Below are 143571 nucleotides of genomic sequence, written 5' to 3'. Positions count from 1 at the left end.
GGAAAATCCCATGGACGGAGGAGCCTGGTAGGCTGGAGTCCATGGGGTCGCTAAGAGTCGGACACGACTGAGCGACTTCACTTCTGTAAGAGAGAGCTTTCTTTCCTTTCCCGTGTTTACTCATTTATGTACTCATTTATTCATTCACTCACATACATCGGTATGGATTTGTGGATGTTTTATTCCATGGGTTATAATCCAGTTCTGTAGCTGGTATAACAGGCTTTGAACAAATGTTTCTGGAAGAAAGCAAGGCAAGCCCAGAAAGAGAAAGAAAAGAAGAAATTGGTCGGGAACGTGTCGTAATCATCTGTATCTAATAGACCTTCGTCAGAACACAGCACACAGGTCAAGTAAAGTGTTCCAGTCCATCCGTGTGTGCTGGTCGGAGGGGCTGTCCTCCAATGCAGGGCTGAGATGGTTGGGGGACACCGCACTGCCCTGGGGGGAGCTGTTTTTCTCTCTGTCCCCAGGAGTCTGCCTGGCCAGGGCAGGTTAGTGAATGCTGGTTTCTTTGGTCTGCCATCTCATTCAGAGTAAAAGCCTAAGGTCTTGCAAAGGTCTCAGAGTCTACATCCTCTGGGGCCCCTTGCCCCTCCCCCGCTGTCTCCTCTCGGCCCCTCATTCGTTCAGTTCCACTCACACTGGCTGAGCTCCCTGAGGCAGGCTCTCTGCACTGACCTGGCCTGCTCTTCCCCTAGCTGTTGCTTGACCCTCTCCTCCTGCAGGTCTTCTCCCGGGAACTCCCCTGACCCTACCCACCCACCCCAAACTGCCGCCTCTCTTCCCACACTGCCTCCCTCCTCCTCCCATTGCACTACATATATTTTTCCTATTTGTTCTTTCATTTTCTGTCTCCCTCCCCTTGAATCGAAGTGCCTGGAGGAGCAGAGGGACTGACTTCAGTGAGGCAATAGGAGGGGGAACAAATACAACACAGTGTGGAAGCCATGAGGAGTGGTCAGGGAGGGCTTCTCGGAAGAGAAGCCTCTAAGCTACGGAGCCAAAGGTTGTTCAGGTATCAGTGAGGTGAATGGAAGCGTGTCAGGAAGAGTCTTTTAGGAAACAGGGGAGAGGGAGCACGTCACTCAGGGGGCGTTGTGGATGCTCCAGACGGCTGGCATAGGGAACCTCAGCACATGTCTGTCCAGGGTCACCTACATGGCAGGTCATGGAGCCACTCGGGGTCCTGGGGGGTGGGGGGAGTGGCAAACAAAATAGCTCCTGCTGTCACCAGGGAGACTGGAACGAGTGGGGAGAAGGGAGAGGAGGGGGTCCTGAGGACAAGCTGTCTGGTCCACAGGAATATTCCTGGACCATTCTCAGGTGAGAAAAGCTAGGCAGCAAAAGCCAGACATCAGAGAGATTGAGGTGGAATGTGGGGCCCAATTTTGCTAGAAAACATGGAATTTGGTCTTTATCCCCAGGACAGAGCACCATGGGGGCATTTTAAGCCTAGAAATGACACCATCCAACTTGTATTTTGGGAAAGAGTCCATCTACTCCTTTCTGAAGAAGCCTCGACTCCACTCAACAATGTCTACTTCACTTCTGTTTAGTAACCTTTCTTCCTTCAGCATGAAATCTCCTTTTCCCTAATTCCTATTGTTGTTTTTTTTAAGATTTTTTTTTTTTTTTGATGTGGACCATTTTTAAAATCTTTATTGAATTTGTTACAATACTGCTTCTGTTTTCTGTTTTGGTTTCCTGGCCAAGGGATCTTAGCTCCTCAAGTGAAAGTGAAGGTTGCTCAGTCATGTCCTGCTCTTTGCGACCCCATGGAATTCTCCAGGCCAGAATACTGGAGTGGGTAGCCTATCCCTTCTCCAGCAGATCTTCCCGACCCAGGAATCGACCAGGGATCAAACCCCGAGCCCCCTGCATTGGAAGGGGAAGTCTTAACCATTGGACCACCAGAAGTCCCTCCCTTTCCCTAATTCCTGAGTACTGAATACTCGTGGCCTGCATAGGAGACCCCAAAGCTTTCACCCTCTCCTTATTTTACTGGCTCCCACACTTGTCCTTCAGGTCCATTTTCTTGCTTTGCATTTATCGTAATTAATAATTTCATATTTGTGTGAGTGTTTACATGTTTATGGGCTTCCATCTGCCTGTAATGCAGAAGACCCGGGTTCGATCCCTGGGTCAGGAAGATCCCTTGGTAAGTTCTGGGCCACCAACCACTGTTTCGACTGTGGAGTACACACTTCCAATGGTTTTCAACATAATTTTAAGGTGTTAGGAAGAATGCCTAACACTTATTGAGTGATTACCTTGTTACAGGCATCGTTCCCATCATAGGAGCAGAAACTCATTTCATCCTCACACCTAGCTTGTGAGGTTGCACTATTTTATATCCTCATTTTACAGACTTTAAAAAAAAGGCGAGACCTTACAGACTTAGAAAACAAACTTATGGTTGCCAGGGGGAGGGGATAGTTAGGGAGTTTGGGAAGGTCATGTACACACTGCTATATTCAAAATAGGTAGGTAACCAACCTGTGGGACCTATTATGTAGCACATGGAACTCTATTCACTCTTATATGCCAGCCTGGATGGGAGGAGGTTTGGGGGAGAATGGATACATGTATATGTATGGCTGAGTCCCATGTATGACTGTCTCACCCAGTCCTCCCTTTTTATAAAGGAGACCTGGGTTGGAAGGTGTTATCTGGAATCAGGTCTGTCCTGGTAAGCCATGGTGGGGTAGCCAGGTTAGGACTAGGACAAAGTTGGGACTTCCCTGGCCACCCAGTGCTTAGGCATCAGCGCTTCCATTGCAGAGGGCACAGATTCGATCCCTGGTCCCTAAGATTCTGAATACCTTGAGGTGTGACCAAAAAAAAAAAAAAAAAAGAAAGAACCTGGACAAAGTTGTTGCCTCTCTCTGTTGCCCTCAGTGGGCCCCGCATCCATTGCCTGCAGTGTAATGTGTATGACACCCTCGGGGCTCCCACTCTGCCCAGCCCTCAAGCCTCCCCTCCCATCTCTCTGCCCATCACCCCATTCCTCCCCTAGCTTCCCTTTTTCCTTCTGGGCATTCTGGGGACACCTGAGCTCCCCACATCTTTACCCTCAGCATGACTGGTCTTGATAACGGCTAATGGTTGGTGTTGCCTGCATTGCTGGACCACCAGCTCCAGGAGAAGAGGAGCAGGTCTACTTTGTGGAGCCCCCAGCTCCAAGCACAGCCTCCGGCTAAGAAATACATGTTGAGAAAATGGATGCTTGTAGTGGGAGAACAAGGGAGAAATCATTGCAGTGGTGAAGGTGAAAACTAAAGGAGGTCTGTGCTAGGTGCGCGTGGGTGTGTTCAGTGGCTCAGCCCTGTCTGACTCTCTGCAGCCCCATGGGACCACTGCCCGCCAGGCTTCTCTGCAATTTTCCAGGCAGGAATATTGGAGAGGTTGCCATTTCCTACTCCAGGAAGATCCTTCTCGACCCAGGGATCGAACCTGCATCTCTCGCATCTCCCGCATCGGCAGGTGGATTCCTTACCACCAACGCCACAAGGGAAGCCCGCGGGGTGGGGGCAGGGGTTGTTAGGAGAGGGAGGGGAACAAGCCCAGATGGGAAAGGATTTACAGAGCTAGAATCTAGATGTTTGGGGTTTTTGTTTGTTTGCTGTTGTTGTTTTTGACGTGGATCACTTTTAAAGTATTTACTGAATTTGTTACATATTGCTTCCGGTTTTTTCTTCTTTTATTGCTTCTGTTTTAGGGTTTTGGGTTTTTTTTTTGGGGGGGTGGCGGCTGGGAGGCACATGGCATCTCAGCTTCCCCACCAGGGTTTAAACCTGCACTCCCTGTATTGGAAGGCGAAGTCTCAACCACAGGACCACCAGGGAAATCCCACAGATGTTTGTTTTTAATGGTGAGAAAACATTATCGCCAGTCCACACCCTACTCATCCCAAAGGGGTAAATCATGGCAGATTATCTGGAGCCACTGAGGTCTTTTGAGTAGAAAAGCGATTGTTCCACAACTGGCACTGTTCTGCATGTTTTATGTTTTGTAAGTTGCCTCAGTCTGACACAGTAATAGAGCCCCTCACCCCTGAGCCCACCCTCTGTGCTGGCCCCACTCACTGCCCCGGAACGCTAGCAGGTGCGGCCACTTGAGTGCTGCCTGAACTTCTTAGGCGACGCGTGTGCTGGTAAGGCTGATGGCCTGTTGGCAACATCTCCGTTGCTGTGACAGGGCTCTTGTCGTGCTAACAAGGTCATGCATCTGCAGGTTCCCTCAGATGCTGCTTCTCAGCCGCACTGAGAGAGAAAGAAGGCTAGCTTATCACCAGGTAGTCTATGGCTCCCACAGGCCAGCAAGCGAGCAGAGAAAGGCCCACCTGTTAATCCTAAAAATCATCATGGGGCGAGACAACCTACAATCAAATCCCATCGCTGACACTCTGCATCCTCACAAGTTACTGAATGTCTCGGTGCTTTCCTTTCCCCGATTGTACGATGGCTATGTGAGGAGTAAATGAAATATACATGGAAAGCCTTTTGCACACCCTGGCAGGTGGTAAATGTTAGCTAATATTAAATTCCATCCCTTCTGTCCTCTATAGAAAAATCCGACAGGAAGCCCAGAGGCCTCCTACACAGTAGAGCTGGGGTGGGATGAGGGGCAGTTTTCAGGGACCATCCACTGGGTGGCCTGAGGTTGGGGAGGGGCATGCTGGCCCTCCTCGTGGGCCTTCAGCAGGGCCCTGTGGCAAGGCCTAGGGCTTCCCAGATTCACAGCTCCCACCGTAGACCTGCCCTTGGTATTCTCTGTTGGATGGAATGTAACCACGTTAATTTTATTTGCTTGAGGTATGTTTAGAAACACTGGAGCCCATGGGGACAGGCTGGTCCCATCTGCAGGCCCTTCATTCACTTATTCTTTTTTTTTTTGGCTGCGCCAAGCCTTAGTTATAGCATAAGAGATCTTTAATTGCAGCATGGGGGATCTAGTTCCTTGCCCAGGGATTGAACCCAGGACCCCCTACATTGGGAGAGCAGAGTCTTAGCCACTGGATCACCAGTTAAGTCCCTCATTCACTTATTCTATTAGTCATTTGACTCCACACACTGCTGTGCTTCCCAGGTGGCGCTAGTGATAAAGTCAGTGCAGGAGAAGCAAGACACACAGGTTCAATCCCTGGGTCAGAAAGACCCCCTAGAGTAGGAAATGGCAGCCCACTCCAGTATTCTTGCCTGGGAAATCCCATGGACAGAAGAGCCTAGCGGGCTACAGTCCATGGGGTCTTAAAGGGTCAGACATGAATGAGCAATTGCACACACACACACACAAAACACATACAGACACTGTGCCGGACATTAGGGAGTCTGTGACATCTAAGCTCCCTCTAGGGAGTCCTGTCTCCCTCTAGAAGCTCACAGTCCTTGCAGAGGAACCAAAAGAGCCAAGAGGCAGCTTCGATCTAGCAGCATCCAGACCACTGGGCCCTGCCTGGAGACGCAGGTGTGGATGGTGGGAGCCCGGGTGGAAGGCCCAGCTGAAGCCAGGCAGGGAAGTGAGAACTGGTTTGTTCTGCTGCGTCGGAAAGCCTGCAGCAGGGTGGCTGGAGAACAGGCTAAAAATATGGCCCAGAGCCTCATAAACTTCCCCCCCAAAATGTGGCAAAAGGCCTGTTCCCTGGGGTTGTGTGTGTTATTCACTCAGTCGTGTCTGACTCTTTTTGACCCCATGGCCTGTAGCTCACCAGGATCCTCTGTCCATGGGATTTCCCAGGCAGGAATACTGGAGTGGGTTGCCATTTTCCTCCTCCAGGGGATCTTCCGGACCCAGGTATTGAACATGGGTCTCCTGCTTAGCAAGCAGATTCTTCACCATCCGAGCCACCAGAGAAGAAAGAACGGAATTTGCTTTTTCCAGAAGATGGAGGGTCGGGATGGGTTAAAAAGGGAGAACTGGCAATCAGAGGGGAAGGGCGCTCTGGATGATGGTCTGAGGACTAATGGTGAGACCCAGGCAGACGTGAGGGACACTGAGGGGTAGAATCAGTAGGACCTGGACCCTGGCTGAGCCGACAGTCCTGCAAGCTTCCAGAATGGCAGCGCAGGCCCCTGCACTGACTTCAGTCCCTGCACTGGGAATGCCAGGCCGCTCTGACAATGGAGTTGTGCAAGTCTGTGCAGCCCAGCTGAACAGGCGGAGCAGCCCATTGCCTCCAGAACCTGTCCCATGCCAGCATCCAGCTTTGGTTTGGCTGAACTACCCAAGTGACCCGCCCATGCCCCCTCATAGCAAAGCATGAACTAAGCACTTAGCATAGAACCTGTCACAGGTTCTACGACACTCAGTAAATGGTAGGTGGGATTATTTATTAAGTCTCTGTAGGGAGCACTCGGGGCTTCCCTGGTGGCCCAGTGGTAAAGAACCTGCCTGCCAATGCAGGAGACGCAAGACACGTAAGTTCAATCCCTGGGTTGGGAAGATCCCCTGGAGAAGGAAATGGCAACCCACTCCAGTATTCTTATCTGGAAAATCCTATGGACAGAGGAGCCTGTCAGGCTACCGGCCATGGGGCCACAAAAGAGTTGGACAAGTCTTAGCAACTAAAAAAAAAAATGGAGCATGGGGGTAGGGGTAGGGGGTGGTGAGAACAAAAGACTTCTTCCATTCACTCAGTATTCACCTACTGAACAGTCTGGGGACAGGCCCTGGACAAGACCAGCTAAGGCATTGTGTCGGAACTGACTGAGGGATGGCCTGAGGCCCTAAGCACTGCGGGATGGAGGGAAGCTGAGGAGAAAAGGGGGTTCCTTCAGAACTCTTCCTAATGCAGAGGTGGCAAGAGAAAAGGATCTTTCAGCCTACTGAAGGGTCAGGGTCTGGCTTCTCAGAGTCTACACTAAGTATCTTATCATCATCTAGAAGCAGTGTTCAAGTCACGTGGCCTTTCTAAAAACAGGCCAAGGAGCAAGCAAGTACTCCAAGTGGCTGGCACTACCTGGAGAGCCTAGGCCTGGCACACAGAAGCGCCCAGGGCAGGACGGGCCCCTGGGCTGGCTGACTTCCCGCAGCTTCAAGGGCCCACCTTCTGGCCGGAGGGAAAGTCTCCTTTATTGGCTTCTCCAGGCCCAGCCCGCTGCCTTTATCACTGCACCCTCCGCCCAGCACAGGCTTGGTGCCAGAAGCCTCAGAATATTTAATGGGCTTTTGTTGTCGTGTGTCGGACTCTGCAAACCCCATGGACCGCAGCAGCCAGGCTTCCCTGTCCTTCACCATCTCCTGAAGTTTGCTCAAACACATTGAGTCGGTGATGCCATCCAACCCTCTGGTCCTCTGTTTTAATGGGAAGTGAAAGTGAAAGTCGCTCAATCGTGTCTGACTCTCTGCGACCCCATGGACTATACAGTCCATGGAATTCTCCAGGCCAAGAAGTGGGTAGCCTTTCCCTTCTCCAGGAAATCTTCCTCCACCCAGGGATGGAACCCAGGTCTCCCGCACTGCAGGCGGATTCTTTCCCAGCTGAGCCACAAGGGAAGCCCGTTTTAAGGGGAGGAAGGAGCCCAGACCTGTGTGACTGGGTTTGTCCTGCCGAAGCGGAGGGGCGCTCGGCCCAGCCCTGCAGGTGGCGCGCACAAGCGCCATTCCCATTAGACAGACTAGGAAGCCGAGGCCCAGAGAGGCGGCTTGCCGAGGTCACACGCAACTCGTGTGCCCGCGCTGCCGGCCGCTCGGGCCGCGTCCTGTCTACCCCGTCCCCAAGCCTGCCACCCCCGGCCCCCAATAGTGCAGCACCCGCCTCCTGCTCTGCGGGGTTTCTTTGACTGCAGATACCCGGGCACAACCCTCGGGACCCGCCCCCGCCCCGGGCTCTGCCTGCCTGCCCGCCCAGCCCTCCCACCCCCCGCCCAGCCGCGCCGCCTCGCTGTGCGCCCGGGGCAGCGCACCTGCCTGGAGTGGGTCGGCGGGGGGACCCGCCGGGGTCGGGGGCCGCCCCACTTCCGGAGACGGGGTGGGGGTGGCGGGGCCCGCGTCTACTTTTCAGTGATGGAGCCTCGGCTGCGGCCTCCGGGGGCCCGGGCGGGGAGCGGGGTGGGGGTGGGAGGAATCTGAAAAGGGAACTCGAGAGCAAACCGGTGGCGGTTTCTTTCGCCCAGATCCGGACACAAAGGCGCCCGCGGGCGGCTCGGCGCGGGCAGGCGGTCCCGAGACCCCGCGGCCGCCAGCGCCCCGGGGGCTTCCGCGGAGGAGGGAGACCCGGGCGGCCGCGGCCGGCTGCGTCCGGCCACACCCCGACACCTGGGCCTGGGGCGGAGAGAGCCGCGCCCTAGGGCTCCACTCTTTCCAACCTTTGTTCTGGTTTCAGCGCGCGATCCCCGGGCCCCTCCACCCTCGCCGCAGGACTAGGGCTCAGTGCGGACCTCGACCCTTAACCTTCGTTGATCCGCGGGCCTCCCCGCGGTCTCGGTCCCAATCCGGCCGCCCCGGGCGGGGCGGGGGTGGGCGCGCGCGGGGTCCCGGCGGCTGCACGTGCCGGGCCTCAGAGGGGACGGAGCCCCGTTCTCGCCCCGCTGCCTCCCAGGTGTCCCGGCCGCCGGCACCGGGCCGGGGGTTGGGAGCTGCGGAGGCGAGCCCGCTGGAGCGCCCTGGACCCCTGCCCTGGTGGACATAATAGACAGGATCAGGGCCACAATGATAGCAGTTAGTGACACTCAGCCCTCACTAAATGGGTGAGATCACAGCCACAAGGGCTGACCCGAAGAGCCGGGCGAGAGTTCCTGTCCTTAAAGTTACAGGAAAGTTGGTAATCTTGGATTTTCTGTTTAATCATATTAGGGAGGGTTTTTTTTTATCATAAGCGAAAGTCACGATGGTAAGATGAGCCCCCAGGTGCGCAGCACTCAGATACAATTATCAGCAGGTGACCATCTGGTTCTGCCTGACCCTCACTCTCCACCCACGGCCCGACCTGTCATTGTGAAACAGATCCTTGGCATCAGGTCAGATTTCAGTTGTGCCCCCTGAGACACTTACTGGTTTTTTATGAAAAGCCCTTTGTTTGTTTAGAAAACATTTAAAAAGCTGAATAGGTTTTAAAACATTAAGGAGTGGAGATAAACATGAAGATAAAGGAGACTGAACAGTGGAAGGAGTGGAAAGACTGAAATGATGGCCATGCTCTGGGCGGGGTGGGAGGGCAGCATCAGTTTGCCAAGGGGAGAGCTTGAGCAGAGAGGAGCCGGGAGAAGAGGTGTGATTCAGGACACCCGTCAAAGGTAGAAGGGACCAGGTTTGCTGATGGATTAGACAGGAGTCTTGAAGAAGAGAGGCTTCGAGGACGGGAAGCTAGAAGAACAGAACTTGCTTTGAACTGCCATGAGGAAGACTCGGGGAAGATTTGGGGGAAACCGAAATGGAGTTTGGTATGTTATACCTGAGCTGCCATTGAGATATCCAAGTGGAGATACCATGGGGAGGTAGGTATTTAAGGAGAATTCCCAGGGATGAGAGCAGGGCTAGCGATTCCAAGAGTGGAGTCTTAACCACTGGACCACCAGGGAAGTCCCAAGGGCTAGAGATTTAAATCCGGAAGTTGAGGACCTGAAGTGTATTTAAAAATCACAGGACTGGAATAGATAGTGGCCAGTGAAGCTGGAGGGAAATCAGGAGAGTGGTCGCTCAGAAGTCAAGGGAAGAAAGCGTTCCAAAGAAAGAGAAAGGGACTGACAGTGTGGAATGTCATGGAGAGGTCAAGGAAAAGGAGGACAAAGAAAAAGTGACCATTTAATCTCATAACGGGGACACCCTTGGTGAAGTTAGTGGGAGTAATTTCAAAGGAGCAACATAGTTGAAAGCCAAACCAGAGGGACCTGAGAGAACATGAGTGAGGGAGTGATTAATCTTTGGAGAAACTGTGATGTGAGCAGAAACTAGAGAAATGAGGCCAAAGAGAGCATAAGGTCAAGATACATTAAAACAAAATGAAATGACATTTTAGTACAGAAAATTTAAGACTTACTAGAGAGTAGAATAATATAATGAACCCATACCCGTCATCTAACATCTGTCTTTATCAACATACAATTTTGTTTCATCCATACCTGCCTGGTTACTTTAAAGCAAATATTAGAATTCATTCTCCTGGTCATAAATGGACTTCAGTATGTATTTCTAACGGGGAAGGATTCAATCTTTCATAGTTAAGAACTTAGTTTTTTAACATAACTGCAAAATAATTTTCATACCTAAAAACAATTAACAGTAATTACTAAATAATTCTCTAATAGCCAGTCACCAGTGTTCACACTTTCCTGATTATCCCATAAGTGATTTTCTAATAATTTGTGTGTTACAGTCAGGATACAAATAGGTTCATATATTGCACTTGATTGATTTGTCTCTTAATCCTCTTTTAATCTATAACATTTCCTCTCCTTTAGATTTTTTTTAAGAAACCAGATCATTTGTTTTTTAGAATTTTCCACACTGGGTTTTGCCGATGACATTGCTTCCACATTGGCCCGGCAGTAAAGAATCTGCCTGCTAATGCCAGAGACGCAGGAAATGAGAGTTCAGTCCTGGGTTAGGAAGATCCCCTGGAGAAGGAAATAGCAACCCACTCCAGTATTCTTGCCTGGGTAATCCCACGGACAGAGGAGCCTGGTGATGCATCCAAGAGGTTGCACATGACTTTGCAACTAAACAACAAAAGCAACATTTTTCTAATCGTGCTGAGAACTTCTGATGCATCAAATAAAGCCTAATTATCTCTTGGTGATTGATCAGGTGTTTTCAGCCTGATCCTTCTATTATAAGTTCCCCATCAGCCTGTCACCCTACAACCCTAATCATGAGTGTTCTTGAAAAAGCAATGGTGAAGAGAAATCCTCCCAAGGGGCGAAACCGGAGTAGTGTATGTCATTGTCTACATGGTCTAGACTTGGAGATGACCTGAAATTAGACTTACAGGCTGTGACTAACAGAGACTTGAAGGGACAGGACTGGAAGACAAGTAACAGGAAAACTGCTGCTGCTGAAATCAATTTAGTGGTGTCCAACTCTGTGCGATGCTGTGGACTGCAGCCTGCCAGGCTCCTCTGTCCACGGGGTTCTCTAAGCAAGAATACTGGAGTGGGTTGCCATGCCCTAACTCCAGGGGATCTTCCCTACCCAGGGATCAAACCCGGGTCTCCTGTATTGCAGGCAGAGTCTTTACCACTGAGCCACCAGGGAAGTCCAACAGGGAAACTAGGGAAAAGCTATGTAGATGGGGTGCTGAGAACAACGGGCAGTGTGGACCTATTTATGTCATATTTGAATGCTCTTCACAGGATATCTGTTGCAGAGGAGGCTCTCAATATTATCAAGTGGACAAAATGACACATTCCACGGCTGTCAGTCAGCCTCTTTCCCTGGCCACCCTGGTTCAAGTGGGTCCATGTGGCAAGGATAAAGATAATATGCACAGCTAACAAGGCCCTCCCATCAACAAGCTGATCTGACTTCTGCCATTCCTGAGTGTATAACCTTCCAAAGCAGAGACCAGCACTCACCTCCCCAACTCTGCATGCCGTCATCCCCCAGGGGCCAGCCACTTGCTTATAGGCTGATTACCCTGGACCCCTTTCATCATGGAGTTGGCAGCAGTTTTCCTCTCTAGAAAAAACATATATCCTGTCATCACTGCTTCTCCCTGCATCACTGTCCATAGTCTCTTAGAATGCCTTTTGCACTTTCATAATATTCCATGCAACAGCACATCCAATCAAGGGACTGGCTTCCTAGAAAAAAGAACTGTAGGTGTGAGCAGGTGTTTATAGAATTCAGTAGTGTACTATGTAACCCATCACCTAGGGGCAGCTGTCCTGAAAGAATGGTGGAATGACCTACTGAAAGTTCTCTTCTGATGCCAGTTGAGAAGAACCCCCTGAAAGGATGGGAGTCTGTCTTAACATGCGCTTTCTCGCATGTGTGGTCAATATGTGGTGCTGTTTGAAGGTCTAGACAGGAGCAGAACCTCTCGCTGCTACACCTAGTTTCAGTTCCTTGTCCCACACCTTTGGCTTGATGGGAGGCCTTAGTTCCCAAAGGAGGAATGTGTCCTAATATTAGGGGACACAGCTATGGCTTCATTCAGTTGGAATCTGGACATTTGGCACTTCCCATCTGGTAAAGAAAGAGGTTACTCTACTGGCTGGAGTGATTCACCCCAATCCTCAAAGCAAATTGTTACTTACAAATCCATCACTTGCTCAGTTGTGTCCGACTGTTTGCCATCCCATGGACTGTACCCTGCCAGGCCCTCTGTCCTTGGGATTTTCCAGGCAAGAACACTGGAGTGGCTTGCCATTTCCTTCTCCAGAGGATCTTCCCAACCCAGGGATCAAACCCACCTCTCCTGCATTACAGGCAGATTCTTTACTGCTTGAGCCATGGGCGAAGCCTCCTTACTTACAAAGGGGGCTACAAAACTGTGTCTGGAATCCCAAGGATTCTTTCTTCACTTTCTCTCAGTGAAGGGGAGGAGCCAGTCCTGCTGTCCCTGGTGGTTATGGTGAATCTAGGTGTTTAAGGTTCTCTTAAGGCATCTACTCAATGTCACATCTAAGCCTCAGAGCCTTACTCCTTCTCTTTCTAGTCCCTAGCAGAGGAGACTTGCTGGGGCTTCGAGTTCAGCCTTCTTTTGTAACTCATAAATAAAATCTTGGGCCTGATTTCCAGCACTGTCTGTCCTCTGGCTGCAGAAGATGAGGGTCTCTTTATTTTTTTTAATTTTTTTTGTTTTTTGTTTTTTGTTTTTAATTAGTTGGAGGCTAATTACTTCACAACATTTCAGTGGGTTTTGTCATACATTGATATGAATCAGCCATAGATTTACACGTATTCCCCATCCCGATCCCCCCTCCCACCTCCCTCTCCACCCGATTCCTCTGGGTCTTCCCAGTGCACCAGGCCCGAGCACTTGTCTCATGCATCCCACCTTGGTTGGTGATCTGCTTCACCATAGATAGTATACATGCTGTTCTTTTGAAATATCCCACCCTCACATTCTCCCACAGAGTTCAAAAGTCTGTTCTGTATTTCTGTGTCTCTTTTTCTGTTTTGCATATAGGGTTATCGTCACCATCTTTCTAGATTCCATATATATGTGTTAGTATGTTGTAATGTTCTTTATCTTTCTGGCTTATTTCACTCTGTATAAGGGGCTCCAGTTTCATCCATCTCATTAGGACTGGTTCAAATGAATTCTTTTTAACAGCCGAGTAATATTCCATGGTGTATATGTACCACAGCTTCCTTATCCATTCATCTGCTGATGGGCATCTAGGTTGCTTCCATGTCCTGGCTATTATAAACAGTGCTGCGATGAACATTGGGGTGCACGTGTCTCTTTCAGATCTGGTTTCCTCAGTGTGTATGCCCAGAAGTGGGATTGCTGGGTCATATGGCAGGTCTATTTCCAGTTTTTTAAGAAATCTCCACACTGTTTTCCATAGCGGCTGTACTAGTTTGCATTCCCACCAACAGTGTAAGAGGGTTCGATGAGGGTCTCTTTAGACGTCACCATGGTGACTTTCTGGCTTCCACATCAGGCTCTGAGTTGACTGTTGACCGACTTGAGCCAATTGTTTTCTTCCTTTTAGGTTCTTGTGGCAGTTAAAACAGCCAACTAGGGACCTCCCTAGTGGTCCAGTGGCTAAGATGCCGCGTTCCCAATGCAGGGGCCCCAGGTTTGATCCCTGGTCAGGGAACTAGATCTCACATGCTGCAACTAAGGCCCAGCGCAGCCAAATAAAGAAATATTTAAAAAAAAAAAAAGCCCCCAAATCCTTATAATAATCCCTGACCCTGGTGTTTTTCACGCAGTAGCATTGTTGCAGATGCCAATGCAGCATCTTCCACCTGTACTGCATCTCCATTGACCAAAGATGAGAGTCTTAGTCCTTGTGCTGGTCCAGCATGTTTGGGGTCATCTCCATCCCACTCACCATGAATAACAGAGTCCTCATTACCATCTGGCTGGCAAGTGATCCAAATCCAAAATCCTGTCTGAGAGCTTACTTCCTAGAACCACTTCTGGTAACATCTTACCTTAGATTTCATCAGATGCAGGTTCTTAGGCAAGGGTCTGAGAGCAGGTAGCTTATTTTGAAAGTGAACCCAGGAAGTCCCAGTAAGAGGAATGGAAAAGTAAGACAGGAAAGGTAAGGAAGCTGATGCCCAGGATGTGGTTGATATACGGGGGTACATTAATGATTGGTTACCCCTGGGGGCTTCCCTGGTAACTCAGATGTTAAAGAATCTGCTTGCAATATGAGAGACCTGGTTCGATTCCTGGGTCAGGAAGATCCCCTGGAGAAGGGAATGGCAACCCACTCCAGTATTCTTGCCTGGAGAATCCCCATGGATAGAGGAGCCTGTCAGGCTACAGTCCATGGGGTCACAAAGAGTCGGACACGACTGAGCGACTAAGAACAGCACCACTATGGGCAGCTAGGGCTCATCACAGGCTCCCTTTGGAAGTGGTGCTGAGCAGTCCTTGGGATGTTGCTACTCTGGATTAGGGAAGCATGCTTTGTATCCACTAACTTCTACTTCCTGTCCTTCAGGGCTGCTCCTGGGAGTGTTAATTTCCTGGCACTTTCATACTGCCCACATTCAGTCCAAGCAAGCTCCTGTGGCCCAAGAAAGTCCTTCAGGTAGAGAGTCTTTGGCACTTGCACTGGGAAGCCTAGGGATGCAGAGGAATAATGGGCGCTTTGAGGTGCTTTGAGGTGGGGGAGGAGGTGTGGTGCTCTCCTGATGGCCTCATCGGAGTCCAAGCTCCACGGGCCCCTCCTCTAGGTGTGCAGGTTCTCCAGCTCCAGCTCTTGCCCTTGTCCTCCCAGGCCCTAGGCAGGTGGTGGCCGCCTGCAGTTACCGTCTCTGTGTTAACTGCAGCCTCGCCTTTTCAGTCCTACGATATTTGTTTCGAACTTCCCTGGTGGTACAGTGGATAAAAATTTGCCTGCCAGTGCCAGGGACAGGGGTTCGAGCCTTGGTCCAGGAAGGTTCCACATACCTCGGAACAAATAAGACTGTATGCCACAACTACTGAGCTGGAGGCCTAGAGCCTGAGAACCTCAAGTACTGAGCCCTGGCACCAAAAGTACCAAAACTCATGTGCCGAGAGCCTGTGCTCTGCTACAAGAGAAGCCACTGCAGCAAGAAGCTTACACACTGCAATAAAGAATAGCCCTTGCTTGCCACAACTAGAGGAAGTCCAAAGAAGACCCAGTGTCGTCATAGATAAATAAAATATATTTAAAAAAATCTGTTTAACCAATTTCCCCCATTAGTTTCTCCCTGCTAAAACAGCTAGTTTTGTCTCTGTTTTCCTGCCTAGAAATGAATAAAGGAATTAATGAATGGAGCAAACAGGACAGCACAATTAAGAAGAACACAGTGAGACGGGTCGCACACATGATGCCAACGTGCGCCCAGCCCCTGTATGCCGGCTGTCATGGTGTTGTTCAGTCGCTCAGTCATGTCTGACTCTTTGTGACCCCATAAACTGCGGCACGCCGGGCTTCCCTGTCCTTCACCATCTCCTGGAGCTTGCTCAAACTCATGTCCATTGAGTCGGTGATGCCATCCAACCATCTTGTCCTCTGTCGTCCCCTTCCCCAGAAGGAAACAGGTACAGTGAGTTCCCTATACATGAATCTTCAAGCTGCAGACTTTCAAAGATGCAAACATGCGTGCCAGCCCCTGTATGCCAGCTGTCATACTGTACTATTGTACTTTTGGAGGTACTGTAAGATTAAAAATGTTTTCTTTATTTTTTGTGTTTGTTTTTTAATGAACATGTGATTTGTGTGAAAAGTATTCTAAACCTTGTACAGTCCTATAAAGCTGATTGTGTTAGTTGGGTACCTAGGCTAACTTTGTTGGAGTTATGAACAAATTGGATTTAACAAACTCACTCTCGAAATGGAACTCGTTCATGTGTAGAGGACTTACTATAAGAAAGTGTTTGGGAAGCACCCAGGAAGCATCTGGGTTTCCCTAGTTGCTCAGAAAGTAAAGAATCCACCTGCAATGTGGGAGACTTGTGTTCGATCCCTGGGTTGGAAAGATCCCCTAGAGGAGGGTACGGCTATGCACACTCCAGCATTCTGGCCTGGAGAATTCCGTGGACGGATGAGCCCATGGGGTTGCAAAGAGTCGGACATGACTGAGAGACTTTCACTTTCAGGCGGCGCCTTGACTGTGCCTGGTGTGTGGATGGTTCCTGTTTTCCCTTCCTGGGTTTGTTTCACCTTCAATTTTATTCTGCAAACATTCTCCTGACCGGCGCAGTCCAGGCCCTGTGCTCAGAGGGGGCTGTGCAGGGATGCGAGTCTACCCTCTTTCTCAAAGGAAACCCCGATCTTATTCTCTGAATGTTGAGACTGGCTTGACCCTTCATGGATGCATGTTTTTCAGAATCTTGGTACATTCTCTGCTCTGTTGATATCGATACTTCCCCGTGGCCTCAGACCCGCCATGTGGTTCCACATGCCTGGAGCTTTCGCCTGTGATGTTCCTGTGCCCGGGAATGTGGTTTCTCCTGTTCTTTCTTCCTGTCCCAACAAACTCTTGCCTCTCTTAAGACCTAACTGAACTATTCCATCTTCAGTCTCTGACTTCCCTGCATAGAACTGTCACTTCCTCTTTGGAATTTACATATGCATACATACAGCTATCTGTATTACAAATCTTTTTTTTTTAATCTGTTTTTTCTCCAGAGTCTGACCTCCTTTTGGGCCTCATTCATCCCTGCATCTTCATTCATTCTCACAACCATCTTTTTTGAGTCTCTGCCTATCCAGGGCGTGGGAGCACCTCAGTCAGTGTCTGTTGAAGGGATGAATGAACTGGTGAGCAGTTGCTACCCCACGGATGCTGTGTTGCTAGGTGACAAGCTCTAGCGATGATTAGAGAGGAGGGGGTGATGCTGGTGTGTGAGATGAGAGTCTACACATCTTCCCGCAGAATCAGGGAAACTTTGTGGGTGGAATTTCCACACTTCAGCACTGCCAGTGTGCCAGGGGTGAGGTTGGGCCTCCAAAAGTGATCTTCATCGTGCATGGGGAGAGGAAGGACAGGGGGAAGGAGTTGTGCTAGAATCTTTCTAGAGTGTAAGAGGCTATCTTTCCCCACCCTTCAAGTTGAGAATCGCTGAATTAAAAGCTTTCTAAATAAGAGTAGCGAGGAAACCGAGGAGCGTGGGTTCAATACAAGAGTCTACATAGCTGCCTTCGAGGACCAGGCAGGAAAGTAGGAGCAGATGACTGAAGGACAACGAGGCTCATGCCTGGCGGGAGCCACTGCGGCTCAGCAGAGAGACAGTCACCTGGAAGAATTGTGGGCCCCAGGTTGCAAGATCTTCCAACTTTCCGGGAGAGGCCCCCAAGCCCAGGTTTTAGCGTGAGATCCCTCAAGTTTTCCATGTTAAAAGTAAATCTGAATTTCTCAAAGCCAGGAATTTTCAGACTCAGTCTCCCCCGACCCAATGCAACTCTTTTCTGCAAGCCCCAGCCTGAAGAACACATTCCCAGGGGGCCCTTCCCTAGCATCACTGGCTCTTCTGTTCATTCAACACTAACTAAACCCCAACTGGGTACCAGGAGCTGTGTCTGGTGCTGGAAATGCATGGGTGGAGGTGTCTCTGCTCTTGCCAGCTTACGTGGCAAAATGATGCAGCTCACCATTGCAGCATCTTCCATAACTCTGTTCTTTTTTGGATTTGTTGGTTTCCATGTCCACAACTGGCTCCCTCTCTCTTCTGTGAGTGTCATGAGAACAGTAATAGCATTGCATGCATCTCTGCATTTGGTGCATAAGAGGACAATTTGTTGCTGTTGTTAGGTTGCTAAGTTGTGTCCTGGGACTTCCCAGGCAAGAATACTGGAGTGGGTTGCCATTTCTCGTACTTGCCCTGAGATCATCCACATAGAGGACTTAGCACACCACCTGGCACATGGGCCTTCCAAAAAATATCAATTGCAGAAAATAATATTAGCCAACAATTATCATAATAATTATAATAATATTATAATAATTATCATCACAATCCAAACATATATAATAAATATTAAAATGAAAATACTGTATGCATGCATGTGAAGTCGCTTCAGTTGTAGCCAACTCTGCAGTCCAATGGACTGTAGCTGCCAAGCTCCTCTGTCCATGGGATTCTCCAGGCAAGAATACTGGAGTGGGGTGCCATGCCCTCCTCCAGGGGATCTTCCCTACCCAGGGATCAAACCTTTGTCTCCAGCATCTACCTGCATTGCAGGCGGGTTCTTTAGCACTAACACCACCTGGGAAGCCCATTAACAGTATAACAGGCAACAAAGGAATAAATTACCAAAGTCAAACTTCACTACACATGTCAGGTACTATTAATGTCTGCCAAGACAATAACCATCATGTGAAAATAGCAGCCCACCTATACTGAGTACTTATCATGAGAGTATCTTTATCATCCCTATTTTACAGATAAAAAGGATGAAGTTTAGAGGAAGACAATTAATATAGACAAATTTCTACTGCTAGTGAATTCACAAAGCCAGGTAATCTGGCTTTTCAGAACCGTGCCCTTAAGCACTGTGCTCTACTGATTCACTGATGTTGGGCATTTCACTTGAAATTCACTTCATTTGGGTATTTCGCTTCATTTCACCAGGCTTTCCTGGTGGCTCAGACAGTAAAGGATCTGCCTGCAATGCAGGAGACCTGGGTTTGATCCCTGAGTTGGGAAGATCCCTTGGAGAACAGAACGGCTACCCACTCCAGTATTCTTCCCTGGAGAATCCCATGGACAGAGGAGCCTGGAGGATTACAGTCAATGGGGTTACAAGGAGTCTGACATGACTGAGCGATTAACACCTTCACTTCTTTCACTACTGATTCACTGAGGTTGGGCATTTCACTTATGCTAAGAATAATCAGTAACTCTGACAGTTCTGATCACTGGTGACTCTGGATTCTAGTCAGAATATATACCTGGCCTTCCTCTTGAGTTGGTGTAGAAATTGTGTGACCAGGTAACAGTGAAGCCCAGGGGAGGTATTCTCCAGGCATGGCTGGAAGGCACAGGATGGGCAAGGCTCTCCTTTTCCTGACCCTGCTTGTCCCTATTTCTCCTCGAATGTGTGTCCCATTCCTTCTGGCCACAGCCAGACCTTCTCCATCTGGTGGGAAAGGCAGCTGCTCACAACCTCCAGCCCCCACCTTCGAAGGTCATAACCTGAAAGTACAATCCTGTCCCTCCTGGTGTCCCTGAGCAAGATGGATGGGAAAGAACTGATTGGCCGAGACAGGGCGGCATGTTCCTCTGACCAGTCACTCTGGGTTGAGATTGGACACCTTCATTATCCAAACCTTGACTGTTGGGCCCAGTCCCATAATTAGGCGGTAGTCAAGGCCCTGGGCCATAAAGAAAGCTGAGTGCTGAAGAATCGATGCTTTTGAACTGTGGTGCTGGAGAAGACACTTGAGAGACTCTTGGGCTGCCAGGAGATCAAACTAGTCAATCCTAAAGGATATCAACCCTGAATATTCATTGGAAGGATGCTGAAGCTGAAGCTCTAATACTTTGGCCATCTGACGGGAAGAGGTGACTCATTGTTGGGAAAGACTGAAGGCAAAAGGAGAAGAGGGCGGCAGAGGATGGAGTGGTTAGGTAGCATCACCAACTCAATGAACATAAATCTAAGCAAACTCTGGAAGATAGTGGAGGACAGGGAAACCTGGCGTGTGCAGTCCATGGGGTCACAAAGAGTTGGATACAACTTAGTGACTGAACAGCAACAAGTCCCTGGGAGTGACCATCCTGCCATGGGATGGGATACAGTCAGCCTCCCAGTGGAAAGAGAGGTTCTTGGAAAACAAAAGCAGGCATCACTACAAGGAGACAGGCAAATCACGGACTCATTTCAACACACTGTGGTCGGTACTGGGTTCTGTGAGTTTGAGTCCAGGAAGCTGGGGTTGAAGGAAGCTGAGCTGGCTGGCATAGCCTGGCACCTGGCATAGCACAGCTGAGCAGTGACCCCCCTGCTGTCCCCCATTCTCCCTGGAGACTCACCTCTCCTATGATTCCCTGGATTCCCTCTCTTGATTGCAGGAAAAAGAGCCACAGATTGGGTATGAGAATACTGGAGCTTGTGTCTAGATCCGCCACCCTGGCTGTGTGACCTCAGGCTGGTGGCACCAGCAAGGGAGGGACCTGTACAGCCAGCTGTGAAGAGCAATGCCATAGTGAAGGATCCAGTGGTTGAGACTTAGCCTTCCAATGCAGGGGGTATGGGTTCTATCCCTGATTGGGGAGCTTAAGATCTCACGTGTTTCCCAGCCAAAAAACCAGAGCATAAAACAGAAGCGATAACGTAACAAGTTCCATAAAGACTAAAAATGGTCCACATCAAGAAAAAAAAAATCTTAAAAAAAAAAAGTTATTTGTTTTATTTTTGGTTGTGCTGGGTCTTTGTTGCTGAGCAAGGGCTTTCTCTAGTTGTAGCAAGCGGGCACTACTCCTCCTTGCGGTGCATGGGCTTCTTACTGCGGTGGCTTCTCTTGTTGTGGAGCCCAGGCTCTAGGCGGGCGGTCTCGGTAGTTGTGGCACACAAACTTTGCTGTCCCTCGAGGCATCTTCCCGGACCGGGGATCAAACTTGTGTCCCCTGCTTTGGCAGGCGGATTCTTACCCACTGTACCACCAGGGAAGTCCAAGAAAAAAATCTTAAAAAAGAGTGAAGGACCATGGCCGCTCTGTCCAAAAAAAAAAAAAAGAGTGAAGGACCACTGCTTGGCTCACTGCTGAGCCTCTCTGTGGACACACCTCCTTCCCATGCTGGCCCTTCCCTCTGGTGATCTCTGCATTTGTCCAGTAGGCGAGGAGGAAGACAAGGGAGAAAGAACTGGACCTAGAAGTGTGAACCTAGACAGCCACGGGGTGGTCACTTCTGTGCACTTTTTTGAAGTGAAGAAGATTTAATGAAGGTTTCTCTGGTAGCTCAGCTGGTAAAGAATTCGCCTACAACGCAGGAGACCCCAGTTCGATTCCTAGATCAGGGAGAACCCCTGGAGAAGGGATAGACTACCCACTACAGTATTCTTGGGCTTCCTTGGTGGCTCAGTTGGTAAACAATCTGCCTGCAAGGCAGGAGATCTGGGTTCGATCCCTGGGTTGGGAAGATCCCCTGGAGAAGGGCATGGCAACCTACTCCAGTATTCTTACCTGGAGAATCCCCATGGACAGAGGAGCCTGGCGGGCTATAGTCCATGGGGTCGTAAAAAGTCGGACATGACTGAATGATTAAGCACAGCACAGCACAGATTTAATGACAGAGTTTACAAAACACCAACAACAGCCCCAATCATCTGCCACTTAAGCCAGCCTAGATGGGTGAGTATCAGGAGACTGAACTGCTGTGTGGTTGCCTTGGCAACCAAAGTTGATAGTAGAGCCACAGACACCAAGAAGCTGCAACCTACAACCTGTGTGCAGGTTGGAACAGTCAAGCGGTGTCCTGGGTGTTCAGGGTGGGAATCTCTGGGAAGGAGCGAGGTGACTTCCCTGGATATGAGGACCTGGGGGTGCTGAGCATCCATTCACCGGTACAGCAAAGAAATAACCCCACTTGCCAGCCCCCGGTCCTTGCTTGAAGGGGCGGGTCACCTCACTCTGGAGTACTGGGGACCGACAGAGTTTTGTCTGTCTTGGCTAAACCCATTCAGGTGTGTAGGCAAGGGTTCCAACTTGCCTAAAAGCAGAATTCCCGCCTAAAAGCGGGTCAGATGCCCTCGTGGGCTTGCTGTGTCACAAGGACCCGGGGAAATCCACACTCTTTTGGTTGTCCCCTTCCCCCACCCTCCCCACCCCTCCTCCCATTTTCTTCCTCAGAATTCCACTCCCCTCTGTCTCCCACCCTGGAAACTCTTCATCTCCTGCAGCTCTCCTCACTGCCAATTTTATAACTAAAAAAAAAAAAAGCTCTGTAACATAGAAATAGGGAATCATCTATAATCACAACCAATTAATACAACAAGTTTTGGGTAGTGCTGGCTTACCTTGTCGCCATAATTATCATTTAGATGTCGGTTCACAGAGCAGATGAAACTTAATCACCAGGGTGGGAAGCTCCTTTCAGATCTGTCTCCACCCACATCTGACATCAGTTCTGCTCTGTTTTATTCCAAAGCAAAAAGATCCTGCCTAGGCTGAATTCTGAGTTGGCTGTGCATGGGCGAAATCAATCAAGGCCCTGCTATGTACTTTGAGGCCTTCTCTGGTGGCTCGGTGATAAAGAATCAGTCAATGCAGGAGACACAGGTTCAATCCCTGAGTCGGGAAGATCCCCTGGAGAAGGAAATGGCAACCCACTTCAGTGTTCTTGCTTGGAAAATCCCATGGACAGAGGAGCCTGGACACACGAGTGACAACGCAGGCAAAGTAAGATGCAACTTACAACATCAGTGTAAGAATTTAATTAAATTAAATAATTTAATTTAATTAAAATATATTTGAAGAGTTTACTAATCAGAAATGATAAAGCAATAGATGCAACTGAAAGTTAACAGTTAGAAAACAGCTGATTCCATGATAGGATAGCCACTATCTTGACAGCTTGCTAAGTAGCCATTGCAAGTGAGAGTCATAAAGACAATGTTGCGACATGAAAACCACTCCTGCTGCATTATGTGAAAAAGCAGAACTAGAAATTTCATGTACCCTTAGGACTGCTTAGAACAATGCCTGGCTACCAGGAAGTACTCGCTAAATGATTGCTGTTGTTCAGTCGCTAAGTCATGTCCGACTCTTTGGCGACCCCATGGACTGTAGCCTGTCAGGCGTCTCTCTGTCCATGGAATTCTCCAGGCAAGGATACTGGAATGGGTTACCATTTCCTCCTCCATGAGATATTTCCCGAACCAGGGATCAAATCTGAGTCTCCTGCATTGGCAGGTGGATTCTTTACCACTGAGCCACCTGGGAAGTCTCCACTAAACGGTAGATACTATTAATTAGTTGTAACAGTGTCAAAGCATGTATGCTCCTGGAAGAAACCATGAAAGGAACACACAAAGTATAACTGACTTTTGTGCTCAAGGAGTGTGATTTTTTTTCACTCTACAAATGACATTCCCAGATGAAAATCTGATAATACAAAGCCAACAACTCAATTTAAAATGGAATTGAAAAAAATAGAAAAAAAAAGAATAGAGAAATGGACAGAGGATATGGACAGATGGTTCTCACAGTGAAAAAACAAATGATTCAAACAAATGAAAAAATGTTCAGTCTGCCTAGAATAAGAGAATCATACATGATAATCAGCCTGACATACCCTTTTGAATTTATCAGATCGGCACCATCCAAAGAATTTGAAAACACTGTGTCGCAAGAGTAGAGGGAAACAGGTCCTCTGCTACCTTGTTTATGAGACTGTAAGATGACACAGTTTAGGCTAGCAATTTGGCTATATTTAGTAAAATTCTAAGTGGATGCACCCTTGAGCTACTACTGCTTCCAGGAATTTATCCTATAATCTATGTACACTTTTGCCAAATAACATGAAAAAGTCTATATATTGCAGCATCGATCTAATATCAACTGATTAGAACCAGTCTAAATGTCCACTAATAGAAGATTTGTTTAAATAGTCCTTACAAAGGAGCACTCTATAGCCTTTAAAAGGCAGGGGTGTGGTTGGGCAGCAGCTAAGGGTATTCAAATGAACAGCGTTAGAGCTTCCCTGGTGGCTCAGGCGGTAAAATGAACAAGGTTCAGTGTGAGTTATGAAGTGATGGGAATGAGGTGTAGAACGGTGTGCTCAGTGTGTTCCCTTCATGTGAATAAGAAAAGCATGTTAATCACACACAGACTGGCTCCATAAAGATGCCCAGAAGTCTCTGCAATGGTACCTGGGCTGGGGTGGGACAGAGTCCCTAAGAATGGGACTGACACTTTGCAGCATATACTTTTTTGGTAACTTTTTAAATTTTGTAGCTTTTTTACATATAACCAATCCAAAAACTAAAGTGACACCATATTAATTTTTAAATGTTGTCACTATTCTTTTTTAAAAAAACCATGATCCACTAAAAGTTTTCTTAATCCAGGCTTGCAGAGGTCACCTGGTTTGGTAGAATAGAAATGAGGGGGTTTTGAGCTCCCTTTTCTGGTTCAGCCTCTGACTCCGTGGGTCTGGGTGAACAGTTTCATTCTGACTCTTCCTTTCTCATCAGCACAGCAGGGGAATTGGCTTCGGTAATCAGTCAATTCCCTTTCACTCTATGAGTACCTTTGAAAATATCTTACTGTTTACAAATAAGAAGATACTGTTCACAATCATTTGTGAAAGCAAACATTCTATTAAAGTAAAATTTACAGCAAAGTACACAAATGGTAAGTGTCCAGATAGGTGAATAGAGCAAACTTACACAGGTAATCATGGTGTTGGAGAAGACTCTTGAGCATCCCTTGGAAAGCAAGGAGATCAAACCAGTCAATACTAAAGGAAATCAACCCTGAATACTCATTGGAAGGACTGATGCAGAAGCCAAATCTCCAATACTTTGGCCATATGATGCGAAGAGCCGACTCATTGGAAAAGACCCTGATGCTGGGAAAGATTGAGGGCCAGAGGAGAAGGGAGCAACAGAGGATGAGATGGTTGGATGGCATCATCAACTCAATGGACATGAGTTTGGGTAAACTCCTGGGAGTTGGTGATGGATAGGGGAGCCTGGCGTGTTGCAGTCCCTGGGGTCACTGTCAGACATGACTGAGCAACTGAACAACAATAACCCAGGTAACAACCTACTCCTGTATGGACCATAGAACATCACTGACACCCCAAGAAACCCCGCCTAGCCACCACCAGTCACCAGGGCTACCGTCCTCCCCACCCATAGATTCATTTTGCCAGGGACAATTAAAAGCAAATCACCCCACCAGCCCAAACAACTGTTTCCATGTTTGCACTTTTCCTTCCAGTCTTTTCAAGACCTAAACAAGTGGGGCAGATTGCCAAAAGGTCGTGTTAAGGACCATGTGCGTTTCCACCACCTGCCAGTTTTTTGCTGTGAGGAGTCTAATGGCAAATAATGGTTAACACTCTTCTCCTCTCCGAGGCCTGTTACAATGTTAAAGGGAAAATGCCATTACAGACATTTCTAGACAAATCACACAGGAGCAAAGTAAACACGTGGATGAACGGTCTGGAATGCACTCTCATCAGATAATGGAAAAATCCAGGCTGTCTTCTGGTGCCCTGCACTAACATCGCCCCGGGGCGTGTGTCCGAGTCCCCTGGGTGGTGGTCTCCCCGCCTCTGCCCGGTGGCCGCGGCAGGGAGCATGTTTGGGCGCATCTGTGGAATCCGCAGGATTAGCTGACTTCCTGTGCGCCCCCGGTTCGCCCGCCAGAACGCAGGCAAGATGCGCGGGGCCTCCGGCTGGAAGACGGGTGTAGCCTCCCCGGACGTCCACTCTGCGTCCCCGTGTGCGGGGTCTGTGGTGTAGGAAGACCTCAGTGGATTCAAGGAAAGTTTGCCCAGCAAGCCTACAAAGCCGCCACCCTGGGCTTGAATGGAACGGCTCGGGGGCGGGGGGAAGGGGGAGTGTTTCTGAGCCTCTGCCTGCGCCCACTTCCCCACCCCCACCCCTGGCAGCCGCCCCGCGGCTCGCGCTGGCTGGCTTGGGCCATCAGTGATTTATGGGCCGCGGGGCCCAGCTGTTGGCCCTGCACGCGGCAGCTGCTCAAGGTTAAGGGGGCCTTACTGAGGGACTCGCGTCACGGGATGGCCTCAGTGCAGTTGTTCCCTCCCGGGGTCAAGGCAGTGATCATGTTGCGGGTCTGGGAGCCAGTACCCTAGGAGAGGCGACGGTCCCCGCACCCCGCGGGCAGGCATACATCCACCCCTCACCCCGCTCCAGCTAAGGCCCAGCCTCTACCCTCGGTCTCAATCTTCTCCGTGGCCCACTGATACCAGGCTGGCAGAGCTGAGTGGTTGTCTAGGAGCAGGGAGTCCGCTCCTTCAGGAACATTGTTAGTGGGAGTTGCTCCCCGGTGACCCTGACTGTCACCCAGCCTGGGCGTGCATGGGGCAGGGGCTGAGAGCAGAAGGGAACAACCAGCTCTTCGTGAAGCCCATACTGTGTCCGGGCCCCTTCCCAAGTGCTTTCATTGCATTTTCTCATCTATCTCCTGCAACAAGCCAGTGAGGTGGTTTTGACTCAGATGTCCCTGAATCTCCTGAAAACTGAGGTTCAGAGAAGTGAAGGAAACAGGCCAAGATCACACAGCTAGCTGCCTGTTTCCGGAGCCAGAGCTTTTAACAACTGAAGTGCTATGTGTCAGGCAATCTGCAGAGGGTACAATATTTCATCTCCTCAATCAGCCCTAAAAGGCCAGCAGTACCGGCCCCATAAAATTAAAAGACGTTTGCTCCTTGGAAGGAAAGCTATGACAAACCTAGACAACGTATTAAAAGGCAGTTTGTCGACAGACGTCTGTCTAGTCAAAGCTATGGTTTTTCCAGGAGTTGTGTACAGTTGTGATAGTTGATCTGTAAAGAAGGCTGAGCGCCGAAGAATTGATGCTTTGGAACTGTGGTGCTGGAGAAGACTCTTGAGAGTCCCTTAGACAGCAAAGAGATCAAACTAGTCAATCCTAAAGGAAGTCAACTTTGAATATACATTGGAAGGACTGATGCTGAAGCTGAAGCTCCAATACTTTGGCCACTTGATGCAAAGATCCGACTCACTGGAAGAGACGCTGAGAACGATTGAGGGGAGGAGAAGAGGGCGATTGAGGATGAGATGGTTAGATAGTATCACTGACTCAATGCACATGAATTTGAGCAAACTCCAGGAGATAGTGGAGGACAGAGCTGCCTGGAGGGCTACAGTCCATGGGGTCACAAAGAGTCGAATGTGATTGAGCAGCTGAACAACAACTAGCCCCATTTGGGAGCTGAGGAAGCAGGTCTGCTGTCTTTCTAAGGTCACGTAGGCAGTGAGCAGCCAGGCTGAGACTGCCCTAGTGCTGAACACCAAACCATGCTCTTTTTCCTACCCCTTCACCTAACTCCATCCCCGACTGCTTCAGGGGGGCTTCAGCAGGGCCCACTATGGGCTTTTTGCCAAAGAGGGCAGACAGTCTGGGGTTAGCCCTACTTCCTGCTTGCACTTTCCTGCCCAATCCACTGTCTGGGACATACTCGGCCCTTCCCCTTTCACAAAACACTCCTCTCCCTTGGCCCACATCACACGGGTATCTCCCACCCCATTGTCTGCTCCTATTTGGCCTTCTTTCCTGAACTCCCCTCCTTTCCTCATTTCCAGCAAGGAAAGGTCCCAGGACTTGATCCCAAATCCTCTTACCACCTACTCATCTCCCCTGTTAGATCTCTCCCATCCCCATCTGTGGCCCAGTAACTTTCAATTTATTTCTCCTGCTCCAGCCTCTCCTCTCAGGAGTCACGCCTGATTGCTTCCTTGCCATTTTTTGAACTGTATTGAGATATAATTCACACCATACCATTCATCCACTCAGAGTGTACAATTCTATGAATTTCAATATATCAACGGAGTTGTGCAACCATCACCACTATAGTCAATTTTAGAACATTTTTATCACCCCTCAAAGAAACCCCATACCCATTAACAGTCACTCCCCACTTCCCCCTAACTTCAACAGGCCCTAGAAACTAATCTTATTTCTGTCTCTATGAATTTGCTTATTTCTTCACATTTCATAAAATGGGATCATTCATACAGGGAATTCCTTGGATGTCCAGTGGCTGGAATGCCACACTTTCATTGCCAAAGACCTGGGTTCAATCCCTGGTCAGAGAACTAAAATCCTGCTAGCCGGTGGGGCAGCCAAAAAAAAAAAAAAAAAAGGGATCATGCAATATGTGACTTTCTGTGACTATAATGGTGATGTTTTATGCTTTCAAGTTTTATCCTTGTTGTAGTATGTATCAGTACCTCCTTTTTTTTTTTTTTTTTTAACAAGACTGTTAACTTTAATTAAATATTCAGGATAAATTTTGATTAAATAAGTTTGCAATTAACAGTTAAATACTGAGGGGCATCTAATGTACTAAACTAATAAGATTTACTTCATTAGTTGTACAAACAATGTAAATATTAAAGAGTGTTGGCTGATGGTAGGAGAATATCAATTGCCCAACAAACATAAAAGAGGAAGAACAGGACCTTAAACAGGAGACACTCAGTTATGGATACTCCTGTCCACACACAGCATGGGCAGAATTTGGACATCCTGTACACCAAGGAGTTAATCTGCTGACTGGGAGGCGGGCTATACTTCCTGACCCCCTGGGCAGCCACCCTTAAAGGGTCAGCTTTCCACCACACCAGCCAAGACCCTCAGGACACACGGTTCACACTCGCAGCTGGGAATACACCCTGGGCAGTAAAGCACGCAGACGCTGACGCAGCTGGGCCATCCTGGCCTCAGTCCCGCCAGCGGTGTCCACACTGAGCATTGCAGCACTTGTAGAAGGTGGTCATGGGCTCGTCTGCAGAGCGGGTCTGAAGCTGCATGAAGTAGGCTCGAGGGTGTTCACACTTGGGACACGGCTCTGCAGTAGAGTCAACATTCTCCCAGGCAGCTGCTCCACCAAGCACATCATCCACTTCTTTCAGCTTTGGATACTTCCGATTTGTTACCTTGCGCGTGACGTTGTGCACGTAGGGGCAGGTGTTGCAGGCGAAGCGGTGGCAGCGCTGCCCCTCCTCGACGATCAGCCCGTTCCCGCAGCCCGGGCAGAAGAGCAGCATGGCCGCCACCGGCCCGGCGCTCCCGGCCCAGTACCTCCTTTTTAATAGCCAGATAATATTTCACTGTGTGGGTATACCATATTTTCTCTATCCGTTCATCCAGTGATGGACATTCATATTGTTTCCACTATGTTTAACTTTTTGAGGACCCAGTTAACTATTTGCCACAGAACCGCCTTATTTTACATTTCTACCAGCAGTGTATGAGGATTCCAAGTCCTCCATATCCTCACCAACACCTGTCATTGTCTATCTTTGACTACAGCCAACCTAGTGGAAGGACTATTCATTGGACAGACTGATGTTGAAGCTGAAACTCCAATACTTTGGCCACTTGATGCGAAGAAAGCAAAGAGCCAACTCTCTGGAAAAGACCCTGGTGCTGGGAAAGATTGAGGGCAAGAGAAGGGGGTGACAGAGGATGAGATGGTTGATGGTATCCCTGTGAAGGACAGGGAACCCAAGTGTGTTGCAGTGTATGGCATCACAAAGAGTGGAACACGGCTTGGTGACTGAGCAACAACAACAAACCTAGTGGACGGGAAGTAGTATCTTGTTATGGTTTTGATTTGCATTTCCCTGATGGCTAAGGATGTTGAAAATGTTCTTCTGTATTTATTGTTGATTTATAAATCTTCTTTAGAGAAATATATTTTCAAATACGTTGCCCACTTTTAAAGTTATTTGTCCTTTTACTATTGAGTTGTAAATGCTCTTTACATATTCTGGATGAGGGTATCTTTTCACTTTCTTGATAGTTTTCCATAATGGCTGCACCAATTTACATCCCCACTAATGATGTAGGGGGCTTCCCTTTTCTCCACACCCTTTCCAGCTTATTTGTAGATTTTTAAAATAATGGCCATTCAGACCAGTCTCTCTCTGGCACCTTGTTGTAGTTTTGATTTGCATTTCTCTAATAATTAAAAACATGTGGGCTTCCCTGATGGCTCAGTGGTAAAGAATCCACCTACCAATGCAGGAGACAGGAATTCCATCCCTGATCCAGGGAGATCCCACATTTTCAGAGCTACTTAGCCTGTGGGCCACAAGTATTGAACCTGTGCTCTAGAGTACAGGAGCTGAAATTACTGAGCCCTCTAGCTGCAGGTGCTTAAGTCCGAGTGTCCTAGAGACCGTGCTGCACAACTAGAGAATCCACTGCAACGAGAAGCCCTTGTACAACAACTGGAGAATGCACTCGCTCCCCACAACTAGAGAAAAGCCCGAGCAGCAACAAAGACCCAGAACAGCCACAGATAAATAAATAATTCGGAATGCTTCATGAATTTGTGTGTCATCCTTGCCTGGGGGCCATGCAAATATTCTCTGTATCATTCCAATTTTAGTATATGTGCTGCTAAAGTGAGCACCTGGATGAACTTTTTTCCTTGCCGGATTAGCCTATCTAGAACCTCCAAAACAATGTTAAATAGAAGTGACGACAGTGGGCATTTTTGTCTTGTTCTTGATCTTAGGGGTATATCATTCCGTTCAGTTCAGTAGCTCAGTCGTGTCCGACTCTTTGCGACCCCATGGACTGCAGCACGCTAGGCCTCCCTGTCCATCACCAACTCCTGGAGCTTGCTCAAACTCATGTGCATCAAGTCGGTGATGCCATCCAGCCATCTCATTCTCTGTCGTCCCCTTCTCCTCCCGCCTTTACTCTTTCCCAGCATCAGGGTCTTTTCCAATGAGTTGGCTCTTCGCATCAGGTGGCCAAAGTATTGGAGCTTCAGCTTCAGCATCAGTCCTTCCAATGAATATTCAGAACTGATTTCCTTTAGGATTGACTGGTTGGATCTCCTTGCAGTCCAAGGGACTCTCAAGAGTATTCTCCAACAGCATTCAAAAGCATCAATTCTTTCGTGCTCAGCTTTCTTTATGGTCCAACTCTCACATCTATACTGGAAAAACCATAGCTTTGACTAGATGGACCTTTGTCAGCAAAATAATGTCTCTGCTTTTTAATATGCTATCTAGGTTGATCATAGCTTTTCTTCCAAGGAACAACCGTCTTTTAATTTCAAGGCTGTAGTCACCATCTGCAGTGATCGAACAGTATATCATTCAGTCTTTCACAATTAAGTTTGTTGTTAATTATGATGGGTTTTTCATAGATTCCCTTTCTTAGGTTGTGAAAATTACCTTCCATTCTTAGTTTGTTGAGTATTTTTATTATTAAACTGGTAGATTTTGTCAGATGCTTTTTTCTGTATCTATCGAGATGATCATATGGTTTTTGTCATTTATTTTATCCATGTGCTATATTACACTAATTGATTTTCAAATAAATCCACAAGACCATCTTCAAGGTCCAGATTCACAAAGAAGACTCACAGGATTCAGTATGTAGTCACACTCACAGCTAAGTTTTATTATAGTGGAAGGATACAGTGTGAAATCAGCAAAGAGGAACAGTACGTGGGGCAAAGTCCAGAGGAAACCAACACAAACTTTCAGAGTGCTCTTCAAGTGGAGACATGCCTAACATCTCCAAGTCCTGACAACACATGAGATGTTGTTTACCACAGAAACTCATTTGAAATTCAGCGTTCAAGGTTTTTAATAAAGACTGGTCATTTAGGCACCCTTTGTCTAGCATGGACCAAAATTCCAGACTCTTAGAAGAAAAGCAGGTATTTAGTTAGCATAAACTGCATTATTTGTATACATAGTATAGGCACAGTGAGCTGCACTTACCAGTCCTGAAATTCCCATTCCCAGATGCCAGCCAAGGGCCCACCTTGCAAACCAGCATTTCTAAGGATAGCAGTCTTAAATTCCATGTGTTTACTCCTTTCTGCACAAGATATTAAACCAACTCTGTATTCCTGGAATAAATCCCACTTGATCATGGTGTATAATCCTTGTTACATATTTTTTATTTGTATTTATTTACTTATTTATTGAAATATAGTTGATTTACAACATTATGCTAATTTCTGCTGTACAGAAAGTGATTGAGTTATACACATATATTCATTCTTTCCTTTTTATATACTTTTGGGTTCATTTTGCTAGTATTTTGTTCAGGATTTTTGTATCTAAATTTGTGAGGGATATTGGTCTGTAGGTTTCTTTTCTTGTGATGTCTTTCTCTAGTTTTGATATCAGAGTAATACTGGCCTCATGCAATGACTGGGACGTTTTCTCTCCTGTTTTTGGAAGAGTTGGCCCTTCCAACCTCTGGAAGGTTGATGTAGTCGTTTCCTTTTGCTGCTGTAACATGTTATCACAAACTTAGTGGCTTAAATTGACAAATGTGTTCCTCTACAATTCTGGAGATTGAACATCCAAAAGTAGAAAAGTGAGGGACTTCCCTGGCAGTCCAATGGTTAAGACTTCCTACTTCCAATGTCATGGGTTTGATCCCTGGTCAGGGAACTAAGATCCCACATGCTGCAAGGCACGGCCAAAAAAGAATAATAAAAATAATAATTTTTTAAAAAGGTGCAAAAATTGAGGTGTAATAGGACCACTTCCTTCTGGAGGCTCCAGGAAAGAACCTGTTTTTTTTTTTTTTCACACACTGCTTTCGTTTTATTTTATTTATTTATTTTTGGCTTTGCTGAGGTTTGTTGCTGCACTGGAGCCTTCTTTAGTTGTAGCAAGTGGGGGCTACTCTTCATTGAGCTGCATGGGCTTCTCATTGCAGTGGCTTCTCTTGTTACAGAGCATGGGCTCTAGGTGCATGGGTTTCAGTAGTCGCAGCACATGGGCTCAGTACTTGTGGCACATGGGCTTTGTTCCTCTGCAGCACGTGGGATCTTCCTGGATCAGGGATCAAACCCATGTCCCCTGCATTGGCAGGTGGATTCTTATCCACTGCACCACCAGGGAAGCCCTCCAGGAGAGAATCTTTCTGCTTCTTGTCTTTTCCAGCTTCTAGAAGCTGCTCATGGCTCTTTTCTCCATCATCACAGCCCGTTGAGTAGTAGCTTCTTTTCCAGACTCTGCTTCCCTCTGCTTCCTTCTTGACGTGGCATCCTAACCCTGACTCTTCCATCATCCTTCTTATAAGGACCTTTCTAACTACATCAGGCCTACTCAGAAAATCCGGGATCATCTCCCTATCTCCAGATTCTTGGCTGAATCACATCTGTAAAATTCCTTTTGTCATATAAATTAACATTCACAGGTTCTTTGAATTGTGACAGACAAGGGTATCTTTGGGGAGCCTTTATTCCACCTACCATAATTGGTAGTAATTCTTCTTTGAATGTTTAGTCAAATTTGCCAGTGAAGCCATCTGAGACTGAACTTTTCTTTGTGGGACATTTTAAATTATTAATTGGATATCTTTATTTACAATAGGCCTATTACATTTTCAGCTTCTTCTTTTTTTTTTTTAAAGTCACATCCGACTCTTTGTGACCCCGTGGACTGTACAGTTCATGGAATTCTCTAGGCCAGAATACTGGAGTAGGTAGCTTTTCACTTCTCCAGGGCATCTTCCCAACCCAGGGATTGAACCCAGGTCTCCTGCATTTCAGGAGGATACTTTACTAACTGAGCCACAAAGGAAGCCCAGGTTCTTCTGTTTTGAAATAAATTTATTTATTTTTAGTTGGCTGTGTTGGGCTTTGTTGCTTCATGGGCTTTCTCTTGTTGTGGCGAGCAGGGGCTCCTCTGTTCCAGCGCGTGAGCTTCTTACTGTGGTGGCTTCTATTGTTGCAGAGCACAGGCTCTAGGGCACAGACTCAGTGGTTGTGGCACATGAGCTTAATTGTTCTGAGGCATGTGGGATCCTCCTGGACCAGAGATCAAACTCGTGTCTTCTGCCCTGGCAGGCAGATACTTTACCACTGAGCCACTAGGGAAGTCCTCAACTTCTTCTTCTGGGAGTTTCAATAGTTGTGCTTTTCTAGAATTTGCCCATTTGATCTAAATTATCTAACTTGTTGCAGTACAGTTGTTCATAGTATTCTCCAGCTTTATGGATGTATAATTTACAAATGAAATTTTATACATTAAAGGTGTGCAAAATGATGATTTAACCTATGTATACTTTGGGAAATGATTACCACAGTCAGGTTAATTAACACATCCATTATCTCAGATAGTTAGTTTTTTTGCATATGTGTGGTGAGGATGAAAAAAAAAAAATTAAAAGTTTTAGTCACTCAGTCATGTATGACTCTTTGCAACCTCATGGACTGTAGCCCACTAGCTCCTCTGTCCATGGAATTCTCCAGGCAGGAATACTGGAATGGGCAGCCATTCCCTTTTCCAGGGGATCTTCCTGACCCAGGGGTCGAACCCGGGTCTCCTGAATTGCATCCGGATTCTTTACCATCTGAGCCATGAGGGAAGTCCAAAGTCTATTCTCTTAGCAAATTTCAAGTACAAAGCATAATATTGGGCGTAGTTTCATTCTGCGCATTAGATCCCCAGGACTTATTCATCTTATAACTGCAGATTAGTACCCTTTGAGCAGGGTGTCCCCATATGGTATCCTCTTATAATCTTTCCTACTTCTGTAAGTTTAGTATTAATGTCCCTTCTTTTAGTTGTGATTATAGAAATTTTAATTTTATTTTTCTCTGGTCAGTCTAGCCAAAAGTGTATCATTTTTGTTGATCTTTTAAAAAAACTTTTGGTTTTATTGATGCTCGCTATTGTTTTTCTGCTCTTTAGTTCATTTGTTTGCTGCTCTAGTCTTTATTATTTCCTTCCTTCTCCTTCTTTTGGGTTTTATTTGCCCTTTTTTTTCTAGTTCCTTAAGGCAGAAGTTTAAGTACTTGATTTAAGATCTTTCTTTGTTTTAAAACTAGGCATTTACAGTTATAAATTGTGCCCTGAGCCCTGCTTCAGCTACATGTTGTGTAGGGGTTAAGGTCACAAGATCTGAACCCACTCCCTAGGTTGAAATTCAGCTCTGCAATTTATTAACCACTTGGCCTTAGGCAATAGCCTCATCTATAAAATGATATAATATGATAGCAACTGCCTCATAGAATTGTTGTAGGGATTCTATATATATTAATATACTTAAAGGACATAAAACAATGCCCTGAAAATAGAAAGCACTTAATAAGTATAGCTAATATTATTTATTTAACAAATATGCATTGAATCACCACTCTGTAGCAGGTTTGGTTGTCATGAGAATGATAAACAAGACTAAGGTGCCACTCTCCTGACATTTATGTTCCAGTTGGGAGAGACAGACAGTAAATTAATGAATTAGTTAATAATAATTTTTAGTAAATTAATTAATTAATGTGCTAGAGATAAGCTGAGGAACTCTTTTAGATTGGGAAAAATGGATTAGGGAAAGCCATATCCAAAAGAAATTTGTCAGGGACAGAATATGCCAAGCTGAGGAAAGGACTCATGTAGAAGTCCCACAACAGGAACAAGAGCAGAATGTTTGAGACCCCCTCAGGAAGGCTGGAGGCAGATAAAGGAAGAGCGATTTCAGAAGAGGTCAATCTGGGACTTGAAATGACTTCATGGGATTCCAGAGTCTGGCTGTTTTGTAGTATTTTTAAATTTTTTATTGAACTTATAGTTGGTTTATAATGTTGGGCTTAATTTCTGCTGTACAGTAAAATGACTCAGTTATATACATATATATTCTTTTCATATTCATTTCCATTATGGTTTATCACAAGATATTGAATATAGGTCCCTGTGCTATATCGTAGGACCCTGTTTATCCATCCTGTATATAATAGTTTGCATCTGCTGATCCCAAACTTCCAGTCCTTCCTTCCCCTCACCCCCTTGGCAACCACAAGTCTGTTCTCTATGTCTGTAAGTCTGTTTCTGTGTCATAGATATGCTCCTTTGTGTTGTATTTTAGATTCCACATAGAAGTGATATCATACGGTATTCATCTTTCTCTTCCTGACTTTTAACATGTTCTCTTCCCAAAGGTTGTTTTCCCAATTTGTTACTCTTACAACAATGGCAGCACACAGGTTCATCTCTGTGCCTTCAACCAGTTTCTAAGATAGATTCCAAAGGTAAAATGATTGGGTTGTATTACTTTTTAATTGGAAACAATGTTATTTTAAAAAATGAATAAGTGAGGGACCATACAATGGGGAGTGGGACCCTCTAGAGGCACCACAACACATTCTGGAAGACTCTCATGTGCTGAGAAGTTAAGCCTTTAGGCAGCAAAGAGCTACTGAATGGTAAATTGTTGTTGATCACTTATTAAGTTTATTATGCACCTGACACTGCTTCTTTACATGCAAATTCATAGTTCATCCTTGTAAACATACTCTGCTATAACACTGTTGGTATCCATCATTCTACGGTCAAGGAAACTGAGACTAGGTTAAAGTAACTTGCCAGAAAAAAAAAAAAAGTAACTTGCCAGAAAAAGTGGTGCAGCTCAGAGGGAGGGTAGTCTGGGTCTGAATCTAGGAATCTTGACTCCACTTCTAAGTTTAAGCACTATATCTGGTGGTTGAAGAGTTGGGAATGGGTCAAAGGCAGACCAAAGTGAAGGTGTCTTCTAGCTATGTGAGAATAGCTCTGAGAGTTTTGAAAGAAATCACTGGTTAAAAAAAAAGAAATACTTGGTTACCACTCATGATGCCTTGAATCTACACATGAATCCTATTAGTTGCCTTATAATGAACAAGCTGTCTCCTTTCTTTCCCACGGTAATATCACTAAAAGGGCACACAGTCACCAGCATGAACAGAACATCTCTCAGGACTTCCCTGGCAGTACAGGGCATGGCAATCTGCCTGCCAATGTCGGAACCCCGGTTAAATCCCTGGCCGGGGAGACCCCCTATGCTGGAGGGCAACTAAGCTCTTGCATCACAGCTACTGAGCCCCCGCTCTAGAGCCTGTGAGAGGCAAACACTGAAGTCCACATGCCTAGAACCTGGAACTCCGCCAACGGAAGCTGCCGCAATGAGAAGCTCACACCCCGCAGCAAAGACTCGTCTGCACTTGCCTCAACTGGACAAAGCCCGGAAGCAGCAACGAAGATCGAGTGCAACCAAAATAAAAAATAAATAAATAAAATTATAAAAAATAAATAAATGACATCTCTCACCCTCCTTGCACTAGATGTGACCATGTATCTAAACTCTTGCTAGTGGGCTATAAGTAGAAGTATTATATGGCAGCTTCTAAGAACAGAAAATAAAACACTAGTGGGGCTCCCTTTGCCTGCTCCTCCAACTTTCCACAAACTTCTGCCTGGTCTGAAGATATTGAATTGGTGCTGAGGTAGGAGACAGCGGGTCTCTGGGCCTGACACCTGGTGTTTGTCAAGTAGAGTAAAACTGAGCCTTTGGCCTCACCCAGACATTCCAAGGATAAAGCTATGGCAAAAGCTGAGCTCTGCTAAAGAGATAAGGTGCCCACTCTTCAGGTCAAGGAAGACTTCCCTGTCTGCACATGCACAGGAAGGCTTCTTGGGGGTCAGAAAGGGAGGGGGCCCCACCCCATAATAAATGTGGACATGCACCCATAGGCCTCTGCAGTGGGATCCATCTTAGCAAAAATTTGCACACGCATCTTGGGGAGGGTCCATGGACCAGTCAGGTGTAAAGAAAGAAACAAGATAACTGGCCAAAGGTATAAACAAAGACCCGGAAGGACTGTCCTATATAAATGATTTACATCACCTCTTTACTGCACTCCTCCTCACTCAGGATGTCTGCACTTCTGTCCGGGTGTGCGTTTCTGCCTGGTTTCTGGCTTACTGTGCTCTTCCTCACTCAGGACGCCCCCGACTCCACTCTGGGTGTACGTCTCTGCCTAGTTTCTGACTTATTGCACTCTCCCTCATTAGAAAGGTTGCCCATACCCTTTCTCTCTGAGTGTGTATCTCTGCTGTGCTTTTGAGTTAGATAAACAAACTATTTTCCAGTGTGCTTTCCTATACATGGTGCTGTGTCTCTAATAATAAACTTTGTACCTGTTTTCACAGTTTTTGTCTCCTTGAAACAATCTTGCTTTCAAACCGGGGAAAGAGCCAGGGCCATTTTGCTTCTGGGGTCTAGCCCCCAATGGTCTAGTGGCTAGAATTCCTGGTTTTCATCCATGCTACCCAGGTTCAAATTGCCAACATCTGTTGGATCATAGAAAAAGCAAGGGAATTCCAGAAAAACATCTACCTCTGCTTCACTGACTACGTGAAAGTCTTTTTTTTTTTCTTTTTTTTTTTTTCTAATAAATATTTTTATTTATTTGACTTAGCACCAGATCTTAGTTGCAGCAGGCAGGATCTTTGACCTGTGTTAAGGCATGTGAACTCTTAGGTGCAGCATGTGGGATCTAGTTCCCCGGCCAGGGATAGAACCAGGGCTCCCTGCATCGGTAGCTCAGAGTCTTAGCCACTGGACCACCAGGGAAGTTCCACGTGAAAGTCTTTGACTATGTGGATCACAATAAATTGTGGAAAACTCTTAAAAAGATGGGAATACCAAACCACCTTACCTGCCTCCTGAGAAACATGTGTGCAGGTCAAGAAGCAACAGTTAGAACTGGACATGGAACAGTGGACTGGTTCAAAATTGGAAGAGGTGTACATCAAGGCTGTATATTATCACCTTGCTTATTTAACTTATATGCAGAGTACATCATGCAAAATGCTGGGCTGAAATCAAGATTGCCTGGAAAAATAACAACCCCAGATATATAAATGATACACTCTAATGGCAGAAAGTGAAGAAGAACTAAAGAGTCTCTTGATGAAGGTGAAAGAGGAGAGTGAAAACCTGGCTTAAAACTCAACATTCAAAAAACTAAGATCATGGCATCTGGTCCCATCACTTCAAGACAAATAGATGGGGGAAAAGTGAAAACAGTGACATTTTATTTTCTTGGGCTCCAAAATCACTGAAGACACGAAATTAAAAGACCCTTACTCCTTGGAAGAAAAGCTATGAGAAACCCAGACAGCATATTAAAAAGTAGGGACATCACTTTGCCAACAAAGGTATATATATTCAAAGCTATGGTTTTTCCAGTAGTCATGTCTGGATGTGAGAGTTGGACCATAAAGAAGGCTAAGCGTCGAAGAATTGGTGCTTTCGAATTGTGGTGCTAGAGAAGACTCTTGAGAGTCCCTTGGACTGCCAGGAGATCAAACCAGTCAATCTTAAAGAAAATCAGTCCTGAATATTCATTGGAAGGATGGATGGTGAAGCTGAAACTCTAATAGTTTGGCCACCTGATGGGAAGAACTTACATTGGAACATTGGAAAAAACCCTGATACTAAGAAAGATTGAGGGCAGGAGGAGAAGAGGGTGATAGAAGATGAGATGGTGGGATGGCATCACCAACTCAAAGGACATGAGTTTGAGCAAGCTCCAGGAGATAGTAAAGGACAGGAAATCCTGGTGTGGTACAGTTCATGGGGTCACAAAGAGTCGGACATGACCTAGTGACTGAACAACAACAACAGCCCAGGTTCAATTCCTGGGCAGGGAACCAAGATCTTCTTGAAGACCGCTCACTGCTCTCCCTCTGAGATCAGTGCCGGAGGCTGAAAGCCACCAGTTAGCCATGGAGGGTGAGCCAAGGAGCTGGAAGTGGCTGAGCAGGGAAATTTGTGGAGTGAAGCTTCTGTTCCTGCCCTGAGCTGCAAGCATCTGATATTTTCTATTCTATTCTAACTCATTAAAAAAAAAAGAGTTGGCTGTGGCCCACTTGACATCACGACACACTAATGGATCACAAGTGTTGGCCGTCCTTGAAATGCAAGTTCCAAACAGGGCAGGAATACTGGAGAACTGGTAGAGAAAGTTCAGTCGTTGGGTGTGTTGGGTGCTGTTTGCTTTCAAGAGTTCTCTGACAGCAGGACACAGACAGAAGCACTCCAGTCTTCAGCAGAGGTACAAAGGAATGTACTCTGCTGGCAGCCCCCAATCCAAATTGTCCAAGAGTTCCATAACACAGAGATGATTCGGGGCTGAAAGAAGCCATCTGCTTTGGTATTTCAAACCTAAGCAATTACAAGGAGTGGCTTAAAGCACTGAGAGATAAGGCTAACTTTCCCCCAGAGGCCAGGAGCCTGAAGGCAAAAATGGGATTAAGGAATGTGCCTCCCCACCCTGTTTTAAAGGCTTTGAAAGTGGTGGCCATCAGGCTCAGCCCTGGGATTCACTTGTAGACCAAAATGCGTGCTTAGTTGCTCAATCCTGTCCAACTCTGCGACCTCATGAACTGTAGCCCCACCCCCACCCCCAGCTCCTCTGTCCATGGGATTCTCCAGGCAAGAATACTGGAGTGGGTTGCTATTTCCTACTCCAGGGGATTTTCCCAACCCAGGGATCAAACCCACATCTCCTGCAATGGCAGGCAGATTCTTTACCACAGAGCCACCAGGGAAGCCCATAGACCAAACTATCCAGGCCTAAAAGTTATATGTAGGTGAGCTCTTTGGCTGCGTTCACTTCCTTGCACACAAAGCAAATAATCTGGAAGGCTGCTCAGAGAAAGAATTAAAGAGTAGTTCCCACTTATCCTCGGGGGACATGTTTCAAGACCCGCGGTGGGTGCCTAAAACCACGGATAGTACAGAACCCCATACATACTGTTATTTCTAGCATCACTACTCTTGTTCTTTGAGGTCATTATGATGTGAAATGAGTAATCTGAACACAAGCACTGAGACATTGAAATAGTCGATCTGATCACCAAGAAGGGTGCTAAATGTCTTCGCCATGGGAAATGTGTGCAATGTGGATACACTGGACAAATGGATGATTCATGTCCCTGCAGGACAGAGCTAGATGGGGCAAGATTTCATCACACTTCTCGGAACACTGTGCAATTTAAAACTTATGAATAGTTTGTTCTGGAGTTATCCAATTAATATTTTCTCATGGCGTTTGACCTTGGCTAACTGAAACAGGGCAAAGTGTAAGTGAAACTGAAACTGGGGATAAGAAGGGACTACCGTATTAGCAGGAAATGGCAACCCACTCCAGTATTCTTGCCTGGAGAATCCCAGGGACAGGGGAGCCTAGTGGACTGTCGTCTATGGGGTCGCACAGGGTCGGACACGACTGAAGCGACTTGGCAGCAGCAGCAGCAGCAACCGTATTAGCAAAGAAACCACCAACCTGAAAACATCTGTGACTACTTAACCCTGAAGCCATTCCCAGGCTGCAAACCTGCATTAGCAGGAGGCAAACACTGAAACTATGTGGCCCCAGTAAACCACTTCCCAATGCCCACTGTCCTTGTGTCCTTGGAGAATAATGGACATTTTCAGAACAGTCATTTTTATTGTGATTATCTTGTTCTCACTCCACTTGCGTGCATCTGTGCTCAGCTGTATCCAACTCTTTGCCACCCCATGGACTGCAACCCCCCAGGCTCCTCTGCCTCAAAAGATCTATTTCCAAATTCCCTCAAATGAGGCTCTGCACAGGACAATCTTGCAACATGACAGCTGGATTTTCCCAGAGTGAACCATCCAAGGGAAAAAGAAAGTTAAGCATGTAAGACAGAACCATCATCTTTTCACGAGCTAATCTTGAAAGTAACATTCTGCCACTTCTCTGTTAACTTCTCTGTGTGCACGTGCTCAGTCGCTCAATCGGGTCCCACTCTCTTGTGACCCCATGGACTGCAGCCAGCCAAACTCCTCTGTCCATGAGATTTCCCAGGCAAGAATAATGGAGTCGCTTGCCATTTCCTTCTCCAGGGATCTTCCTGATCCAGGGATTAAACCCGCATCTCCTGCCTTGGCCGGCAGATACTTTACCACTGAGCTACCTGGGAAGCCCCTCTTACTCCACTAGTATATATTTAAAGATAGTCTGTCTTTTAGTTTTTAGGTTGCACCTTTATCTGAACCAGGACTTCCCTGGTGGCTCAGACGGTAAAGCATCTGCCCACAACGTGGGAGATCCAGGTGTGATCCCTGAATCAGGAAGATCCTCTGGAGAAGGAAATGGCAACCCACTCCAGTACTCTTGCCTGGAAAATCCCATGGACTGAGGAGCCTGGTAGGCTACAGTCCGTGGGGTCGCAGAGTCTGACACGACTGAGCGACTAAACTTTAAAAACTTTTACCTGAACCCGATGGGTAGTTACAGACTTAGGTTATAGACTTTGAGCTGGATACAGTGGGATTTGAGAGTTTCTCTATTGGGGAGCAGGTAAGTATGTTTTATAAGTGGAGAAAAGAATATATAGGGTGATGATTTAATTTACCATCCAAACTAGGACAATTTTTAAAAACTGTTTTTTTGTTTTTTTTTTTTTGAGGGGGGTTGCAGGCTGAGCTCTGAGGAACGAGGAATCTTAGTTCCCCAACCAGAGATTGAACTTGTGCCCCTGCCATGGGAGCGCAGACTCTTAATCACCAGAGTGCCAGTGAAGTCCCTCTCCAAAAATCCATTTATTTTAATATTATTCAGATGTTAATATAATTGTTTGTAGATTTTTTGATGATGGCCATTCTGATCAGTGTGAGGTATTACTTCATTGTAGTTTTGATTTGCATCAAAACTAATAATTGAGCAATGTTGAGCATCTTTTCATGTGTTTGTTGGCCACTTGTATGACTTCTTGGGAGAAGTGTCTGTTTAGCTCTTCTGCCCATTTTTTGATTGAGTTGTTTGTTTTCTTTTGAATTTGGGGGGACATATACCTATAAGTAGAATTGCTGGATCATATCATTGGAACTACTGATGCTGAAGCTGAAGCTCCAATAATGGCCACCTAATGTGAGAAGCCAATCCATTGGAAAAGACCCTGATGCTGGGAAAGATTGAGGGCAGGAAGAGAAAGGGGTGACAAAGGGTGACATGGTTGGATGGCATCGTCAGCTACTCAATGGATATGAGTTTGAGCAAACTCTGAGAGATAGTGAAGGACAGGGAAGACTGGTGTGCTGTAGTTCATGGGGTTGCAAAGAGTTGGACATGACATAGTGAATGAACCACAATGGCAACTGTATATTTAACTTTTTGAGGAACCACCAAACTCTTTCCTTTTCTGCCCTTTTTAGTGAAAAAGAATTCTATTAATATACAGATAATCGTGTAAGCTGTGGCAATCCCATGCAAATTGGGATGTATGGTTGCCTTTTGTGTATATAGACATACGGAAGGAATGTGGCAGAGAAAATTGTTTCCCTGTATATGTTCTCTGCTTGGCCTATAAAATTTAGGTGTGCATGTGGCTACTCAGATGAGATCCATATTTCCAAGGCTGCCCTGTGGCAAGGCATAACTGTGAAACTAAGTTTTGGCCAGTGGGATACGTAACGGCCGCTGCAGTTTCCAGGGAGGGTCCTTATAGGGATCTCCTCCTCCTGCCTGGGATGGAAATGTCCTGGCTGCTAGATCTCAGAACAGAGATGATTTAGGAAAGGAAGATGCAGTGAGAGGGGGTTGAAGGAGGCTGGGTCTCTCATACCGGCTGGAATCCCTAATGCCAGCCAAGGACCATCTACCTCTGGACTTTTACCAGGGGCAAAATTAAACTTTTGTGTTGTTTGGTTTGAGGTTTTCTAATTCTAATTCTTCCAGGTACTCTCAGTAGCTAGTCATTGATTGTTTTAGTGCTTGAAATGTGATAGTTATGATCTTGAGGTTAAGTTGGTGGAAACCCAACCTTAAGTCTGGCTTTCTTTGATTTGTTCAGCGCTAGACAATTTCAAGCTCCCTCACCCATTACACCTCCTCCTTCCTTTTCTTCTCTGCCCTGAGCTCCCCTTTCTGCAGCAAACAAAGCCCCTCAGCCTGGACCTTCACTTCCAGCAGCTTGCTCTCACTGGCAACCGGAGAAGCTGGCTGTGTCCCAACAGCTACAGGAAAGAGGCTCCTCCGGGCACCCTCACCTTCTGCGCCTGGAGTTCTAACTCTGCAGTCTCCTCCTGCCAGCTCCTCACCATTTGTCTCTTCATGCCACCTCCCGTCACTGTTTACTCATCAAAAATTCGGCACCAGGGCCCCAGGCAGTGGCCAGAGAGCTGGGATCATAATTGACCTCGGGGTCTGGACTGCTGTCATGAGGAGCTTGGCATGAGATTTCTGGGGAAATCTTAGTCCCTAGCATCCCCTCCAGCTTTCCCACACCCCCACTTCCCCTGCCTTTCTGAAGCATTCAGCCTTCCCATTTCTCCCCACCCTGAATTTCTTTCTCTTGGCCTCACCGTAAGCAGGCTGTTTTTCCTACAGTGCTAGGGCCCTCAGTCACTCTCTTGAACAATTTATTGTCTCTCCAGCCTCACCAGCATTTCTGACTCCTTCTGTGCTCCTAACCCTCACCCCTGCCTCCTCAAAGGCAGGAGTCAGCAGACTTTCTGTAAAGGGCAAGACTTCAAATTTAGGCTTTGCTGTCCTTTCTTCCCTTGTAGCAAGAAAGCAACCATAGACAATAGGTAAATGAATGGGTGGGACTGTGTTCCAATTAAATTTTATTTATGAAAACGGGCAGCTGGAAAACAAAACAAAACAAAACTGGCAGCTATTCTTTGCCAGCCCCTTCTCTAGAGCATTGTTCTGCCAGGCATCCCTGATTCCCTTCTGGATTTTTAATTTCTTTCCCTACGTCGATTTCTTCTCCACATTCTACGAATATGTTCAAGTATCTGCCCCTCAGTGGGAAAATAGCTGAAAGGGGAGAGAGGATGAGTCAAGGGTGAGGGAACACAGAATAGTCTGGGGCTGAACTTGAAGGCAAGAGCAAGAGATTGAAAGTGATTTCAATGAACATACATCAGGAGCAAGTCCTCGTAATGATTATATCTAAAGCATTAGAATAATAAGAAACCAGCCTTTTACCTAGTTGAAGTAGTTTCCAGGGCCACACCAAAGAGAACCTGGATCACTGAGGATTAGGTTTTGACTGGCAGAAACTGGAAAATCCAAAATATGATGACTTAAACAAGATAAGAGCTATTCTTTCTCTAAATAAAAACTGAGAGACACACAGCACATGGAGGGAACAGTTCTAACACAATGACAGGGCCTCTGGCTCCGTCTGTCCTTTTGCTGTGCCATTGACATCTTCCACTTCCAAGATCACCTCACAATACAAGATGGCTGCTTGAGTTCCAGCAGTCACCTCTGTCTCCGAGCCAACAGGCAGAAGGAAAGGTAAAGAATCACTGAGCACACCTTCCCCTGCAATCCGTGGTGTGTGTGTATACGTGCGCTAAGTCACTTCAGTTGTATCCAACTCTTTGCGACCCCATGGACTGTAGACCACCAGGCTCCTCTGTCCATGGGATTCTCCAAGCAAGAATACTGGAGTGGGTTGCCATTTCTTCCTCCAGGGGATCCTCCCAACCCAGGGATTGAACCCACGTCTCTTGTATCTCCTATGCTGGGAGGCAGTTCTTTACCACTAGCGCCACCTGGGAAGCCCCATTCTATGGTGAGCAGCTTCTGTAATGACTGCCAGGTATCCCTGTCTCCCAGTATTCACATCTTTGTATAACCCCTTCTCCTGAGAATGGCCTGGACTTATTTATTCACTTCTGGGGAAGACATAGGAGACATGGGTTCAATCCCTGGGTCAGGAAGATCAGTTGGAGAAGGAAATGGCAACCCACTCCAGTATTCTTGCCTGGGAAATCTCAGAGACAGAGGAGCCTGGTGGGCTACAGTTCATGGCGTCACAAAAGAGTTGGACATGACTGAGTGACCCGAGCCCATGCACACAGAGGAGATAATACAGGAGACGTGGTAAAATGTTACTTTTAGTCCATGAAAAGACGGTGGTTCTGTGTTATGTGCTAGCTTTCTCTTTCCCTTGGATGGCTCGCTCTGGGAAAATCCAGCTGCCATGTTGGAAGGCTGTCCTGTGCAGAACCTCATTGGAGAGAATTTGGAAATGGATCTTTCGAGGCCTGCCAATAGCCACAGGAGTGAGCTCAGATGCAAATCCCTCCACACACACACCTCAGCAGGGTCTTGAGGTGACTGTCGCCCCAGCTGATACCTTGATCACATGAGGAAGAACCACCCAGCTAAGTTGCTTCTGAATTCCTAACCTGCAGAAACTTCAAGAAACAAATGTTTCTTGTTTCCAGGTTCGTACTTTGGGATAATTTTTAATGCAGCAATAGATAAAAGATTCCCCTTTGAGAATACGTCCCAGAAGTGCCTTCACCAAGCATGTCTATAGTTGATTGGTCAAAACTTGCTCCACGACCACATACAGTTGCAAGTGGTGCTGGAAAACATAGTCTTTATGCGGAGAGTGGCAAACGCCCAGCCAAAAATTGAGAAGTCTAAGCGAGGAAGGGATATTGAGAACTACTGCCCATCCCTAGAACAATGACAGTGACCAGAATATGGCTTGAGGTGATTACCTTCAGTGTAAGTTGTGGAACGGATCACTGGAGAGAGGAATGAGTTGGCCATATTGGCTCCAATGAAACAATCTGGGAGTGGGGTCAGATTCCCAAGGTTCTCAGGGGCTGAGTGGTGAGGGGGCAAACACCTGAACAAAACTGAGGCTCTGGTAGGAAGAAGGAAGGGTGTGTGAATGCTGGGAAGTCGACCAACAGTGTTCTTGCAGACTGAATACAGTATAAGACGGTGAAGGTTGGTTTTCTTCCTTCTCACTTTCCATAGTCTTCTGTGGAGACACAGACAAAAGACTCCGATATCACATTTCGTCCAACAACTCCAGAACCACTTTGTCCAGCCCAGCCCAGACCACCCCATGAGGCTGAGATGCACACATCCAACTGTCCACTGCCAATGGGGCACAGTCCATCCACAGGTCCCTCTGTCACAAGAACTTCATCATCAGTGTTAACTCACTAGGGCTGCCATGGTGACAAAGCACAGGTTGGGTAGCTTAAACAACAGAAATGTATGTTTTGGGGACTTCCCTGGCAGTCCAGTGGTTAAGACTCCTCCATGCTTCCACTGCAGGGGATGCAGGTTCAACCCCTGGTTGGGGAACTAAGATCCGGCCTGAAAGTAGAAAAGAGAAAACAAAATGTATTTTCTCACTTCTGACGTCTAGAAGTCCAAGATCAAGGTGTCAGCAGGTTTGGTTTCTGCTGAGACCTCTCTCCTGGACTGGCAGATGGCTACTCCGAACTGTTTTTACAATACCACGTGACCACATGTATGGTTCTGTTTCCATGTGTTCAGTCACTCAGTCATGTCTGACTCCTTGAGACCCCATGGACTTTAGCTCACCAGGCTCCTCTGTCCATGGGCTTCTCCAGGCAAGAATACTGGAGTGGGTTGCCATTTCCTTCTTTGCCCACACCAACAACCAATTCTCCAGCTCTTGAGATACCAGCTGGGTGCCCAACAATTCAATCAATTCTGACACAAACTGCCCAGAGTAGGCACCAGACCGTACAGGTTAGGGCTCAGTCTCACAAGACTGTCCCCTATTTCAGATGCCAATCACCATTCTCAGACTTCATATATATATATATGAGAAGGAAATGGCAACCCACTCCAGTGTTCTTGCCTGGAGAATCCCGTGGACAGGGGAGCCTGGTGGGCTGCTGTCCATGGGGTCACACAGAGTCGGACACGACTGAAGCAACTTAATATATATATATATATATATATATATTTTTTTTTTTCTGAATCTTTTGACCACACCACACAGCATGTGGGGTCTTAGCTCCCTGACCAGGGATCAAACCTGCATTGACAGTGTTGAGTCTCAATACTGGACAGCCAGGGGAGTCCCAAGCTTCCCATACTTCTGACAGAGGCTCTAAATTAGGGGTTTCCGTGACTTCCTGTTCCAGTTCAACTATTTGTTAAGATGGCTCACTCAGGAAGGCAGTTTCCTTACTATCCTCCATTATAAAGGACACAACTCAGGAACAGGGGATTGAAGAGACACTCGGGGCAGGCAGGATATGGGGGAGGGGCTAAACCTCCCAGCACACTGATGTGTTCCCCAACCTGGAAGCTCCATAAACCCCATTATTTAGGGTTTATAAAGATTCCTTCATGGAGGAATGATCCATCAAATCAGGTCCCTCCCTTCCTCCCAGAAGTGGGTGGGTAAAGATGTTCCATCTCTCTAATCTCAAGGCTTCCTCCTTTGGTAAGAAGCCTCCATTTTGAAGCTACCCAGGGCGCCCACCAAGAGTCACCTCATTACCATAAACTCCAGTATGATTGAAAGGGGCTTATTATGAATAACAAGACACTCCTCTCACCCCCATCACTCAGAAAATTACCAGGATTTTAGGAAGTCTTTGCCATGAAGTGGGGCATGCGTGCTAAGTCACTTCAGTCATGTCCCAGTCTTTGTGACTCCATGGACTGTAGCCCTCCGAGTTCCTCTGTCCGTGGGATTCTCCAGGCAAGAATACTAGAGTGGGTTGCCATTTCCTCTTCCAGGGGATCTTCCCGACCCAGGGATAGAACACACATCTCCTATGTCTCCTGCATTGGCAGGTGGGTACTTAACCAGTAATGCCACAGAGGAAGCCCATTAAATGGGGATAAAAGGTCAAATGTATATTTTTTATATCACAACATCACAAACAGCTTCTCCCTGTGTCCTCACATGATCTGTTTTCTGTGTGGTCCAATCACTGCTGTCTCTTCCTCTTCTTATTAAACACCAGTCTTACCTGGAAAATTCCATGAAACAAGGATCCTGGTGGGCTACACAGTCCATGGAGTCATAAAGAGTCAGACACGACTGAGTACACTTTCATTCACATACACATACTGGATTAAGGGCCTCATTTTAGCTTAAATACCTCTTTAAACATCTTATCCTTAAATAAGTTACATTCTGAGATACTGGGCATTGGGACTTTATGAATTTGGGGGTGGGACATAACTGACCTTTAACATCATCTTGCTCTAGAAATCTTCCCTTTCATTCATGCATGCTTCATTCAACAAACTTATACTGGACATACATAGAAATGGCACTAAAAGCCTGCCCAGAGGTGGAGAATGGTATTAGAGGGCCAAGAACTAAGCCTTGGGGAGTGCAGCATTTTTTTTTTTTTTTAATTTTGGCTGAACCACTTAGCTTGCAAGATCTTAGTTCCCTGACTAGGGAACCTGTGCCCCTGGCAGTGAAAGGGCAGAGTCCTAACCACTGAACCACCAGGGAATTCCACTCAGCATTTTAAAGACAGAGGAGGGCCCAGAAAAGGAAACTAGCAAGGAGTGAAGGCTGCCCTTTCCGGCATGTGGATCCTCTCATTCTCTCCTCTGGCTCTTTGGTCCTTCTTCACTTTGAGCCCCGCTCCTGCCTCTGGGGGGGGCTTCCCAAGTGGCGCTAATGGTAAAGAACCCGCCTGTTAATGAAGGAGACATAAAGGGACGCAGGTTGGATCCCTGGGTCGGGAAGATCCCCTGGAGGAGAGGGCATGGCAACCCACTCCAGTATTCTTGCCTGGAGAATCCCGTGGACAAAGGAGTCTGGCGGGCTGCATACCCATGGGGTCACAAAGAGTCAGACACCACTATATGCACACGCATCTCTTTCCCTTGGGACGCCCCGTCCCTCCAGGCAAGAGGAAAGCCCTTCTGGTGTCATATTTCGGTTGGATGTCAGTGCAGCCCTCTTGTGCTTGGGTGTCTACCACTTTCCAAGAGGATGATGCCTGGATGAGGGTAGAAGTGGTGGTTGCCCTCTACTCTTAACAGTGATATAACATCTTAGGTGTTCAGCTTAAACTCCGCATCAGCAAAAGCTATAGCTGTTTTGTCCCTCAGTTCCCAAAAGGCAAACTGACCTTCCCACCACAGAATTCATTTCTTCCAACTCCACACTGTCCAGTTCAGTGAAAAACACAATTTCCGGACTTTCCTGGTAGTCCAGTGGCTAAGACTTCAAGTTCCCAATGCAGGGGGCCCAGGTTTGAGCCCGGATCAGGGAACTAGATCCCACATGGCCACAACTAAGACCTGGAGCAGCCAAATAAATAAATAAATATCTAAAACAAAGAAACACAATTTCCTCCGATTGATAAGATTTTGCTCTGTTCCCTAAGAAATGATAAAAATTCCTTGGGCTTTTTGTCCCCCAAATGCATTTGCTTTCCTTCTGGGGATTTTTTCCGGAAAAATATTATACGGTAATGCCTCTACCTGAGGTACCAGGGAAGGATAGCACTTTCTGGCGTGAGTCTTCTCTGATTCCCAAATTTCTCCTCTAATCTAGGAAAGGTTTGGTTCCTTCTGCCACACTATTGAAACCAGAGAAAGGGTAGGAGTTGTGTTCTGATGCTTTCTCTTTGCCCTGCAATGTACAAAGCAAGGCCATTTACTTAGAGTGAAAGAGGAAGGCAAAGAAGTACATAGTTCAGCGGAAAAAAAAAAAAAAGATTAGCAAGAGTCTTGTGGAGACCAGGAGAGAGAGCTGACCAGAGATGCTGCATAATGTTCTCAGCAATGTTAGAAGGCCCAGCGAGATGGGTGACCCTGAATTTTAAGCCAGACCAGTTTGCCCATACCACATACGGCTGCCTGGCTACATCACTGCCTCCTCTCCCTGTCTCCTCTTCCTGTTTAATAATGCTACTGTCCCCTACCTGGAAACCTCAGCCCCACAAGGACCCAGCCACTCAACCATCAACCTTATAGATTCAATTGCTTGCATATTCCTCACATCCATCCCCTCTACAACGTTCTTTCTTTGTGTAAAACAAATTCTTCATTGGACTCCTACTTCTCTCCTTTCTATTACTCCAGCCAGCTATTACAGTAACTTTTCAGATGCTTCCAAATTCTCAGAAATTTGGTGATGTCATTCTTTTATTTAAAGACCACCATGGGTTCCCTATCAGAACCCTATCATCCGTGGGTTTCGTTCTAAGGGCAGTGAAAACCACCGGAGGGCTTTGAGCAGTGATGTGATTCAAGTCACATGTTGGAAACATCACTCTGGCTTTTGTGTGGAGAATGGCTTTGACGGGGGGTGGGGGTGGGGGGCGGCAAGAGCAGCTGCAGGAAAGACCAGTGAGGACACCTTCTGATGCAGGTGAAGTGCTGGCTGAGACCACATAGCTGGTGGTGGGGATAGAGATACAGGGAGAGATTTCAGATTTATTTTTAAAAGAGTATTGTTCAGGGAATTCCCTGGTGGTCCAGTGGTTAGGACTCCATGCTTTCACTGCCATGGGCCCAGCTTCAGTCCCTGGTCGGGGAACTAGGATCCCGCAAGCTTCACAGTGCCGCCAAAAAATAAATGAATAAAATAAACTAGAATTGATCACATGGTGGCTTAGTGGTAAAGAATCTGCCTGCCAATGCAGGAGACTCTGGTTCAATCTCTGGGTCAGGAAGATTCCCTAGAGAAGGAAATGACAACCCACTCTGGTATTCTTGACTGGAGAATTCCATAGATAGCGGAGCTGGTGGGCTACGGTCCACAGGGTCCGAGACAGTCAAACATCACTCAACGACTAAGCACACACTTTGGTCTAAGTATGCCAATAGATTGTGTACAGATTCTATGGAAGAGGGGGCTGTTAAGAAAGACTCTTTACTTTTGGAGATTCCCCAAGTCCTTGTCTGGAGAAGGAAATGGCAACCCACTCCAGTACTCTTGCCTGGAAAATCCCAGGGACTGGGGAGCCTGGTAGGCTACAGTCCATGGGGTCGCAAAGAGTCAGACACGACTGAGCGACTTCACTTTCACTTTTCACTTTCACGCATTGGAGAAGGAAATGGCAACCCACTCCAGTGTTCTTACCTGGAGAATCCCAGGGACTGGGGAGCCTGGTGGGCTACCATCTATGGGGTTGCACAGAGTCAGACACGACTGAAGCGACTTAGCAGCAGCGGCAGCAGCAAGTCCTTGTCTTCTGCACTTCACTCTTCCCCCAAGACGTGCCTCTCAGTCTTGCTGCTGCTCCACAGTCACTGCCAGCTCCTTAAAGGATGTGATTCTTCAAGGCCCATGACCCTCTTCCACTCCAGTTTTATTAGCTCTCTCCGGAAAAGCTCAGTTACCCCTTAACTTCAACTCTTAACTATATGCTGACATTTTCCAAGTCTGCCTCTCCATTCTCGTTTATCATGTTGCATATCAGTCTTTCTGTCCAAGATAGGTGCCTCATTGAAAATGCCCAAAACAGAACCTATTCTTTGACCCTCAGTCATGCCCTACTTTCTGTCCTCTTGATCTCAATGCTTTCACCATCTCTCCAGATATTCCTCACCATCTACTAGAACATCATCCTTATCTTTCTCTCCTTAACCCATATATGCGGTGAGCCAACAAATTCCATTGTCCTTAAATACATTTCTCATCCAGTGTTTCTAGCCGTTTCCAAAGTCACAGGTTTATTTCCATTCCACATTATCTCTTGCTTGAACTATCTTACCTCCATGAACCACTTTCTCTAGCTTTTCCCTCTGGGTTTCTGTTGCTTACAATTAACATTTCCCAGAGATTGCTCCTCATATGGCTTGGTCAAAGTTCAGGTGACGTCACCAGGAACAGTCTCATGTCTCCTCCATGCTCTGCTTCCTCCATGATGACTCTTTTAGGTTCCATTCCCCCTGTGCCGCCAACACTCTGGTCTTTCTCATTCAAGTCAGGAAGTAAGACCTAAAATTGAGCCTCACTGGTTCTGATTGGCCAGCTTTGCTTCATGAACCCCGTCTTGAAACCAATGATCGTGTTCAAGAGTATAGAATGTTTTTATTGGCTTAAGACTAGGTCACATGTTTCATCCTTGGTAAGGGGCTGGAAGAAGTTTCATCCAGAGCATCATGGTTGAAAGTAGGGGAAGAATGGTTCCCTCAAGGCAAAACCAGGGTACCATTATCTCAGGAAGGCAGACTGGATGCAGATCATCATCTACTGCAAGTTTCCTCTTCCTGTATCCCTTTTTTTATTAAGCAGTACCATTTTGAACTTAACCATCTGAGGGAATCCTTAGCACATCCCCCACATCCAGTCAAATCCCACCAAATGCCAAGATTCTAATCACTTTTCCTTTCTTTCCTCAATGACAGGTTGCAATAAACTGTCTTATATGTTCACAGTCATTCATTCCCTCCAACTGTAACATGGAGCTTCCCAGGTGGCTCAGACAGTAAAGAACCTGCCTGCAATGTGGGAGACCCAGGTTCGATCCCTAGGTCTGGAAAGGTCCCCTGGAGAAGGGAATGGTTACCCACTCCAGCATTCCTGCCTGGAGAACTCCATGGACAAAGGAACCTGGTGGGCTACAGTCCATGGGGTCTCAAGGAGTTGGACACAACTGAGTGACTAATACTTTTATTTTTTTTCAACCTCCACATACTTCCCTGGCCTACTGCTTTGGATCTTGCCACTTGATCTGCTTTGGCCACTGGTATGTGAGTGTAGGCAACCTTTATCACAACTGAGCAGAGCTTTAAACCCAATCGAGTGGCTTGTCTGGGGGGCTTTTGTGCCAACACTCCACTATGAGAACATGTCTCAGAAGGTTCCTTCATCCTGAGCTCCAAGAAGAAAAGATTTGTGCAGCTGCATTTAGAAGAAGGGGCTTCCTAGGTGGCGCTAGTGGTAAAGAACTTGCCTGCCAATGTAGGAGGCATAAGAGACATGGGTTCGATCCCTGGGTTAGGAAGATCCCCTGGAGGAGAAAATGGCAGCCCACTCCAGTATTCTTGCCTGGAGAATCCCATGGACAGAGGAACCTGGCAGGCTGCAGTCCATGGGGTTGCAAAGAGTCGGACAAGACTGAAGCCACTTAGCACGCACACATCTAGAAGAAATATAGCTAAACTACAACCTTCGTGTTCCATGAGCAAAAAATAAAGTATATGTGGCCACATGCCATGAGATTTTAATGTGTTTGTTATGCAGCATAACTTAGAGAAAGCTGAGTATTACACACACCTGAGTTCAAGTCCTTATCCTTTCTACCTGGATCACTGCCAGCATTCCCCACTCCCACTGTAGCATCCTCCCCACCATCCTCCTTGCTGGTCATCTGGGCTCCTCCTGCCCATTCTCCACACTGCAGACACAGAGATCTTTCTAAAGTGCATATCTAATCACACGACCTCCCTGCTTACCTCCAAAGCCTCATTTTTCAGATAAAATTCAATCTCCTGGTAATTCCTTGGCAGTCCAGTGGTGAGAACTCCAAGATTCCACTGCTTGGGGCACAGATTCGATCCCTGGTTAGGGAACTAAAATCCCGCAGGCTGAGCAATGCTGTAAAAAATTTTAATTTAATTTAAAAATTCAATCTCCTTTAAGCACATCCCAGTTTTTCAGGAGCTTATCCAGATCTTCAAGCTCATCCCTTCCCCACACAGGCACCCATTCCCCCAGTCTCACTGAATACCAATGAAGTTACTGAATGCAGCGTTTTAAGTTAGCAGTATCTTCACCCACCCTGCTGGCTCTGCCTACAATATTCTGTTCCTCACTCACCTAGGTGTTGCTTAGTTGTTCATCAAGACCTACCTCTACCCATATCTTCTTTGCCTTTTTTTTTGTTGTTGGCTGTGACTTGTGGCTTGCGGGATCTCAGTTCCCCAGTCAGGGATTAAACCTGGGCCATGGCAGTGAAAGCACCAAATCCCAACCACCAGACCTCCAGGAAACCCCCAGCCATACTTTCTATTATGGAAGCCCCAGCCCACAGTGGCATCAGGTCTTATCTGCCTCCTCTGGGCTCCCAGAGCACAGTGTGCCCACCTAATCTCACTCCTTCCTGACCCCAAAGTCCCACAAGGTCACGGACAGGGTCTGGTTTATCTCTGTGTTCCCTGGGCTTGGTGATCCCTGGCACAAAGTGTGTGGTGATACTTGGAAGATGACTCAATAAAAACATGAATACACGTGTAGGATTTTCTGCGACCTATTTCTCCAAATCAGTCAATCTTCTACATTGCTGCCAGAGTTGTCTCCCAATAAACAAGATTTGTTCATGTGACTTCCTTGCTAAAAAAACTATTTGGGCTTGTCTTCGCTTTTATTTACTTGTCTCAGTCTAATTTCATCCACTGTTTTGACCTCAGGCTGTATCCTGATGATGCCCAAATTTCCAGCCCAGAACTTTCTCCAGTTATATATAAAAAACTGCCTATTGTACTTAACCTACTCAGGTAGGGTCTCACAGGAATCTCAAATTGGAAGAATCCGATGAACATTTTCTTCCTCGAAACTTCTTCCTCTCTTGTGTTTTCTCTCAATAAATAGCATCATCGACCACTGAATTGCCCAAACCTGACATCTGGGAGTCACCTTTAAAAAATGGGTTAAGAGCATGAACTTGGCAGCCAGATAAATGACTTCAGATGCTGGTTCTGCTGCTTAGTACCTAGGTGGCTTCAAGCAAGTTCCTTAACCTTCTTCAAATCTGTACATTCTCATCGCGGCAGACCCACCTTCCCGATCACTGAGACCAATGAACGACAGAGTCATGCTGGGCAGGTAATACCACGTGGGAAGTCCTTGCCAAATAGTAGCTTTTATTATTATACTGATCTTCTCTCTCCTTCTCCCTGTCATCCAACCACTAAGTCTGGTGATTCTATTTTCTCAATCTCTGGAATTTGTCCCATCCTCACTGGCCCCGCTGCCACCTTCTCGGTCCAACCACCTGTCTTCTGTCATCTGATGACGGCAGAAGCTTCCTAACCAGTCTTCTGGGCCCCATTTTTGTCCCCTTTCAATCCTTTCTTCACACTTCTACTGTGGCTTTTTCTGAAAACCAACTCAGTTCATGTCAACTTCCGGCTGAGCCAAATTTCTTTCAGTTCCTCAAATGGCCAGAGCTCTCTGTTCTCCCTCCACAAACGCTGTTTCCTCTTCCGGGCCTGTGGTCCCCACCTCCACAGGCTGGCTCCCTTGTTTTTCTGCTCCTCATGTAAACATGAGGCTGCCCACATACAAGGCTCTCTTAGATGACCCTGCTCTGGGTCAGTTTCCTCCAAAGTGCCTCAATGTCCTCTATTATAGCACTCATCACATCACCATAATGATGGCTTTAGTGACTGTCACCTGTCACTAGACCAGAAACTCCAAAAGGTAAAGTCTCTGTTTTGTTCACCATCGTATCTCTAGGATTTAGCACAGGCCTGGCCCATAATTGGATCTCAATACATTTTAAAATTATTTGGACCTTCCTGGTGGTCCAGTGGATAAGAATTTGCCTGCCAATACAGGAGACACGAGTCTGATCCCTGGTCTGGGACAATTCCACATGCCACAGAGGAACTACTAATCCCATGAGCCACAGCTACTGAGCCTGCACTCTAGGGCCTGTGAGCTGCAACTACTGAGCCACTATTGAGCTGAAACTACTGAAGCCTGTGTGCCTAGCACCTGTGTTCTGCCAAGAGTGGCCACTGCAACGAGAAGCCGAGGCACGGCAACTAGAGAGTAGCCCTGCTTGCCACAACTAGAGAAAGCCCATGCGCAGCAACAAAGACACAGCCTAGCCAAGAAATAATAAATAAAATAAAGTAAAATTATTTAACTCACATTTAATAGGTGAAATGTACACCTAGTAGAAAACCCAAAAGGTGCAAAGGGATGTACAGTAAAAAAATAAATCTCTTTTCTCCCTGACTACTCAATCATCACTGTATCTATTTTCTTAAGGGTCCTTCCAAGTATTCTATACAAATCCAAGCATATATGTATATATACTGCAGGTGCGGTAGCATATTATATACTGTATTCTACACCTGGCTGTTTTTCTTTCTTTTTTTCTTTCTTTTCTTTCAGCGGCACTGTGCAGCTTTCAGGATCTTAGTTCCCAGAACAGGCCACAGCAATAAAAGCACCAGGTCCTAACCACTGGACCACCAGGGAATTCCTTGTATTTTTTTCTTAACAATGTATCTTAAAAGATATTCATTTTCAGTCTGTATAACTTTAAAAAATAATCTGCATGTTCCTTTGTAAAGATGTATCTTAAATTATTGAAGCAGTCCCCAGTCGCTAGGTATTTTCCATCTGTTGCTATTATAAACAAAGTTACCCTGAAGATCTTTGAACATATCATTTCACAGATAACTGAATCCACACCTTTCTCGAACTTAAAAATGTGGTGATGTCCTAGAAACCCATCATAAGTTGAAAATATTGTAAGTCAAAAGTGCATTTAGGGCTTCCCTGGTGGCTCAGTGGTAAAGAATCTGCCTGCCAATGCAGGAGACTTGGGTTTGATCCCTGATCCTGGAAGATCCCACATGCCGAGAAGTAACTAAGCCCATGGGCCACAACTGCTGAACCCATGTGCAGCAACTATGGAATGGAAGCCTGTGTGCCTAGAGCCCATGTTCTGCAGCAAGAGAAGCCACTGCAACGAGAAGCCTGCACACTGCAACTACAGTGTGACCCCCACTTGCTGCAACTGCAGAAGGCCCAAATGGAGCAACAAAGACCCAGCACAGCCATAAATAAGATAAATAAAATAAATACAGCTTTATAAAAAATGCATTTAATACTCCTTACCTAAAGCACATCAAGCTTAGCCGAGCCAACCTTAAACATGGTCAGAACACTTACATTAACCTTCTGCTGGGCAAAACTATCCAACACAAAGCCTATTTAATAATAAAGTGTTGACTATCTCATGTTATTTTTTGAATACCATACTGAAAGTAAAAAACAGAATGACTGGGTTCAGAATGGTTGTAGGCATATCGGTTGTTTACCCTCATGATCACGTGGCTGGCTGGGAGCTGTGGCTGCTGCCCTGACCAGTATCCTGAGAGAATTTTCTCCCAAATACCGCTAGCCTGGGAAAAGATCCAAATTTAAAGCTTGAAGTATGCTTTCTACTGAATGAATGTTGCTTCCGCACCATCCTCAGGTTGAACCATCAGAAGTTGGGGACTGTATGTCATAGGATGAATTCCTAGAGATGAAATGGCTGGAGTCAAACCACAACTGCATTTCACAGTGTGCTAGATGTGCCAAACTAGTCTAGAAGTTTGCTAGTTTACACGCCCATGTGTAACATACTGCTATATATCCTTCACATGCTTGTCAGCACAATATTACCAGACTCCTTGATCTCTGTCTAATCTGGTAATAGCAAAAAGAATGCCGTCATAGTTTTGTCATCTCTTTTTAAAACTGAGGGTGAGCATCCCATTTGCAAAGTTAAAAGACAAATGACAAAGTGGGAAATTACAAATCATCAATCAGACAAAGACAAACAAACCGACAGAAAATTGAATGAAAACTTGAACTGGGGACTTCCCTGATGCTCCAGTGGTTAGGACTCCCACACTTCCACTGTAGGGCAGGGGTTCGTTCCCTGGTGGGGAAACTAGATCCCGTATTCTGTGCAAAACAGCAAAAAAAAAAAAAAGTGTAAAAACAAAACTTGAACTGGCACTTCATAAAAGAAGATATCCAAATGGGCATTAAGGGAAATATGAATTAAAATCACACCAAGACTGCACTGTATACTCACCAGAGTAGCTCAAATTAAGAAGTCTGACAATACCAAATGTCCTCAATGATGTGGAGAATAGGAACTCTCATAGACTCTGGCAGGAGTGTAAACTGATAAACTGCTCAGAAAAATTGAAGACATGAATGCTCTATGTCCCAGAAATTCTACTCCTGGCATCTATGGTCCTTGAGAAAGTCTTGTCCATGTGTACCAGATAAGTTATAAAAATGAATTTCAGGGCAGAACTGTTTCTACTAGAAAAAAAATGTAAAACCTTAATTATCCATTCTAGTAAAATGGAAAATAAATTGTTTATTCATTTTTATAATATTATATAAAAATATTTTAATGTTTAATAATTAAAAATAAAATATATAATATTTTATAAAAAATAAATCTCCACAACAGTGGAAAACCATACAGTAACAGAATGAAGGAATCACAGCTTCATGCATCCACATAGCTGGGTTGCATAAAAATGCAAGCTAAATAAGTCACAAAAGAAGATGACTCACCTTATATAAAGGTCAAAAACAGGTGGAAAAAAAAAAGGAAAAAAAAAAAAAAACAGGTGGAGCTAAACTTCTGTACAGTGTCTGAGGATGCAAACACAGGAGGAAAAACCACATTAAAAAGATAAAGAAGGGCTTCCATGGTGGCTTGGTGGTGAAGAATCTGCCTGCCAATACAGGAGACATGGGTTAGATCCCTGGTCTGGGAAGATTCCACATGCCACAGAGAACTAAGCCGGTGCTTCACAACTACTGAGCCTGTGCTTCAGAGACCAAGTGCCACAACTACCGAGTCCTCAGGCTCAGGAGACTATGCTCCGCAATAAGAGATGCCACTGCAATGAGAAGCCCAAGCACCGTAACTAGAGAGTAGCCCCCACTCACTACAACTAGAGAAAAGCCCTGCTAAGATGCTGGCTTTATTTTATTTCTCTATGTGGATGATGGTTCTGCAAGTGTTGGCCATGTCTTTAAAATGTACGTACAAAATAAATAAATAAAATGTACGTACATATTTCCTACACTCCACTGTGGGTATGACAGAAAAATAAAAGAAGTTCAGAATGGTATGTGTTTGATACCACTTAATTAAAAAGAAAAAAGTTTTAAAAATATAAAGAAATAGACATTTATTTCCTCATTTATGCACTGATTAGCTTTGGGAGCTTATGGAAGAAACTGGTAATTAAGATTCATCACTGGAATGAGGCAATGGGTCACTGAGGGGCAAAAGCAGGAAGAAAAAGATACTTTTGGGGACATCCCTGGTGGTCCAGTGGCTAAGACCCCATGGTCCCAATGTAGGGGGCACAGGTTTGATCCCTGATCAGGAATTAGAACCCACATGCCTGAACTAAGACCCAGTACAGCCAAATAAATAAATATTAAAAAAAAAAAAAAGAAAAAAAAAAGATACCTATCACAGTGTTAAAACCATGTTAGTCTACTACTCACTCAAAAATACATTTGCATTAAAGAAAACAAGTTCTGTTGGTATTTTCTTTCTTGATCTATTGCTACATAACAAGTAGCAAATTTAGTGACTTTAAACAATACATACCTTTATTATCTCACAGTTTAGGTGGGTCCATCCTAAAGGAGATCAATCCTGAGTGTTCATTGGAAGGACTGATGTTGAAGCTGAAACTCCAATACTTTGGCCACCTGATGTGAAGGGCTGAGTCATTTGAAAAGACCCTGATGTTGGGAAAGACTGAAGACAGGAGGAGAAGGGGACAACAAAGGATGAGATGGTTGGATGGCATCACTGACTCAATGGACATGAGTTTGAGTAAACTCCGGGAGTTGGTGATGGACAGGGAGGCCTGGCGTGCTGCGGTCCATGGGGTTACAAAGAGTCGGATGCGATTGAGCAACTGAACTGAACTGAACTTAGGTGGGTCAGGAGTGCAGGCGTAGCTTAGCGGAGTCCCTAACTCAGGGTCTCCCAGGGCTGCACAAGGACTGGGCAGTATTTTTTCATCGGGAGGCTCACATGGGGAAGAATCTATTTCCAAGCTCACTCAGACGGTTGGCAGAATTCACTTCTTAGTAGCTGTATGACTGAGGCCCCAGCTTTTTGTCCCAGTTCCGTGAGACCACTTTGCCAGGGGGGCTTCCCAGCTGGGCTGCTCTAAATGCAGTCATAGGTAACACAGCATGTTCTGGGAGTGTCTTCCCATTATCTTTGCTGTATTCTACTGGTTACAAGTGAGTCATACATTCTGCCCACACTTAAGGGGTGGGAATTATACTGAGGCATGGACACCAACCAGGAGGTGGGAATTACTGGGAGTCACCTTAGCGCTTGTCAGCCACAACTGTTTATTGTTTGGGAATTTTTTTTTTTTTTGCCCAATATTTTTCTATTTTTTTTTCCTTTATCTATTTGCAAGAGCCCTGTGGATAAGTTAACCCTTTGTTTGCCACATGAAGTGCCAATTCAAATCATTTTTGATAAATTAATAAATGACTTCACGAATCTTCTATTTAGCTGGTAAAGAATCTGCCTGCAACGTGGGAGACCTGGGTTTGATCTCTGGCTTGGGAAGATCTCCTGGAGAGGGGAAAGGCTACCCACTCCAGTATTCTGGTCTGGAGAATTCCATGGAATATATAGTCCATGAGGTCCTGAAGAGTCAGACAGGACTTAGCGACTTTCACTTTCACACACTTTTAGCTACAGCAAGAGTGATTTCACTAGGCCTTTGTAGAGTCTGTTTCCCTTACTTGGAAAGCTGAACTGGGTCAAAGCACAGAATTTAATTAAAGTTCAAGGACAGGTGAGAAGATTGATTTGGACATGACTTGAAGTTTCTCTGACTTTGATTTATGCCAAGATGAACCACAGAAATAGTGCCAAGAGGGACTTCCCTGGTGGTCCAGTGGCTGAGACTCTGCTCACAAAGCAGGGGGTCTGGGTTCAATCCCTGGTCAGGGAACAAGATCCCCTACGCTGCAGCTAAAGATCCCTTATGCCACAACTAAGACCCAGCACAACCATAAATAAATACATTTTAAAAAAGAAAAAGAAATAGTGCAAAGAATAAACCTGCAGTGAGGCTGCAGGTAGGAAGACAAGGTGGGTATTCCACCTGAGTCTTGTGGAATGAGATGTCTGTAGGTTGGCAGAGTGGGGAAAACACCAGGTTTGCTATCTTATCTGCTTCTAATGACCTCTACACCTCAAAACACCTTATGTCACCAGGTGGTACATTCAGCTCCCCCGTAAGCCACTTTATCAGTGGCCATTGTCCAGGTTTGAGCTTTATAATGTGCACTGTGCCAGCTCTGGGCACTCTTCCCTTACCTGTGCCTGGACTACACAGCCAAAAAGGAGTTGTTCAACTCTTTCACGTAGGCCTCTTCCTTTAAAAAAAAAACAAAAAACAAGGATAACCACTCTGAATCATTCAAGATTCAGCTCCTAGGCTGTCTCCTAGAGGGACATCACAAATTCCAGGCCAAGGTGGTCATACCACCAACTTTGTGAACTTCTGTGTTAGCCTTCACTGCAGAGTATTGTAATCGATCTATTATTAATATATTTACATTTGTTTCTTTCACTCCATAGCAAGACCCTCCAAGGCCAGGACGGAATTTGATTTTCCTCCAGCCCTGTACATCCAGCTGTCCACTGGAGGTCTCCATACAGGTGTCCCACAGGCAGACCACCCTGTCCAAAGCTGAGCTCACCTGCCCCCCAAGTGTCCAGAAAGCACCCAAGCCTCTTTCATTGCATCTTTTTTCAAAATTTTTATTTATCTATTTTATTTTTGGATGTGCTGGGTCTTCCTTGCTGCTCGCGGGCTTTCTCTAGCTGCAGCAAGTGGAGGCTACTCTTCATGGTGGTGCCCAGGTTTCTTAAGTGGCGATGTCTCTTGTTACGGAGTACAGGCTCTAGGGTGCTTGGGCTTCAGCAATTGTGGATCCCTGGCTCTAGAGCTCAGGCTCAATAGTTGTGGTGCCTGGGCTTAGTTCCTCCATGGCATGTGGAATCTTCCCAGACCAAGGATCAAACCCATGTCCCCTGCATTGGCAGACGGATTCTTATCCACCGTACCACCAGGGAAGTCCTCTCATTACATTTTGCATGTAGGTTGTAGTTTTCTGTTTACAAAACTCTCTCTCCCATTAGATAGTGAGAAACTGGGGGCAGAAACCATATGAATTTTGTCTTTGTATCCTTGGAGCCCAGCCTAGACCTCCAATGTAGGAGCTATTGAATAAATGCCCACTGAACTGAACTGGGTGTCTATATCTTCAGGCCCAGGTTCCATACGGGTACCTGGGAAACGCTCAAGACAGGTTTGTTCCATTAGATTCGAGGAAAGATGCTTCTCCCAGAGTCCTCTGCCCGCCCTCCTTCTCTCGAAGGCTTGGATTAACACTGAGAGCCAATAGTTTGTCACATAGCAACAATAGTAAAGAATGAGCTACTGCCGCAGAGAGCAGAAGCTTGCCTGCTGCAGAGAGCAGAGCTATTTTGAGATCCTTTAGGTAAAGTCACAGTCTGATAGGCCCACGCGTTGTGGCAATAGTTACCCTCAGCTTAGGGGTACAAGGCACTGAAAACATCTTATTTGCATATCTGTCTCTTTTGCCATCCTTTGGAGCACCCTTTTAGAATACGAAGTACCACATTTTAGGTCATGGTTTTTCTTATTGTGCAGTCAATCAGCTTTTCATCTGCAATACTACTAACATTTTAATATTCCACTGAATTACTGTACAGATGTGCTAATTTAGAGATCAAATGGCCACAAAACCCAAACAAAAAAGCAGGACTTAGGTCTCAGTCCAAACTTCCCAGCATGACACACAGGGCCCTTTGTGGCCTGGCCAGGCCCACTTTTTTTGGATCTTCTCCTCCCTGGCTGTTCTCATCAGCATATGCTCCAGGCTTGGTGAGCAGTATTGAGGCACCAATGTGACAAATGCTTTCGCTCATGAATTATCCATCTTTGTTTGCCTTGAGAGAGCCTCTATCACTCTTTCCAGGAACTATTTACCTCTATGAGTTTCTTTCCAAATAGACGGAGTGCCCAGAGGACAGGAATAGTGGTTTTTCCCTTGTTGAAATCTGCAGTATCCAGCAAAGTGCTGGGCACAGAGAAGATGCTCAGGAAAGGCTGGTTCAGGTATAAAGAATGCAAGTTCTTCAGGTACCTTTCAGGCTCTGCTAGTCCATGGTGGGACACCATGCCTAATGACATGGACAATTATTACACATTCTCTGGTTGTTTTTGTGGCCTTGGGACTCTGTTATTTTATAGAAAAGACATTGTGACTGTGTGTTTATGTATACAACTTTCTTCTTCCTTTATTCATTCATTCATTCAACAAACACTCATTGGCTGTGAATTCTGTGGCAGTTCCTAGAAACGGTGCTTCCCACCCCAAAGGTTCAGTGGTAAGAGGCCTGTGCTTGAGGTTGGAAGACCTACAGTCAAGCAAGCCTTGCCTTTGCCTCAGTTTGGGGTCCCGTACAGGACACTTCACTTGCTTTAATGTCATAGTTTCCTAGATCATCAATGAATACAAACACTTATTCTCCTTCTGTTGTAATTGTAAATAATTTGGGTCAAGATATTCAAGATGCAGGAGAGAGGAAGATAGGCTGGCATCTTGATGGACAGGAAAAAAGAAAAAAAAAAGACCAAGTCCTTTTCAGGGCCAGAAAATCCTCCTTGCTGCATTAGAACAGATGAGGGTGGGAAGGGAGACCTGCCCACCCAGACCATATTCACAAGTCAGTGATATCCATCCATTTGTTCAAGAAATTTGAGTTGAGTTCTTGCTTTCCCTTGTAGCTCAGTTGGTAAAAAATCTGCCTGCAATGCAGGAGAGACATGTTAGATTTCTGGATCAGGAAGATCCCCTGGAGAAGGAAATGGCAACCCACTCCAGTATTCTGGTCTGGAGAATCCCACAGACAGAGGAGCCTGGTGGGCTACAGACCATGGGGCCACAAGAGTTGGACACAACTTAGTGACTAAATCACCACTTGAGTTAGGAGCTAGGGAGAGAGAAATGGACCATTTGGTCACCGTTCTCACTATCACAGGGAAAGACCAACAAGGACTGTAACAGTGTGTAATGTGGAGCAATTCAGAAGTGTAGGATACTGGCCATGGAGGCCCTGGGAGGAGTCAGTAACTTGGACTCAGGGACTGGGGAGGACTTTGGTGGAAACGTGCATGTAAGCTGAGATCTGAAGGGTGAATTGGCAATTAGGTGGAGAAAAGGGATGAGGGTGATGAGTGTTTCAGACAGAAGGAATATTTGTATGACTGTCCCAGGCACAGAGAAACCACAGCACGAACAGAACAGAAATAATTCCACTTGGCTGCAAGGAGGGAAGTTGAAAGGAATAAGACAGGTGGGCAAGAGCCATTTCTTGAACACGAAACTTTACCCTCACGATAAAGAGGAACTATTGAAGGCTTTTGAAAAAACACTTTTGGGCTCTGATGTCACACACCACAGAAATTCATATTGCAGAATGAAAGCTCTCACTCCGACACTGGTAACAGTTGGGTGCATATTCACTCCCATTATTATGATTAATAACATTTGTAAAAATAGAGCCATTCTTTACCTGCTATCTTCTCATTTTCTCCCTGTCTTTAGTAATATGGATATCTTTCTACAGTAGTACGTATCTACCTACTAGTTTTTAAATGACCACGTAATATCCCATCATTGTAAGGCTGTTTGATTGCTTTGTATTGTGGTAAAAAAAAAAAAAAAAATATATATATATATATATATGTATGTATATTCCCTGGTTGCTCAGTTGGTAAAGAATCTGCCTGCAGTGCAGGAGACCCAGTTTGATTCCTGGGTCAGAAAGATCCGCTAGAGAAGGGATAGGCTACCCACTCCAGTATTCTTGGGCTTCAATTGTGGCTCAGCTGGTAAAGAATCCGCCTGCAATGAGGGAGACCTGGGTTCGATCCTGGGGTTAGGAAGATCCCCTGGAGAAGGGAAAGGCTACCCACTCCAGTATTCTGGCCTGGAGAGGTCCATGGACTGTACAGACCACAGGGTCACAAAGAGTACAGTTGGACTTGACTGAGTGACTTTCACTTTCACTTTCTCCATCCCCCCTCCTCCCAGTCCCTGGCAATCGCCATTCTGCTTTCTGTCTTTATGCATTTGACTGCTCCAGGTACTTTATATAAGTGGAAACATACCCGTAGTGTTTTGTTTTGCTTTTTAAAACATTCACATGAAAGTGAAAGTGAAGTCGCTCAGTCGTGTCCGACTCTTTGCGACCCGGTGGACTGTAGCCCACCAGGCTCCTCCGTCCATGGGATTCTCCAGGCAAGAATACTGGAATGGGTTGCCATTTCCTTCTCCAGGGGATCTTCCCCACCTAGGGATCGAACCCAGGTCTCCCGCATTGCGGGCAGACGCTTTAACCTCTGAGTCACCAGGGAAGCCCCATTCACATTCACACAGAGACAGGCAATTGGTTTGTTTCCCCTTTTTGGGTGAGGGACATTCTCTTCTCTGTGTACTTGTATAATACATCCTAGAGATACTGGAATTTTCAAAGTCTGTAAACATTTGGTACGAATGTAAACATTTGTATCATGCTCTATCCCCACTAACAGTGTATGAAAGCCCCAATTCTCCACATCCTGGCCAACTGTTGTTATTTAGTTGTTAACTTGTGTCCGACTCTGTGACCCCGTGGACTGTAGCCCACCAGGCTTCTCTGTCCATGAAATTTCCCAGGCAAGAATATAGAGTGGGTTGCCATTTCCTCCTCCAGGGGAGCCTCCTGACCCAGGGATCAAATCCATGTGTTCTGTGTCTCTTGCACTTCAGGCAGATTCTTTACCTCTGAGACACCAGGGAAGCCCATCCTTGCCGAAATTGGCTATCAAAAAAAATTTTTTTAAGAACAGATCTTATTAAATGTGTGATATAAAAAATATGTTCTTGCAAATGTGGACAACATTTTACATATAGTATATCAATCAATAATTCCTTGTGATGGGTACACAGTCACTTTCACCACCCCGTGCACATTCACATTTGCAGGAGCAACCCAAGTTCGTGAACTGTTTTTCCCTTGATGACAAGTGCTTTGGAAAAAACTTTGTTGAGGCCGCACCTGTAAGAGTCCGCTTTAATTTTTGTGAATAGGTGATACTTGCATGTGGTTCAACATCCTCGATTTGGAAGATAATTCAGGAAGTAGTATTCATAGGGCTTGATGACTTGGTGTGAGGAAGAAGGAACAGGGAAGAAGACTATGTGGATTCATGGATGGTGCCCAGATATCCATCCACAAATAGAGGGATAGTGGGGTTATTTGTAGGAATAGGAAACAAAAAACAAAAGATATAGATCCTGGGGAAAGGGGGCAGGGATGAACTAAGGCTACAGTGCCGGTGGGTCATAGGGGTAGCATCTCGACCAGATGCAACTGATGGATACACCCTGCAGTAATACCTATCTCCTCCTATTCTTGTGCCCATTATCTATGTGTGTTTGTGCTCAGTCATGTCCAATTCTTTGCGGCCCCACGGACCGTAGCCCACCAGCCTCCTCTGTCCATGGAATTCTCCAGGCAAGAATACTGGAGTGGGTTGCCATTTCCTCCTCAAGGAGATCTTCCCGACCCAGGGATTGAACCCTTGTCTCCTGCATCTCCTGCACTGGCAGGCGGATTCTTTACCACTGAATAGTGGAGTGAGTGGAGTGAAGTCGCTCAGTCGTGTCCGACTCTTTGTGACCCCATGGACTGTAGCCTACCAGGATCCTCTCAGTCCATGGGATTTTTACCACTTTACCACTGAGCCACCTGGGAATCCCCAATATCTAGATGTCTGCTTTTGGCAATCAGGGCATCTGGAAAGCTGAATTAGTGATCAGAAGGTTTCAAGGTGAACCGAGAATGTCTTAAAAGGAGTTAGATGACCCTGTTAGACATTTCCTTCTGACTATGGAGAAGTGAGTGTGGTAGCTGAGGAGTGATCGCCAGGCCTGACATGCAGGCCTAATCACCTTACATGCAGTGATCTCATTTTCATTCTACCAGCAACTTTCTGAATTAGGTAAGACCTCTTCCCTTTTAGAAGGAACGACCAGAAACAACTAAGGTGTACTGAGTACTGGCTGTATGTCAGGCACTGTGACAAACATTATTCATAAATTATCATGTTTAGTCTGTGAAACAGTAAAGTAAGTCTAATCAAGAAGTCCATTTTACCAACGAGGAACCAAATCACATAGCTGCCAAGTGACAGAGTCAGAATTTAAACCCAGTCCTGACTGACTTCTTACCTTCCCGTCTCTACTGTCTAGCGTGTGTCCCCCACTCTCCCACCACCCAGCTACCAGCAGGCAATTTCTTCTTTATGAATGTACTCTTCATTTACATGTAAATTTTCATTTGATTAGGCTAGATATAATCCAAGCTGAAGATTCAATCCCGTGTTTTTGAAAACATGTGCAGTTTTCACCCTGATCGCATTTTGTGTGATAAAATTCCTCCAGTCACTCGAAACATGGCTGACTTCAGCGTCAGACTCAGGGTGAAGACCCAGAGGAGTCAATTGCCTGGAAAGAAGGGCATTGAATCAGAATTCCTGGTTTATAGCAGAGCCTTCCCTTTGCCAGGTCCATGGTCCCTGACTACTCTCTGCAGAATTTTCCCCTGAGATGTTTCACAAGATATTCTCTGATAGGTGTTCTATACCTAGTCCCATGGTATTTGGGGCTAGGTGGGCCAGGGATGTTTGAATGCTGTTTAGCTTCAAGCTGCACCGTCTGCAAACAAGGCAAATCTTTCCCCCAAAGTCATGAACTCCTAAAAAAAAAAATCAGATGAGAAACCTCTCAGGAGGAAATGATGGGCAAAATATCCAGGTGTTGTGGATATTTTCCCCCTCTGTCCTCTTTACTGTGAACTCGGGTATAAACTACTAAAGAGAACTGAATTATTCCTGAAGGCCAGTTCTGACTTTAGCCCAAGAAGGTGAATCCATCCTATAACAACTTTAAAGTAAGTTGGTACTGCCCTTTCAGTTTGCCTTTCTGCTGCTGCTGCTGTCACTTTAGTTGTGTCCCTTTCTACTGCAGTCTGGGGTAAATTAGGCCTGAAGTCACAGGACAGACTTCATCCCTGTTGGCAACCTGAGTTACTTCATTAAGATGTTCACTTCTAGGTTCTTATTTATTCTAGTCATTCATTTAAAAGGCAATAAACAACATTTACAAAAATCAAAGTAAACTTGACAGTAAGGAAACATCAACTAAGAAGCATGAGATCTGAAACATGTTTTAAAAGTTTTTAACTATCTCCATAGAAACTGGTTTAGGGCTTTCTTTGGGGAGACCTTGCCATCAATTTACCCAAGGCCAAACACAGAGAAATCCTGTAACCTGTAGGATTGAACGAATGCTGGGAAGGCCTTCCTCTGCAAAACTGCTGTCACACACACATTTTATTTATATTCAAGCGTTTTCGTCCATCATTTCCCCCATAATTACATTATCTTTAAAGCACTGCCTAAACATGGTGTTTTTTGTGTTTTTTTTTAAAAAAAAAAAGCTGTTTTATTGAGAGCGGATTAAAAGAAACACCCTAAAATGTCATCAGGTCTTGGATGCGTTCAGAAAAATAATTCAAGGCTCCTTCGGTGAGAGTGCCGCCTGGTAGGGGCATGTGTACACGTGGTGGGCAAGAAATGAGTTTAGTAGATCTGGTCTTAAAACATCTTCCCACTACTGTTATTTTTGTTTCCTGATTATCAAAATAAAATATGTTCATTGTCAAAAAATGTAACATTAAAAGAAAAAGGAAACAACTCGTAGTTGGTGTGATTTTTGGAAGGGAGCCCTGGGAAAGCGACGGGGAGGAACTATCTGTGGCCTGGAATATTGGGCGGCGGGGTATCCCTGCCTAATAAATTCAACAGGGTTGGAAGACTGGCTTCCCAAGGGGCCCCGGGCGCAGTGCCATCCCCAAGGCGCTCCTCTTCGGCCACCTGTGTGGCGACATGTCGCCTTCCCTGAGTAGCTACGCGGCCCCGTCACACCCCCACCCAGTTCCCACCGATCTCCTACGCAAAGACCCAACCCAGGCACCTTCCCCCGTAAGTGTCCACCGACTGAAAATAGATCCCAAGCCCGCCCCTGACCCCCCCCACCCGCCTCCAAATCCTCCCCTTTAAAGGGAGCCACCGGGTGACGCCGGGGGAGTTTGCGGAAGCGCCAACCGCGTTGGGCCCTTGGGCGGATCCCGTGATTGACCCGGCCCCGCCCCCCGGCTCCTCTTCCCCCATTGTGTGAGCGGCTCGGGCCCAGGCCCCGCCCCCTGCCACCTCCCTCCGGAGGCCCAACCCCTCCCCTTTTTTTCACCCCCCCCCGCCTTGGCTCATTTCCGGCCGCCGCTGCTACCGCTAGCCTGTAAGGAGGATTCGGCAGAGGGAAGAAACAACAGCCGCCATCTTGTTTGTGTGCTAGGCTTGGGGGGGAGAGAGGGCGAGAGGGAGCGGGCGAGAGTGGGCAAGCGGGACGCCGGGCTGAGTGCGAACTGCGGGAGCTAGACTGCGGAGGGGAGCTGGGCCGGAGAGAGGCGGCAGGGGGCCGAGACAGTGGCAGGGGGCCCGGGGCGCACGGGCTGAGGCGACCCCCAGCCCCCTCCCGCCCGCACACACCCCCACCGCGGCCCGGGAGCCGGGCCGGCGTCGACGCCTAAGGGGGGACCATTACATAACCCCGCGCCCCGCGGCGCCTTCGCCCGCCGTCGAGGGCGGCCCCGAGCGGAGCCCCGGGGGGCGGGCGCTCCCGGCACCTGGCCGCTGAGGGTGGGGGCCGTAGCGGCGGCCGTATTTATTTATTTTTTCGCGGGAGGGGAGGGCGAAGGAAGAGAGAGCGCGGCGCGAGAGGAAGCCGCCTGCGCCGCTCGCCAGAAGCGGGGCCTCCTCGGTGGGCTCGGCGTCGGCGCGGGCAGGCGGCGCTGCTCAGCCCGGCCCCCCTCGGCCCTCTGGGCCGGCGAGCTCCGCGCCCGGCGTCCTCGCCGCGCCTCCGCCGCGCGATGTGAAGCGGTGGCGCCAGCCTGGCTCTCGGCTCGGGCGAGCTCTTTGCGGCCATTAGGGGCCGGTGCGGCGGCGGCGCGGAGCGCGGCGGCAAGAGGAGGAGGAGGAGGGTTCGGAGGGTGGGGGCTCAGGTCCGGGAGGGGGCACCGGGAGGAGGTGAGTGTCTCTTGTCGCCTCCTCCTCTCCCCGCTTTTCGCCCCCGCCTCCTTGTGGCGATGAGAAGGAGGAGGACAGCGCCGAGGAGGAAGAAGCTGATGGCGGCGGCGGAGCTCCGAGAGACCTCGGCTGGGCAGGGGCCGGCCGTGGCGGGCCGGGGACTGCGCCTCTAGAGTCGCGAGTTCTTGGGGATTCGCCGCAGCGGACGCGCTCGGCGCATTTGTGTGCCTGTGCCCTCCTCCGGGCCTGAGCCCAGGCCCGGCCCCTCGCACTTGCCCCTACCTTTTCTATCGAGTCCACATCCCTCTTCAGCCACCGCGATCCGGCGGAGAGAAAAAGGAACTTCCCCCCACCCCCTTCGGGGGCCGGCGGAGCCCCCTAAGCCCACCCCCAGGATCCGGGCGGGGACCCCGGGCTGAAGAAGAGATTTCCCGAGGATTCTCCTTTTCCTCGCCCGTATCTCCGAAAGAATTAAAAATGGCCGAGAATGTCGTGGAACCGGGGCCGCCTTCAGCCAAGCGGCCTAAACTCTCATCTCCGGCCCTCTCGGCGTCCGCCAGCGATGGCACAGGTTAGTCTCGGGAGCCTTGGCTTTCCACCTCCTCCTCAATCTTTTCTGCTCGCTGCACCTTTATTCGTCCATATTTTCTTCTTCTCTCTTCCTAGTTCTCTGCCTCTTGATTGATTTTAAAGGTGTTTGAATGAGCTGATCGAAGGCGTCCAGTAGCCCAACCATTTTCTTTGCTTCCTAAACATTCGTTGCCACACTGTGTCATATCGATGTGTGTTCTGGAATTAGGGCTCTTGAGTGGTGCTGTAGAAATGGCCTTTATTGTCGTTATCATGCAGTTTAATTTTGGAAATGCTAGTGCGTTTGAGTGTAAGAGCTTTTTTTTTGCACTTTTAGTTGTAATTTGTGGTTAAGTGAGGAATTGTGAATTCTTTTCTTCCTGATCGTTACTTGTCCTGTTTCCTCTACTTTCTACTACTCTTCAAGAATTCCTTTTTGCATAAGATTTTCTGTTGAGGATGAAGGTGTGAAAATTCTTGGTTTTACTTGTTTGTGTGTGTATGAGATCCAGGATTTCAGGCTTGATGTGAAGTTAAACGTCAAACCTGAAATTTGGTATGAATTATTTTACTAACCATTCCTAGCTCCCTCCGCCCCCTTATTTGCTTTAAAAATCAATATGGAGCGCAGTTCATTTTCTCTCTCTGATTTCTTTGGTGCCAGACCAAAATGTCTGAAATTCTGGGGTTTTAGGTTCGGAGAGAGCAGAGGCATTTTCTTTGCAGTTTGTAGTTACTTTCTCTTTGGGAAGAGTTGGGGGGTTAACTGATTCTATGGAGTTATGTACTTGGAAATCAAGACTAGAAATTAAGAGAGTCCCAGTTAAGAACTGCCCACTGATCATACAAGAATTTAAAATGTGTGTTAAGTTTTGTATTTGTGGGTTTTGTGTTTTTACACTTTAAACAGTGTATGGGGATCCAGATTGCAGTTTAAAAAACTTCAAATTTTTTACTTCACTCAGTTGTGCACCAGCCTTTTGTCAAGAGAAATTCAAGGAGACTTGTATCATTCCCTTCTTACCGTGAGTTTAGTGCTATCCTGATGGGCACCAACCTTCTCTTTTGCTGTCATAGTTGTTTGAGGTGCCAGGATAATGAAGACGAAGAATGGCTGGCCATCTGACAGTCTACAAGATGTTCCCCTTTACTACGGAGCATCTCTTTAACACCCTGAGAAAACAGGCTCAACGTCATCCCTCCATCTGCCAGTGATAGTGCATAATGGAGTTAAATGTACCCTTTGAGTTTGTAGAGAACTTGTAAAGCATGGTTTTAAGTAGGTTTCCTCTCAGTGGGTGAAAATGTAAGGATACGGCAAAATGCTTTGGATTCTTTGCTTTTATAAGATGTATCATGAGTTTAAGATAACCTGCAAAGATTGAGGATTTTTGCAGAGTTCCTCTGCTTCAGGCTTGTAACATTGACAGTGCATGAACTTTGATCTGTTCTCATTCCTTGAAGTTTCTGTAGTCTTCCGGGATATTTTTTTTTTAAGGGATTTTTTTTAAACCTGTTTTTTTCCTCAGAATTCATACACATATCGAGTATCGTATTCCTTTGCGCTTGTTAAAATGTCGCTCGGGAGGACTTTCAGATTACCTTTAGACTCATTGTCCACCTGTAGATTTTTGTGTTGTTTCTTTAGTTTTTGTGTACTGTGGTAGTTTTTGCTCTATAGTTTTTGTGTAATATGGTAATAGATTTGAGTTAGCCAGGGACTGGGGATATTGTAAAGAAAACTTTTTACCTGTACTATTTTGCCAATTCCTCATTTAAGCAGTTTAGTCTTGGGAGTAATGCAAAGCCTGAAAGGGAGACTGTGCTCTGTTGTTCAGATACTTCTGTTCAGGTTGATCTGTGTACTTGGTAACTTTAACTTCTTTTGGTAGTGTTTCACCTGACTTAAACACAGAAACTGATTTGCTACTTGAAATACCAGTGAATAATTGTAAGAGTACTAAATGTATCAAGTAGGTTTTTATATAAAAATCCTCAACATTGAGATTTAACTCAGTATTAAGAGTTTATCTTACTTTTCTCTAAATTTTGTAGTGAAGATTGATTTTTGTACCCCCACCCCGCTTAAGATTCTATCTAATCCAGGAATTGTTTGGTTGTCTAATTTTTAATGCTAACCAGTCTGGATTTTTTGACTGGGGCTGGAGGAAGGAGAATGAGCATTAAGAATATACTGTCCTCCTGTGAACTTCACATTGGGCACCATTGTATTTCTATCGATTGATTGTTTTTGCATCCAGCACGGTGTAGTTTTAGGTTTGCAGGCAACTTTAATAGTAACACTTCACTCTTTAAAACTTTACATTTTAAACTTGCAACTTCTGCATTTTTAGAGTTGCCATCCTAGGTAGTTTTTAAAAGTGAATGTAATAATTCCTCAGTACTTACTGATTGGTTTTATCTAGAACTGTTCAAAATGATCCCCAAATTCTAGACTCCAGAAACTTTTTTTAAATGATTGAGGCTTGCAGTTTTAGTAGTGTATGTGTACCTGCCAAGAGTGTTTGCGTGTGCCAGTTTTATAGGGAAGAAAGTTGGAACCCAATTGGGTTGACGTGCTAAAGCATTATAAAACAAATTAGTGCTTGAATCTCCAAATTTGAACTTCTAAGGTTATCCACTGATGCAGAATGAAAATGACTTATTTAATTCTCAGAGATTCTTCTAAAAAATTTTCCAGGTTGATTATAGTAGCTTGAATTAAGTTAAAGTTTTAGATGTCAAAATGAGGAGAAAGAGAGTTACAGCTTTTGCATCTTTATGTTCCTGTCTCAATATTCGCACACGATCCGTTGAAATTTTTATGTAACTTGGTATGGTTGGATCAGAACTATTTGAGAAATCGAATGATTTTCTGTCCTACCACATCTGCTACCACCCTGCATCATAAAAGTATTTGTAAAAAAATTTGTTTTGGTAAAATTATTGACCAGAGTAGTTAATATGTAAGTCCTGAAAATATTTCTTGAACCTGTTCTGGTAATACCTTGAGTGACGGGAATGATGGGGATGTTAGGTTGCCTTCGTTGCTCACTGGACATGTTCTAGCACTGCTTTGTGTACACTTGATGCTGTGTGGACAGAATCTGGAAAGAGGCATAACAGCATGATCTGGTATCTTTGGTAGGATTAAAGCTCCTTCTCGTCTTGATGCATTAAGTTTTGTGTATTTTTTTAGTGGCTCTACAGTGTACTCTGTGTCAGAATTGGCTTGGATTTTATGCCTGTTTTCATTTTGAAAGCAAAGGACAGCTATAGCTGCATTGAGCACTAGATTATGGTACGCAAAGGATTTTTTGTGTGTGTGGCAAGGATTTTTTAAGTGTCTGTTTCTTTCTCAGGATACCATTGTCTCTTAGTGGTTTATCATCAAAGAAAATATTTTTGATTGGAGACTGTTTCCTTTTTAGCTTTTACACCTGTGATACTATGTTTTAATTTTATTTTGGGAGCATGAAGGTTTGCTTGAGAGTTCTGCTTCTGAAGTTTTTGAGTTTTGGCTGCTCAGTCCAGCAAAGTATTGCTGATCTTGTGTTAAGTTAAATTGCAAAACATTTTAAGTGCCTTAAACTCTGGCAATTGCTTATTCATAGGACTTTGTAAGTTCATTTATAGGGCTCCCAGAAAGTTGTCTGTGGTTGATAGTGAGATAAGGTGACGTTTGTTAAGTTGTAAATCTTGTGTGTGTTACAGTAAGGGTTCCCTTTTTCAGCCAGAGTTCATATTCTTTTGCGGAGGTAAGAAATGCATTGCCATGTCCAGTGATTGGATGAAGGGGTGGGAGGAAAGGGTTTCTGCCTTGGTTGCCTTTTGGCATTGTTTTCTGTTTTACTTTGCTTTTGAACCTTCTCCTTTGTCTGTTCTGTAAAACGGAGGGGAATTAAAACAAAAAGTTAAATATTAGTGCATAGTGGGGTTTGTAAGAATAGTAAGCGGTAAATAGAAAAGAAAAAAAGAGTAGGAAGAATGTTGCAGATACAAGTGGGAGTGTAAAAAGCTTCTTCCTGGTGTATTTACAAAAACAATTCAAGAGTTTTCTGCCAGTTCTTACATCCAACAATTAATGGAAAAATAAGACATCTTGTTTAGTGTGATTTAAATTTTACGGTTGCCTCCTTTGAGAATTTCTGAAGTTTATTTATTTATTTATTTTTTAACTATGGCAGGCGTTAAGAGAAATTAATGGGCAAGCTGAAACTTAAATTATGCCACGTGTAAAATATTTAAAACATTGGCTATTGCAGATTTTTTTTTTTTTCATTAGATGGATAGTAGTTTTCTTCTGAAATTTTAATGGGAAAATTTTTTATTACTGCTCAGTTCTCAGAAAAGATTTAAGAGAATAAATATTGAGGTTTTAAGGCCTATTCTGAACAATTTGGATATCATTTGTTTTTACATGTAGATCTTTTAAAATAAATTCCCCAAAAGGCAATTAGGAGTAATTTAGTTGAGAGTGTAAAATTTAAACTACTGGGGGAAAAAGTAAAATTTAAACCACTGGGAAAGTGAGTGGTTGAGAGAATGGGTTTTAGAGTCCAACTAGTGGAGTTCAAATCCCGGACATGCCTTTATTAACTGTGGACTTTAGGCCAGTTACTTACTTAATCTGTCTGTCTCAGCTTCCTCACTTGTAGTACTCAATGTGTAGGATTGTGGTGAGGAATAAATGAGAGTTCTCTTTATTAAATGCTTAGAATAGAGACTTCCCTGGTGGGCCACTGGCTAAGACTCCGTGGTCCCAGTGCAGGCAGCCTGGGTTCGATCCCTGGTTGAGGAACTAGACCCTACATGCTGCAACTCAGACTAGGCACAGCCAAATAACTAAATGAAATAAATAAATATTAAAAATGCTTAGGATGGTGCTTGCTGTAATATAGTATGAGCTCATTAAGTGTTAAGTGTTTTTAACCTTACTGCTAAATATACCCCCAAAAAGCAGTACTAGGTATATTTTTTAATGGAGATACAGATAGGTTGGCTGAAGATAAAACCAAATGCATGAAGTTGAGAGAGTAGTCTTAAAAGTAAGACTTAATGGTGCAGAGTTAGCCTATACATCATCTACTCAAATGTGAAGTTTTTTGAGAATATAAGAATATGGCAGCAGAGATTATGAGTGTGTATATATATACTGTCACATATTGAAGGCAATTAAGAAAGCAGATTGTTCTTACTGGAAATGCTCAAGGTAAGAATGTCTTTTTTTCTAAAAAATTGTGTGGTTGAGCATTATTTTTTATTTATCTGGGTCTTAAAACTTTGTTAAAGGAGGAGGAAGAAAAGTAGAAGGAGCAGGGTACAGCTTTTCAGTATTTTTGGCCACACTCAATAAGCAATACATTTTATGTGGAGAACCAGAGACCCTGTCTCAGCAAGTGAACAAACAGTACTTATCCTGCTTACCCTTACTTCTTGTGATCTACTTGATATTTTCTGTTTTTTATTTTTTTAAAAAAGTGGTGGTTGTGATCCACTACATTGATTTCATGACCCACTATGGCTTGTGGCTCATGACTAGTATTTGAAAAATACTAGTTTAAAAGAGTTGACAGGCTGCCAGTTAGTTGTCCTGTGTTGGACTAACATTTTCTGTGTGCTGGGCATTTATCCTCAGAATGAGGAATATTGTGGTAATCCAGAACATCATGGACCCCTCGGTTTGCAGATTAGGGAAGGAGAACAACGTTTGAGTCCAATGGGGCCAGTATTGTATTTGGGAAGTACAGTGTACAGTGGGAGAAACGGGGTTACCTAACCTGTAGCTACTGTTGCTCTGGTGGCTGTCTTTGAAGAAACTGGAATCTGATCTTGGGATTTGAAGGATAGACAGGGTTGCTAAGAGTGAGCCCAGGTTGAGGAGAAGAGTCTGGTCTGTCAGGGAATCTATGCATTTCATCTAGTTGGGGGAGAGCAAGAAATATAGCTGCATAGGTTAGCAAGGGGCCAGTCATACAGGACTTATCTGGCGTTACTGCTTACTGGAGTTTAGACTTTCCATTTTAGCTTTTTTAAATGGATAGACAGAATTGTACCTTAGAGTCTAAGGCTTAGATGATTGACAAATGAGGAATGGTTTGGAAAGGAAAAGGAGAAAATAGGGAGACCAACGAGATAACTGTTTCAGAATTCCAGCTGTGATTAGAGTGGCCTGGATTAGTAGATGAAAAGAAGTGAGGTTTGAGGGGGCATGGGTGATCAGCAGAGCTTGGTGATTAATTAGATGTCAGGATATTGCCAGAGAGGGAAATTCCCAGATTTCAAGTTTGGGCAGCAGGATTGATGAGGATGTCATTTACTGAGACAGCAAGCATAGGAAGAGATGTGTGTGGATATGGATGGGGGAGGGGTTTTGATGAGTTAAGTTTTGCACATTTTGAAGTTGTGCAATTCTCCTGAATTGAGTAGTCATTATTTTCATTTGAAGAACCTTTCATTTCAGCTAACAAACATTGACTGCCTACCAAGTTACAAATGTTCGCACATAAAGACAAAGCAAGATGCAGTCTGGTCTCAAAGCCTTTAGTATCTGGTGGAATTGGTATACGTATCTACACAGTTTTCCCGTAAGTTATACTCTGATACAAGTTGTTAAAATGGGTTAGATGAAGGCAGAGGATAGGGATTACTTCTTTCTTGACATGTACACACTGCTATATTTATTCTTTGTTTTTGGCCACACTGGGTCTCTGTTGCTGCAGGCAGGCTTTCTCATTGCAGGGAGCGGGGGCTTCTCTTGTTGGGAAACACAGGCTCTAGGTGCATGGGCTCAGGAGTTGCTACTTGCTGGCTCTAGGTTGAGTGGGCTTCAGTAGTTGGGGCTCACAGGCTCAGTAATTGCAGCATGGGGGCTTAGTTGCTCCAAGGCATGAGGAATATTCCTAGACCAGGGATCAAACTTGTGTCCCCTGCATTGGCAGGTGAATTCTTACCCACTGTGCCACCAGGTAAATCCAGGGATTGTTTATGACAAAATGGATTTGAAGTATTAGGGGAAAACTTCATAGAGGAAATGTATATTTGAATAAGGGTAGGAGAGCATGACCTACCTTTTCTTAGAAGTAGGGAAAGTTGGGAATTTCCTGGCGGTCCAGTGGTTAGGACTCCTGCGCACTTTCACTGTCGAGGGCTTGGGTTCAGTCTCTCAGCAGGGAACTAAGATCTTGCAAACTGCATGGGGCAGTAAAAAAAAAACCAAGAAGTAGGCGAAGTTGGAATGGTATTTCAGGTGGAACAAACATAAGTAGTTTATATGTGACAGGAACACAGACTATGTGGTGGAATGTTTTCGTAGGAGACAGATGGAAAAGGATGTTAGGGTCCTATTTTGAAAAAGATAAATATGAATAGTGACATGGTCAGGGAAAGAGTAGTTCTAGTGACCTTGCACAGAATCGGTAGCAGCGACTGAACCTAATGGCTGAAAGACCTAGGATTTGTCATTTGTCTCTTGGACATACACATACCTTTTGTCTTTGAGGGTTTTGGTAAGTTGTAATTACCAAAGTGAATTGTTTATTTTCTTAAGATCCAAATTTTGTTACCACTTGTTTGTCATACATGTAGAAAATACAGCTGATTAAAAAAGTCAAGCTCCTCTTTTTCTTTACAGATGTACAATTTCTAGGAGGCTTTTTTTTTTTAAAGAAAAGGGTATGAAAGCTTCTCTATGAGCTCCTTAGGCATTCCCTTGAAACAAACTCCAATTAGGCAAACAAACCCAGCCCTCAGAGCAAAGCTTCTCCCAAGACGTTACTGTGCTCAAAATCAAGACGTGATCAGTGGTGGTTAAGTTAGCATGCCGTTTAGGCTTAATATAAACATGTAATTGAGTTGATTGGGAAAGTGGGTATTTATTGAAATGAAAATAATAGAGTCCTCATCTTTTTAATTTCACGCCGAGAAATATCATAAATGTGTTAGTGTTAAGAATAAAACTTCAGGTCAGTCACTTCCCAAAATATAGGTACACCTTTTGATGTCATGGTTGCAAGACTGTTAAGAATGCATATTTTGAAAATTAATATGTGCTTTTGCCTGTTGGCTTTCGAAATTCAGCACCAGCCAACATGCATAGCTGTGTGATCTGTAAAACTTAATATTGATTGTCGTCTTTTATCAAACTTGTATAACTTACAGATGTTTCATGAAGTATTAGAAGTCTTATCTGTCTTTCCAGTGTGGATATTTCTTTTTTTTTTAATATAGTTTTTGGCTGTGCTGGGTCTTTGTTGCTGCAAGGGCTTTTCTCTAGCTGCACTGTGCAGGCTCCTCGTTGCAGTGACTTCTTGTTGCAGAGTCGGGCTCTAGGGTGCACGCACATGGGCTTCCGCACTTGTGGTGCTCGGGCTCTGGAGCACAGGCTCAGTAGTCGCAGTGTGTGGGCTTAGTTGTGGGATCTTCCCAGATCAGGGATTGAACCTATGTCTCCTGTGTTGGCAGGCAGGTTCTTTACCACTGAGCCACCACAGAACCCCCACTGTGGATATTTCATTACATTTTTTAGTGTTCCTTTAAATTCAGTGTTGTAGTTTTGAGTGTCTGTGATCTTTTCCTTGACAGGTGGGTTTTTATGGTTAGATTAATTCTGCTTCATCTACAGAGTAGTAAAATACTTCTGAATTACAGTACTGAATAGAAGTTATTTATCATGAAGTTTACAAAATTGCCTCGATTTTAAAGGCCAACATTGTGCTTTTTTAAGCACCCAAAACAGCTGAGTTAATTTAAGAATAGAAGTGCCCCAAACCATTAAGGAGAGATCTTTGTGAGATTGATAGTTTCATATCTAGCCAAACTGTTTTCAGAATTATTAAAGTTCTGTAGATTTGACTTTCATCTCCAATCCTTATTTTTTTAAAACCTCAGATCTCTGACCACCTCGTCACTCACCTGGCCCCCCTTCAGTTTGCTGTGGCTCAGTTCCTCTCCACTCTTAACTTGTCCCATTCCTACACGTCCTCTGGCCCCACCACGGGGATGAAAGAAAGGTTTTGAGATCTGGATGGTACATTCATTTAAAGGCACTTTTAATATCACCAGGGAAGTCCTTTAATATCACAGAGAAAGCTAGCTTAAAGGAGTAGATGGATAGATTCTGTCCTTAAGCAGATACTTGCAAATTGACTAGTTTTAGAATACTTTGTACAGGTATTTCGCTAAATGTACACAGCTTAAGAAAACTGAGTTTTTTTTTGAATTCAGCTTACCTGAAGTACAAAAAATAAGCCTGTTTATTCAGCAAATAAAGTTTGAACTTTCTAAATGGGAAAAAAAAATTAGTGCAAGAAATTCTCTTATGCAGTAGAATTAGATTTTGAGCCAAAATTATTTCAGTTTTGCATCCTAGTTTGTAGCTTTAAACTTTTCTTTATACTCAGACAATCCAGTGTTTGGGATTATATTGTTAGTAACCCTAATTTTGAAAGTTATACTTCAGTTATATATTTCACGGTAGTGAATGTTTGCCCAATTTCTCAGCTAACTATTTATTGTACAAGAGATGATACAGCTAAATCTGCTGTGAGGACCACAGGAATATAGAAGACACCAAGGGTGATGTACAGAATCAGAATGTAAGAATGAAAGGGTGTTTTGACTCAACACTAGTTTCCTACATGTTCAGTCCAAATTTGTTTTTGTTTGAATTGTCAAATTTTTCTTATCCACGGTCCATTGGATAAGCTTAATGTATTATGCTAAACTTTTCAAACCAGATTTAAATCTGTCCTGTTAGCCACATTTTGTGTCACCATGTTTGGACTGAATGTATACTCGGGTGAAGAAACATTATTTTTGACCACATCGCCTGGCATTTGGGATCTTTATTTCCCCAACCCGGGGTTGAAACGAACCCGCTGCAGTGGAAGTGTGGAGTCTTAACTGTGGACCTCCAGGGAAGTCCCGAAGAAGCATTTTACTCAAAGTCCTTTTGTATTTGAGCATCTGAGAACTGTATATGGAAACTTCTCAATAAACTGTTTGATAGAAGTAGCTTGCTGTTGATGTTGATACTTTGGAAAGTAAGCCCGAAATGCCTTACCGAATAGTGAGTTCATCATTTCAAGTTGTTCGTGATATTGTTCTACAGTGTTTGTCATGGGATACTTTAAAGGTAACGGGATAAATTTCAGATTTGTACATTTCTAATCAAAGAGAAAGGGGAGTCAGTAATTTAAATATGTTAGAAGCTTACCTTAGTATCTAGAAAAAGTTCTCTCTATCATTTACTATCTTAACCTCCTATTTCTCAATCCACTGCAGTCTGGCTTATGTGCTTCACTGCTCTTAACTTAGACCTCCAACTGTCACCTTTTATCTATCTTCAGTGAATTCTCTCTCAAGCATGGAGCACCACGAACATTGCCTTCTTGGAACCTGGTTTCCAGGACAGTATTCCTAGTAGATGGGCTGGAGGAGGGTGTTGAATTTAGCATCCTTTGTTGGTAAGATCGTTGTCAGTTAAATACGGGCATGTTCAGGTTATCCAAGACAGTAACTTCAGAGTCATTCTTCTCTTTTTCTCTCCATAACCCCCTAACTATAGTTAGAGAGTTCTTCTGATAGACCTCTTTGATGCCCCTTTAGCAGCAGCCTCCTCACCAGTCTGCCTTACTGTAGACTTGTCTGTCGATTTATTCTTCATCTTTGAGGGGGCTAGAGCATGCAGATTTGTTTATATCCTGAAAAGTGAAAGTCGCTCAGCCGTGTCTGACTCTGCGACCCCATGGACTATTAAGTCCATGGAATTCTTCAGGCCAGAATACTGGAGTGGGTAGCCATTCCCTTCTCCAGGGGATCTTCCCCACCCAGGGATCGAACCAAGGTCTCCCACATTGCAGGCAGATTCTTTAACAGCCGAGCCATCGGGGAAGCCCAAGAATACTGGAGTTGGTAGCATATCCCTTCTGCCCAACCCAGGGATTGAACTGGCGTCTCCTGCGTTGCAGGTGGATTCTTTACCAGCTGAGCTACCAGGGAAGCCCTTTGTTCATGTCATAATTTGCTTAAAATTCTTCAGTTGGGAAATTTTTCTCTTTACAGTAAAAATCCCAAGGTATTAACGTTAAGGATCCTCTAGGTTGCTGCTTTTATTTGTTGAATACGTAAATTTTATTCAGCTGATCTGAACTAATCCCTGTGAAGGACAAGTTGAGATGGGGGCCTGAAAAGGTGATTATTTGAACCTTTGTATTTTTCCTTTCCTTGAAGGAAAAGAAAGAAGCTGAGGAGCTTAGTGAGAGTCATGGATTGAGGCTGGTCAATATTGAAACCCACTGTTCAGTATTTGTTTAAATCCTGACATTTAAATTTTAATTATTTTTCCCTTGCATCTTCATATATACTACTTTTTGTTTGGGATTTGCTTTTCCACTAGTTTTAGACCATTGGGTTTATTTCTGTTTATGACAAACTAGTTAAAGATATAATCTCTCATTTTTAGTCATCTTTTTCCTATATGCTGCTCATGAACTTGCAACCAGGTTTTTTTCTGGGAAGCCCCTTGCAGAAGGACCTAATGGGGAAAGATTGGAAGGTTGATTGCTTAAATAAAACCCTCATGTTACATTTATTGAGCTTTAGTACTCTTAACCCTTTGGGGTTTCCCTGATGGCTCAGCAGGTAAAGAGTCTGCCTGCAATGCGGGAGAGACAGGTTTGATCCTTGGGTTGGGAGGATCCCTTGGAGAAGGAAATGGCAACCCACTCCCATGTTCTTACCTGAAAAACCCCATGGACAGAGGAGCCTGGCTGGCTGCAGTACAAAGGGTCAGAAGAGTCAGGTGTGACTGAGCACACCTCTTAACTCACCAGTATAGAGCTCATAACAGTTTGGTAATTTTTTTAGTCTGTAAATATTTAAGTTTTGTTTAAAAATGTTCAGAAAAGTTATAGTTCTCATAATGTTCACTGCTACTCTAAAACAACTGCTAAAAATGAAGTCTATTTGCTTACTTACATAGAACATTCAGCTGGAATCCAGGGACTCTATTAGAGTCCCTATTCAGTAACAAAATAGTACAGTCTGAGGGAAGCCAGTGAGGTATCACTAACTGCACCTATAAAATGGGAGAATCAGTAATATCTAATCTTGGGCCCTCCTTGGGAGGGGCAGTGTTCTCTGAGAGCCCTGAGGAGAATGTCTTCCCTCTCCCAGTTCCTCCCCACCCAGTACGTCCCTTCTGTGCTCAGTCGCTCAGTCGTGTCTGACTCTCTGCGACCCCCTGGACTGCAACCCACCAGGCTCCTCTGTCCACGGGCTTCTCCAGGCAAGAATACTGGAGTGGGTTGCCATGCCCTCCTCCAGGGGATCTTCCCGACCCAGGGATTGAACCCGTGTCTCTTGAGTCTCCTGCATTGGCAGGTGGGTTCTTTACCACTAGCGCCACCTGGGAAGCCCAATATGGTCCTGCTTTTAAATTTTGTCTGTTTCCAAGTAAACACTGCTAGGTGATCCTGAAGGATCCTTTGCTCAGTCCCACCTGGTATATAACTTTTGGGTTAATGAATTTACACATTTTTTATAGACACATAAGTACATAAGTACTTTGGAATTTTACTTTTTTAATATGTAAGCACCATCTCATGAGTTCTTTAAAAAAAACTCCATTCATTCATGGGAGTAGAATAAGTAGCCTTTTGATAGAAGAGGTAACATGAGCTCAGTTGGAAAGTAATTGGTAAATTAAGTCAGCTTGTAAAAATTAGGTTTAAACCCCAGGTATTTGGACCCCTTGAACTGTGCTGTTAGGTAGGTACCAGTGATGGCTGATGGCATTTGGGAATTCTAAATGTGCAGAACTCTGAGGCACAATCAGACCAGCTCAGGACAGTCAGTGGTAATCAAATGAAATAGTAAGATATGTTTAGTCGTGGGTCAAAGTAGATACAACCCTTCTGAGTCATCTTTGCCGTGCCAGCTTTTCTCTGATTGCGGTGAGCGGGGCTGCTCAGTTGCAGTGCACAGGCTTCTTGCTGCAGTGGCGTCTCGGGTGTGGCGCATGGGCTGTACGTGTGCGGGCGTCCGTAGTTGTGGTGTAGGGGCTTAGTTACCCTGTAGCACGTGGGATCTTCTGGATTCAGGGATCAAACCTGTGTCTCCTGGATTGGCAGGTGGATTCTTTACCACTGAGCCACCAGGGAAGCCCATGACACTCTAGTCCTCCAAATTTAATTAATATAGTCATTGAAAATAACAAGTTTTAAGGAAAGGTTAAGAGAACTTTTATAAATTTGTGAATTACCCAATCAGATGTAAATATAGTGTGCAATTGCGGAATTACTGGAAACGTTTATTATCATATTCATTTATTGAGTATATTTGAGGTGCTGTGGGAAATGTAAATGTTAAATGAGACCCTTATCTTTCAATACTTAAAATTTGGTAAAGAAGATGCACACAAATATTTAGCTATAACAAAAGGTAGAAGATAGGAAGTACATAGTTGAGGTTGTAACAGTGAACCATCTTAGAAAATAGGAGTACTTGAATCAGACTGAGTTGAACCTGAGTGGATCTTTTGTAGTGATCACTGAATTAGGTCTATTGAAAATACAGGATTGCCATTAAAAGAACAACCCTATAACCATTATCAAGGTCTACCAATGTTTACTTTCCTGTCTGCTTCACAGTGGAACCTAATTTTGTAATGAGATGTTGAATATTTTGCAACAGTAACCAAGTGCAGCAGATTTGACTGTAGTACAGGTTAAATTAAATCCTCAAGACGAGGGCCTAGAGTAAGGATTCTATATTACTGAAGTTGATTTCTCCTCAATGAACTCTCTATATGTGGCTTTTAACTACTTCTGAGGTTCTTGGAGGATTAATGAGAATAATGTATTTATTGAGGAACCGCAAACAATATGACATTGGAAGTGCCTTATAAAAATTTGTTTTCATTATTGTAAGGGAAGTCCCCTGGTTAGAATTTTGATTGGCATTGCATTGAATCTGTAGGTCAATATTGGGGAAGAATTGATGTCTTTATATAATATTGAGGATTTGTACCCATATTTTTTGTGATGTTATTCTGTTTATTTAGGTGGTCTTTAGTTTCATAGTTAACATATATCTTCTACTACTATTGTCAGATCCCCCCCCCCAATTTCTTAAATTATTTCTAATCATTTTTTACTGATATGCAGAAATGCAATTTAATTTGCTAACCTCTTACTATTTCCACTTATTTGCTTTGGAGTTTCACTGTTGACAGGTGTATTGTTTGCATACAGTAGGTTATGTTTCTTCCTTTTCAGTCTTGACTCATGAATATTTCTCATATTATTGCTTTGACTAGAGACTCCAGTTCAGCACTGACTAGAAGTGGTGGTTTTGGGTATCTTTGTCTTGCTCTGGTGCTAATGAGGCTATTTTTAATGTTGGTGCATTATCCATAATTGCTGTCAGTTTTTAGGTTTTGGAAGAGCCCGTTTTATCAATTTAAGGAAGTTCTTATCAGTTGTGTGTGTGTGTGTGTGTCTTTTTTTAAATTTTTTATTTTATATCGGAGTGTTACTGATTTACACAGGCTTCCTTGGTGACTCAGTGGTAAAGAGTCACCTGCTAATGAATGAGATGTGGGTTCAATCCCTGGATGGGGAAGATACACTAGAGAAGGAAATGGCAACCCACTCCAGTATTCTTGCCTGGAAAATTCCCACAGAGGAGCCTGGCAGGCCACAGTCCATGGGGTCGCAAAAATAGTCAGACACAACTGCAGACGAGAGCATAGTTGATTTATACTGTTGCGTTAGTTTCAGGCGTACAGCAAATGATTCAGTTATACGTGTGTCTGTTCTTTTTCTTATCAGGTTTTGATTGCTGTGGTTTTGTTTTTAAAATTGTGATTAGGTATTGACTTTTATCCAGTGCTTTTATTACAGTCATTGAACCAAATGTTTTATTTCTTCTCTGTTACTCTGGTGAATATGCAAACCTCTCTTTCCTGGATTCCTGAGATGATCCCAACTTGATCATGATATTACACCTTTAAGACATTGATGAATTTGGTTTGCTTTTTTTTTAAGGATAATTGCTCCTGTGTTCATGACCTTCTTTTCTTGTACTGGCCATGTGTACCTTTTAGAGTATTTCTGTTTTCTAGAAGTATTTGTGTGAGATTGAATTGTCTTTTCCTTGAAAGTTCAGTAGGACATGCCTGCAAAATACTTATATTTGGTCTTTGAGGAAAAATTAAGCAATGGTTCTTTGATAGTAATAGAAATATTCAGGCTTTCTATGTTTCCTTTTAAACTTTTTAAATGGAAGAATTCAATTTAATAGAAAAAAGAATTCCCATGTGTCTGTTACTTCAGGTTACTAACAATTTTGTCCCCTCCCCACTTCTGTTTTTTCTGCTGGAGTTTTAAAAAGTACATCCCAGACTTCTTGTTTCACTAGAAATGCTTAAATATGTATCTCCTAGGATTTATTTTAATAACTATTCTGTTGTCATACCCAACAAAATTAATGATTTTCTCAATATTATCCATTAATCAGTATTTGTATTATCTTGATTCTCAAAATGTATTTCCGCAGTTGGGTTGAATCAGGTATTCAAACGATATATTGTTGAATCTCTTGGTAACTTCTACCATTGACTTGTTGGAGATGCAGGGATACATATAATTTCTTTTTGATTGAGGTTTATTGAGTGCTTAACAGGAATTTATTAATTTTGTCTCCAGTTTTTTTGGTATAAAATTGATTCGTAATGCCACTTTCTCTTATTGTCTTTTCCCCTTAACTTTCCCAGAAGTTTATCTTTTATTACTCTCTTCAAAGAACCAACTTCTAGCTTTGTTAATAACCTCTCCATTTTTTTTGTTGTTGTTGTTGCATTGCTTTTGTATTTGATCATCATGTTCTTACTATTTTTCTCAAATATCTTGGATATTTGTTGATCTCTAGCTTTAAAGTTTTGAAATGTATTCTTATTGTTACTCAGTTTCTTGTGATTTGTCCTTTAATTTGTCGCTTATGTATGTGTGTATTTTTTACTTTTTATGTTTTTGGCCTTGTCACAAGGCTTGTGGGGCCTTATTTCCCCAACCAGGGATTGAACCCAGGCAGTGAAAACCTGGAGTCCTAACCACTGGACTGCCAGGGAATTCCCCATGTGTATATTTTAAATTTCTAAAGGTAGAGATTATTTTTTCCTAAACACTAAAAATATGCTGACGGTGGAATGTTTCCTTGTGTACTCCACGGGGACAGTAGAATGCAAAGCTGCTTAAAAGTTTGTATGATTCCAGTGTTGTGAATTATGTAAATAGAAGGAAATGAAGGAAATATATAATTGTATTAAGCAGTTGTCTTGAGTAGTGATGTCAGGTAAATTTTATTTGAAACCTTATTTATATTCCAAAACTATTCATGAGATAGTTTATTTTTATGATGGAGGGCCACATGATTTTTCAGAAGGAAAGAAAATAATTCTGTACTCTAAATCACGTCCTGAGATCCTGAGGTACAGTTCAGTTCAACTAAAATATCACCCTTTAAGGAGTTGGTATGTAAGTAACACATGTCATTCCCAGAGTACAGTCTGGGTGCATAGGTGGGGTGAGGGGTGGTGGTGGGGAAAAGATGGAAGGAGAGGAGGAAGAGAAAGAGACACACATGTAATTTCAGTGCCATGACAGAGTGAAAAAGAACAGGAAGTTCACATAGAGGAAGAATTATACTTACGAACCTGAGGGTAATTAGACCAAGAAGATCATTATTAAAGTGGTATCTTGTCTTTGGATGAATTATCTTTAAGAGGATTATCAGTTATAGGTTCAACTATATTTCCTTTTTAAATACCCAGTAGGACCTTTTCTGTTTAAAATTATTTTTGGCTGCACTGGTTTTTCTTACCTTTTTGTGCAGTCTTTCTCTAGTTGTGGTGCTGGAGCTTCTCATTGCAGTGGCCTCTCATTGCTGAGCACAGGCTCTAGGACACCTGGGATCACTAATTGTGTCATTTGGGCTCAGTAGTTGCAGCTCATAGGTTTAGATGCCCCCATGCCCAATCAGGGATGGAACCCGTGTCCCCTGCACTGGCAGGCAGATTCTTAATCACTGGACCACCAAGTAAGTTCAGCAGTGCCCTTTTAATGTTAAAAATACTTGGAGAATTAAAATGCAAAACACCTCAGTCCTTTATTTACATAACACTGCAATACTTTTGAGCAGCTTTCATTCTACTGTCCCCCTGGAGTACACAAGGAAACATTCCACCATCAGCATATAATGAATTAATACTGTCAACAACCAAGGACAGTTTTGCACTTCCAAAGCACATTTGGTGATATCTGGAGACATTTTTGATTGTCACAAATGGGTTAGAGGTACTACTAGCATAAACAGGAGAGACCAGGGATTTGCTGAGTACAGTGCACGGGACAATTTTTCCTTCCTCACAAGCAGAATTATCTAGCCTAGAATGTTTAGTGGTGCCGAGGACAAGGGACCCTAAGTTAATCTATAATTTTCGCATCTTCTTTTTGGCACGGGGGTAGGGCAGAGATGGAGTGGTAATGGTTTGTAGGTTGGTGAAGGAACTAGACGCATGGTTTCATATCTTACTCAGCTAGATTTTGGTTAAGGAAAACTAATCTGTGGCTTGAAGTCAGGTGAACACAACTTCATTCAGCTTTGTGGTAGGCGCTGTGTGATAGCAGTTAGAGGTAAGCCGCCCCTGTCTTCCTGGAGCTTACGCTGAGTGGTCTACAAAGAGTAGATCTTTTTTTTTTTTTAATCAGTTGTCTTTTTTATAATTATTATATTTTTAATCTTTTGTTTCATTCTGAATTAGTTTGTGTATAGATTCTGGATTTAGTCTGTGTATAGATTAGTTATTTTAACCCCTTTTAAGAAATTCTGGAATAGTAAACAATTTTAATTGTATATCTTTTTCATGACTGTCAATACAAACTTCCAGCGACTCGTAATGCATATCACACTAAGATGTGTTCTTCTTTGGTTTTATTTTAGGTACAGTTTATAAATGTTTAAACTTGTTAAAAAAAAAAAATAAACTTGGCATGATAGTACTCTTATATATATTTTATATGTACACACACACACAAATATGTAAAATAAAACTTTAGTATAACATGAAAACCTAATACAAATAGATAGTATTCCATGGAGTGAGGTTTAGAAATTATATTTAATGCTTATCAAGAACAAGTATAGAGAAATTTGTAATTTTGACTGTCATACTTTAACCTTTATCTTTCCTCTTTGTTTTTAGATTTCGGCTCTCTATTTGACTTGGAGCACGACTTACCAGATGAATTAATCAACTCTACAGAATTGGGACTAACCAATGGTGGTGATATTAGTCAGCTTCAGACAAGTCTTGGCATAGTACAAGATGCAGCCTCTAAACATAAACAACTGTCAGAATTGCTACGGTCTGGTAGTTCCCCTAACCTCAATATGGGGGTTGGTGGCCCAGGCCAAGGCATGGCCAGCCAAGCCCAACAGAACAGTCCTGGATTAGGTTTGATAAATAGCATGGTCAAAAGCCCAATGGCCCAGGCAGGCTTGACTTCTCCCAACATGGGGATGGGCACTAGTGGACCAAATCAGGGTCCCACACCATCTGCAGCAGGTATGATGAGCAGCCCCGTCAATCAGCCTGCCATGGGAATGAACACAGGGATGAATGCTGCCATGAATCCTGGAATGTTGACTGCCGGCAATGGACAGGGGATGATGCCTAATCAAGTCATGAACGGTTCAATTGGAGCAGGCCGGGGGCGACCTAATATGCAGTACCCAAACCCAGGCATGGGAAATGCTGGCAACTTAATGACTGAGCCACTGCAGCAAGGCTCTCCCCAAATGGGAGGACAGACAGGACTGAGAGGCCCCCAGCCTCTTAAGGTGAGTGCGGTTTCGGTTTGTGTGCTCTGTCAGTATATCTTGAGTGTTCCAGGGGTGGAGGAGGAGGGCCTGGGGTTATTCATTTATTCTTGACTGTTCATGTTTAATCTTATGTTACGTAGCATTTCCCACATATTATATGCCAGGGATCTATTGTCGCAAATTTTATACTATCTTCAGATAGACTTCATTTGTTCCCATTGCTTGGAATGTCCCTGTTTTTTTTTTTTTTTTAAAGTATTTATTTATTTGGCTGCCCTGGGTCTTAGTTTTGACATTTGAACTCTTAGTTGCGGCATGTGGGATCCAGTTCCTTGACCAGGGATTGAACCCAGGCCCCCTGTGTTGGGAGCATGGAGTCTTTAGCCACTGGACTACCAGGAAAGTCCCATGTCCCTGGTTTTTAAGAGATGTGTTATTTTTTTTTCCTTATTGGTTGATGGATATTAAGATGCATTATTGTTTAGTCACTTAAGTCATGTCCAACTCTTGCGACCCATGGACTCCAACCTGCCAGGCTCCTCTGTGCATGGGATTTTCTAGGCAAGAATATGGGAGTGGGTTGCTATTTCCTTCTCCAGGGGATCTTTCCAACCCAGCGATCTAACCCACGTCTCTTGCATTGGCAGGCAGGTTCTTTACTACTGAGCCTCCTGGGAAACCCTAAGATGCACTAGTTTGCCATAAAACCCCAACCAACATTCCAGGTGTTCTAATTAACCTGATTTTGGCTGTTATTTGAAAGACTTTTCTTATTTAAAAAGCCTACTTTCTTACCCTTATTAAGTAGAGAATGTTAAATACATTTTTAAATACATTTAAATATGTACTCTGTATAGTTAAAATTTTATCAGCATATATTTGATGTTTATTCCTTCATATTTTTCCTACCCATTTTTTTTTTTCTTTTTTTTTTTTTTTTTCTTTTTTCCTACCCATTTTATTCCTTTTTCTTGAAATGGCATCACACTGTAGTTGCCAGTCTCTGACATGTAGTTATCCCTAAGTTCTTGTTGACTGAAGAGAGGGCTTCCCTTGTAAGGTGGCATTGGGGGTGGGAGAGGTGTTCACATGGAGTAGGAGCGAGCGTGCTCTACTGAGGGGAGTGACGTCAGCAGCAGGGCTTGCGTATTCCCGAGAGTCATGATGGTGAGAGTTCTAGAATGAAAGTAAAACGTGGGTGAAGTGGGAGTGGGAACCCTGAGGTCACGTAGATAAATGAAAGCCCTCAAATATATATATGTGGGGTGTGTGTGTGTGTGTGTGTGTTTTATAGCTCCAGGGTAAAAGATATAGACATCTTAACTTAGGATTCTGTTTGGTGTCAACTACCTACTCTAGGTTCTCCCTTTCTGGCACTTTTATGTTGCTGTGTTGATGTGGTTTACTTAAAATATTTGGAATGAGAACCAGAAACAAGAGGTAGAATATTTATTAAGTACCTCTTCTAGATTCTAGGGATATGCCTATTAAGAGTCCCTGCCCTCCTGATGTTTATATGGGGGCAGGGATGACAAACATTACACCTTCACTGATTGAGCAAATATTTACTGAGTTGTAGCTTTGATGCGGAAGCTAGAGCAGTGAATAAACTCACTTCATGGAACTTACTTTCTAGGGTACACATAAGATGTAAATTAATAGTATTCTAGATAGTGCCGTGAAGAAAAATAAGAAAAGGCTCATTAGGAGAATGCCTAGGTTGAGAGTGGGTCACTGTTCTATTTATAATCTAAATCACAAATTTCTACATCAGCATTGTTTCAGTTTGGATATATAGCAGTAAATTAATCAGACAAAAAAAATCTTTGTCTCTGTGGAGCTTATATTTTCATGGAGAGGGGGAATTCAAATATAAAGACTTTATTACTAAAATATTTGTTTTAAGTGAGTATCACCTATATGAGTACTGAACCCATAAAGTTTAAGTAAAAGTATTAAATATAAGGCAGAGAGGAAGAATCCATGCTGAGAGAGAAAAAGACAAGTCTTTATGCCAAGTCCTGATGGATTTTAAAGGAGACTCTTACTCCCAAATTTGCAGTCTTGATGGGTGTGGTTTTAGGTGTGCTGTATCAATTTGAAAAACAGTCCCTATGGGGAGGTGAGGTCCCTGAATTAAATCAGTAGTGTGAGAGTCATAGGAGTGAGTATGGAAAATGCTTAGGATTAGGTGTCTTTTCAGTTCTGAAAGATCCCTAGCCTTCCTTGTTTATCAATGTACATACCACCCTGCCACCGCCTCCGCCACCCCCCACCAGTTGACACAGTGCCTGGGGGATGACTGGATATAGATGTATTTATCAAACCCAATAGGTAGACCAGGTCAGGATGTAGTTTAATTTTGTTTTTATCATTTGGGGATTCATGGAGTCACATTTTCACATTTACTGCTGGTGTGCATTACTGTTGATACATGCAAGCCTTGTTACGGGATTCTTGTCTCTTAAATATTCCTTACCTGTTCACATTGTTGTATACTGCTTTTCTGTTTATCAGTGTTTGTTACCATCCTGTGTTTTATGTGTTGCTGTGTTCCCTAAGTTTCTGTTTTTAATGCATCCAACACTAAGAAACAACCTGTAGAGTCAGATTTCTTTTTTAAAGAAAGATAAAATACTCCCCTGCAGTTCCTCTGGTTTTAGTTGCCTAGAACTGTCTGTGGCTTCCTGGTCCTCTGCCTTTTCAGTTGAGGTGGAGATCTGTATCGCTGTGGTCCAGGTAGGTGGTAGGTAGTTGGACATCTGGATCACATTAGCTGTAGAGAAGGGAACAAGATGAGATAACTAACTACAGTGTAGCAGAAATTAAGTACAGTATATTCCCTTCCTATTAGTGAGAGAGTAGGGGGGTTGAATAGATAGAAACAGTAGGGGTGAGGGGGGTGGTTGTGTTTATTTTCTAACACAGGCAGCAAAACTCTGAGGGAGATCGCACACAAAAAGCCTGAGGGTCTTTGTTGGTCACAGTGGCCAGAAGTGTTAGGAATGAATTACTGCCATCTGACTGGCAGTTAGTGCAATCTGTATATTTGAGACCAGGGTCTGCTAGAGTTTCTAGGTTATGCATTGTGATTGAGGGAACAAGCAACATCAGGAATTGTTGAAACTTGGTGTAGGCAATCAAGGTGATGTCTATGTGAACAAATGTGTGAAGGACCAAACTCTACTAGGATGTACTTGATAAACACATTATGCATCTTAACAAGAGACATGAAGGCATCTTACAAATTCCAATGTTTTATTTACATAAATTGTGGACTCTTAAATGGCTTTCGTTTTACATCTACCCTGGATTTCCATGCTAATAAGAAACAAAAAAAAAAAACAAAAAAAAAGAAACACAAGTGAAATCCAATTCCCCCAAGTGTAGGCGAGCACAGTGTTGGAACTATGTTAGTGTAAATATTAGTACTTTAAAAGCAATATGTAGCAGCAGTGCTTCCAGCCCCATTTAAAACTACCAAAAGAAACTGGAACTTTTCATGTAAGCTTGTTTTTGTATTTGATTATCCCTCCATTTTCACTGGTCAGATTCACATAGGAAATTCCAGTTATCGGAGACCAAATACGTTTTTACTCTGGCTGCATCCCACTGAGGCTGCCTGTTTTTTTGTTTTCACTGGAACAATGCCACTTCCCTCAGTCTCATTCCCTATCATCATCCCTGCCTTTTTGTGAACTTAGTATTTTGTTTCCTTTACAGGTTAGCATTCAGGAACCAAAAAATAGGGAAGGAAGGTATGCCACTCACTGCCTAGTTATAGGGAAAGGGAAAAGCTGAAGCAGATGTTGGAGATTCAAGAAACATGCTCTCAGGTTTGCCAGTTAATGGGTAAGGGAGATAAGCAGTACTTCTGCCATGGAGAAGTAGTCAGATTCTCATGCAGATAATGAAAGATCTGGTAAACCATCGTTTTCTCCCCCTTATGAGTAGAAAAAAGTGAGGACAGATGTCAAGAAAACCTGTTAGATACAGTCTACAAAAGCTGTGATCAGGGACTTGAATTAAGACAGTGACAGTGGGCATGGATACATGGGACTGGGTGGCTAGAGGTAGAATTTGAAGGACCCTTTGATAGAATTGGATCTGTCTGAGAAAGATGAGAAATGTGGCATGATTCCTTTAGCATCCTTAGTTTCTATCCTGAGTGCTTGCTAGTAGGCAGTGATTGACTTACATAGGGGTCTTATGTGGAAGAATAGAACTGTGAGTTGCATCACTGTTACCAGTAAGACATTTGGCTTTTGACTAATTAATGCCCTGTTCTTTGAGCTACGGTACGATGGTGCCACGTGGACTGACGTAAAGACAGGGCCGTGCTCTGTAGCATGTGGGATCTTAGTTCTCCGACCAGGGGTCCAGCCTGTGCCCCCTGCAGTGAAGGTGCAGGTTCCTAATCACTGGACTGCCGGGGAAGTCCCCAGACGTCCTTTTTAAAGCTCATAGGGATTGCAGATACACTCGGATTACTTTAAGAGCCAAGGAAGCAATGTAATAAAGCAACTAGGTGTGAGATATCAAGAAATGCAGGCTTTCAAGTTTACACGCTGTATCTAGATAATTCAGATTCAAAAAAATTTTAAATCACTATTCTACTGTGTCCCTGAATTTAAAAAAGACACATCCCCCAAACTACCAGTTTTCTACCTTGCTTTTGGTATTTATTTGTGTTTTTAACCCAGCCGCTCCACACAGCATTTGGGATCCTAGTTCCCCGGTTTCAAACCCATGCCCCCTACACTGGAAGCACAGAGTCGTAACAACTGGACAGTAAGGGAAGTCCCCTTCCCTTTTTTTTTTTTTTTTAATGCTGGAATAAGCATTCAAATGCTTTGATATATCAAGTTCTCTAATATATTTAAGGATTAGATGGTTTATTCAGTTAGATTGAATTTGTTAAGCTATAGTTTGCACATTAAATGAAAGTTATTTAGTGCATTGAAAGTGGAGATGAATAGCAGAACCTGCTTAGTAATTGTAGCTAAATGAAGACACATTTTTAATAACATCTCATATTTATAGGAAATAACTCTAAATTTACTGTACCTCAGGCCCCTAGATTATAATCTTTTTATATACGGAGAATTTCTTTTAAAGTTGTCCTTGTAAATTAGGAAGTGGAAAAGGAAAGGAAATAGTATGTCCTGTTAGTGTGGGGAATAAGATGTAATTTCTTTTCTGTTTCTTGTTCTTAGATGGGAATGATGAACAACCCTAATCCTTACGGTTCACCATACACTCAGAATTCTGGACAGCAGATGGGAGCCAGTGGCCTTGGTCTCCAGATTCCGACAAAGTCTGTACTACCAAATAGCTTATCTCCATTTGCAATGGACAAAAAGGCAGTTCCTGGTGGAGGAATGCCCAATATGGTGGGTAGTAATCTGTCTGCAGATTTGTTTTCCATCTGACACTTGAGCAAAAGAAATGTGTTTGGGACTTCCTTGGTGGTCCTGTGGTTAAGACTCTGTGCCTCCAATGCAGGGGGCATGGGCTCCATCCCTGGTTGGGGAACTAAGATCCCACATGCCATGCATGCTTGGTACAGCCAAAGATTTTTTTTTTTTTTTTTGAAGAATTCTGTTAAACTTTTATGTTTTCTGTTCCTCTGTAAAGCAGAACTCTAGGATGTAATGGGATGGTCCCTGTGATCAAGGAAGCTTATGCCTGCCTTCCATTTCACATGGTATTTTTTTACTTGGGCATTGACCAGTAAGGATGTTAGTCCAAACAGAAGCAAGTGGGGCTGCCACAATGAAAGTTTTGGGGTCCTGCCATATTCAACTCCTTGTATACGCAATTCTTTCTATAGGATAGGAAAGTGGAACCTTTTTCCTCTTTGGTCAGTCATCTGGATATCTATTGATTTATACCTGGTACTGTTAGAGACAAGTAACTTCCCTCCCTCTCAAAGTTACACATTATTTTTTTTTTTTTATAACTTTATTGAATCCTTTTATGAGCCAGATCTTTCCTAAGTATTTCACTTGGATTAAGTCCACTTGTGTATTAGTTGCTTGTCGAGTCCGACTCTTTGCGACCCCATGGACTGTAGCCCACCAGGCTCCTCCGTCCGTGGGATTCTCCAGGCAAGAATACTGGAGTGGGTTGCCATTTCCTTCTCCTCAAAGTTACACATTATTTTTAACAGTGACTGTTACTGTGGAAAAATCTCCAACTCTTCTAACATTGCTGTTTTTCTAAAGTAAAACTATCTCTAGTTGTAAATGTGTCAGATAGTCCATGTTCATCTTCAAAAATTGTACTATAGGAATTTTATTTCCTTTTCAGATATTTTAGGTTTTTTGCTTTATGTTCCATAGTCATTGAATGCCTGTATTTCAGAGACTCTTCAAAGTTTTGGAGACGGAAAGATTAACACGTTTCTCTGTCTCCAGAAATGTTTACTTTTCTATAGGAAGAAATGAATTTTGTCCAGAGTTTACAAAAACTAGTTTTTCACCCACCTGAAAGGCCCCTGCCAGGTCTCCCAAGAAACTTCACTATTTCAAAATCTAACTTGAACACGCCCTTCACAACAGATTTGTTTATTTTCCCCCTTGCACTGGGCTTTACCATGTCCTTCTCGTTCTTTTGCTCTCTGTATGTTATACATACTTTGATTATATTACTTGTTAATATAGTAATAGTAATTTATTTTCTTGTTAAATTAAGCTTCTTGATGGCAAAAGCCATCGTTTATTTATCTTAGAATCCCCTGTGTTAAAAAATTGGGTCTGGCACCTAGTAGATGACATGTCGTTAAAGGTTTTCATTGAAAATCTCCAGGTCCATATTTATTCAGGAGGTAGCACCCAGTGACACCTAACATTGAATGTGTCTTTACCGTTGTATCCCTTAGGGCCAGCAACAGGCCCCACAGGTCCAGCAGCCAGGCCTGGTGGCTCCGGTGGCCCAAGGGATGGGTTCTGGAGCACATACAGCTGATCCAGAGAAGCGCAAGCTCATCCAGCAGCAGCTTGTCCTCCTCCTGCATGCTCACAAGTGCCAACGCCGGGAGCAGGCCAACGGGGAGGTGAGGCAGTGCAACCTTCCCCACTGTCGGACGATGAAGAACGTCCTCAACCACATGACACACTGCCAGTCGGGCAAGTCCTGCCAAGGTGAGTGGGCTCGGAGGCTTTTATGCCCAGCAGTCAGTATTTATTTATGGTTAGAGCTGATCACATTTTCTCTCTCCTGAGACTCCTTACTGATAATGCTTTATTCTATGTTATGATAAAATTGAGTGTCATTTTCTGAGTGAGTATCTAGAGATGTGGTGGTAGAGGAAGTTTTAGAGACTTCTCTTTTGCAGGGGACTTTATTTGCCCCAGCATAGCCTTAAATATTGAGAGCTTACTGTCACGTAGGCAAATACTAAAAAGAATGTGACAACTCAGTATACTTACAGAGCCATTAGGGATCTGTTTGTGTTTTTCATTGGAGCGTAGTTGCTTTACGATGTTGTGTTTGTTTCTGCTGTGCAGCACAGTGAGTGTTCTACATACTCATATATCCACTCCTTCAGATTCTTTTCACACGTTAGAAAGTATTGAGTAGAGTTTCCGGTGCTATACAGTAGATTCTTATTTATCTATTTTATAGAGTATAGTAGTATATATATGTCCTTCCCAGTCTCCCAATTTTTCCACCTCCCCTGCCTGGTAATCTCTGCCTCTATTTCTGTTTTGTAAATAAGTTCATTTGTACCCTTTTTTGGGGGGAAGGTTGCACTGGGTCTTCATTGCTGCATGCAGGCTTTCTCTAGTTGTGGCGCGCAGTGGCTACTCCCTGTGGTGGCTTCTCTTGTTGCAGAGCACAGGCTCTAGGAACTCAGGCTTCAGTAGTTGGGGCTCTCGGGGCCTAGAGCTCGCGGGCTCAGAAGTTGTGGCACACAGGCTTAGTTGCTCTGTGGTGTGTGGAATCTTCCTGGACCAGGGTACCCTTGCATTGGCAGGCAGATTCCTATCTACTGAACCACCAGGGAAGTCCTGTACCCACCCCCCCTTTTTTTTAAGAGAAATCTTTTTTAAAGATTTTTCTCACACAGTGTTGTGGTCAAAAATAGAGGCTCTGGAAATCAGACTGCTTGAGTTTGAATCCCACTTTGGGTGCTCTGTGACTTTGTTCAAATTACTTAACCAGTTTTTGCCTGTTTTCTCGACTGTAAAATATTTAGGGGGTGTTAGCAAGATGCATTAATAACATTTGTAGTACTCGTTATATGGTCGATAAGTTAGCTAATAGTAATGTAAAAAATCATTTTTCTTCTTATTAGTGGCACACTGTGCATCTTCTCGACAAATCATTTCACACTGGAAGAATTGTACAAGGCATGATTGTCCTGTGTGTCTACCCCTTAAAAATGCTGGAGATAAGAGAAATCAACAGTGTAAGTGATGAAATCTTTTGAAACTTTTATATCAAAGTATTCTTAGACTCTTTACCAGTGCAGTTTGGTGAGATTTAACATACTTCTTGATTATATGAAGTTTCTGTGACTGCCAGTGCTATCATACTAGATTATTTCCATTTACCACAAACTTCATAAATATAAGGTTAGAACTGAAGTATTTACTACTTAAAATAAGATCCAGAAACATCATTGCTTTGGCATTGGGCAGATTATTACTCTTCTCTACCTGTGATCTAAATATTTAGATAATTTGAAATTAATGTTAAAGAAAAGCTTGAGGTTATTTTTAGAAGCCTGGGGGTGATAAGCTTTTCTTAGAGAAAAAAAAGTGTCAAAAGTAGAAAGTGCAGCCACCACATCTCATTTAGGATTTAAAAATTTAAATCCTAGGTTTAGGATTTAGGATTGAAAAGTAGCATTTAGGATTGAAAGATAAATTTGGAACTGCATATAGCATATTTCAAAAAGGAATGAAATTCCATAAGTTAATAAATAAACCATAGATATCCTAGTAGAGAATTAGGACTAGGAAATAGTTCACTAGAAGGGGAAATACCCAAAAGTTCCCTATTAAATTAAGTAATGAAATAAAATACCATTTCTTTCCTGTCACGCTGTCATTCATTCTTGGTGGGAACATTGATACAGCCTGTGGGGAGGCTTTTGGATATTTTGGATCAAAAGTTTCTCACACCAGTGATGCCCTTTGACCAATCAGTTCTACGTTTAGAAATTTAAGGAAATAATGGGAAACAAGATGTATGTATTTCATAATCACACAGCACTATTTTTGTGTTTAAAACTCAGACATGATAGTATTTCCTTCTCAGCATCTTTAATGTTGTAATACTCTTTCTTCTGTTTTCCCTAGCAATTTTGACTGGAACACCAGTTGGACTTGGCAATACTAGCTCTCTAGGGGTGGGTCAACAGTCCACTCCCAGCCTAAGCACTGTCAGTCAGATTGATCCCAGCTCTATAGAAAGAGCCTATGCAGCCCTTGGACTGCCCTATCAAGTAAATCAGATGCCGACCCAGCCCCAGGTGCAAGCGAAGAATCAGCAGAACCAGCAGTCTGGGCAGTCTCCCCAAGGGATGCGGCCCATGAGCAACATGAGTAAGTGTGTGTCCTCCTCGTCATGACAGAGGTGGCACCAGTTGTGTGTGTGATTGCCGTGTAACCTGCAAGGGTAGCTCCTTAGTTTATTTTAGTCTGCGTGTATGTGTATGTCTCTTTTACCTGCTCTCTGTTCTCTCCCCCCGTCTCCCCATCTTTTTTGTTGTTGTTACGTGAACAATTTTTTGAAATAACTTTTAAAAAGATTATAGTGTAAAAATCCCTTGTAATCCATATACCAGAGGCAACAGCTATTGGTGTATATCCTTCTTAATCTTGTGCATATATTAGTTTCTGTTTCTAGAAATGGGATCCCATGAGTTTTAACAGACTATTTCTTCATACAGTGTGAACATCTTTCTGTTTCTGTACCTAAGGTATCCTTTTTGATGCTTCTATACTACTTTGTTGTATAGAACAGTCTTGTTACAGGTGGACATTTAAGTTTCCAAATTTTTTGATATTTTAAACTATAGAAAGAAATGGTTGTGTTTGGGCTGGAAGTATTCTTTTGGTTTGAAGTGTTTGATTATTGTTTATATAGATTTCAGTGTATCTGGTAGCTGGGGTGATTTGCCTTTGAAATAGTTTATCAGATACACTTGTTTGCCTAACCTCTTTCTATGATAGAACAGAAGGAAGGGAAGAGTGAGCAGTATTCTGATACCCTAATTTGAGGATGGTTTTTATTCTATAATTATATGGGGAAAGAGATTGGCCCTATGACTATCTCTTTACTGTCAAGCAGTTAAACATCTAAGCAGTTTTGGTAAGCCCATGACTTAATACTTTGCTTCTTACTCCAAAGTCGTTCATGGTGATGAAGTTCTCTGTAACTAGACAGCAGTCTGATTTGAAGTAATCTATTATGCTTTTTCCTGTGAAACTTATTTTTGCCGTTCTGTTGATAGGTACAGTAGGCTTTAGTTTTTGCACATTATTTTTTTATTCTAAATGAGAAAGCAGAGTTGGGCACACTACTCATAAAAATGTAAATCTTGTTGATTTTTATTATTTTTAACTTAAGAAAATATACACTCTTTTATTACAAGGAATGCTAACCTGTTAAAGAGTTATTGAGAAAAAGAGTTATTGAGAGAGGAGTTTAATTTATTTGGAAGTTAGCTTCTTGGATTTCTTTTTTACCTTTCTGAGTCTTTTTTTTTTAAATTTTGATCTCTTCTACTGTTTTTTGGGGGGGCACTGTGCTGGGTCTTCATTGATGTACATAGACTTCCTTTAGCTGCAGCAAGCATGGGCTACTCTGCAGGCTTCTCCTTGCAGTGACTTCTCTTGTCACGAAGCACAGGCTCTAGGCTTTCGAGCTCAGTAGTTGTGGCGCAGGGGCTCAAAAGTTGTCCCTACTTTTGAGACATCTCTAGTGTGGATGAGCAGGTAAGTGAACAAACAGACAAGATAGCAGGATCTCTACTACATATTTCAGGTAATAGAAATTTTGTAGCAGAGAGGGGAAAGGGGGAGCAACTCCCAGAACTCCACATGAGAGCTTTTTACTATAAGGCCCCCGTGGCCCTGTTTAACCACATTCTTAATCTTCTGATTACTATTGGATTCACTTAATGTATAAAGATTTTGTCAGGGCTTAGGAAAAAATACATGTTCTCCTAAGGCTTAAGATTCTCCCTAGGGCTTAAAATATTATGTGTTTTCTCCTTGATCACCAGGTGCTTTGAATTTTTCTTTTGTTCATTTTTTTCTTTCTGACTTACTCTCTCAGTGCCAGTAGTGTTTCTGTTCCTACCTTTTTGTATCTCAAGTGAATGCTCACTCTTAGGGTCTTAAATACAAATCTGTATAAAAGTATCTTTCTAAAGTTAAGATTGAGCCATTACTTGCAATCAGTGCCAAAGATTAAATGAACCTGGATACTTTGGGAGGGAATGTCTGTTTTCATGTGCCACCAGAAGACAGTAAACTAAATCAGTAATAGTATAATCACTTTTTTCTTTACCTTCATACTGTTGCCACCAGTGAAGCAGATCTGTGTTAAGGATATGTAATTTTCTTAAAAATGAGTATTTCATAGTGACAGATAAGCCACTACCAGCAACTGCATTTCAGAGCCTGCCTTGATGCTGTTAGAAGGAGAGTTCTGCCTAACCATTTGGGAAGCATGATGAAAGAAGGCAATAGGATTTTTATTAGACACTGTATGTTTTAAAGAAGTAATATTCATTAAATCATTAATTAAAATAGTAATAGGAATACATAGAGCTATTAAAGCCAATTTGAAGGAGTAGTCAATTTAAAATGTGTAACGCGAATACTGTCTTTCATTCCCTTCCCTGGGGATCATCATCCTTAGGTTTCTTATGTTCTTACATAGATGGTGCTTATGAAAACACATACATGTGTTAAGTTCAGTTCCCTAAACAATCTTAGTTCTAGTTTTTTGCTTCTTTTGACACCATTACTCTTACGTTTATCCATACATATGTGACTATAACTGTAAGATGAAATAGCAAGTGGAAATCTTAAGTTGGTGAAAATGTGTGTGCGTTTTTTTTTTTTTCATTTGTTTAACAGTTACCAGATAGCTTTCCCAAGAGTGGATCAGTTATGGATCCACAAGAGTGGATCACCTATGAATTTTCATAGAAAATGCTTCTTTACCCAAACCTTTCTCAGCATTTTGTTTTCTCAAACTTTAAGGGAATTCATAGGAATTCCCTGATGGTCTAGTGATTAGGATTCCATGCTTCCACTGCAGGGGGGCACAGGTTCGACCACTGGTTAAGGGAACTAAGGTCCCCACAAGCCGCTAAAATTCCACAAGCCCCGTGGCCAAAAAAAAAGTTTTTGGAATTTCATACATAAAAAAAAATTATATGTTTTTTATGTAATTTTTTAAGCCATTGTATTTCTTTTTTTATGTAAATTGTTCCTTTCCTCTTGGATTGTTCATGTTTTTCTTACTATGCTGTAAAGGTACTTTGTATAGTAGCCTTTATATATGTGTTGCTGATTATATTGCAAATAATTATTATTTATAATATTAGCATTTTTCCCCCCAAGATTTGTCATCTTTCTCTTGACTTTGTTTATGGTGATTATTTTACTTATTACTCACATTTCTCAATATCCTTAAAACTTCTGTTTTGGGTCTTTTGAAAGGACAAAAAATTCTTGTAATGTTTTATTCTAGTACTTTCATAGTTTTTCCTCTTCCTTTTTATCCTTACTTAATTTTTGTTGTTTTTGTTGTCATTTTTTGGTATTTAAAATACCGTCTCTTGCTTTTTGTTTTGACATAGGTGCTAGTCCTATGGGAGTAAATGGAGGTGTAGGGGCTCAAACGTCGAATCTTCTTTCTGACTCGATGTTGCATTCAGCCATAAATTCTCAAAAGTAAGTTTTAATCTTGGTTTGTGCCCTTGGTCAGATTTCAGACACTTGTTAGAGCTCCTTATTTGAGCTTTTTAAGTTTCCTCGATTTGACAATATCCTTGATGAATGATGACAAGTTATGTGTTTTCTTTAGGCTCTCTATAACCTCTTTAGAAATTATATCAATTATTTGGGGTAACTGACACCTTTACAAATGCAGTAGGAAGTTAACAAATGCAGCTGCTTAAAAAGCGAGATTGCTTTATCCCAATGTTAGCAATTAGTCCATTGCCCAGTGGATTCTTGGGTAAGCTGTGTCAAAATGACGGCTTAGTCTTGTAACACAAGACTTAAGTCTTTTAAACGCAAGATATCAGCCACCCCTCCACACGGTGAAATGTTGTGTTTTCATTGTTTCCCCTCACAAGTACAAATACATACATACCATTTCCCCCAGACTTAAGTGTAAGTAGACTTGTCATAGTGTATTGACCCTATTGCAGTCCTCACTGTTAGCTCTACTTCAATGAGAGCCTCTTTCTCCTACCCTTCTTTGCTAAAACCGTTTCACTCCTTTTTAAAGCCCAATGATGAGTGACAATGGCAGTGTGGCCTCTCTGGGTCCTATGCCAACAGCAGCTCAACCATCCAGTACTGGAATTCGGAAGCAATGGCATGAAGATATTACTCAGGATCTTCGAAATCATCTTGTCCACAAACTGTAAGCTTGTTGGCATGTCTTATTCAAGGTCAATCTGCCAGGCACTTAAACATGAGAAATTACTGATTTTTCTATAGCCTGGTTGCTGCTGATACTTCTCCTGTGGCTTTCCTACTTTCTATTCTCTGCTTCTCAACTTTTTCTCCATCATTTCTTAGGTGTCTTTTAGCTTTTAATCATGTGTGAGGATTCTGTCTAGTGACAATAATCAGTATATATTAAAGATTATTTATTTTAATAATCATTTCCTTTATAAAGCTCATATTTTAAAAGAAAAACTAGGTTTTAACTTAGATCATTAGAATAGTAGAGGCAACACAACCTTCTGTTATCCTTGGTAAAATTTTTATTATCTTGACAAATTGAATCTGTTTGGGTGGCCTCTCTGGTCTTCTGGTCCTCTAAATGTATACATAGCGATTGCTTGTGAAATACCTGTGCACTGTTTTTTGTGAAGTTAATGTGTGCCAGGCACACTGCCTCACAAACACTATCTTGTTGGATGAAAGAGGCGTAAGGCATATAGAATGGTAAAATGTAATATACCCAATACCCTAAAAATAGAGCTTTGCCCTCACTGGTTACAGAACTTATACTTCAACAAAACGCAGCACTTTTTTTTTTTTTGAAGAATCATTCTTTTTTTTTTTTCTCCCCCTTTACTTAATAGAGGGATCTCCACTTCATCCAATTTTTTTTATTACCTTAAAACCAGGTAGTCTGTCTTATCTTCTTAGTTTATTTTTATGTTACATTAGCCTATCAGTTATACTTGAGCTTCATTTAGGAATTCTCAAATGATAGCACCAGAAATGGAATTTGACACAAAGAGAAAACTGAAATTATTTTAATACAATGTATTAATAAGGAATAACCAAAACAAACTTATCTTGTGATCAAATTGTTTAGAAACTTAATAGAGACAGTAGGTTATTTGGGATTGATCATCTGACTTGATGTTAATATTATATGCTTGAGAACTTTTTACTAACTCAGATTTCCATTTATGTTCTTCTCCACCTGGTTCCTTCAGGTGTAATACACAGCTGACCACGAGATATCCAGATGATAAAATTCGTAGCTGAAATCACATTTGTCAGCCTTCAGGAAAGTTAGTGCCAAGCATTTTGGGGAATTGCTAGACAGTAAAAGACATTGAATTTAGCAGAATTTTTTTGCATTTTTGCTCCCTTCACTTCAAGTTTTTGATCTTTTAAGATTTTGTAGAGATAATTAGGTTTTTATTTTGCTAAGCTGAGTACAAGAGTAGAAGGATCTTAAGACTTTTGCTACATGCTGCTGTAGCAAAGGTCAGGTTTTCTCACTTCCCTTTAAGAAGATAGCACAGTTTTTTGTTTTGTTTTGTTTTTTTTTTTCCCCTACATTAGAATAACAAGGACCAGAGAGTATTTCTATAGAGTCATTTCTTATATTCTGATCAGGGAAACCCTTTGATTTGATTAATACAGACAGACACTTCTTTTGGTCAGTAATTTATGTTTGAACACATCTCAAGCCTTATTTTAAAGTTTTACCTAAAGTATTCATTGTATAAAAATGAGAAAATACTAACCAGGAAAATATTTAAAATTCTGTGTTTTTCTGTGATGAGAAAAAAAAGCTGACGTGATATAATAGTGGTAGGATTTTATATTCCTAGCGTTCAAGCCATATTTCCCACTCCGGATCCTGCTGCTTTAAAAGACAGACGGATGGAAAACCTAGTTGCATATGCCCGGAAAGTGGAAGGGGACATGTATGAATCGGCAAACAATCGAGTGAGCATCTGTTTTTTCTATTTAAAGCAAAAGTGGACCTCTTCTGGTGTTTATTTTTGTTCCTCTTTGTTGCACATACACAGAACACTGTACCTCAGAGGACACCCTTTAGCCATTCTGTCCTGTAATGCACTGTGGAGTTGCGATAATAAAACACTTTTCTCAAAGTGTATGTCAAGAATCTTACATTTTTCCTCTTAATACAGTGCACTCATGTGGCACTTTATCTGGGTTGTCCTTCTGGCAGCTAAAAAGTGGTTGAGCTGTTACCATGCTCCGTGCTATTTTCACTGGAATATGGTGGTGAATCAGCTGCTTAGTATTTTCATCTCGAGTAGTATTTCTGTATCAGTTGAACTTTCTTCTCTACATTGGCACTTCTTTAAGAAGTAGCATATTCTTTGCACATGTTGGGAATTGTACTTTGAGAAGTCTTGCCTTACTATGTAGATACATTATATAGCAGTTTTTCACTGATCATTTTAAATGTGAGCTCATATTTGGAATGGTCTAAGAAAGTAGATTCGAATGCTTCTTTTCCCTTTTCATTTTTGCCTTTTTTAAATGAAGCAGATACTTGCTCTTAGTTCATTTTTCTGTTACCTGATAGTAGTTCATCTTTTTTCCTCATCTCTACTTAACAAAATTTAAAAAGGCGGAATACTACCACCTGCTAGCTGAGAAGATCTATAAGATCCAGAAGGAACTAGAAGAAAAGCGAAGGACTAGACTGCAGAAACAGAACATGCTACCCAGTGCTGCAAGCATGGTGCCAGTTATGAACACAGGGCCAAACATGGGGCAGCCACAACCGGGAATGACTTCTAGTAAGTGCTTTCTGTGTATTTTTAAGAGAGACTGAAATGAAATGGTTTCTAACCAAATTCACTAATTTGCATTAGCTTATGTTACTATTCCTAGAGCTTTCAAATGACTATTGCCTTTCCAAAGAACTTAGTTCGTTCTCTAGTAAAAACAGTAAACAGTATATTGAAGATTCCTAGACCTTGTTACTTGACATGTGTTAACAATATGGCATCATTTTTAGTGCCAAAGGTATTCTTCTCTCATAGTGACACCTAGGAACTGATAGCCCATGGGTTTTTACTGACTTGCATGTGGTAGGCAGCCAATTGATGTAGACTCATCAAGGAAGCACCTCACTGGCTTCCATACATCCTAAACAGTATCAGATTACTTGTCACACTTTCTTCTTGACCCAATATGTCCATAGGCTAAGAACTGTTTATTTTCTTAGAAGAATCATGTAAAATTCATCTTGACAGTTTCATTGTTCGGATTATAGCAGCCTTCTTGAGGTAATGAATTAACTGAATAGCCAAAATGATTATGCATTCCGTTATGTATTGACTCATTACTAGGTTCCAAGTAATGAAATATAGTGTATGTACACAATAGTGAGGAAAAATGCAGGCTGTTTAAATGATGCGTGAACAGCTATGATGGGGAAAACCTGTGGTTTTTGAGTCAGGAAAAGCTGGCTACCTGTAAGTAGTGCCAGCTGAGCCAGCAGGTACCAACTCTTAGGCCATTGGTGGATGGTGAGTGGGCTGAGAAATTCACTCCCCACAGGTCTTGAAGTAGTCAGGTGGAGAGCTTTCAGCAGCCTCATGTGTTAACTGTGGTGTGCTAGATACATTTTCTCATTGGACCATGATGGTGAAAAGAATTGAGAACAGCATTTCTGGCAGAGAGAGCAACATGCACGGAGGCCCCACTAACAAGGGAAAATTGCAGATGTGTGGGTTTGGGTTTTGTTTTGTTTTTTTTTAGTAGATAGGTAGAACAATTGTTCAGAAACAAAGTCGAGACTAGAGTTGAGGACACTGCTGCAGTGCTGATAGTTTGAGTTAAAGCAGTAACTGAGACCCAGAGACAAGTGGGTAAGTTTGAGATACTTGAGTCTGGTGCAATTTACTTAGAAAGTTCTTAGAAATTTGAGCCAAGTTTAAAGTTTGTCAGGTATTAAATTGTAGTCTTATTTTAAAATACAAACATTGATTCTAGTGTAGGCAAGAACAAATATTAGTGGAACTGAGTAGCCCTAAGTGCGTATTTATAGAATGAGATCCCTCTCTTATCCAATACACAGAAATTAACTGTAGAAGAATCCAATTTTTTTTTAACCATAAACATAACTAATGAGCAAACCAAGCAAACCACCTTTCATAAAAAAGGTGATTTTAGACCATATAGATTTTAATGATTCTTAATTATTTCTATTTTTGTATTTAAGAGGTACATGATATATAGTGAAGTATAATATGTATATTATTTAAAGTCAGTGTTCACACTGGATGTGTATACATCAAAACACATTATTGGGGGGTACACAATCAAAATTGGTCACCGGACAAAATCTGTGGCTCTTGTCTATAGAGATACCCTTTTTACCAGTGAAATAATCAGGCTTAATCAAACGACAGCATATTAAATACTGCATTAGTCTTTTAAATATAAAATCTCATATATTATTTCCTGTCAACACCAAAAGCACACTGGTTCATAAAGAAGTGGACTAAACCATTTCGAGGCATTTTCTTGTATTGCAGAAAAGCATTTTCTCCAGATTCCTCTTTAGTTCAAACCTTTATTCTTTTGATAGACTGAATTCTGTTAAGTTACTACTCTTATTTAAACGGGAACAGCTGCCTGGAAGGTGTGATTCTAACCACTTCTCTATTCTGCTCTAGATGGCCCTCTCCCCGATCCATCTATGATCCGCAGCAGTGTGCCAAACCAGATGATGCCTCGGGTGACCCCACAGCCGGGTAAGGTTCTTGTTTTTAACAGAATTCCTGGTGTGCTACAAGCTTAAAATTGTCGCCTTGATTCCTGCTGTCACTCAGCAGCAGGTACTATGATTGTCTACTTGAGAAATCAGAAAGCCTTTTAGATTAGGAGCCCAGGGAGGGAGGAAGGGTGAAGAGCAGGTTGACTGGCAGGTCTAGGAGCAAAAGATACAAATGATCAAGCATTCATTTAAAAACAACTAGCCAAGATGAGATTTATTCCATCCAAATTTGGTTGAGACCATACATTAATTAACAATGCCTTTCTGTAGCTATTGTGAATGAAACAGAGATTCTTTCACAGTTGGAAGCAGGTTCCTTTATTTGTCCTGATAAAATGACATAGAATTGTAAAGAAGAACTCTCTTATTCTCCAGTCACATGGTGTTCAGATTTAGTATTTTGTACTGATTACAGGTTTGAATCAATTTGGCCAGATGAGTATGCCTCAGCCTCCTATTGGACCCCGGCAAACCTCTCCTCTTCAGCACCATGTACAGTTAGCTCAAACTGGAACACTTAATCCGGTAAGTTTGACCTCTGGGTCATCTTTTTGGCCTTTACTTGACCTTTTTAAAGTTCCTTTTCTCTGAGACAACAAATTCTAACACTTGCTTAAACAGCTAACTATATGCAATTAGTTCTTAATGCTGTTGTTTTTGGGTGTGGGGTTTTTTTTGTTTTTTTTTTTTTTGGTATAGAATTCTGTTGTATTTAGCCCTTAACACAGACATGATGAAATGATTAAAACTAAACCATATACCACAATTAGGCAGTGAATACTAAAGTCCTTAATTTTCACCTACCTCTTTTTACCTATATTTGTTGTTTTTAGAAATTTATCCTATGGAAATAATTCCTGAGATGCTAAAAGGATATAATTTGAAGAAAATTCATATTAAGGGTGGTGTATTATGTGATGTGTTTTAGAAAATGGCCATAGCCTGAATGTACATTAAGGGACTCATTATGGTTAAATTGTGGTACATCTGTAAATTGGAATGCTTCATAAGTGGTAATTTCAGAACTTACATGATGGCATGAAAGCTGTTTACAGCTTTAATTGGGGAAAACATGTGTCTAAAGTATATAGGATCCTGTACAGTTAGGAACTCTCTGGATTGTAATTTATATAAAATAAACACTAAAAGATTTGCTTCCAAATACTGTTCATACCTAGTCACAGTACTAGAAAGCTTGTAACAGCACCCAGTCACCATTGCCTAGAGTGTCACTCAGTGTTGAGTAGTCTGCACACTTTGACAAAGTCATCTCTCTTCCGTAATGCCTATCTTCCCCAAACACAGAGCCTGCCCGGGGAGGAAACTGTCAAGGGTGATGGAGGGGCAGTTGTCTGGTTCTCAAGAGTGGAGAAGAGGGACTCTTGAGCATCTCACTGCTCCTTACGCAGATTCTAAACCTGTCATCCACCTTTCCATGTTGGCCCCCAGCCCTTACCCTGCCTCTCAGAGTTATCAGTCATTGGGCCTTTCTGGATGTCCTGCTCTGGTCTGCTGTGTTTAATGAGGGGTTTTATTTTTCATTTTAACTATGAGACAAACGCCTTTCTTAGATTATGACGTTTTGGGCCTTTGGTATCCATAATTACTCATTATGGAGTCTTAAGCTTGTGCTTTAATAATGCCTACATAAGCAAAAATCTCATGAAACTGATCTGCTCTCCTCACTTATAAAACAAGCAGTGTATAAAGACAGTTACTTCTGTACCTTGGTCTAGATGCATGTATGTAACTTCTTTATAGAGTGGGCTTAAAAAATAAAAAAAGAGTGGGCTTTAGAGTAAGTAGTAAGCTATTCTCCATTATCTCGGCATGAGTGTCTGCTGCTCTCATGCCACTTTCTTCTTTTTCTTCCCCACCCTCCCATAGCAGAGCCAGAGCAATTAATTGGTGATTCCAGCCTTAGTAGAATAACTAAAATGAAGCAATTTGGTGCTCTGTGTTTTGTTTTGTTTTTGTGTGTGTGTGTGTACAGCCTATAGGCTACGGGCCTAGCATGCAGCAGCCTTCCAGCCAGAGCCAGTTTCTTCCTCAGACTCAATTCTCAACACAGGGAATGAATGTAACAAATATGCCTTTGGCTCCGTCTGGCGGTCAAGCACCAGTGTCTCAAGTATGTCTCACAAATGGTTGTTCTAAATTTGTGCAAATCTTGAAGCTTCTCTTGATCTAGGCTTTTACAGAGAACGGCAGCAAAATTAAGCTTTTAATAAAAATAGTTATAGATGTAGTATTATGAAAATGAAGTGATGACTCTGTGATACAGCAGTGGTACTCCTTGCTAGTAAGTAAGAAAAAAGTGATTGTGGTTTATTTGCTCAGTTGTGTCCAATTGTTTGTGACCCCATGGACTATATCCCACCAGGTTTCTCTGGGATTTTCCAGGCAAGAATACTGGAGTGGTTTGCCATCTCCTTATCCAGGGGATCTTCCCCACCCAGGGACTGAACCTGGGTCTCCTGGATTGCAGGTAGATTCTTTACCAACTGAGCTATGAGGGAAGCCTGAGTAAGAGAGATTAGATTTTAAAGAAAACCATTTTAGCCAGTTTTGAAAACAGTGAACTCTTTAAAAATGGTATCTTACTGAGTACTACGAAGCAGAAGAGAAAGAAGAGAGCATTGGACTGCGCTTCACCATTGGCTGAAGAGAGCATTGGACGACTAGAAAACAGCATGTTCGCCTGTCCCATGCCCCCACAGCACCTGAGACATCTGCTTAACTAAGTACTATACTGGTTGGATTTTCCAAAGACAGGCAGGCCCCCAGTAATAGGGTTTTTGACACATTTTGAAATGGAGGCATTCATTGCTGATTTCTGTTAAATGTATATGGCCTGCCTATGTAAATATTTCTTTGATTCTGTTCTGAATTGCACCTTGTTATGTTTTTCCTTTTAACAGGCACAAATGTCCAGTTCTTCCTGTCCTGTGAACTCTCCTATAATGCCTCCTGGGTCTCAAGGGAGCCACATTCACTGTCCCCCTCTCCCTCAACCAGCTCTGCATCAGAATTCACCCTCACCCGTACCTAGTCGTACCCCCACCCCTCACCACACTCCCCCTAGCATAGGGGCTCAGCAGCCACCAGCAACAGCAATCCCAGCCCCTGTTCCTACGCCTCCAGCCATGCCACCTGGCCCACAGTCCCAGGTTCTCCATCCACCTCCAAGACAGACGCCTACGCCACCACCAACGCAACTTCCTCCCCAAGTGCAGCCTCCGCTTCCTGCTGCTCCTTCAGTCGACCAGGCGCAGCAACAGCCTCTGTCCCAGCAAAGCGCAGCAGCCCCTGTGCCCACCCCGACGGCCCCCCTGCTGCCTCCGCAGCCGGCAACTCCAGTAAGCAGAGTCTGGGCTTGAGGCAAAACCGTGTCAGCCGCGCTGTAGTTTTATACTACATCAGTGCGGTTTCTTTTTTCTTTCTTTTTTTGGGGGTGGGGGGTGGAAGGTGGGTTGGGGTGGTGAGCTTGCAAGATCTTAGTTCCCTGAGTAGGCATCCAGCCTGGGCCCGTGGCAGTGAAAGCACCGAGCCTATCACTGGACCTCGGGGGAATTCCCTGTGCCATGTCTATTCTGTGTCATTTCTTCTCTCATTGTCTCCGCCTCAGACTAGAACCTGTTAATGTTTATGGACTTTTGCTGTCATACCTCACATAGAAGGACCTCAAGGATTTCGTTTAGATCTTGTGTTGACTGCGGTCATGTTGTATTCAGAGGCTTGAAAGCATGTAAGGGGAGAAAAGCAACCAGACGTTTATTACCACACGTGAATTTTACAGATATTTAAAGAATCTTTTCAAACAGCCTGAACTGCTGTGCTCAAGAGCAAGTGAACAAAATCATTGATTTATGAATGTCTGTGGTACTAGCCAAAGTTAGAAAATTCATGAGAAGGTGTTTCACAAGCGCCTGAAACACACCTTGCGAAAGGTGTTACCTGTGTAGCAGAGATCCAGATGTACACCTGACAGTTGCCTCCTTATTAACAGAACTCTGCGTGTCACTGTTCAAACTTTCCACTTGATCGCTGATGCTAACACTTCATTTCTCTGTCCTGTTGGCAAACTGAGAAGTGCTGTTAAGTCATCGCTACTTCTTAACACGTCGTTCATGTGTGACTGGTTCATCTTAGCCTCTCATATGTAAGAAAAGGCAGGATGCAAAAAGGCATCTTTATTCTATGTAGGATAGATTCTGAAAAGACTGACTTCCCATTAAGAGGTATGTTATTGGAAGACCTAGGGAAAATAGAGATCGTTAGTTATCCCATTAGAATGTGATGACTCAAAACAGCTGCTCATTGTGGGAATTTATTATATTTTCCCAACTTGTACATATGAAACTTTTTCTAAGAAGTTAAAGCTAAAAGATTGCCCATCAGTCATTCTTACTTTCTTTCCATTTTTCTATAAACATGAGCTCCTCTGAGGCAGTCCTTTCTGAAACCTCCCTCCCGGGCACTGTCACAGAATGTTACTGGAGAAACAGTTGCTGACTCTTGTGTCTACAACCAGCCAAACAATATTTGTTAGTCCTCAGTCTCCTTTTCGTGAGCAAAATTTACTTCAAGGGGGCCAAGTAGGTAGAGTACATGAAAGCACCATGCATGTACATGTGTGCTGAATCACTTCAGCCGTGTCTGACTCTCTGTGACCCTGTGAACTGTAGCCCACCAGGCTCCTCTGTCCACGGGGATTCTCCAGGCAGGAATACTGGAGTGGGTTGCTATGAGCTCCTCTTCCAGGGCATCTTCCCGACCCAGGGATAGAATATGTTTCCTGCATCTCCTGCATTGCAGGCAAGTTTTTACTAGCGCTACCCAGGAAGCCCCAAAACACCATAAATGGGTGTAATGACACTAGTTTAGAAATAGGTGGTTATTCTGCCATCTTGTTATATAGCCTAAATTCTGGTTTTGTAACAGACGGACTTTTTTTTTTTCCTCTCCCCCACCCTTTTCTACCCAGCTTTCCCAGCCAGCTGTAAGCATCGAAGGGCAGGTATCAAACCCTCCATCTACTAGTAGCACGGAAGTGAATTCTCAGACCATTCCTGAGAAGCAGCCTTCACAAGAAGTGAAAATGGAGCCTAAAATGGAAGTGGAGGCACCAGAACCAGCAGATACTCAGCCGGAGGATATTCCAGAGGTGAGAGGAGGGCAGTTACTGCCTTTTTGGGTTAGAAACATGTTACAGGAAAGGACTCTGATAATTAGGCCTCATTTTACTGATTTCCATATGAGAAAGGGTCTTGAGCTCCATCCACAGGGGAGAATAAATAAGATAATGATGGTACTGCTACTCAGTTACATGTCTTTGGAATACCAAAAATTCCTACCTTGCCTTCTAGACTAAAGCAGAAGACTGTAAAGTAGAGCCTACAGAAACTGAAGAGAGAGGCACTGAATTAAAAACTGAAACGAAAGAGGAAGAAGACCAGCCAAGTACTTCAGCGACCCAGTCATCTCCAGCCCCGGGACAGTCAAAGAAGAAGAGTAAGTTTCTTAGGCTCTGGGTTCGTGGAGGCACAGGAAAAACTAAAGACTTCAGTAGAGTAAGATTGGGCTTCTTGGGCCTTGGAATTGAACTTTCATGTGATTTCATTAAGCTTGGCACCCTGGGCCTGGTCTTCATTATTACTAATGTCGGAGAAGGAATTTTCTTTCCTTTAAGTGTGTTTGTTTCCAGCAGTCACTGGGTGGCAAACAACTTCGCAGAATTCTTTCAGAGGACAGAAATGATTAAATAATACTCTGGATCAAAATGCAGGAAATAATAGCAATAATAATATTCTTTGTTAACTGCTGTGCACCAGGCGCTGTACCACACGCTGCCTTGTCTCATCAGAGACCCTCACGGCCCCTCTGTGAGGTCCCTGACCCCTGTTTCACAGGCTGGAAAACTGAGGCTCAGCAAGGTTCAGTAACTTACCCAGCTCACGTAGTCCAGGCAGGCTGATTCAGAGTCTGCTCTAACCATGCTACTGAATGGTAATGAGGCAAGTAAGCATGCTTAAGCAGAGAGTGTTAAACAGGTCCCACGGAAGTTAATTTACTAGCTAGTTTAGGACTAGAACTTCTTATGGCTCTAGTGACCCCTTCAGTGTCACAGATAGTAGGACTTACCTCAGGGGGGATCTGCTAGCTCCTGAGATGATATATATGAAAGTGTTCCATGAATACAATATACCTTAAAATGATGGGGCTAAAAAATTATTTAAAAATAAGGTTGTTGGGACTCCTTGGTGGTCCAGTGTCAAGACTCCATGCTTCTACTGCAGGAGAGATGGGGTTCGAGCCCTTGTCGGGGAACTAAGATCCTGCTAAAAAATAAATTAAAGTTTTATATATGGAGATGTGATTTTGATGTAGGCTGCAACAAACCCAGTCTTACTATTAGGAATTTATATTTAAAACCGCTAATCTCACAAATTTGCTCAAATTCTGTTTATTTTGAACATGGCAAAATATTAATATAAGAGACAAGCTTCTCCCATCTATTTGTTTGAATTTTTCATGGCAACCCCCACCATGTGGTGAAAAAATACTCAAGGTACTGACAGATACACCATCTTGAAGATGAAATTAATTTGTAAATAGAAGAAATAATAAGCTTCTGCTCAGAGTGATGGACCCTGAATGTCCAGCTTCTTAAATGGGAGCTTAAATTCATTCCATTTGGCACACACCAGCAAATCTTCCTGACTTTTGGGAAACATACTGAGAACACATTTGAGCATAATTTGATAACTGAGTACATCTTTCTGGTGATAACAATTGAGTTTTGTTTTTTTTTTCTTTAGCATTAAAACTAACATTTGCCATTGAAACAGTAAATATGTCTACTCCTGAAGCTCTAAAACATCAAATATTTTAACGAAGGACTCTTGGCCTTCAGTGGTTCTGATTCCTTTGGTGATAAGACAATACCAGGACTAATTTCTGACTTGTTATATGCTTATATTGTGAAGGGAGGGCACTCTTCTTGCTTGACAGCATCCCTTGCCCATTGTATCATTTGGAATATGCTGACAAAGTCTTTTCATATATTTTTGGAGCACTTAGGATTCTCTTGCTACTTGGTCAAGACTAAGTGGGTTTCTGACTAAGAAATTTAAGTGAATCATGAAGGGTATTTAAAGATGACTAGACAGTGTGTTTTAAAGGATCTGTCTGAACCAGAAAATAGAAACACCCTTAGTTATTTTTCATGGGGACAACGTAGGGAAATTTGTGTTTTCTGGGTCTTGAGGTATATATTATGGTTTCTCCTTGAACTTTTTCCCCTCTTTCTCTTAATTGGTAACTAATTTCTGATATACTCTCCTTAAGTTTTCAAGCCTGAAGAGTTACGACAGGCACTGATGCCAACATTGGAGGCACTTTACCGACAGGATCCGGAATCCCTACCCTTTCGTCAGCCTGTGGACCCTCAACTTCTAGGAATCCCTGTAAGTATGTGGGTGGTACTTCTCATTTCTCTTACAGTTTGTTAGCAGCTTTTTAAAGATAGAATTCACATATTATACAAACCACCCATTTAAGTGTACAATTCAATGGTTTTTTGTATTAACAGAATTGTGCGACTATCACCACAGTCAGTTTTGGACCATTTTTCATCTTCCCAAAAAAGAAACTCTGTCCATAAGCAATCACTTCCGTTTCTGCCCACAGTCCCCCTGCTCCCAACCAGCTTGCTGGCCTGCTTTTCAGTCTCTGGTTTGTCTATTCTGGACATTTCATCAAATGGAGTCTTGTAGTATGTGGTTCTTTGTAACAGGGTTCTTTTCATTTAACATAGTGTTTTCAAAGTTTGTCCATATTGTAGCACAAATCAGTACTGCATTCTTTCTTATGACCCACTAGTATTTGTATGGATATACATAGTTTCTCTTTACCCACTCATTAGTCAGTAGTTATTTGGGTTTTTTATACTTTTTGGCTATTGAAGATAGCATGCCTATGAATGTTTACGTACAAATTTGTGTGTGTATCTTTTTATTTCTCTTGGGTATATATCTAAAAGTGGGATTGCTGGCTCATATGCTTTATTTTTATCAGTTGAGCAGCAGTAGTTTCATGATAGAAAAGATAGACCCAAATTAGCTTCATCTGTTTTTAAAGTTGCCTTTATATTATACACCAAACTACTGGCAAGTTTCACTTGAGGATTTTAAGTGGTGTTGGATAAGGCATTGGAGTACTTCAAGGGGTAAAAATCTGTTGGAATCTTTTGTTTTTTTCCCCTCTGTTTTTATAGATGGATCACCAATGATCTTGGTTTCATCTGTAGGCCACATCTAGTACTAAAATGCTAAGGGTCTTTGACTTCTTGGTCTTCAAGTTGATCACACACATGCTATAATAAAGTGCCTGGAATTGCTCGTTTAGACCATTGGCTTGTTATGAGAAAGTCTAGGATTGAAGGCAAAAGGAGAACAGGGCGACTGAAGATGGGATGGTTAGATGGCATCACTGACTCAATGGATATGAGTTTGAGCAAACTCCAGGAGATAGTGAAGGACAGAGGAGCTTGGTGTGCTGCAATCCATGGGGTCGCAAAGAGTCAGACACAACCAAGCAACTGAACAACAACAAGAAAGTTGAAAATAGTTGTTATTCTCTCTGCCCCTGTCTGCTTAATATGTCTATAGACTGATGATTTAAGGAAGTGTTGGGGGACTTCCCTGGTGGTCCAGTGACTTAAGAATCAACCTTGCAATGCAGGGGATTTGGGTTCAGTCCCTGATTGGGGAACTGAAATCCCTCGTGCTGGGGCGCATCCAGGCCTGAGTGTTTCGGAGCCCGCATGCCACAACTCGGGAGCCTGTGTGCTGCAAGGACAGATCCCACATGCCACAACTAAGATGCGATGCAGCCAAATAAACAGATAGATTTTAAATAAATAAAAGATGTGATGGGCATCAATCATTTCTTTGAACATTCAGACACATCAGAGATTCAGCGTTACCTAGAAAATTTAAAATGGTTATAGCTAGTTATGCTGTGGACCTTGAATATACTGAGATTTTTGGTAATGTTGTTTGGTGTCACTTTTCCTTCTAGGATTACTTTGATATTGTGAAGAGCCCTATGGATCTTTCTACCATCAAGAGGAAGTTAGACACTGGACAGTATCAGGAGCCCTGGCAGTATGTGGATGACATTTGGCTCATGTTCAACAATGCTTGGTTATATAATCGGAAAACATCACGGGTGTACAAATACTGCTCCAAGCTGTCTGAGGTCTTCGAACAAGAAATTGATCCTGTCATGCAAAGCCTTGGGTACTGTTGTGGCAGAAAGGTAAGAAATTTTTGCACAGATAAGAATTACATTGAAAACTTGACCAGTTATAATGCTTGAATCATCAGATTTTAAGTTCATCTTGAGTTAGGGACTTGGTCATATTTACCTGTGGTGCACTGTGCCTGGCATGTGCTAGTTTTCCTGTGTATGCCAATTCACATTGAACTCCTCCTGTCCTCTTTAGTTCTTTGGTAACTGGGGGAGAAATAACAAATATTAAGCTTACCTCAGAGTGGTGGAATAGTACAGTAGTAAACTAGAATAGTTTTAGTTCCGTGAACTGTTTTGGAAACTGAAATTGCCCATTGTGAGAGACATAATGGGGACTAAGGCTTAAGTTCTCTTTCTGATTTGCCAGTGTAAATATTTTAGCTTGCCCTTCAAACCATATTCACCGAATGGTTTCTCTTGCAGTTGGAGTTCTCTCCACAGACACTCTGTTGCTATGGCAAACAGTTATGCACAATCCCTCGTGATGCCACTTACTACAGTTATCAGAACAGGTAAGCTCGACCTGTGTGGACCAAGGTCACAGTGTCCGCGTGTCCAGGGAGTGCATGCGGATGGACCAGCACACATGCAGTCATGGTTCGTGTGTGACTTGCCTGAAAACAACTGTACAGCACAAGTTCTGGCCTTCGCATCCCGCCTTTGAAAATTATATCATTTTCTAGCAGAAAGGAGCCTGGTGTCAGTTGTCTGGGCCCGTATTTCTGTAAGGCAGGAACCCAAGGCATGAAGAAGTCAAGCAACTTTATGAGTTGGTAGCATACATGGGGTTAGTCCCAGGCTCCACATTCTTTTCCCACTGTCTTTTTATAGCTTACCACAGCCTCTGGCAAAACAGAAAATTGTCAAATTAATTGGTCTGTCTCTCCATGAAATTCCCAAAACTACCCAGAAAACTTTTAACCAGAAATTTGTTACCCAGCTGTATCTTTTAGGAAATAATTCCCTTTTTGTGTGCAATGGATTCCTCAGTTTTTCTTGGAGCATATAAAGTCAGAGGATCCCAGGGTACTTGCTTTTTTCTCTGTTGAGTACATCAAAAGGCACACCTCCAAAAACAGCTCAGTACTGGATTGTTCCTTACAAGATGCACGTGACAGTGGATGGTATGCTTTTAATAAGTTAGACACTTCTGCCTTCTCTTCTCCTGCCAAAGTAAGGACTATAATCACACGGATTGCATTCATTAATCATGATTTGTCTCTTATTTTGTGAAATCAGTCAACAGTTTGTACCTGGCATGGGGTGTTGGCTTGGGGTGTAAGATAATGGCTGGGCAGTCAGTACTTGGGTAAAGCAGCCCCATGGTGGTGGCTTTTTGCAGAACTTGTGCACTACAGCTGTATTTCTAGCTTTGAAAAAGTCACTTAAACTTTTTGTTTTATTTACAAAAAGTTAGCTGCATTCTCCTAATGTTTTGTAGTTGTAAGAAAGAATCCACAGTTTTTTACTCATGAAAACCTAGAGAAAAAATGGGTCTCAAGTTGTTATTAGCACCTTATGTTCAAAAAACGCAAGTGACAGCTGGCATGCTATAGTCTCATGCTATAATCTCGGCATTTATATACCATTTTTGGATTTTTAAACACCAGTCTACAGTGCTTCCAGTCTTTGTACCAAGGAATACGTAATCACATGTCTGCACATACCACTGCCTTTCATTTTCCTCTCAAACTAGGTGGCTACAATCAGTATTTAACTGCTTGTGCAGACTTTTTATTGTACTTTCCTTGGAATCAAAGAGAAATTGGTGTTTTTTGTTCTTTTCAGACCAAAATTGTTTCTAGATGATTATTTCCTAGTACTATGTCCATAGTGGATTTTTGTTTATCCTATCTTTGATTACTTGCATCAAGTAGGATTAATTACCCAAATGAAAAGGTATAGGTCTGTGTGAGACTTGTTTATTTGCTGTAATCATTTGCTACTTGTGATCCCATTGAGATATTTAATGCTAATCTGTGCTTTGCCTTGGCTTTCTGCTTTGTGTTGTCTTGTCTTGCTTTTATGTTTTTTGTTGCCCTGCAATCCCTCATTTCTTCGTTTGTTTTGTGTTTTTTTTTTTCTCCCTCATGCTTGTCGTTGTCTGCACTTGGCTTTGATTGCAAAAACCAAAACCCAAACTGTGGTGCCCATAAATCTGCATCATTGAATGTCCTTGTCGCCGTTGATGACCTGCTCTCTGCTCCCGTCCCCCTCCTTGGCCTGCTGTGATTGGTGGCTTCGTTGCTTGGCTTGGGCTGTGTTGTGTGAACGGAACAGTTCACCCCAGTATGGCCTTCTTGCCGACAGGTATCATTTCTGTGAGAAGTGTTTCAATGAAATCCAAGGGGAGAGCGTTTCTTTGGGGGATGACCCTTCCCAACCTCAAACGTAAGTAGCTATTATTTTAGAAAGTACTGTCTTTTCAGTTTGTTGTCAGATGATTGTGCTCAGGCTTCTAAGTGATCTTGGATTTTGTTGTCCAAGATGGTGTAGCCACAGGTAGCTATTTTAAATGCAAATTAAAAGATTTAAAATTTCTAATTGGTGCTCCATAGACATTTGTGGCTCGTGGCTGCCATATTGATCAGCATAGATGGAGAACATTTTGATCATAGCAGAAGTTCTCTCAGTACTGATTTAGGTGGGGTCCAACAGTACTGGATGGTAATAGATTCCTTCTACAAGGAAATAGCTTCTCCTAAAAAGTGAAAGTGTGGAGTGCAAAGTAATTTCATCATTAATTGTTTAGAGTTTGAGGAGAATTGAACAAATAACCACTATATAGCCTTTTCATAAAGGTTACAATACCAAAATTCTTAGAATCATGAGTATCATAATATCATTAGGGGTTTAGGGGGTTGTGAGAATGACTTATTATAAAGAGACTTGGTTGGACTTTTGCGATCCACAAGCTGTTGTGGTTTGGTAAATGCCAAGAACATTTTTTAAACATTGCCTGAACTGCCTGTAATCTCTAAGATTCAGGCCGTCAAATTTTTCACTCTTTTAGGAAGAAAGAACTATTTGGTATCCTTTAAATATTCTTCTCTTCCAATTTAACCTATAATCAACCAATTCAGAACATTTCCCATAGCAATTCAGAATTGTTATGTTACTAGTAAAAACGGGGCTTCTGAGAAAAACTTGGTGTCTTCAAATTGGATTTTGAAGTTGTACTTTTCCTTCAGTCACCATTGACATATAAAATGGTGGGGTCTGGTACTGGTTTGGGTCCCCTTGAGCCTTGAGATTTTCTAACCTTGGCTAACTAGGGAAGTCAGGTCTAGGTAGGTTTCCCTGATGCAAAAAAGGGAGGCACCCTTACCACAAGTTCTGTACCTTAGGACAGCAGGTCTCTGACTTTGAAGTGTGTTAGGAACCCCTCTTCCAGTTCTGCAGTTGGCAGTGAGCCCAAGAGTGTGTTACTGACAAGTTCCCAGGTCCTTCGAGGCTGATAGTCTTCTGAACACACTTTGAGTAGCAATACCTTAGGGCACGTAGCGATGAATCTGGAGTCTGTAACTAGGAGAAAACAGTTTCAGTGGGGAAATTGCTTCATTTTTATGAGGAAGAATCACAGTAGTCAAAGTTAGGCCCCTAACTTAAAAACACTCTTAAATTTTTTTAAGTTTGTTGTAGGTGGCCTCCTGTGCTTGTGAGACTGTGAGCAGTGTGGTAGGCTAGATTTCAGGATAGGAGGCCATGTGAAAATTTTTTAATGAACCCTTTTTTTTAATTAATATAAAAAGTTGCTTGACTGGACTGTCCTAAAAAAAATTTTTTTTTTTAATAGTGGTTTATCTACCCTTATACACATTGTCTTTCATACTGCTAGACTGAGCTGTCTAGAAACATTAAACTATTCAAAGGTATAAATACCTAACACTAAGAGTAGTAGGCAAGATTTTAAAAGGAAAAGAAAGTACAAATTCATGCTTTTAGGTCTTACTGGGTTTTCCTGTCAGTGGGAACAGATTTACTATAAAGTCATTTCCAAAAACATAGGCATGTAAATGTGCGTTTTGTGGGAGCTAAGAATGTACCAGCTATATCCTTGATGTAGTCTTAGATTTAAATAATCTCCTTACCGGGTGGGGTTTTTGTCATTTGGTAATTAGAACAATAGTCAACTTGCTAATCTTCCTGTGTTGCTTTTTCTTATTGTGTCCTCTTCTTTTCTTAGTACAATAAATAAAGAACAATTTTCAAAGAGAAAAAATGACACTCTGGATCCTGAACTGTAAGTAGTTCCCCTTGAATAGTACACTTTCATTTCCCTTCTTCCTTTCATTCTCTTGGTTTGTGGAGCCAGTGTGATGATGCTATTATTCTTGGGCTAAATCTGTAACCTACATCTAGCAAAAAAGGTAGAAATGTTAAAAATTGAGGTTATGGTTTACATTTACATTTCACTACATCTTCCTAATATTTTGGTGCTTTATGGGTTCAGGTGAAGCGCCAAGCTACCTCTGCTCAGTGCCATTATTCCAGCTTTGTCCTCTGTATTTTCCAGCCATTTCATAATTCCCTCCTTTATTGTGACACCTTTCAGAGGTACAGAGATGTACTGGTACTAGGCATTCCTGGAATGGACAGGATGGTGTCAGACTCGGAGGTTTAAGCAGCAGTCATCTTTTCTTTCACTTCTTACTCCATAGTCATAGTTCTCGTTTAATGACTGAATTTAATTGTGTTTTATTTATTTATTTATTTATTTTTTTCAGTGGGTTTTGTCATACATTGACATGAATCAGCCATAGAGTTACACGTATTCCCCATCCCAATCCCCCCTCCCACCTCCCTCTCCACCCGATTCCTCTGGGTCTTCCTAGTGCACCAGGCCCGAGCACTTGTCTCATGCATCCCACCTGGGCTGGTGACCTGTTTCACCATAGATAATACACATGCTGTTCTTTCGCAACATTAACTGTGTTTGAGATTCGCTCTACCTGTTATACTAAAGAGCTTTTAAACACTATTAGTTCAATTCTTCGGACATGCTTTTGGCCATCTTTTGAATTGTCAGAAAATGAGAAATAGTAGCAGCTTTGATTTGGTTAAAGTTTTGGATTTAACTCGACGTTTTGCCTTTGCAGGTTTGTTGAGTGTACAGAGTGTGGGAGAAAGATGCATCAGATCTGTGTCCTTCATCATGAGATCATCTGGCCATCGGGGTGAGGCATCAGTATTTTCCCCAGACTTTGTTGCGAACTTTAGCAAGTTTTTGTCATCTTTGCAATGATTGTCTTTTAACGTCAAGATTATTGCCTCTTAGAATTATTCTCTGGATTGGGAAAAGGTCATTAAAATTCAGTTTTGAAACATTAACGAACCTGGAATCCAGAACAGGTGTTCTCTTATTGCATTGTGTTAGTTTGATTCCCTGGTGGCTCAGACGGTAAAGCGTCTGCCTACAATGCGGGAGACCCAGGTTTGATCCCTGGGTCGGGAAGATCCCCTGGAGAAGGAAATGGCAACCCACTCCAGTATTCTTGCGTGGAAAACCCCATGGACTGAGGATCGTGGTAGGCTACAGTCCATGGGGTCGCAAAGAGTCGGACACGACTGAGCGACTTCACTTCAGTCCATGTATAAACACTTCTCTCTGCTGGTTCACTTTTTCTAAATTCTTTGGTGGTCATTGTGCATAAAAAATAAAAAGTAAATAGAGAGGATTTATCAATAGAGGTAACAGGAAATCTATAGCACCTAGAAACTAGCAAGGAAATGTTAGACACAACTAAGTGTTAGTCAGTCACGTCCAACTCTCTGTGACCCCATGGACTGTGGCCCACTAGGCTTCCATGTCCATGGGATTTTCCAGGCAAGGATACTGGAGTGGGTTGCCATTTCCTTCTCCAGGGTATCTTCCCAACCCAGGGATAGAACAGCTTTCCCACACTGCAGGCAGACACTACTGACTGATCTATAGGAAAGCCCTTAAAATGTTAGTTGTGTCAGCTAAACTTCACAGATTTTGAATGTTGCTAATATTGCAGTAGACTAGATGATATGGATAATGGAGGACGCCAAAACGACGAGTTTGTTTCTGCTTCTGAGAGAACATTGCAGTGAGATTGTATACTGAATGGTGGCCTGGTTAGAGTTTGAATTATTTAAAGTCTTTTGGGCAATTGGATAACAGGTAACATGGGTGTTCCCCCCTTAAAGGCAGAGATGCATGAAAATGATGAGATACAGACTTCAGTGAACTAGATATTCTTGGGCCTTGTGTTTTGTTTCTTAACTAGATATTCTTGGGCCTTGTGTTTTGTTTCTTGAGTTATTCTCCACATGTCTACCCAGGTTGCATATCATCAGTGCCTTTCACGGAAATAAGTGGATTTTTGTCCATTGTGACACTTAAATGTTTACTGCCACGGCTGCCTCTTGCTCTCCAGGAATGAGGCTGCTCCCAGCTCTGTTCAAGGGAAGGGTTGGGGAGGGGATGTCTGTGCATTAAGTGACTCTCATCAAGATGGGAGCTCGACTCTATCTTCTGCTTTCTTCCTGGACTGAGTGTTGATGCTAATTCAGAGGTCATGGGGGGAAAGGAGGCTAAATAACAAAATTTCCAGGAGAAAAAAACACTGAGGAAAATTGTAGTAGATAAGCTTGTCTTTAGATAGGTTTCTCTCTTTCATTACAGGGTAGGTGAGGATCACGAGACTTGCAGTGATCCTTGCAACTGAAGGTCAGCCGGCTGGTTGATGAGTACTTATGTGGTGTCCAGTTTTTCTCAGAAATTCTACTTATGCACCCATCCTTATGTAATTGCTGGAACAAAGAGAATGTACATATAAAATCTAATAATGCTGCTTTCAAAATGTCCTTTTATATTCACCGGTAGCATATAGACTTTTGCCAGTGTGATTGGCCAAAAAATAAAATTTTGGCTTTAACCTGTGATTCTTCACCATCTTTGCACATGTAAGCTAATTTGTACGCTCTTCATGTCTTTTACTTATTTATCTTTTCTTCTTAATGTTTTCTGAAAGCTCTTTATACATTGGTTATATTTCTCCCAGGTTGTTTTTTTGTTGTTGTTTATTTCAACTTTACACATACATAAGATAGATTCTGTAGAGTGCGTTACTTTAAATGCTTCTCTAAGTTGTTTAAACAAAGTCTTGGTTTACATTTTAGATTTGTCTGTGATGGTTGTTTAAAGAAGACTGCACGAACTAGAAAAGAAAATAAATTTTCCGCTAAAAGTAAGTTCCATTCTTACAGGTAAATTTTGGGAAAACGTCACTGTTTAAAATTAACATCCAGAATGAATTATATAAAATGAATAAAAATTATTCATTAAAATAATGAACATTATTTAAAATATTTAACCAAACTAAACACCAAATAATTTTTCCATAGGTAAATATCTGTAATATTGAACTGTAATATCCTTTTTGGTGTGAAATTAATTACACCTAATAATGTGTTAAAAGGAGCAGGTGTATTTTTCTTGTTCCAAGACATTTCCTGATAGAGGCCAGAATTGCCTCCCACGAGTGATTCCCTCAGTTTTGTGTGGGGCTGCATTTAGCCCTGTGGATCTTCTCCATCGGGTGGGGTGGCAGTAGTTTTAGTTTGTAGGTCGATGCCTCTGCAGTTTTCTGCTGTTCTGTGTTGTTGTTGTTTAGTCGCTAAGTTGTGTTCATCTGTTTGCAACCCCTTGGACTGCAGCATGCCAGGCTCCCCTGTACTCCACTATCTCCCTGAGTTTGCTCACATTCATGTCCATTGAGTCAGTGATAATCTTTCTAGTATTGAAAAAGCAGAAATGAGATATGGTATTGAAATTTGACTGATAGTAATAAATAATAAATGTGCACCTTGGTTACTCCTGAACTTGTAACTTGTAAATTCCTAGGACTGCCATCTACCAGGCTTGGAACATTTCTGGAGAATCGTGTGAATGAGTTTCTGAGGCGACAAAATCACCCTGAGTCAGGAGAGGTCACTGTTCGAGTAGTTCATGCTTCTGACAAAACTGTGGAAGTCAAACCAGGCATGAAAGCAAGGTATCTAGTAATTTCCCCTTTTCTTCTCTGTGGATCCACAATTGTTCACACATAGTTACTGTTGATGATTCTAATCTGAATCAAATGTACTTTTTCCCTCCACTGTGAATTGTATAGATTTGTAGATAGTGGAGAGATGGCAGAATCCTTTCCATATCGAACCAAAGCCCTCTTTGCCTTCGAAGAGATCGATGGTGTTGACTTGTGCTTCTTTGGTATGCACGTTCAAGAGTATGGCTCTGACTGCCCTCCACCCAACCAGAGGTAGGATTTTACTGTGGCTACTTTCTAATTTATATGGAAGTTTGAAATTACAGTAAGGTGAACAAGCATAGTGAATAAGAAAATGTTTGATCTTCTTTTGGAAATGCAAGTTCTCAAGTGTGTAGTATGGAAGTGAAACCCCCAAAAAATAGAAAATACTGCTCTTTCTTGTTCATAATAATGGGGAAAGGCATATGAATGGCAGCCTAAAATATGACTTTTCAGAAAATGCACTTAAATCGAGGTTGTGTCAAGTACATTCTTGAGATAGATGCGAAAGAATGTCACACAAGTGAAGTAGAATATGGTGTAGAATTTTCCACGTAGTATAAAAGCCAGAATAAGAGTGCTGCCAGAATAAGAGTGCTGCCAGAATGTATTTGGATCGCTCAATAGTGACTGATTATGCTGTGTCTGAGGCCCCCCTAGGTGCTGAAATGGTAATAGAGCCACAGACCCACAAAACTCCCCTCATGGGCTCATGATCTAGTCATTTATGTAAATAACTGTAATGTTGTGTGATAAGCATTAAAAATGACAAGGTAAGCAAAGGGCTCAGAAAAGAGAGGTCTTTAGCCACATCATAGAAACTCATTATGCAACTTGACCTGGCTTCTTTCTCCCCATTTGATACAGGAGAGTATACATATCATACCTCGATAGTGTTCACTTCTTCCGTCCTAAATGCTTGAGGACTGCAGTCTATCATGAAATCCTAATTGGATATTTGGAATATGTCAAGAAATTAGGGTAAGCATAAAAACAAATGCTTAAGCTGATTAGTTTTAAACTGATCACCACTGTGGTATTTTGGTGATATATAGTACGTGCAAATACGTGACTTTTTGGTTTTTTCTCCTCCACTTTGGCTTTCATCTGGCAGAACTATAATTTGGAGACCCTTTGAAATTTTTGGCTTTGCCATGGGAAAGAAATGAATATTGTGACGCTGGTTGCACCCATCCCAAATTACTTTATTTTGTTCATTTGATACATTTGATACAGTTTGATTTGAAGAGCCAGAACTTTAAACCGCACTTGGTCCTTTCACACCTCTGAGTATCAAAACCAAAATCACACTAAGTTCTGGAGATACAAAACTCCTTCATACTGGTTCCTTACCTTCAAGGTATATATGTGCTTGAGAACGTTTAGCACCTCACCTTGCAGATTACTCCTCTTGATAGTTTGCATTTCATTTAACTCTCTTGTTGACATGGATTGACTTTCCTTTGCATTGTAGCTTTTGTTTGGTCTTTAAATGCAAATTGGAGATTTTTTTGATCCAGGGTTATGCCTAGTTTTGGCATAGATCACATACTTGTGTTATCTTGAGGAATCGTTGGTTTCTGTACTGATTCCTCTTTGGGGTTTAAAGTGGAGGAGTATTTCTAGAATGGATGATCTTTCTCTTCAGTGTTCCTTCTGTCTGTGTTGTTAGATACACAACAGGGCATATTTGGGCATGTCCGCCAAGTGAAGGAGACGACTACATCTTCCATTGCCACCCCCCTGACCAGAAGATACCCAAGCCCAAGCGACTGCAGGAGTGGTACAAAAAGATGCTCGACAAAGCTGTGTCCGAGCGAATCGTCCATGATTACAAGGTCAGGACGGGGTGACGGCACCGTGGCTTGACTAGTCCCGCTGCTCTATATTCCACTTGTTTTACTGCCTTAACAAAAATCTTGTGTTTCTTCTCACTCTTCCATGTAATTTGTAAAATTAAGCTAATTTGATAGCAGGGTTTTTTCCCCTTAATTACTATTAAGATGAAGTAGACTCAGCAAAATATTTGATAATGATTTGTGACTGTAGGGTATCTCATAATAAGAAACTTGAGCTGTTAAATTTCTTACCTGTTTTTACTCATGGGGAGGGAAACATGAACTGGTATTGTCCTAATAAGCAGCCCAGAAAATCATTCTTAGCTATATGGTTTCTAGCATCTGTAACTGGAATTTTTCTGAACATCTCTCTCAGTAGATAACGGCCAATATTTCTAGGATTTTTGCAAGGCCAGTGTGCCTCCCATCACACTGCATTCTGTCTCAGGAGTGCTGGAGGCACGGGTGTGAATGCTGCTGCCTCTGCCTTTGTTCCTGACAGAGGCATTTGTCACTTGGTTACATAAAGGCAGATAATCTGCCTGTCCTCACGGGTAGAGGAAGGAGGAAGTCAGAAATGCTGACTTCAGACCAGACCTTTCCCTGTTGGCGACACTGTCTCCCCAGGCACCAGGCTTGGGCATAAAATCCCTGCCGTCTTCCAGAAGACACATCTGGTTTTTCATGTTTCTTGCGTCCTTTAGCTGTGACTCTGCTGCTGTATAATAAACGCTTTTGTTTTTTCCCAAAAAAATAGACATTGCTATTTGTTCTTGGATATTTACATTGCTATGTGTTCTTGGATATTTTCACAGGATATTTTAAAACAAGCTACTGAAGATCGATTGACAAGCGCGAAGGAATTGCCTTACTTTGAGGGTGATTTCTGGCCCAACGTCCTGGAAGAGAGCATTAAGGAACTAGAGCAGGAGGAGGAGGAGCGGAAGCGGGAGGAGAACACCAGCAACGAGAGCACAGATGTGAGGGCTCCACATTTCCCTGTCCCGCCTCTGCTCGTGTGACCCAGACGTGGGCTGAGGCTTCCAGCTCTCTAAACTGGGCAGGCGGGGAATATTGGTGTAGATAAGTTAACTATGGTTCTAGTTTAGAGATTTTAAGCCCTTTTAGCACCAGACCTCATTTTTAAGTGGAATCTTGGATTTCTAGTAATGGAAACCCTGGAGAACAGAACATTACCTGTCTAGAACACAAGGTTGATAAACTGTTTGTGCAAAAGTCTGAATTATGAATGTTTCAGGCCTTACAGGCCATATATTGTCTCCAGCACATTCTTGTTTTTCTTCTTTAAACAACCATTTAAATGTAAAAACCATTATTCTTAGCCGTACAAAAAACAGATCTGGGCCAGAGTTTACCAGTCCCCCCAACAGAAGCTGCCTAATAGCAGGTCATCTGAGGAGTTTTTCCTTGTCATTTATTTCCCTGTAGTATATCTCGATTGCCCTTGCTGAGTCTGAACTACTGAAGTCACCGTTAGTCTAAGAATTCTTTACAGCCTGCAATTTAGACTCCTCGATTTAAAGGTTCTTTTTTTTAATAGTAGGTCCATAAAATTTTAGAAAGTGAGTCAAAGGAAATGGAGCCAGGGCCTTTGGCTCCCTACTCCCATGCACACTTCACCACCTGCAGCTCACTCCTCTCCCATCCTCAGATTTGGTATGGCCTGGCTCCACCTAAGGTGGCTCCTGGTCCGCAGCTTTCGCTGGCTGTTGGTGTCTAATAAAGAGATAGCAGCAGCGATTTTTCACTGGGAAAAAATTAATGCAAAAACATGAGTAAACCTTAGTTTACTGTAAACAACAGCTTTAGAAAGAGGAGCAATGAAGAGAGAGCAGCTGTTAGGTTACGATCTGTTGCTCCATTAGAAACTTTTTCTTAACAGTTATTAACAAATAACTGTTCTAAACTTCTAAACAGTCTCTTAACAAAGAGTTATTAACATTTTCTTGTTCTCTTATGCTAACCTGCAGGTGACAAAGGGAGACAGCAAAAATGCTAAAAAGAAGAACAACAAGAAAACTAGCAAAAACAAGAGCAGCCTGAGTCGGGGAAATAAGAAGAAGCCAGGCATGCCTAACGTATCCAACGACCTCTCACAGAAATTGTATGCCACCATGGAGAAGCACAAAGAGGTAAGATAAGAGAACAGCCCCCAGAGTGGAAAAACCAAGGCCAGGGTCCTCCAGAACTCCCCACCATGGTTGGTATTTATGATGTGAACACCAGATCATTTGAAACACAGAAAGAAGAAAACCATTTGAGGGAGAAGAAAGCAAAAAGAGGGTGGTGAGAACAGGAAATGGTAAGGTGTCTTACTTAGATTTGTAGCTGTTACAAAGCTAGATGGTGTTGGGGAAAGTGTAAGCATAGTTTGTCTGATCCTATTGTTTGTAACCGTTTTATGTTTGTGTTTCTGTCCATTGTTCAGAAGATTGGCTTGTTGGATATCTTTTGGGTATCTTTGTGGTTTTTGCTTTACACCAAAGCCCCTTAGAACTCCATTTGGCCATTCAGGTTTCTTTTTTTTTTTTTTTTTTTTTTTTTAATTTTATTTATTTATTTATTTGGCTGCTCTGGGTCTTAGTTGTAGCATGTGGGATCTAGCTCCCTGACCAGGGGTCGAACTTGGGCCTCCTGCACTGGGAGCTCAGAGTCTTAGCCACTGGACCACCAGGGAAGTCCCGCCATTCAGGTTTCTAATGGAACTTTGACAAAACGAATGAATGTTTTGCCTTACTGAAAGGGAATTGGCAAATGGAGAGAATTGAAGAAAAGTTAAACTTTCATATATGCACTTGTGAACGCCTTCACAGCAAAGTTAAAACTTTGAATTATTTCATTATTTATATTGTTTGTTTATTGTTTGGGAATATGAGTATGTTGGATTTTTTCCCCTTCGACATTATTGTTGGTAAGATGAGGCATCTTGAAGGGTCATGTTGGTTTGTTTAAAATCTGTTTACCTCCATGTTCAGACATCAAGTTCTTACAGGAAGAGGCTATTAATGTGGAGAGGGAACTGATGGCTTGATTTTAGGTGTGGAACTCTGTCGTAACAGCGATTGGAAAAGGCCCCTAGAGTATGTTGTAATAGGTGTGACTTCAGTTGTAGATAGATCATCTGAAGAATATGTAGGTAGTAGTCTCCTGTTAGTTAGAATCTAATGTGATCAGTTTATTAAATTTAGCTATTGTTTTAGCTCTAGGGTGACATACAGCAGAATCAGTCACAATGGCTGTTATTGGAGGTTGGCCCTAGTGAAGATTTCCTAGGGAGTCACCAGGTCGCAAGGTCAAAAGCACAGTCCTCCTTTGAGCTTTTAACTCTGCTTTCATACATCTTTACTCAGGGTGAACGCTCTTGTCCTGTGTTGTTTTGTGGCATGCGCAATCTTAGTCCTGTGTCCTGTCCGCCCCCCCCCCCACCCCTGGGCCAAACCCATGCCCCTGCAGCAGAAGTGCAGTGTTAACCACTGGGCCACCGGGAAAGTCACTATGTTCTTTTTCCTGACTTTTGTTCTATGCCAACACTGCTGCCCAGATATGTAACAAATACTGCCAGTTTGCGCAGATTTTCAGCCTCAAAAATACTGACAGAATATATATAGTGAGCAATACAGCAGTTACAAGTTTCTTTTTTTTTTCCCCCAGTTACAAATTCTTGATCTCTTCAAGGTTCCATTTTACATTTTATTATTACAGAAATAATAGCAGCTTCCTCTTGGAGCCTTTATACCAGTGGTTATGGGAATCAGTGGTTGTGGTGTGTTTTTAAACTTCAACAAAAAATTTTTCTGTTTCTGTAGCAAGGAAAAAGGAGGTTTTCCTTTTTTATTCTTCCCACCCCTACCAATTTTTTTTCCTTCCAAACTTAGAGGAAGGTTCTACAGAAGATGCCCTCCTGGTTCCTTCACCTAGATTCACCAGTTAACGTTCTGCCACATTTTACTTCAATAAGCTCCTTCTAAGACAGAGGACACGCTCTGCATAAGTGTGCTGTGACTTCACACTCAGGACACTTCACCCCCGCCGCCACCTCCCATCTGCGCCTCTGCTCCATGTTGAGTTGCCGTGTCTCAGTTCCTGGCCTTATTTTCTTTCATGACATGGGCATTTTGTGAAGACTCCAGGCCAATTGCTTTGTAGAATGTCTATCCATTTAGGTTTTTCTGATTTGTTTCCTTATGATTAGAGTCAGGTTAAACCATGGATTGCATCTTAAAAGTTGACCTCTTTGAAGCAGAATGTCCCCTGTATGGCGCTGTATCTGACCATTCTTCTTTTGAAGAATTACTGAATGAGGTAGGAAACCTAAGATGTAGATGTTTTAGGCCATTGTAGTCAGGTTCAAAAAAGAGAACAGAAGTGCATGAAGCAAGAGAACGAGGGCTGTATCGTGTAACCTTGCAGGGTGGTCACAAAATGAAGCCAGGCATCCCAGCCCCCCAGGTGCGCAGCCTGGCCCAGCTGTATGCGGTACTCTAGTTCCAGAGTCCAGAGGAGACTGTCTGTTTTGCAGGTCTTCTTTGTGATCCGTCTCATTGCTGGCCCTGCTGCCAACTCCCTGCCTCCCATCGTTGACCCTGACCCCCTCATCCCCTGTGACCTGATGGACGGGCGGGATGCCTTTCTCACCCTTGCAAGGGACAAGCACCTGGAGTTCTCGTCATTGCGAAGAGCCCAGTGGTCCACCATGTGCATGCTGGTGGAGCTGCACACCCAGAGCCAGGACCGCTTTGTCTACACCTGCAACGAGTGCAAGCACCACGTGGAGACACGCTGGCATTGCACCGTGTGTGAGGTAGGTCCCTTGGCGGGGAGGGCTAGGGGCTTCCAGGTACATGAGAGGCAGTTCAGAGGTGGTGCTGGCCTGGGGGCAGGCTCCGGGGCCAGTGTGAGGACCAGAACAGGCCAAGTGGGGCCTGATCTCAGATTTGAGTGGTTGGGCTAAAGCAGCTTTCTCTAAAATGGAGCTTTTTAGCCCAAGCAGGATATGTAAATGCCTTTGAATGGCTTGAATCCTGGAGTGTTGACCTGCACCTGTGTTTTCCCCAGGATTATGACTTGTGTATCACCTGCTACAACACTAAAAACCATGACCACAAGATGGAGAAGCTCGGGCTGGGGCTCGACGATGAGAGCAACAACCAGCAGGCTGCCGCCACGCAGAGCCCAGGAGACTCCCGCCGCCTGAGCATCCAGCGCTGCATCCAGTCGCTGGTGCACGCCTGCCAGTGCCGCAATGCCAACTGCTCGCTGCCGTCCTGCCAGAAGATGAAGCGGGTGGTGCAGCACACCAAGGGCTGCAAGCGCAAGACCAACGGCGGTTGCCCCATCTGCAAACAGCTCATCGCCCTGTGTTGCTACCACGCCAAGCACTGCCAGGAGAACAAGTGCCCCGTGCCCTTCTGCCTCAACATCAAGCAGAAGCTCCGGCAGCAGCAGCTGCAGCACCGGCTCCAGCAGGCCCAGATGCTGCGCCGGAGGATGGCCAGCATGCAGCGGACTGGCGTGGTGGGGCAGCAGCAGGGCCTGCCCTCCCCGACCCCTGCCACCCCGACCACGCCGACAGGCCAGCAGCCCACCACCCCACAGACGCCCCAGCCCCCGCCCCCCTCTCAGCCCCAGCCCACCCCTCCCAACAACATGCCGCCCTACTTGCCCAGGACTCAAGCTGCTGGCCCAGTGTCCCAGGGCAAGGCAGCAGGCCAGGTGACCCCCCCGACCCCGCCTCAGACTTCTCAGCCCCCGCTTCCGGGACCCCCACCTGCAGCAGTGGAAATGGCCATGCAGATTCAGAGGGCAGCCGAGACGCAACGCCAGATGGCCCACGTGCAAATCTTTCAGCGGCCAATCCAGCACCAGATGCCGCAGATGACTCCCATGGCCCCCATGGGTATGAACCCGCCCCCCATGGCCAGAGGGCCTGGTGGGCATTTGGAGCCAGGGATGGGGCCCACTGGCATGCAGCAGCAATCCCCGTGGGCCCAGGGAGGACTGCCCCAGCCCCAGCAGCTGCAGTCCGGGATGCCCCGGCCAGCCATGATGTCAGTGTCACAGCATGGGCAGCCCCTGAACATACCTCCCCAGCCGGGCCTGGGCCAGGTAGGTGTGAGCCCTCTCAAGCCAGGCACTGTGTCTCAACAAGCCTTACAGAACCTCCTGCGGACTCTCAGGTCTCCCAGCTCCCCCCTGCAGCAGCAACAGGTGCTCAGCATCCTTCACGCCAACCCCCAGCTGTTGGCCGCGTTCATCAAGCAGCGGGCGGCCAAGTACGCCAGCTCCAACCCGCAGCCCCTCCCTGGGCAGCCGGGCCTGCAGCCCCCCACCATGCCGGCGCAGCAGGGGGTCCACTCCAGCCCCGCCATGCAGAACTTGAACCCCATGCAGGCCGGCGTCCCGAGGGCCGGCCTGCCCCAGCAGCCCACGCAGCAGCAGCAGCTCCCACCGCCCATGGGCGGGATGAGCCCGCAGGCTCAGCAGATGAACATGAATCACAGCACCATGCCCTCGCAATTCCGAGACATCTTGAGGAGACAGCAGATGATGCAGCAGCAGCAGCAGGGAGCGGGGCCGGGGATGGGCCCGGGGCTGGCCAACCACAACCAGTTCCAGCCCCCCCAGGGTGTGGGCTACCCTGCCCCGCAGCAGCAGCCGCCACCACGAATGCAGCATCACATGCAGCAGATACCGCAAGGGAACATGGGACAGATGGGCCAGCTCCCACAGGCCCTGGGAGCAGAGGCGGGAGCCAGTCTGCAGGCCTACCAGCAGCGGCTCCTTCAGCAACAGATGGGCTCCCCGGCCCAGCCCAACCCCATGAGCCCCCAGCAGCACATGCTCCCGAGTCAGGCTCAGTCCCCGCACCTCCAAGGCCAGCAGATCCCGTCTCTCTCCAATCAAGTGCGATCTCCCCAGCCTGTCCCTTCTCCGCGGCCGCAGTCCCAGCCCCCCCACTCCAGCCCTTCCCCACGGATGCAGCCTCAGCCTTCTCCACACCACGTCTCCCCACAGACCAGTTCTCCACATCCTGGACTGGTCGCTGCCCAGGGCAACCCCATGGAACAAGGGCATTTTGCCAGCCCGGACCAGAATTCGATGCTCTCTCAGCTCGCTAGCAATCCAGGCATGGCAAACCTCCATGGTGCGAGCGCCACGGACCTGGGACTCGGCACCGACAACTCAGACTTGAATTCAAACCTCTCACAGAGTACACTAGACATACACTAGAGACACCTTGTAGTATTTTGGGAGCAAAAAAAATTATTTTCTCTTAAGACTTTTTGTACTGCAAACAATTTTTTTGAATCTTTCTTAGCCTAAGAGACAATTTTCCTTGGAACACATAAGAACTGTGCAGTAGCTGTTTGTGGTTTCCAGCAAACATGCGAGATGAACCTGAGGGGTGATAGAATACAAAGAATATATTTTTGTTATGGCTGGTTACTACCAGCCTGTTTTTTTCCCTTGTGTGTTTGGTTCAAGTGTGCACTGGGAGGAGGCTGAGGTCTGTGAAGCCAACCACACGCTCCTGCCTTGCACCTCCAATAGGTTTTATTATTTTTTTTAAATTAATGAAAATATGTAATATTAATAGTTATTATTTACTGGTGCAGATGGTTGACATTTTTCCCTATTTTCCTCACTTTATGAAAGAGTTAAAAGAACATTTCTAAAACCAGAGGACAAAAGGGGTTAATGTTACTTTAAAATTACATTCTATATATATATAAATATATATAAATATATATTAAAATACCAGTTTTTTTTCTCTGGGTGCAAAGACGTTCATTCTTTTAAAAATGTTTAAAAAAAAAAAAAAAAACCCCTTTGCTCCCCTCAAGTCAACTTTTGTGCTCCAGAAAATTTTCTATTCCGTAAGTCTGATCGTAAAAACTTCAAGTATTAAAGTAATTTGTACATGTAGAGAGAAAAATGACTTTTTCAAAATATACAGGGGCAGCTGCCAAATTGATGTATTATATATATTGTGGTTCTGTTTCTTGAAAGAATTTTTTTCGTTATTTTTACATCTAACAAAGGAAAAAATTAAAAAGAGGGTAAGAAACGATTCCAGTGGGATGATTTTAACATGCAAAATGTCCCTGGGGTTTCTTCTGTGCTTGCTTTCTTCCTCCTTACCCTGCCCCCACCCCCCCCACACACACTTTCTGTAAAACTTGAAAATAGAAAGCAAAAACCCTCAACTTGTAAATCATGCGATTAAAATTGATTACTTATAAATATGAACTTTGGATCACTGTATAGACTGTTAAATTTGATTTCTTATTACCTATTGTTAAATAAACCGTGTGAGACAGACACCTGATTTTGTTTCACTTCTTGCGGTTGCATCGGTTTAAATGCCTGACGCCTAGGATTTTGGGCGGAACGCCTAGGATTTTGGGCGGAATGTAAAAGCACTAGCTTAAGAGCCCTCCCTAACTATTACATGAAGTGATTTTGTGAAAAGATAGATTTTTTAAAATAGATTTTGATAAATCCATCCAAAATTTTGGAAAAAGACTTGTCAGGGAAAAAGAGAAGTACCAGCTAAATGTTAATTTTACCAATTTGAATTGATACTAGCCTTTATCAGCTTTATACAGCTCCTCTGTGGTCCCCTATGTATGACTGCTTGGTCTTCATTTAGTCACCCTCATCTTACAGGAGTAAGAATGACCACCTGAGGGGTCATACCTGCTGAAGTCACAAGTAGCTCCACTGGAAGCTGGGGCAGCAATACAGCCCTGTTCTCCATGATACTTTATTTTGCTGACCGCCAGCCAAGAAGTCCTGGGGGGACGAGGCTGTAGGAAAAGATGCTCTGGAAATAAAACCCACAATGGGAAGGCCGAGAGAGGCCAGCACAGAGTCTAGTACGAGCTGGGTGTTGAAGAACAGGAAGGGACCTGGCCCTTCCTCTACGGACTATTACATCTGCTGTGGACAAGTCTGAAAAGTCAGAAGGACCCTGGAGTGAGCTGCTCTGGCAGCATTTGGCAGGTCTTCCTTGTTACTCTAACACAGCTTTAATTGACACTGACTGGATCATCTGCTAAGGGCTAAGGAAAGAAGACCCTCTTCAAATACCTTAATTCAAACTCCTGTTTGGCCTTTCCACTAGTTTACTAGGTCTCAGCAAAAATAACCAGTATGTCCATGTGAGGTGGACCAGCACACTCGGCGCCCACCCCAGGAAATGTTACCCAGTGTCCGCCTGCCTCAGGTCAGTGGTCCAGCAGACATACACGCAGCACCTACGTTCTGTGCCAGGCCGGACAACACGGGATGGGATGCAGCCTTGCCCTCAGGCTAGCCAGCTAGTGATCTAGAAGAAAAGACAGAATGATGCTTAAGATAAAGTGGAAAGTCTTAAGTGGTATAAGCAGGGAACAGAGGAAGTAGAGATAAAAGCTTCTGGCTATTAGGAAGTTTCTGGGGAGGACAGCACTTAAACTGTCCTTTGTGGGGACTGTCCACAGCTTTGTGGGAGAAATGGATGGGATCCAGAGGAGAGAGGTGAGGAGGGTCTCCAGCCCTGAAGAGAAGAGTCAGTTCCTACTGGGAAAAAAACAGCTTCAGGTCCACATGACAGACCAGAGAGAAGACGTGAGTGCCTGTTACAGAAAGGTCCCCAGTGTGGTCCCAACAACTAGAGACCCAGGGTAGATCTGAGCACCCAACAGGGAAGATACTTAGAATTCCATCCATTTCCAAGCAGTCAATTCCCAGGGTAGATAACCCTAGCCTCTTTGGCCAAATACAGCTGGATTGAAGTGTTAACATTCTGGTCTCAATGTTGCAAGGAGGAAGTGGGGACAGAAATAATTAAATGGGGAGGAGGACACAAGCTGTTCTCGCCCAGGCCAGAGGCAGTGCTAGGGAGGGGAAAGATGTGAATTAATATACAGCCAAGAATACAAAAAGGTGATTCCAGTGTTTCTGTGTATTTGAAAATTACCAGAATGAAAAGGTCTAAAAGGAGCCCCAAGTTTCCAATTGGGCTGTTTCTCAGACATCAATCTAGGAAATGAGCCCGATGGGTGCAGCAGTATTCAGGTACTTTTTCATTTACTAGCTCACTGAATCCTCAAAACCAGCTCCAAAAGCTGACAAATGAGAAGAATGCATCTTGGGTGTGTATGCAAGGTCGCACAGCCAGAGCGAGCCAAAGGCCTGCCGGATTCCAGCCCTTCCTCCCCCTGGCATCCTTTCTCTCACTGCAGAGAAGCCCCTGTGATGGCTGCACAATAACTGACGACACAGGGCTGTGTTCCAAACAAATTCAAAACACAGACTGAAAACTGAAAGGGGGAATAAATTAAGGAATAATAACGGTTAAGTTCCAAGCTGCTTCTCCAACGAGAGAACCTGATCTCTAGACAGTTTCCCGAAGTGTTAAGTTCATGACATAGTCACGCTGTTCAAGAAGCGGAGTGCACAGGCCAGCATCAAAAAGGATAAAATGTCTAAGAATAAATTTAACAAAAGAAGTACACAATTTGTACACTGAAAACTACATAATATCACTGAAAGAAATAAAAGGACATCCTTGTTCACAGATCAAGACCAAATATTGTCAAGAAAGTATGGACATACCTTGTTTTCTTGTGCTTCACTACTGTACTTTGCAGATACTTTTTTTTTTTTTACAAACAAGATTTGTGTAATCCCTACATCAAGCATGTCTATCAACGTCATTTTTCCAATGATATTTGCTCATTTCATTTCTGTGTCACATTTTGGTAATTCTCCCAATATTTCAAACTTTTTCATTATTATATCTGCTATGGCAAATAGAAGGGGAAAAAGCAGAAGCAGTAACATTTTATTTTCTTGGGTTCCAAAATCACTGCAGACGATGGTGACTGCAGCCATGAAATTTAAAAGATGCTTGCTCCTTGGAAGGAAAGCTATGACAAACAGTGTATTAAAAAGCAAAGGAAAAAAAAAAAAAGCAAAGACATCTCTTTGCCAACAAAGGCCCGTACAGTCAAAGCTATGGTTCTTCCAGCAGTCATATATGAATGTGAGAGTTGGACCATAAAGAAGGCTGAGCACCAAAGAATTGATGCTTTTGAATTGTGGTGCTGGAGAAGACTCTTGAGAGTCCTGTGGACAGCGTGGAGACCAAACAAGTCAATCCGAAAGGAAATCAATCCTGAATATCCATTAGAAGGACTGATGCTGAAGCTGAAGCTCCAAACTTTGGGCACCTGATGCAAAGAGCCAACTCATTGCAAAAGACCCTGATGCTGGGAAAAACTGAAGGCAGGAGGAGAAGGGGTGGCAGAGGATGAGATGGTTGGATGGCATTGCTGACTCAGTGGACATGAGTTTGCACAAACTCCGGGAGATGTGATGGACAGAGGAGCCTGGCGTGCTGTAGTCCATGGGGGAGAAAAGAGTTGCACATGACTTAGCGACTAAACAACAAAATAGTGATCTATGATCCTTGATCTTTGATGTTACTACAATAATTGTCTTGGGAAACTATGAACTATGCCCATCTAAGATGGTGAACTTTATCTATAAATACGTGTGGTCTGACTGCTCCACTAACTGGCCATCCCTCATCTCTCTCCCTCTCCTCAGGCCTCCCCATTCCTTGAGACAAAACAATACTGAAATTGGGCCAATTAATAACCCTATGATGGCCTCTAAATGTTCAGGTGAAAGAGTCACACATCTCTCCCTTTAAAGCAAAAGCCAGAAATGATGAAGTTTAGTGAGCAAGATATGTCAAAAGGTTGGGCTGAAAGCTGGCCTCTTGCACCAAACAGATTAAGTTGTGAGTGCAAAGGAAAAATATTTGAGGGAACGTAACATTGCTAGACTCCAACGAACACATAAATGATGACAGCAAAGCAGTCTTACTGTTGATGTGGAAAACAAAGTTTTAGTGATCTGGAAAGACGATCAAACCAGCCTCAACAGTCCCTTAAGCCAAAACCTAGTCCAGAGCAAGGCCCTAGCTCTTTAATTCCAGGCAGGCTGAGAGAGGTGAGGAAGCTGCCGAAGAAAAATCTGAGGCTAGCAGAGATTGGTTCATGAGGTTTAATGAAAAGAAACCACCTCCATGACACAGAAGTACAAGGTGAAATACCAAGTGCTAATGAAGAAGCTGCAGCAAGTTGTCCAGAAGATCTAGCTGAGATAATTAACAGCAGTGATTGCACCAAACATTTTCAATGCAGATAAAACAGCAAATGAAGACATGAAGAACTGACTCATTAGAAAATACCCTGATGCTGAAAAAGACTGAAGGCTGGAGAAGGGAATGACAGAGGATGAGATGGTTGGATGGCATCACTGATTCAACGGACATGAGTTTGAGCGAGCTCCAGGAGATGGTGAAGGACGGAGAAGCCTGGCGTGCTGCAGTCCATGGGGTCGCAGAGTCGGACACGACTGAGCAACTGAACAACAACAACAATAACAAATGAAGACACTGTATAGGATTGTCATAACTAAAGAGAAGTCAGTGCAATGCCTGGCTTCACATCTTCAAAGGACAGGCTGACTCCCTTGTTAAGAAAAAACAGAACTGACAACTTGAAGTTGAAGCCAGGGCTCATTTGCCATCCTGCATATTCTAGGACACTTGATAATTAGGCTAAATCTACTCTGCCTGGGTTCTATAAGTGGAAAAACAAAACCTGGATGATAGGGACTTCCCTGGTGGTCCAGTGGTTAAGAATTTGCCTTCCATTGCAAGGGGCGCAAGTTCAATCCCTGGTCAGGGAGCTAAGATTCCACATACCTTGCAGCCAAAAAAAAAAAAAAGCAATATTGTAATAAATTCAATAAAGACTTAAAAAAAAACAAACCTGGATGATAGTACATCTGTATAAATGTTGTTTACTGAATATTTTAAGCCCACTGTTGACATACTGCTCAGAAAAGAAGATCTCTTTCAAAACAGTGCTGCTTCTTGACAATGCACCTGGTCCCCCAGAGCTCTGGTGGAGATGTAATGAGATTACTGTTGTCCTCATGCCTGCTGACATCCCTTCTGCAGCCCGTGGATCAAGGAGTAATTCCTACTTTCAAGTCTTATTTTTAGGAAACACATTTCATAAGGTTATAGCTTCCACAGATAGTGATATTCCTCTGATGGATCCAGGCAAAATCAGCCGAAAGCCTTCTGGAGAGGATTCCCCACTCTAGCTGCCAACAGATTCAAGGCAAGAGGTCAAAATGTCAACATTAACAGGAGTTTGGAAGATGATTTCAACCCTCGTGGATGACTCTGAGGCATTCAAGACTTCAGTGGAGGGCTTCCCTGGTGACTCAGTGGTAAAGAATCCGCCTGCCAATGCAGGGGACATTGGTGCAATCCCTGATCTGGGAAGATCCCACAAGCCATGGAGCAATTAAGCCCATGCAATACAGCTATTAAACCTGTGCTCTAGATCCCAGGAGCCACAATTACTGAAGCCCGAGCTCCCTAGAGCCTGTGCTCCACAACAAGAGGAGCCACAGCAATGAGAAGCCCTAGCACCCCAATTGGAGAGTAGCCCCCGCTGACCACAAGCAGAGAAAAAGCCCATGCAGCAACAAAGACAGCACAGCCAAAAATAAATAAAATTTTTTTTTAATTAAAAAAAAAAGACTTCAGTGAGAGGAAGTAACTGCAGATGTGGAAACAGCAAGAGAATGAGAAGTAGCAGCTGAAGAAGTGACTGAATTGCTGCCACCTCATGATAAAATTTGGGTGAGGAGTTGCTTCTCATGGATAAGCAAAGAAAGTGGTTCCTTGAGATGTAGTCTACTCTTAGTGAAGGTGCTGTGAAGACTGTTGGACAACAGTGGGGTAGAAGGTTACAGAAACCTAGGTGGTAACACCAAGCGGCAGGGCTTGAGAGGACCACCCCAACTTTGAAGGAAATGTTCCAAATAGGAAAAGGAGTATGTCAAGGCTGTATATTGTCACCCTGCTTATTTCACTTATATGCAGAGTACATCATGAGAAACGCTGGGCTGGAGGAAGCACAAGCTGGAATCAAGATTGCTGGGAGAAATATCAATAACCTCAGATATGCAGACGACACCACCCTTTTGGCAGAAAGTGAAGAAGAACTAAAGAGCCTCTTGATGAAAGTGAAAGAGGAGAGTGAAAAAGTTGGCTTAAAGCTCAACATTTAGAAAACTAAGATCATGGCATCTGGCCCCATCACTTCATGGCAAATAGAGGGGAAACTGTGGAAACAGTGGCTGACTTTATTTTTCTGGGCTCCAAAATCACTGCAGATGGTGACTGCAGCCATGAAATTAAAAGACGCTTACTCCTTGGAAGGAGAGTTATGACCAACCTAGACAGCATTTAAAAAGCAGAGACATTACTTTGCCAACAAAGGTCCGTCTAGTCAAGGATATGGTTTTTCTAGTGGTCATGTATGGATGTGAGAGTTGGACTATAAAGAAAATTGAGTGCCGAAGAATTGACGCTTTTGAACTGTGGTGTTGGAGAAGACTCTTCAGAGTCCCTTGCACTGCAAGGAGATCCAACCAGTCCATCCTAAAGGAGATCAGTCCTGAGTGTTCATTGGAAGGACTGATGTTGAAACTGAAACTCCAATACTCTGGCCACCTGATACAAAGAACTGACTCATTTGAAAAGCCCCTGATGCTGAGAAAGATTGAAGGTGGGAGGAGAAGGGGATGACAGAGGATGAGATGGTTGGATGGCATCACTGACTCAGTCGACATGAGTTTGGGTAAACTTTGCGAGGTGGTGATGGACAGGGAGGCCTGGCATGTTGTAGTCCATGGGGTCGCATAAGAGTTGGACACAACTGAGTGAATGAACTGAACTGAAAAGTTAAAGCTACAACTACTGAATTTTCTGAAAGAAACATACTAAAAACAAATCTCTGCAAATCTGGAGAGGCAAAGATTTCTTAGGATGCAAAAATCATGACTCATAAAAAAATTTTTTTTATTAACTTGAGTAAAACACAGTTTAATACTCATAAAACACCATTAAGAAAATGTGGACAGTCCACAACCTGGGAGATAATATTCACAGTACATATACTTGATATACTCAACAAAAAACCAGCATCTAGAATAAAGAACCCCTACAACTTAATAGTAAGATGACAAATAACCCAATTAAAAAATACACAAAAGATTTAAGCACACACTTCACATGATAAGATATATGAATAACAATAAGCAAATGAAAAATGCCTAACATCATTAGTCTTCAGAGAAATGCAAATTAAAACCACAAGATAAAAAAAAAAAACCCACAAGATACCATTATACACCCACTAAAATGGCTCAAATTGAAAAGGCTGTCAATACCAAGTGTTGGTGAGAACACCGAACGACTAAAATTCTCCCAGCATGCCATTCAATGTGTAAAATGCCAAACTCTGGAAGACAGTTTGACAGTTTTTTATAAATTCAATCATACCAGTATTCTAAGATCCATGAATTCTATGAAAATTCCTAGGTACTTACCCCAAATATTTGTCCATGCAGAGAATTGCATATGCATGTTCCCGGCAGCTTTATTCATAACAGCCTCAAACTGAAAACAACCTAATGTCTGCAGCACCAGGTAGATGGATACTCAGCCACCAGGACACTGCCCAGCAAAGAAAGAAACAACCTAATTCATGCAACACCAAGGATGAACCCAGAAAGAACCAGATGCTTAGTGAAAAAAAAACAAATTTAAAAGTATATACTGTATTACATTTATGTGAAATTCTAGAAAAGGCAAAGGTAGTCCATTAGTAGCAAAAATCAGAACAGTGGTTGCCGAGGGCCAGAATGGGGGTAGAGGTTTCTGGCTGTTAAGGCTGCTGCTAAGTCACTTCAGTTGTGTCCAACTCTGTGCGACCCCATGGATCGCAGCCTACCAGGATCCTCCATCCATGGGATTTTCCAGGCAAGAGTACTGGAGTGGGATGCCATTGCCTTCTCCGGACTGTGAAGGAAACTATCAGGAAACTCCCTGGGGATGGTGGGAATGCTCGGTTTCTTGTGTGGGAGTGAGGGTACTCATTGAACCGGACTCACCGCATCTCACCTCACCACAGAGAAGCCTCCTGGCCAGAGGCCACATCTTCCCTAGCCTCCCCCACCGCCAGACCACCGAAGCCAGCAAACACTGGACTTCACACTATGCAGCGTGCGTGACACACAGCATTTCACTGAACTCTCTGGTAAGGATGTTCTATGACGGTGCAGACTTTGGCCCTAACCCTAAAATATAAAGTAAGCGTCTGTCCTACACTGAGCCACTAGCCACAGGTAGCGACTGAGCACCAAAAAGGCAGTTACTACAACTGGGGGACTGAATTGTTCTTTAATTGTAGTGAATTGA

At 43.6% G+C, this 143571-nt stretch overlaps 3 protein-coding genes, 1 long non-coding RNA gene and 1 other non-coding gene across 6 annotated transcripts; 2 read left to right on the top strand and 3 right to left on the bottom strand.

The window, feature by feature from the left end:
- Positions 1-28105: 28105 nt before the first annotated feature.
- On the bottom strand, positions 28106-28829 carry LOC122680218 (DNA-directed RNA polymerase III subunit RPC10). Its single transcript, XM_043881356.1, has one exon. It carries the CDS (start codon positions 28806-28808, stop codon positions 28482-28484), a length of 327 nt encoding a protein of 108 aa, XP_043737291.1. The 5' UTR covers positions 28809-28829; the 3' UTR covers positions 28106-28481.
- Positions 28830-30074: 1245 nt separating this feature from the next.
- LOC122680887 lies at positions 30075-30181 on the bottom strand. The gene has a single exon (XR_006336807.1). It is a non-coding gene; the product is annotated as a U6 spliceosomal RNA (small nuclear RNA).
- Positions 30182-45014: 14833 nt separating this feature from the next.
- On the bottom strand, positions 45015-58631 carry LOC122680765. The gene is made up of 5 exons (XR_006336779.1): positions 58605-58631; positions 58108-58343; positions 57853-57974; positions 53738-54917; positions 45015-46687 (listed from the first exon to the last, which is right to left on the bottom strand). It is a non-coding gene; the product is annotated as an uncharacterized LOC122680765 (long non-coding RNA).
- A 5602-nt stretch (positions 58632-64233) lies between these two features.
- LOC122679923 (translation initiation factor IF-2-like) lies at positions 64234-70381 on the top strand. The gene is made up of 4 exons (XM_043880785.1): positions 64234-64302; positions 69142-69217; positions 69528-69650; positions 69750-70381. The coding sequence occupies exons 1-4, from the start codon at positions 64234-64236 to the stop codon at positions 70379-70381; spliced, it is 900 nt and encodes a 299-aa protein (XP_043736720.1).
- Positions 69538-135548, top strand: EP300 (E1A binding protein p300). Of its 2 annotated transcripts, XM_043880877.1 has the most exons (31): positions 69538-70889; positions 89154-89791; positions 94990-95166; positions 96657-96918; positions 98076-98189; positions 99085-99330; positions 102606-102699; positions 103262-103399; positions 105060-105177; positions 105833-106004; positions 107892-107969; positions 108408-108517; positions 109986-110123; positions 110914-111351; positions 112980-113159; positions 113362-113506; positions 115343-115461; positions 117077-117316; positions 117734-117822; positions 119621-119701; positions 121497-121553; positions 122410-122487; positions 124460-124527; positions 125184-125334; positions 125452-125598; positions 126235-126348; positions 127040-127205; positions 128021-128185; positions 129197-129358; positions 131746-132027; positions 132282-135548. In XM_043880877.1, exons 1-31 carry the CDS (start codon positions 70796-70798, stop codon positions 134454-134456), a joined length of 7236 nt encoding a protein of 2411 aa, XP_043736812.1. In that variant the 5' UTR covers positions 69538-70795; the 3' UTR covers positions 134457-135548. The 2 variants fall into 2 exon arrangements, with proteins under 2 accessions (XP_043736812.1, XP_043736813.1); XM_043880878.1 differs by lacking the exon at positions 94990-95166.
- The last annotated feature ends 8023 nt before the right edge of the window (positions 135549-143571 follow it).

Source organism: Cervus elaphus, chromosome 22 (assembly GCF_910594005.1).
Source record: "Cervus elaphus chromosome 22, mCerEla1.1, whole genome shotgun sequence".
Taxonomy (NCBI): domain Eukaryota; kingdom Metazoa; phylum Chordata; class Mammalia; order Artiodactyla; family Cervidae; genus Cervus; species Cervus elaphus.
The sequence above is the reverse complement of the archived record's forward strand: the minus strand, read 5'-3'. Positions and strand labels throughout refer to the sequence as shown.

What these genes read in the sequence shown, in the direction of transcription:
- LOC122679923 (XM_043880785.1), top strand. Translation starts at nt 64,234, where the DNA reads ATGGAGGCCCTGGGAGGAGTCAGTAACTTGGACTCAGGGACTGGGGAG. An exon ending in ACTTTGGTGGAAACGTGCAT is followed by an intron (nt 64,303 to 69,141) that starts GTAAGCTGAGAT and finishes TTCCCTGAGTAG; the next exon opens with CTACGCGGCCCCGTCACACC. An exon ending in CAAGCGGGACGCCGGGCTGA is followed by an intron (nt 69,651 to 69,749) that starts GTGCGAACTGCG and finishes GCACGGGCTGAG; the next exon opens with GCGACCCCCAGCCCCCTCCC.
- EP300 (XM_043880877.1), top strand. Translation starts at nt 70,796, where the DNA reads ATGGCCGAGAATGTCGTGGAACCGGGGCCGCCTTCAGCCAAGCGGCCT. An exon ending in AATCATCTTGTCCACAAACT is followed by an intron (nt 103,400 to 105,059) that starts GTAAGCTTGTTG and finishes TTATATTCCTAG; the next exon opens with CGTTCAAGCCATATTTCCCA. An exon ending in CTCCGCAGCCGGCAACTCCA is followed by an intron (nt 111,352 to 112,979) that starts GTAAGCAGAGTC and finishes TTTTCTACCCAG; the next exon opens with CTTTCCCAGCCAGCTGTAAG.
- LOC122680218 (XM_043881356.1), bottom strand. Translation starts at nt 28,808, where the DNA reads ATGCTGCTCTTCTGCCCGGGCTGCGGGAACGGGCTGATCGTCGAGGAG.